Source organism: Eucyclogobius newberryi, unplaced genomic scaffold (assembly GCF_026437365.1).
Source record: "Eucyclogobius newberryi isolate DKJ021-1_F unplaced genomic scaffold, fEucNew1.0.hap1 SCAF_20, whole genome shotgun sequence".
Lineage (NCBI taxonomy): Eukaryota > Metazoa > Chordata > Actinopteri > Gobiiformes > Gobiidae > Eucyclogobius > Eucyclogobius newberryi.
In genome coordinates this window covers 21,465,718-21,606,356 of record NW_027315835.1, presented here as the reverse complement: position 1 = coordinate 21,606,356, position 140,639 = coordinate 21,465,718, and the positions used below count along the sequence as shown (strand labels likewise).

At 40.3% G+C, this 140,639-nt stretch overlaps 13 protein-coding genes and 1 non-coding gene across 23 annotated transcripts in view; 8 read left to right on the top strand and 6 right to left on the bottom strand.

Annotated features, from left to right (window-relative positions):
- chadlb (chondroadherin-like b) overlaps positions 1-6,017 on the bottom strand; it is an 11,879-nt gene extending 5,862 nt beyond the window's left edge. The window contains exons 1-6 of the mRNA XM_072455837.1: positions 5,862-6,017; positions 4,649-4,807; positions 3,997-4,191; positions 2,449-2,604; positions 1,265-1,410; positions 314-595 (exon numbers count right to left, since the gene is read on the bottom strand). Of these exons, the coding sequence (XP_072311938.1) occupies positions 314-595; positions 1,265-1,410; positions 2,449-2,604; positions 3,997-4,191; positions 4,649-4,807; positions 5,862-5,876 (953 nt within the window). The 5' untranslated portion in view covers positions 5,877-6,017. The remainder of the gene's footprint in view (positions 1-313; positions 596-1,264; positions 1,411-2,448; positions 2,605-3,996; positions 4,192-4,648; positions 4,808-5,861) is intronic.
- A 90-nt stretch (positions 6,018-6,107) lies between these two features.
- On the bottom strand, positions 6,108-11,283 carry rangap1b (Ran GTPase activating protein 1b). Its single transcript, XM_072455864.1, has 16 exons — positions 11,197-11,283; positions 10,810-10,928; positions 10,571-10,698; positions 10,355-10,414; positions 10,097-10,276; positions 9,872-10,006; positions 9,634-9,792; positions 9,443-9,556; positions 9,254-9,353; positions 9,014-9,098; positions 8,767-8,932; positions 8,610-8,693; positions 7,866-7,968; positions 7,656-7,744; positions 6,716-6,837; positions 6,108-6,617 (listed from the first exon to the last, which is right to left on the bottom strand). The coding sequence occupies exons 2-16, from the start codon at positions 10,919-10,921 to the stop codon at positions 6,545-6,547; spliced, it is 1,710 nt and encodes a 569-aa protein (XP_072311965.1). The 5' UTR covers positions 10,922-10,928; positions 11,197-11,283; the 3' UTR covers positions 6,108-6,544.
- A 2,211-nt stretch (positions 11,284-13,494) lies between these two features.
- Positions 13,495-23,436, top strand: zc3h7bb (zinc finger CCCH-type containing 7Bb). 2 transcript variants are annotated; one of them, XM_072455642.1, is made up of 21 exons: positions 13,495-13,738; positions 14,345-14,406; positions 14,476-14,512; positions 14,590-14,787; positions 14,908-15,066; positions 15,141-15,269; positions 15,431-15,473; positions 15,601-15,836; positions 15,946-16,228; positions 16,305-16,363; positions 16,516-16,615; positions 16,686-16,847; positions 16,918-17,123; positions 17,212-17,312; positions 17,395-17,576; positions 17,876-17,955; positions 18,036-18,280; positions 19,071-19,176; positions 19,947-20,055; positions 20,191-20,324; positions 20,396-23,436. In XM_072455642.1, exons 2-21 carry the CDS (start codon positions 14,348-14,350, stop codon positions 20,429-20,431), a joined length of 2,664 nt encoding a protein of 887 aa, XP_072311743.1. In that variant the 5' UTR covers positions 13,495-13,738; positions 14,345-14,347; the 3' UTR covers positions 20,432-23,436. The 2 variants fall into 2 exon arrangements, with proteins under 2 accessions (XP_072311743.1, XP_072311742.1); XM_072455641.1 differs by having other exon boundaries at positions 15,598-15,836.
- Positions 23,437-23,998: 562 nt separating this feature from the next.
- tefa (TEF transcription factor, PAR bZIP family member a) lies at positions 23,999-32,597 on the top strand. Of its 2 annotated transcripts, XM_072455776.1 has the most exons (6): positions 23,999-24,210; positions 28,201-28,348; positions 28,692-29,048; positions 29,498-29,718; positions 30,699-30,910; positions 31,331-32,597. In XM_072455776.1, the coding sequence occupies exons 1-6, from the start codon at positions 24,130-24,132 to the stop codon at positions 31,350-31,352; spliced, it is 1,041 nt and encodes a 346-aa protein (XP_072311877.1). In that variant the 5' UTR covers positions 23,999-24,129; the 3' UTR covers positions 31,353-32,597. The 2 variants fall into 2 exon arrangements, with proteins under 2 accessions (XP_072311877.1, XP_072311876.1); XM_072455775.1 differs by lacking the exon at positions 28,201-28,348 and having other exon boundaries at positions 24,000-24,217.
- Positions 32,598-32,646: 49 nt separating this feature from the next.
- phf5a (PHD finger protein 5A) lies at positions 32,647-35,668 on the bottom strand. The gene is made up of 4 exons (XM_072456109.1): positions 35,547-35,668; positions 35,250-35,273; positions 34,731-34,897; positions 32,647-32,818 (listed from the first exon to the last, which is right to left on the bottom strand). The coding sequence occupies exons 1-4, from the start codon at positions 35,596-35,598 to the stop codon at positions 32,729-32,731; spliced, it is 333 nt and encodes a 110-aa protein (XP_072312210.1). The 5' UTR covers positions 35,599-35,668; the 3' UTR covers positions 32,647-32,728.
- A 751-nt stretch (positions 35,669-36,419) lies between these two features.
- On the top strand, positions 36,420-43,822 carry aco2 (aconitase 2, mitochondrial). The gene is made up of 17 exons (XM_072456555.1): positions 36,420-36,525; positions 37,478-37,620; positions 37,779-38,037; positions 38,108-38,200; positions 39,787-39,945; positions 40,009-40,159; positions 40,242-40,346; positions 40,420-40,511; positions 40,589-40,694; positions 40,798-40,955; positions 41,027-41,100; positions 41,184-41,295; positions 41,375-41,653; positions 41,727-41,918; positions 42,075-42,207; positions 42,274-42,395; positions 42,772-43,822. Exons 1-17 carry the CDS (start codon positions 36,490-36,492, stop codon positions 42,904-42,906), a joined length of 2,349 nt encoding a protein of 782 aa, XP_072312656.1. The 5' UTR covers positions 36,420-36,489; the 3' UTR covers positions 42,907-43,822.
- Positions 43,823-49,558: 5,736 nt separating this feature from the next.
- csdc2a (cold shock domain containing C2, RNA binding a) lies at positions 49,559-51,825 on the top strand. The gene is made up of 3 exons (XM_072456581.1): positions 49,559-49,865; positions 49,941-50,063; positions 50,946-51,825. Exons 1-3 carry the CDS (start codon positions 49,678-49,680, stop codon positions 51,106-51,108), a joined length of 474 nt encoding a protein of 157 aa, XP_072312682.1. The 5' UTR covers positions 49,559-49,677; the 3' UTR covers positions 51,109-51,825.
- A 10,058-nt stretch (positions 51,826-61,883) lies between these two features.
- Positions 61,884-90,619, top strand: gucy2cb (guanylate cyclase 2Cb). Its single transcript, XM_072456584.1, has 27 exons — positions 61,884-62,266; positions 66,425-66,537; positions 66,612-66,679; positions 66,764-66,979; positions 68,568-68,686; positions 69,029-69,131; positions 69,359-69,467; positions 69,973-70,114; positions 70,352-70,431; positions 70,530-70,638; positions 70,718-70,799; positions 75,573-75,675; positions 75,758-75,817; positions 75,902-75,973; positions 76,060-76,164; positions 79,434-79,520; positions 80,458-80,590; positions 81,517-81,654; positions 81,730-81,815; positions 81,897-81,988; positions 82,696-82,854; positions 84,065-84,257; positions 85,416-85,590; positions 88,815-88,913; positions 89,027-89,121; positions 89,199-89,275; positions 90,372-90,619. Exons 1-27 carry the CDS (start codon positions 62,065-62,067, stop codon positions 90,577-90,579), a joined length of 3,225 nt encoding a protein of 1,074 aa, XP_072312685.1. The 5' UTR covers positions 61,884-62,064; the 3' UTR covers positions 90,580-90,619.
- Positions 90,620-92,534: 1,915 nt separating this feature from the next.
- kctd17 (potassium channel tetramerization domain containing 17) lies at positions 92,535-110,826 on the bottom strand. 7 transcript variants are annotated; one of them, XR_011928196.1, is made up of 8 exons: positions 110,348-110,826; positions 100,360-100,468; positions 100,172-100,263; positions 98,514-98,657; positions 97,401-97,526; positions 96,163-96,314; positions 93,938-94,856; positions 92,535-93,880 (listed from the first exon to the last, which is right to left on the bottom strand). XR_011928196.1 is itself a non-coding variant. In XM_072455870.1 (6 exons), the coding sequence occupies exons 1-6, from the start codon at positions 110,687-110,689 to the stop codon at positions 96,204-96,206; spliced, it is 927 nt and encodes a 308-aa protein (XP_072311971.1). In that variant the 5' UTR covers positions 110,690-110,825; the 3' UTR covers positions 95,861-96,203. The 7 variants fall into 7 exon arrangements, 1 of the variants encoding a protein (XP_072311971.1); XR_011928195.1 differs by having other exon boundaries at positions 98,514-98,660; positions 110,348-110,825; XR_011928198.1 differs by having other exon boundaries at positions 98,562-98,657; positions 110,348-110,825.
- A 653-nt stretch (positions 110,827-111,479) lies between these two features.
- plbd1b (phospholipase B domain containing 1b) lies at positions 111,480-122,439 on the bottom strand. The gene is made up of 11 exons (XM_072456113.1): positions 122,432-122,439; positions 121,723-121,951; positions 121,384-121,467; positions 121,172-121,313; positions 120,957-121,100; positions 120,132-120,276; positions 115,543-115,743; positions 113,465-113,605; positions 112,651-112,836; positions 112,477-112,583; positions 111,480-111,937 (listed from the first exon to the last, which is right to left on the bottom strand). Exons 2-11 carry the CDS (start codon positions 121,881-121,883, stop codon positions 111,761-111,763), a joined length of 1,488 nt encoding a protein of 495 aa, XP_072312214.1. The 5' UTR covers positions 121,884-121,951; positions 122,432-122,439; the 3' UTR covers positions 111,480-111,760.
- A 165-nt stretch (positions 122,440-122,604) lies between these two features.
- trnar-ccu (transfer RNA arginine (anticodon CCU)) lies at positions 122,605-122,677 on the bottom strand. The gene has a single exon. It is a non-coding gene; the product is annotated as a tRNA-Arg (tRNA).
- A 365-nt stretch (positions 122,678-123,042) lies between these two features.
- On the top strand, positions 123,043-124,277 carry cby1 (chibby 1, beta catenin antagonist). 2 transcript variants are annotated; one of them, XM_072456116.1, is made up of 5 exons: positions 123,043-123,163; positions 123,398-123,496; positions 123,615-123,720; positions 123,808-123,920; positions 123,997-124,276. In XM_072456116.1, exons 1-5 carry the CDS (start codon positions 123,158-123,160, stop codon positions 124,066-124,068), a joined length of 396 nt encoding a protein of 131 aa, XP_072312217.1. In that variant the 5' UTR covers positions 123,043-123,157; the 3' UTR covers positions 124,069-124,276. The 2 variants fall into 2 exon arrangements, with proteins under 2 accessions (XP_072312217.1, XP_072312218.1); XM_072456117.1 differs by having other exon boundaries at positions 123,058-123,230; positions 123,997-124,277.
- Positions 124,278-125,411: 1,134 nt separating this feature from the next.
- pdap1a (pdgfa associated protein 1a) lies at positions 125,412-126,984 on the top strand. Its single transcript, XM_072456193.1, has 6 exons — positions 125,412-125,554; positions 126,051-126,133; positions 126,207-126,278; positions 126,440-126,564; positions 126,665-126,816; positions 126,913-126,984. The coding sequence occupies exons 1-6, from the start codon at positions 125,542-125,544 to the stop codon at positions 126,945-126,947; spliced, it is 480 nt and encodes a 159-aa protein (XP_072312294.1). The 5' UTR covers positions 125,412-125,541; the 3' UTR covers positions 126,948-126,984.
- A 3,795-nt stretch (positions 126,985-130,779) lies between these two features.
- Positions 130,780-133,412, top strand: LOC140368776 (uncharacterized). The gene is made up of 4 exons (XM_072455836.1): positions 130,780-130,866; positions 131,549-131,752; positions 132,148-132,284; positions 132,415-133,412. The coding sequence occupies exons 1-4, from the start codon at positions 130,780-130,782 to the stop codon at positions 132,860-132,862; spliced, it is 876 nt and encodes a 291-aa protein (XP_072311937.1). The 3' UTR covers positions 132,863-133,412.
- Positions 133,413-140,639: the final 7,227 nt, after the last annotated feature.

Sequence of the window (140,639 nt, the reverse complement as noted above, 5' to 3'; positions counted from 1 at the left end):
TCTTATCTTATATGACTGAACGTATTTTATCGAACTTTTTCCTTTTAAAGTAAATTTTATTATAATTTTTAATGTTTATATCTGTTTTCCTATTATATAGCACTTTGGATTACTTTGTGTATGAAGTGTGCTCTACATATAAACTTGCTGTGCCTTGTCTAGTATGAAGTCTAGTTTCTCAGAAGTCGAGGCATCTTTATCTTAAAACATAGTCCAGATAATTACCTTTAAAACATTTATCAAATTGTGTTCAAATGTGCTCTGTTAACTGTATCTTTGTGTTTGTTCTATAAATGATGGGTCCTGCGCGTACCGTAGAGGGCGGAGGTAACAGTTGCAGTAGACGGGGTTCCCAGCCAGGTTGACCCGGGCCAGGTTGGGCGTCCCGGGGGAGAACGGCTGAATGACGCGCAGCTGGTTGTGGCTGAGGTCCAGGTGAACTAGACTGGGACATTTGGACACGGCGCTGTTGGACATGTCCTGCAGAGACATGTGGTCCAAGAAGAGGTGGGTCAGCTTGGACATGGAGATGACCTCCTCTCCCAGGTACGTCATGGGATTGTGGCTCATCTCCAGACGGGTCACCTCCGGAAGTCTGGACAAGACGGATGACAGAATAATGTTCATTAAAGGAGGCATAGTGGTAGGTAGTAGTTCTTTTTTAGGTTGTTAATGTGGAACTAAACATAAGTAGATCATAATTTTTACATTTTGTTAATCGTAAACAGCAATATTTGTCAAAAACAGCACAACTGATAAGCCCCGCCCCTTCATAGGCACATTTTACCGTAACAAGCAGCAGATTGTCAAGTATTTTGTTCTTTTAAATGTGGCTAAGTGACATTTTAAAACTCTTCGTGTATAAGTTGGAGTCTTAACTTTTAATCATATCTAAATTCAGGGATATGGGCGGGGATAGGGGGTAGGTAAAAACAGGAATTTTCTGAGCACTTGGCTTCAGTTGCAGGACAATACAGGATCAATTAAAAGTTTATTAATACGTTTATTTAGCATTTGTTTCCATTAAAATCAGATCGAGTTGTTGCAAAAAAGTGGGTTTGAATCAGAGATATTGTCATGTATTTCGATTGTGGGTGAGTCAAAAAAGAATATTCTAGATTAGAACCAAAGATCACACAATTGTTGAAGACTTAGCACCGTTATATTGTCTATAAAAGGGAACTAAAGCCACCTTCTGCTTCTGAGACCATTTTTATCACTACATCGCTGTCATTAAAGGACAATCGATGGCGTGTTGGCTGACCGCGTCATGGTCTCGCTGGGGAAGAACTGCAGCTCGTTGTGGTCCAGACTGAGACGTGTGAGGGTGAAGAGCCCGGCGAATGCCTCCGTGTCCAGGTAGTTCAGAGAGTTGTGGCTGAGACGCAGTAACTTGATGTTCTGTAGACCCTACGTGTTCACAACAGCAAATATTAGTACGATTTTCACTTCATTGCAGAGGTTGATGTCCATTCTTTATGTTCAAAATAAAGATAAGTTATAGGTGCACGTAACTTTTCTGGTGGAGGTCTACGCCACCTGCTTGTCACCATGGAGATGTCAATGCCTTGCCTGGAATGTCCTGAAATTTGGCATGTAACTTATTTATCTTCATAGAGACAAGCAGGTGACGCCACCAGACAAAGTTACAGGTCAGATCTGTGAAAAGGAGACCACACTCACTGTAAGAAAAAAATAACCTCAATCTTAACCTTAAAGGGGCTGTATCAGATGAAATAAACTAAAATTAGTTTTGCCCCAGCAAAGATATTCTATGGTCAGAATCAGACCGCTGTGTGCTGTCTGCATCTAATTATTGAGGTTTTTATTCAAGACGAAGCAGGAAGTAGCTTTACCGTGACACAAAACTCGCTCTTTCTTAAAATTGCGAAAAGGGAAAAATCAGGATGCAACAATACATCTGTTAAAATAATCTAGCTCTGTTTTTCATGTTTTTAAGCCAGTAAAAATTTGTACAGCGCCTTTAACCTTTAGAATGCTCGTATTTTCAGGTAAATATAGTGCAACCAAAAACCTCTATTCTTTTATCACATTGAGTATAATTTATTTTGTTGCTTGATTTAGATTTTTTTGTTGTTCCTCATTACTACAGGGTTGGCATTAGATCAAACCCCAGCTGGCTCACAGAAGTCAGAATTCCAATATGGCGGCAACCGAAACGTACGTTACTGGCCCCAACATGGCGGCGACCAAGACCGGTCCCACTGATACAGCTCAGGCAATAATTTAATCTCTTGGGTTCAAATACGCCCTCTTGTCCCTAACCCTAACCCAGTGTCTGAAGCGTATCGAGGGCCGCCATATAATTATTGTCTTTTTGGCCGCCACGAGGGCCGCCATATTAGAACTAATTCTGACTTCCGTGAGCCAGTTGGTGTCTGATCTAGTTGGTGTCCGACCATTACTACAGTGCTTAGTGCAGTGAACCTGGAAAGCCATGTTGGGCATGTAGACCAGCTGGTTGTGTGTGAGGGAGAGCAGGTTCAGGAAGCCGAGCTGGGAGAACGCCCCCGGCCGGATCTCCTCCACGCGGTTCCGATCGAGCATCAGCTGCTTCAGAGAGGACAGCCCATCGAAAGACTCCTGCGCAGTTCAAATAGGGACGTATTATACAGTGTGCAGAGTACAGCAAATTTGTACTCAAGTAAAAATGTAGTCAGCTAAAAATGTATAAATGTAAAAGTACAATTCTTCTGCCAAATGTGTACTTAAAGGACAAAGTACACATGTGAATTACTACTCAAAGTACGAGTCACTTTTTAAGGCAAATTTTGTAGCATTTCAAATCAGTTATTTATACAAAACGTGGTTGATTGATTGATTGATTGATTGATTTAACAGTTTAAAGCCAAATTAAGTTGTTTTAAAGAGCAATCTGCATATTCTCAGAGCTCTGGCCAATCAGAGCAGGCGAGGCGGTGCTTTTCAGTGGCGGAAGACATTCTCAAGTTAACTCACTGTAGGTACAGGACGGTACTCAAGTACACAAGTAAAAGTATCATATAAAAATATCCACAAGTATTGAAGTACAGGTTGAAAAATGTAGGTGCTAACCCTAAGTAAACGTTTTGAGAACTATTAAATCTTCAAATGATTTGAGCTTATTTTTTGTCTTAAACTCAACATTTTAAGGCAAGATGTCACCATTTCCAAGCAGTCTCAAACCCTAAAAATAAATGAACTTTTCTGTAAGTAACTTTTCTGGTTGGTCATGGGCAGCAAATATGTCTTGGCAGAGGTATTTCCACAACTGTTACCTAGCAACCAGACTGAAAACAAGATCCATATAAATTACACAATAGTTATTATTTGACCAACAAAATAATGCAATTTTTTGTTGGAAGATCAACTTATTGACAAAATTGTGTCAGTAAGTTGTTGTTGTTGTTGTTGTTGTTGTTGTTGCATATTGATGACATCACAGAGGGATTCTGTTTTAGAAGTCGGCACTACTACTTCCTGTAATTCTAAAGTATGTTTTTTCAAAAATTCTTCAAAAAGTACAACTTAATGGATGTAGAACTATGATGAATATTTACCACATGCGCTGTCCCACCTAATAAATAAGTCATAATTGGAAATAACAGGACAACCTGTTATATTTTTTTTTATTAAAGTACAGTACTTTTACTTTGTACTTGAATACGTTCAACCACTGGCGCTGTTATGTGAGTTTGTAGAAGTGGAAAGGAGCAGAGACAGAGGCGAGACAGTAAAGGATTGGGACAATTGGGACTTAACAAATGTGATTTTAAATGTAATTACTGGTAAGTGCAATTACGTGGCTAGAATTGTACTCATTTACAGGGCTAACATGTCTAAAAAATTTAATCTATGTTAAAAAAAAAAAGAACAATTAGTTGAAATATCTAGTCAATTACAGAAACATGTATGACTAACACTAGTATTTTAGCGCTATATAAATAAAAGTTATTATTATTATTATTATTATTGCTAATCTATAGCTGTTACTACCTGATAGAGGATGTCAATGTTGTTATTTGCCAGGTTGAGAAAGACCAGGCGTCCCAGGCCCCGGAAAGCGCCTTCTCGGACCTTGCGGATGTTGCAGCGCTGCATGGCCAGGTGGGTGAGGTAAGGGGTGTGTTTGAAGGCTCCGCTGGGCAGCTCCTGGATGTCGTTACCGCGAAGGTCCAACTTCACCGTGATCTACAAGGAGATGACGGAGCTTGTAAATGTGCTTTATGACTCGAAATAACAGTAGTGGTACAAGATCTTTAATAAACTAACAGACTGTATAACAAACACTGCTAGCCCAGAACATGTGCAATACCATCATATTCATGTGCAATTACTGTCATACTCACACACAATTAATGTCATATTCATGTGCATACAACTGATGTAAATAAGAGTGTTTACTTTACCATTATTATTGGTATTATTTGTCTTATGCCAGCTATATTTATTATTATTATGTTATCTTTATTTTTTATTTTCTTCCCTCCATTCCCTATTAAGAGATGAGAGGACCTGTTTACAGGAGTTTTGTTAATAAGAGTTTTTGGTTTTGTTCATAAGAGTTCTTCTATTAAGAGTGTTTTTTTAAACTTCCTATTCCTATCTTATCTTATCCATATGGCAATGTTAAAACACATTTTCCCACCTCATCAATGGTTGGTGGAACTTGAGTGAGGTTCTTGCTGACGCAGGCTACGGTGAGTTGGATCTGGTCGCACACACACAGTTTGGGACATTTGGCAGAGAGGACCGTGAAGACGCACACCAGCAGCAAGCCCAACACCGAGAGCTGCAGGGAGGGCATCTGGGACAGTGGCAAACAATGCAGATTTGCAGTCACTAAACTAGTTACACTGCCAGTAAATATCAGAACTAGAATAATCAGAGAACCCAATAATAATAAATCAAATCTGATCAACATGTTTCAGTAACTTGTGTGCAATTCCTTATAAAATGTTTTTAACTCTTTGACGTTTTCCCTTTGCCACATTAGTTTGCCGTTATTTGCCTCCGAATTAACTTAGATGACGTTTCAATAATTTGATAACTCCAGAAATCCGATTATGATCAGATTAAGTTGTGCACGTGAACATAGGTCAGGTACAATATTTTGTCTTGCTGTCAGAACTGTGACATTATCTACTGTATGTCTACAAACAAAAACAGAACAGTCAGTGCTTTTGTATGATTTGTGTTCAGACTGAGCACCAGCTTCACTGGAATGTTCTAAAACCACAGTCCCAGCTCAGATCAGCAGTCTTGATCCATCGGAATGGGCAAAAACTACACAAATCCTGAGCTCTACATTTTAGAGTCTTAAAATGTTAGCATGGTTGAGTGGTTTGTCTTGTACAAATAAACAAAAGTCCATAGAAAAGAGGTATTGACTACAAGGTGCTGAATCAACACAAGACATTATCACACTTTTGGTACCGTTATCCTTTGACTATCTCAAGCCAATCTCAACAAGTGATACCAAGGCCTAGGTGATCCTCCAGCAGTGTCCGAGGCGAGAGGCCATGGAAATCAGAGCCGGAGGAATTTCCTCATGCAGTTTGTGTGCGTCAAACCGCAGTGGAGGCGCGCGTCGAGGCGCACAAAGGCGCAGTGTCTTCTGCTGCCGCCGTGGAGCCAAAATGACTTTCTCCAGAAATGTGTCAAGAGGACTAAAGCCAGTAAAAATTACATCTCAATTTTAACGTTGTTTTATTTCCTCAAGCTAATCAACTTCTGCATTTAAGGGAATACATTTAAATAATTGTATCCTGTTTATAATTTCAAACTACAATTCTAGTTAAACCTAAGCAGCTGCTCATTAGATTTCCCATGAGAAACATCTTTAACGCACAAAGACTCACCTTGCTTTTCTTCATGACGTTATTCTAAACTCAGTTGAACCTTGGCTTGTGCTCCTCTGCTGCTCCTCACTGGGCTCAGGCAGCCCCTCATTCATACAGATCCACTGCCACTCCCCCACACCTCCGACACTGCTGCTGTTCAAGGCTTTACCAGGATCAACAGAATGCAAGTCACCACATTCAAAACGATTAAGCTACAAAGGGAAAATAATGAGACGGAAGCACGGACTGGTTCAGTATGTTTAATAGATTGACAGAGCAGCAAAGATTGACTTTTTTTTTTTTTATCCCTTCTTGATTTTTTGGGGGTAAACATTTCCCTTAATCTTCAGTTTACATCGAGGTAAGAGTGTAAGATATTTAAAACATATGTATTGACAATTAAAGACACATTATTGTGGTCCCAGACCCTTTACAGCAGTGACTGAAAATACATTAAAGTGGTTTTGACTCAAGTGCACAGCCTCATTCCAAACCCTAATTTTAAAAAGCTAAACATTTAATAGTTGCCAATTCAAAGCAAGAACTAGTTTTCTATAAAAATATAGTTACCAAGTGTTAAGTAAAAAAAATAAATGTTTCAGGACAGTCTATATCCCAAAATATACAAACGAAAAAGGAGGAAAGTGGTTGTCCTTGTTCAAGTTTAAGGCTTTGTTGTCGGTTTAAGATCAATCTTAAGCTCAAACTGTATTCTCCAGTGTAGATATCAACTTGTCTCTGGCGCTGCGGCAGGATTTAAGAGCTTCCGTGTTCCTGATGACATAAAAACTATTAGATCTTCTTCAAAGTTAAATATTGTGCTGAATGTGTAAAATCTGACTGAGAACTATAGTAAACAAAAGTTGACTTACTTGGATAGACAAAAGTAAAGCAGTGAAGCATAATCTGGTTTAAAATAGTTTTGTTGGACAGTGTGATCCAAACAGAGCAGTTGACCAGGAACCAGATCGGTCTTCTTCACTTTGCCTTCACCCTAAAATACAAGAAATAATTTACTAAGAGGTTTGTTTGTTGTTGTTGTTTTTATTATTATTATTATTGTCTTTCTTTTTTTAATCATTATTATAATAGTTAATTTATTTTTATTATTATTAGTGTATTTATATAGCACTCTTCCACCTTCAAGGCACTCATAGCACTTATATGTTGCAATCCATTCTGTGGTTTAAAAAAAGAAAGAAAAAAAAAGCAGTTTTTTCTGGGGCTGGATAAACAATAAGAATATTGTCTTTAAAATATGTTGCAACTATTACAACAACAACAAAAACAACAGCCCCACCCCAAATCACATTACATCAACAGTTTAAAATACATGTTTTTCACTTACTTAATTTTTATTGCATGGTTTGATACAAAAACATAGAAATCAATCAGAGCAATGCGTGCATCATAAAGCTTACAGCCGGAACCGATTCGCAGCACTTACCTCTAGATTTTAGATTTCAAACACAAATTAGTATTAAGTATAATTTTGATTGAACTAATCTCATAAGTCAAGTTTGTCCCAAGTATGGTTACTATATAGCAGTTTCAGCGCCTATGTGAATGTATCTGGACATACGCACAAAACTGCCTAATCAAGCAATGACTGAAAGTCCCCACTGATTATTGTTTAAGCAGTTTTGAATTTTCATAGGAAAAATCCCAAAAAGATTATTTGCATTGGTGACGCAAAGCATAATCTCACTTAATCCATCCAACCACACTTAATCTACATATGTAATATTGTGACAGCATCTGAGGCTTTGCAAGAACATAATATCATTGGTGAACTTGTGTTTACTTGAATACCTTAAGCAGCCCCATCATCACCAGCAGAGTGGAGAGGAAACAGTACGACTGCAGGTCTGAACCAGAGAGGCACTTCTTCATAACACCATCTGACAAAGAAAATGTATTTATGTTTATTTAGTATGAGCTCAAAAGTAAACATTAAAGCTACATAGCATATTTCTCACTCCTATCCTTTCAACAGCAAAAATACTTTTATTTTACAATTACCAATTGTCTCCAATACGGCTTCCTTTGCCTCAGGCTCATCACAATATAAAGAAGAAAGTTTCAGAAGCAACTCTGCAGCTTTGTGTGGCTCAGATGTCTTCACCTGAAAATAAACAATCCAAACACAAATTATGCGTGTAGATAGGGCTATAAAAAGGGCTATAAAAAGTGTTTTTCACAACACACTTTGGACAAATACGATTTTAAAACCATAACTTGTAGCCCAAAACATTCTAATATGTCATTTAGGCCCTTAGCTTTCAGCCAGTGTGCCGGGGACATTATTTGCCACAATATATACCACATCAGTTTACTAATAGGTTTGATTTGGAAACATTTTAGTAATTGGTGTGTCATGGCATCTTATCAATCCAAAAAGTGTGCTGTGACTCAAAAAAGGTTGAAAGACACTGATAAACTGTGATCAAACCCTCTTGAAACATAGTCGAGGATGGTCAAAAAGTACGCTAGATTGTTTGCTGAACTCTTCCTGAAAAATATTGGCGCGGCAGAACGTCCCTTGGCTCGGACTCTCAGCGGTCCTCGGAACAACTCGCAATTTTTACAGATTAAACTACATGAAACCTCCTGCAAGACGCAACTCGCAGCTCTAATTAAGTGATAAAGGCTTTAGTTTCTTTGAAAATAGTCGCGAGGGAGAAGTGTGAAAAGAATCTAGCCATTTTTCATATGATCAATTCTTAACGACCCGAATTAATCAAATTAATTTTGATTGACATTTACCTGCTGTTGCACATTTATTCGTGTCTCTCCCAACTGAAGCAGCTTCTCTACTGTAGGGCTAGTGATGAAAGCCATAACCTCAGCCTGGTAACGCACAAAAACATCAGTTACGACTCGTCATGTGAGTCAAAGTGTCACAAATGCAGCGTGGTCTTACTGAGCAAGTAGGTTTTGTGGGACTGTCCTCATTAATAAATCCATTCTCCTTTCCAGAGCCACATTCCTCTTCACTGGCCTCATTACTACTGCCATTTTCATCCTCCTCCTCCTCTTCTTCATCCTCCTCCTCTTCTTCCTCATCATCAGGTTCTCCTTCATCATCGCTATGAAAAGGGAAAGATTATTTGATCCAATGAATATGTTGGAATGTATGATTTTTATTTTGCCAATGAATGCGGTTCTACCTCAGTGATGCAAGCATTTCTCCTTTGTCCCTTTGTTCCATAACGTCTCTCAAAGCCTCACAGCCCTCTTCTCCCAAGCAGTTACCTAGAAGGCACTCGCTTAGTCTCATTGGTTCGTTTCACGTCACACAATTTTACATTTTAGGATGATGATATTCAAAAATAATAACACATCTTCCTCAATTTACATTTTGAATCCAAGAACAATCAATAACAAATGATTTTACAATCCATGTTTACCATTAAGATCTAATTGCTCCAAGTGAGATTTTTCGGAAATGGCTTGAGCCACCACAAGAGCTGCTGCCTCTGTGATCTCCCCAAAGGACAGGTTTAGCTCCTAGACACAACAAAAGCCATCAATTTGAAATTAAAATGAAATACTACTTGTAGTCAATCGTAATAGTACCATTACTAAAGAGAACATACTTTGAGGATGGGAAGTCCTTCTTTTAGCACAGCAGCAAGGGCAATAGCTCCTTCAGAACGGACCAGACAGTCACCAAAGTTGATGACTTGAATGTTACTTAGATGCTTCAGGGCCTAACAAGGACAAACAATATTCAAATTAATTTTAGTTACTGCAATGCACTGAAAACTCTTGCTGTATTAAAGCTGACCTGGGCCATAGCCAGCGTTCCTCTCTTTGTGAATGTGTTGTCGTTGAAGTTGACGACACGCAGCTCAGTGTTATGTCTCATGGCGGAGGCTAGAGCCATCACTCCTGTGTAGTTGATCCCATTCTGTGGCATGTGGACCTCTTCCAGGCTGCCAATCAGCTTAGTGCAGAAATAGTGTTGTTATTTGTCAACATAAAGCAAAGACAGCCCGATACCTATTATGCATGACGGGGTCTACCTTGAATGCCTTGGCTAAAGCACTGGCTCCTTCATTTTCTAAGCGGTTTCTTCCTGCGATGAACACTTTGAGTTTAAGGGGTGCTCCCAGCACCGAGGATTTTCTGTGGCACTCAATCAGGGCATCAGCCAAGATCTGCACAAAGCATTCAGCTCACTGTGTTAGGAATATGTTGTGGATCATGAGAAAGTCACCATTTACAATGTCATAGGAACAATAACTTGCCTTTCCTCCTCCAATCCCCATGCCACAGTTGTTGAGCCGTAGCTCTCTCAGAGTGTGACAGGTGGGGCTCTTAAGGAGCTGCTCGATTCCCTTCACACCATCAGGACCAAAGGCGTTGTCACTGAGGTCCAGCTCAGTCAGCCGGGCCCCAGCACACATCAGTGCACTGCCCAGGGAGCGCTGGTAAAAGCATGCACCAGAGCGTTAACACTTTTAAAAATGCTCCTGTTCTAAAGCTACATTTGTCTCAATCCTTACCAGAGCTGTTGGGATTTCTGAACGCAATCTACCAGTAAACAAATCACTCCAGTAACATCTCTACAGCACCAAAGACAAACAAAAAGTTATTTTTCTGAAGTGACAGGATATTCAAATTAAAATGAGAAAAGAAATGTAATGGTACCAACACATGAAGAGGTATAATACATTTATATAATTGAATGAAATATAAACAAATGTGTTTGTTAGCACTACCTCTAGCTGGTCTTTTTTCTCCAAAACTTCAGCAATAGCTTGGGCTGCCTCCACTCCTAGAGTGTTTCCTTCCAGACGGAGAGCTCTCAGATCTTGGTACTGATCAATTTCTTGAACTAGATGTTCAACTGAAACCACATAGTTAAGAAAGGAAATGTTACATTTACATGGAGATATTACATTTGTAACTCATCTGTAAAACGTCTTTGATGAAGAAAGAAAGTGTGTCCTTGTCGCACCTGATAGTTTCGAGTCCAGCTTCAGTCCCAGGCCTTTATAGCTCAGCTCTCCATCTCCAACATGGGTTTTGGAGAGGGCATCTGCCAGCTGTGCTATGTCATCTGTGGCCATTCTAACACTGTGTAAGCAATGAAAACAAACATTTACATATGTTCATGTTGAGGTAATATCATCATCGTGTTGTTGTTTTCATAACTGAACTGATAGTAACTTTTGGATATGAATTTCTATTACGACATAGGCATTAGCTTGAGTGCTAACAAAACTAACGACTAACGACATAATTCTTCATCAGCAGAACACATTTTTCACTAAAATCAGGCCTAAAAAATTCAGAATCATAGTAAAGTGTACACAAGTTGTTTAGTTTTGATTTCAAACCGTACCACAAAGAAGAAATCCGAGGGAAACACGCCGGGCTCTTCTTCTCTGGTGTTTAGAGGCGGTTGGTATCCAAGTGTCACATTACCGCCACCTACCGTGGATGTACGACTTAGACTTTAGACTTAATTCTTCAGAATTCATTCTTTAGACTTTATTCTTTTTAGACTTTCATCTTTAGACTTCGAGGCCCTGGCCCTTCTTCTTCAGACTTTATTTTTCTTCTTCTTTTATGGTGTTTTATGGCGGCTGTATCCAAGAGTTGCATAACCGCCAGATCATTTTCTTCATCCCCAGACTTTCTTCTTCTTCTTCTTCTTCTTCTTCTTCTTCTTCTTCTTCTTCTTCTTCTTCTTCTTCTTCTTCTTCTTCTTCTTCTTCTTCTTCTTCTTCTTCTTCTTCTTCTTCTTCTTCTTCTTCTTCTTCTTCTTCTTCTTCTTCTTCTTCTTCTTCTTCTTCTTCTTCTTCTTCTTCTTCTTCTTCTTCTTCTTCTTCTTCTTCTTCTTCTTCTTCTTCTTCTTCTTCTTCTTCTTCTTCTTCTTCTTCTTCTTCTTCTTCTTCTTCTTCTTCTTCTTCTTCTTCTTCTTCTTCTTCTTCTTCTTCTTCTTCTTCTTCTTCTTCTTCTTCTTCTTTTTCTGTGTTTATCGGCGGTTGGCACGCAACTAAAGGTGCATTACCGCTACTGTCCGTTATGGAGTGTGGGCCGGGAAGCCCCAGCAGTCCTTAAATCCTCCCTATCAATTCTGTTGACTAAAAGTACATAAGGAGTACCTGTACTATAACCTTTACTACAACGTCCTGTGATAGCGAGACGCTCTGCAATATTTCCTTGATATTAAATTTAATCCCATTTCCACACACTTTTTCCTTCAGAATTCATCTTTGCTGTTGAAATTTAGGACAGTAAATAATAAAATGCCCAACTGTCTCTTGGACTCTGCAGTGATCACCCTGTTCCATGTTTCCCCTTTATTCTGAGGGTGTCATTCAGCCAGTGTGTCCCAGCCAGGCATCCCATCTCCTCTGCTACCGTTTACTAATTTCTTCTTTAATTATGGTTTTGATTTCTGCTGTACAATACTTAATGGGGAAGTGCACCTCTGCTTATGTAGCTCCTCCTTTTGCATATTTATCTGCCAGCTCGTTCCCTTCCACCCCTGTGTGCGCTGGGACCCACAAAAAAGTTAGTTGTTTCCCCTGCCTGTTTATTCTTTTTAGCATTTGTCCTATTTCACAAATGATGTCTTAGCCAGAGTCGGCTCTACCTCCTGAGGAGACTCGGGGGTTTTGGAGTGACAGGGCCACTCTTGAAGACCTTCTAAGAAGGAGAGTCTAAGGACAGAGGATCCTGGGACATCGTCCCTCGCCACCACAGACATTGTTGATTCATTTCTCCCTGTGGCCCTCAAAGGCAACTGTTGTTGTGATTTTGGGCCTTACAAAAATGAATTGATTTGATTTGATTTGATTTCTATGACTCTGTGGTGGCATCAGCCCTCCTGTACGGTATGGCCTGCTGGAGCAGCAGCATCACAGAGAAATGAGAGGTTTTGTCTATAGGAGTTTTTGTTTATAAGAGTTTTGTTTATAAGAGTTCTTCTATTAAGAGTGTTTTTTAAACTTCCTATAAGTCATCTGTACTTTTCCTCTGTATCTACCTGTGTTGCAACAATGAAATTCTCCCATGTGTGGACAATAAAGGAATATCTTATCTTATCTTATCTTATCTTATCTGGTTCTGAGCTCAATTTTTTTAATACTCGTCATTACACTACTTGAATCTGAAGCAACTAAATGTTTCATTTGTCCATTCTCCTCCTCCCAGCTTAGTGCCAAAAGCACAGCCAACAATTCTGCTGTATTAGCTATATAATCACTTCTTACAACAATGTCTATATCAGGAATGACAAAAGCTACTCTCCAACCATAACACTAGTTAACTTTGACGCTTCAGTGTAAATTACTATATTATCTGAATACTCTCTATTTACGTACACGTTCACATTACCACTACTACGGTTCTACTACGGAGGAACGGTAGTGATTGGAACTGTAGGGCTCACGTCGGGCTGGTGTATTCAGCATTGTCGCCATTGTGTGCATTTAATAGTACGCATCTAAGTGTGTGCCCTGCAAAAGACTGCCTTTGTGACCCCCAATGACCCTGAAAATGAGATAGCACGCACACGCCAACAAGCATAATTGCCTGTTAATTAGAGTGCAATTAATTAATTACAAAGCTAAACCTGATGCACAGCACAAAATTATCCTGATACTGATTCCTGGGGGTCCCCCTGGCGGACACGCGCGGTACTGTCAGTGACTTGTTGCGATATCGGCGGATTCTTCTGCATTAGCATTGTGAGCAAAACTGCTAACGGGGCGAAGCCAAAGACACACAGCCCTGCTCAGCCCAAACGCGCATGACAAAGGCACACAAACGGCAGCTATGTACTTGGACCTCGGCCGATTGGTGCTCTAGCTTTATTTTTTCATGTTCTCGCCCCTGAAGCTGTTTGCTGTGAAGAAAGCGCCTGAGAGCTAACAGTGAGTTATCTGATGCTAACGAGGGCTTTAAAGGGAGCTTTGACAGCAAGCAAATGTAGTTTGAGAACATATTTAATAGTAATCACTGTGCAAGAGGCTCGATAAAACTAACTGTTTTTGCATTGCATGAATCTGACAATTGTCTGTTCTCTCTTCATCCTGCTAAAGTTGGGCTAACATTCACAGTCATTAGCATTTAGCATTTACCACGTAGTCCAGCTTTAACTTTAGCTGAATTTTCTACATATGTTGATATAAATATTATTACAGTAAACCTTCGCCTGTGAGATGCACAATCATAAAGTAAAGTACCAATTGAACACATGGTTTGTTATTGTGAGCTCCATAAGCTCACGTTTCACATAGATGAGTTTGATCAAGACCTAATTCACCCAGACGCGTCCACTCACTACAGATTACACTCAGGTAGTCACTATAGGGCTTAGAATGGGTGTGTTACATATGGAATATTGTTTTTATTTACTGGTAATATTCACATGCATCATATTCAGCCATTATAGTGTTATGATCTTAAGTACCAGTGTATGCCTAATGTCAAAGAGAGCATGCATGTTTTTATTGTCAAAGTAAACTTCAACTACACAGAAGATGGATCCTGAACGACAGAAACGAAGAGAAGAAATCCAGAAAGCAATGAGCTTCATTCAGTAAGTGGACTGCAGTATGCTGATTTATTTGAAAGACATTTAATCAGATCTCATCCTGTTCCCCATCAGGTCCTCGTTGCCCTTTCCAGAACCAGAAAATTATGAGGTACAATTTTTTTTACTTGTACACATATAGGATCATGTTTTATAGGATCATTTGGCCAATGTCCCTGTTTCTCTCAGGCGTTTCTGACCCAGCTGGTGTGTAATTTACTGGATGAGGGCAATGCTTGCTTCCGTGATGGGGACTGGCGTCAGGCGTCACAGCAGTACGGGGAGGGGATCAGTGTGTCCAGGTATGCCCAGACTGAGGCCCTGATTATCCCCCATGAGCTACTGGAGGGCCTCTATGTGAACAGGGCAGCAGCCTTTTACCAAGTGGTGAGTAAAGTGACAACAAGAGTTTTCTTGTTTTGTGGAAAATGTAACATTGATTTTGTTTGTATCACCAAGGACGCTTCTAGTGATTTTGATTATTAAGTGAAGGTTTTTCCGTTCCAGAGGGAGTATGAGCGGGGTGTTCAGGACTGCGACAGTGCTTTGTGCGTATCTGAAGTTAGCCGCAGAGCTTTGTACCGAAAAGCCCTCTGTCTCCGAGAGTTAGGACAACTCAGAGATGCCTATGAATGTGGAACTAAATGCCTTCTCACTGCACCACATGTATGCCAGCATAGAAATGTATGGATATACCTGTATATCCTGAAATGTTAAATATGCCATGTTTCCCCTTACAGGACAGGCAGGTGAGTGACTTGGCTCAGGATTTAGCAACTAAATTGGGATTGAAGGGGCGGAAAGCATACGTTAGCCCCCAGACCGAGTCCACTGCATCAGATGGAGAATCGTCTCAGCCCACTGGAGAGGTGGGTGCATTTTTCGGAATGATTTGGTAACTTTTAGCGGCCTGAGAAAAACATACTTTGACTCAAAATGTTATACTTTTTATCATTCATTTTATTTTACACCATAGAGTATTATAGCCTGTTTAGAAACTGAAACTAGTGTTACTGTGTTTTTTTAACAGATGTCATCCAATGGGCTGGAATCTCTGGGGGACATTGGATCAGGTACAGCATGATTAATTCTATTAATTTGCACCTCTATGTGTATTTATTTTAGGATCACAATGTCCACATACATGATAAATCCTGACCATGTGATTGTGAAGTTTAGCTGCTGTTTTCCTCCCAGCAGACCTGTCGAGTGCACAGTGCATCCCTGCACCTTTAGCCACCCCTATCCCAGTCAGCGATGAACCGGCCAGTCCAGTGGTCGCCTCCTGCACCGAGTTGTCAGAGTGTCCCAGCAATCAGGGCCTGGCTCCTATGCAGTACTCTGTGCCTGTGTCTGAGCACACAGATGAGTGCAGCAGCAGCATCACAGAGAAGCTTGACAGTTTGTTAGACTGCATGCCCAAGAAAGTCAGTGAGGTTGGTTCAAGATAATTAAACCCTTTCATTTTAATTGACAGGGTATTTAAAAACATATAAAAGAAATACAATGGACACGGTAACTAAATATGTTGTAATTTACTTCCAGAATCCCGTACAAGGTGCTATTCCGACAAACCTTCCCAACACAGCAGTGGGTCTCCGTCCCCCGTACTCCCCAGGCCTTTCCTCGCCGTCGCAGCAGCTTCCCTCTGCCTTCTTCAGCTCCTCCATCAGTGATATGCCGTCGCTGGAGCCTTACTCGCCTCTGGGTCAAAGAGACCAGGGTTCCACCCAGGCGCAGGACGCTCTGGGAACCTTCTCCACCAGTGCCATAGATGGAGAAGGGAGTAATGGTGGTTTGGACTCGCTTTCTGAATACACTCTCCCAGGTGCAGTTTGTCCCGTATAGTACACGTCTCAGGCAGAAGTTCAGCCTCTGATGTTACTGTCTGGTGTGCTCCACAGGAGGACGAGTGTGTCCAAGCTTTATTCATGGACTACGTAACCACAGCTCTGCACATGCAGTGAGTAACATTATCACACCAAATGTCTGTTTTTCATATTTATGTTTCTGTGTTTGCCTCTGAGAGTTTCTTTCTTATATTCTATATCCTGTCAAATGTTACCATCAAGACCATTTTTTTTCATTCAAGAAATTTCGTTTTGTTTTCTTAAGAATGGCCCTGGAGGAACCAACCTGTCCCTTCTCTCCAGAAATCCTTTGGCAGCAACACATGAGTTCCGACAAGCCTGTCATGCTTGTTATAGTCGAATAGGTTGGTTGGAAAATTCTGCTTTCTGGACAAAAATCTGACCCTGTACTAAATGAATGTGACTTTGACTTAGGACCACGAGTGATGGATTACAAATATCAGCCAGAAGCAGCACACCGCTGTAAGCGAGATGTGCTGCTGTGCCGCCTCAGGAACATGGATGACCCCACATGGAAGAGGATCAGACCACGGCCTGCTCGCAACAACTTCCTTGGTGCATTCGTTCTCTGTAAAGGTAGTTCTGTTTGAACCGGTTAGATTTTATGTGTGCAATGTCACTGATGTTTGTTTGATGTTCTCCACAGAGGTGCAGGAGCGGCAAGAGTGTCAGTATGGGGAGAACTGTACATTTGCCTACTGCCAAGAGGAGATTGATTTGTGGACTCAGGAGAGGAAAGGGGCCCTGAGCAGAGAACTTCTGTTTGACCCTCTGGGCAGCACAGAGCGACGGGCCCTCAGTGTCACCAGGCTCCTGCAGCTCCACATGGGGATGTTCATGTTCCTCTGTGAGGTCAGACAAGCCACATTCAGTAGTTTATCAAGATTACAGTGGGATTGCTCCTGACACCAATACAATCCACAATGTTCTGTTTGCGCAGGAATGTTTCGACAGTAAGCCCCGCATTATAAGCAAACGCAGCAAAGAGAATTTGTCTGTCTGTTCGAACCTCACAGCTCGACACCCCTTTGATGATAATAAGTATGTTAGCCACAGATCACACCATCCAGTAGTGTCATTGACATAAGATGATCTGTAAACGCCGCCTCTCCTCTCTTTGTAGGTGCCTGGTGCATGTGGTGAGGTCAGCCAACGTGCGCTACAGTAAAGTGCGCCCTCTTCACCCGCTGTGCCAGTTTGATGTGTGCCGCCATGAGGTGCGCTACGGCTGCCAGAGGGAGGACAGCTGCTCCTTCGCACACTCTGTCATTGAATTAAAATGCTGGGTGCTTCAGCAAGATACTGGTGGGTTTTTAAGAGTTTTTGTTCATGTTAAGTATAGTTCATGTTAGTTGTGTTTTTTAAAGGAGACATACAGTGAGGAAAGTAAGTACTTGACCACCCTGTGATTTGGCATGTTCTCCCACTTAGAAATTATTCTGAAATGTTCATCATAGGTGCATTTCCACTGTGAGAGACAGAATCTTTATCTATTTGTTATTGTTGCAGATAAGTATTTGCACACCTGAGAAAATCGAGTGTTAATATGTGTGAATTATAGTTGATTTGGTCTATTGTGTCTCCTTTTTAACTTGAATTTGTAGGTATCACTCATGAAGAGATGGTTCAGGAGTCAAAGCGACACTGGCAAAGGCTGGAGCAGAATGCACAGAAGCAACAGAAGGTGACAGAACCAAGACTAAAACGGCTACTAAACAAGCAACCTAATGAAGAAGACGAAAACTAACGTGCGTTGTTTTGCAGCCCATCCATTACCACCCCAGCAGCAGCCTGCCCCCTGCTGGACTGGGGGCCGTGGGCAGCAGCAGTGGCGGAATGGACGGTGGAGGTGTAAGCCCTGTGACTGCAATTGGAAGTCTGGGAAGTGCAGCGAGAGGACGTCCCCTCAACTTAAAAATGAAGTTTGTTTGTGGCCAGTGCTGGAGAGAAGGGCAGGTCAATGAGCCGGACAAGAACCTGAAGTACTGCACTGCCAAAGCCAGGCACAGGTGACTGGCGTGGCATCTTTTAACTCCTTTAAAGTTATAGTACCAGTGGCTATGTATTAGCTGAAGTCCATCTTATGCAATGTTATGTTATCTTTTTATATTTTATGTATGAATGACTGTCCAGGGTGTACCCCGCCTAAGGCCCGAAGTCACTGGGATAGGCTCCAGTCACCCGCGACCCCGATAGGGAACAAGCGGTAGAAAATGGATGGATGGATGTATGAATGTATTTATTTTTTATTAATTTTTATTTTATTTTATTTATTATTATTATTTTTAACGCCGCAGATCAGAACAGCTGTTGCCTCGCAGGGTGACAGTGAAATAGCAAAGCAGATTAAACAATATTAAACAAATAAACAATGCAGGAAATTAGCAAATGAGCCTGTCCAAGGAAAAACTACAAAACCTGTGGGGAAAAGCAGAAGCCTTGAGGAAAACCACAGTGAAGGCGAGCTGGTGCAAACTCACGTACGAAATTCCTGTATATCTTTAATGAAACAAAACACAATTAAAGCACAAACATTTTAACATTTTAACAAATAACAGCAAGAACTTCAGAACGTCAACATCGGCTGTGGTTTGATTTTGGAGATTAATTTGTCAGTTTTTCAAAACCAGCTGGCCTTCACTCTTTCAAGCGTAGCTAACCCTAACCCAAGGCACGCAGCCAGAATGATTGGTATTTCAGGGTTCATGTGGAAGGGACTGGTCCTAAGAAATGATCAAATATACCCTTTTGAATATTACCTAATGAGTTTTTGATAAATAGCCTTCTTTTTTTTTACAGCTGGACAAAGGAGCGTCGTGTTCTGCTGGTGAAATCCTTTGAGAAGAAAAAGTGGGTGGTTGTTCGACCTCTGCCCTTTTCGCGCACGTATCCACAGCAGTACGATGTGAGTACCTCCTTCAGCTCTCACATGCTGAGAGCAGCTGACCGAGCTCTGCACACGGCACACATGACTCTGCAGCTTTCCCTTTGATAACTGTTTGTGACACTGTTATATGCTTAGATCTCACCATCTCTCATTTTTATATTATAGACATTTTTAAAGTGTGTAAACAAAAACGTAAATTCCAGAACGGAGTTGAAAGTGAAGTGGAACAATGTGATTTCAATTGATTAACCTCAGAATATCACAAAAAAAAAAGTATGAAACCAATCAGACCTGGCTTAAATACATTTACTATTGGATTAGACATTATTTAATTGGAGTTTGAAATTGACACTTTGCATTTTTGATGAAGGAAAAATCTAACTATTATTTGTTTAGTAAACCAAATGAAAATGGAAAAATGTTGACCTGGCTATAGTTTTTCATTTTACATTTATATATACATGTTTAAACTCCAACTATACTTTGAAGCTCGATTACAATTTTGAGGCTGGAATTGTTTTTCTAATAGAGAAGCAAACTGGAAAGTAAAAATAGTTTTGTGTTGTAAAGGCATAAGACCAATGGCATTTTGAACTTCTGCTAAGGTCTACTTCACTTTCCCTCCAGTTGCCTCCATTCTGGAATTTGAAACATTCTAATGACATTCAGTTTTAAATGGCCTAAAGTGGGCACCTTGCGTGTTGTAAAGAGCTGCATAAATAAAGATTGAGTGTCATTAATTTCTCAATTGTATTTTAAATAAAAACTCAAACTGGTTTCTCTTTTAGATGTGTGTTCATGTAATGAAACAGAAGAAGTGCCATTACATAGGAAACTGCTCGTTTGCCCACAGTCTGGAGGAGCGTGACGTCTGGACCTACATGAAGAACAACAACCGTAAGTGCCCTCTTACCTCCTCCTCACATTCTACTGCTTCGTGGTAAATCTTGTGATTAGTCGCAGCTCCCCTGATGGCAGAGTGGGCTCTGATTGTAGTACTTTTGAGTAATAGTCAGCGTGTTCATTGTGTAGTGCGAGACATGCAGCAGATGTACGAACTGTGGCTTCAACTGACCAATCAGAGCCGACGCACAGAACACTCTGCTGTGACCCCGCCCCCGGAGGACAAACAGGTCACAATAACAGCAGACTACACAGAAGGCATGGTAAGGCTCCGAATGTCTCATGAACGTTAAAAATAGAATAAAATCAAGAGAAAATGCTTGTTTGATTCCAGGCCGGCAGGAGACTGTCAGACGGAGACGACCTCTGAATGTTTCTGCTGTGGTCAAACCTGCTATAACATGTGTGTAACACGTGTGGTGTAGCAGGCTGCTGTTCCATGTCCCGCACGTGTGAGACGCTCAGCACTGGTTGAGAAACACATTCGCACAACACATAAAATCAGATCGCCTGCATAAGTGGGGCTATTGTAAGTAAATGTACTGTGGCTTCAGAAAGTTTTCAGACACTCTTTCATTCCTTCCTTTTACTATTGTGTAGATGATTCCAAAATGTATTCACTGATTAACCTACAATAGGGAACTTTGGGAAGTTTTTCCAAAATATGAAATAATGCTGACAGTTTTACATTGACATAAATATTCAGACCAACTCTGAACTTGACCACAGCGGAAGAGCTGCGTACTGCACACAAGCAAGTGTCACTCTTTTACTCGTGTAGCAGGAATTAACAAATAAAATATAGCCTAAAGAAACGGTGCACATAAATCGGCACATAGCGGCTACAGTAGCTACACCAGAGAGGAAGTTCATTTAAATATTATCAATAAACCATATTATTCAGTCAATTCATTGGATGGCTCCACCACATGTGGACCATCTCAGCCATGGAAGGAGAAATTGTTTATTTTTATTTTTTGCCCAGACATTCTAAGATTCGGTTCTTAATTTTACATTTGATGGTAATCAGTACTATTATCTTAATAACAACTTAATAACAACATAATAAAACGGAAGGTATTAAGGTTAAAGTCTGTAAACTTCCTGAAGTCACTGTATTCAACTAAGTGGTTATTATCTTGAATGTACTGGAGTTTTAGGTTTTCCTTGGCTGGGATATTGAATGTTTGAAAGAGCCTTAAGCAGTGCTCTATTGACTGAGCGCATCTCCCTCAGGCTCCTCTTTTTCAATGTTTGTGGCCCTGAGGCGACCCTCATGTCCCCACGCTGGTCGTGGTCCTTCTGTCTTGTTAGTTAGCACTAACACAAACGTGGCGTAGCCCTCAGTGCTAGCACAGGAAACATCGTGAAGAGATTCTTGATGGAAAGTACAATCCTGTTTAAACTGCTTTTATTCATAGGAACATGCTATTAAAATGACTTCCAGCTGATCTTTTTAGTGGGAGTTGTACTTATTCTATTTTCTGCCATATTGGTGGGCAACTCTGAATGTTAAGTTATGATGGGCCTAAAGTTGAGGCGGCCAGTCTTTTAAAGCATTGTTAAGGCTAATGATTGAAAGAAAGAAAGAAAGTATAAAACCTAAAGAGTGCTTGTGCAACATCATCCCCCCTTCCCTCCCCTGTCCTTTTGATCACTGCTGTTTTTGGAGACATTTGAAAGTACATTTATTACAGACACGCTCATTTAACTTACACGTGGACGGTTTCTTGAACAGAAGCTTTCACGCCTAAAGTAAACGATTGTTGTGGAGAACCTGTTTGCAGAAAGGGATTCACACATGATCTTGTGCCTATTCTGAGCTCAAACGCACACGCACACATAGACGCACACACACGGGAAATCTGATGCTATAATGGTATTCTTGTCTTTAGTGGTTTAAGTCAGAGCTGTATTCTAAAACCTATACACACAGTTATACTATACATATTTACATTTATACAATGGCATACTAATGATAATTAATAACTTAGCAATTAAGCTTAATAAATATATAATCAGAAAAGCCGTATTGATTACATATAGAACACCGAGGTATAATGCTATAAGATGTATTGCTGAACTAGGTGACTATAGTTCTGTTTTCTTAAGATATCTTCTCATTTTGTCCTTTTTCTGTCTGTGTGGGCTGTTCCAGACAAGGGTTGATTATGTACGAAATGTTTTGGAACAGAAAAGCTAAATTTACATGATACTTGATACTCATATTTGTGTTGAAGTAAAGCGAGAAGAATTTGAAGTTTACATGCTGTTTTCTTTACACATTTTGCACATGAGCTACTTTGGTTGTGCAAGTTGATTCAAAAAAATTCAACCTTAATGATTTTTTTAGTTATTTAAAATCCAATTTGATCATAATGTCTATTGTCCAAGTGTATAGAAAGGCCTTGTCTGGAACATCTCTGGGATTGTATTACTCATAGTATAATGATAAATATATAATGACTATGATTGCTATCTATTGACCATTTCTATTTCTCTTCTATATACTATCTATATAAAAATATTATATATTATGTATGTTAATTGCAATGTATAACTCATTCTTTATAAATGTAGCCATTTATGAATACAATATCTAACTTTTAAAATATGTCTCTGTATGCAGCCTTTCTCTTTTGGAGGCAGAGGGCAGACATCTTAAACCTGATCTGTTCCACCAGCTCGCTGCCTCGTGTACATTTGCTTGGCATTGATAAAGTAGATCTAGAAACGACTGCATACACAGATTCTTATATTCTCCCATATAGCGCCTTATTCAATATATTCCACCTATAAGATGATACATACCCTATTGTATAATCCTGCTTACTATACAGTATATGAAATCTGATACCTATTATAAAACGTAGACTCCCATATAAGGTTATTTAGGTAAGAAATGAATATGTTTTACTGTGGCTGTAAACATTTGTTGTGGTCATTTGATTGGCTACTTTATGTCAAACCTCGAAAAAGTATTTGATAAATTGAAAACATTTGTGTTGAGAGATTTGTGTCAGAAAGCCTGGGCATATCACACAAACACAAGAGGCACTTAACAGTTACTTCTGCTGTAAAACCACCTTAATAACAGATCCTTTGAATCACCTTCACAATAATGAAGATTATACCTATGTTGCAACGTTTGGAGACATTTTCTACTTAAAGGCCCCACCAAACAGCCACAGTTGTGTGTTTTGTTTTGTTTGTCTCAAACCAGAGGTTGTAAGAAGGGTTTTTATCAATGACATATTTTGTGTAATGCAAAACTTTTATTTTCTTATTTGTTGTTTTATCTGTTCTCCCTGGATGGACCATGATCACACAAATGGAGCAAATCTCTTGAAAGTGAAATAAAGAGATTGTTTCAGATCGTACTTGTCTTTCATCACACACGGCTCAGACTCCTCATTGGTTGTTTTAGATCTCCTGTTGCCCTTATCTGCTCAGGTGAGGGTGCGATAAGAGAGTGGTGGCAATGAACTTTGCAATAGTTTATTGGCACGCATGAACTTTATGTTGCATCTCTGCATCTCCTCATCTCCTCATCTTGTGCAGTGGAGCTGGTATTGTATTTATTTTGGCTCATTTTACTTTCAGGACGTTTCCTCTCAGAGCAGCTGATTGGTTGATCACTCACAATATACAAAAAACATGTAGTTTATTTTTGTCATCATTCAGCATCATTCATGAACCACAAAGGAGTTTGTATGTGAATTACATCGACGACAAATTTACCACAATATTACACAACTTGTCGCCCATTTAAGGCCACAAACTTCAGGTAATCTGTACGTGTTGACATTGGTCATCTTTTCAATGACGGACAACTCTACTGACCAATCAGATGTTTTTCCGACTATTGCTGAGGTAACTCGCTGCTGATTGGTTTAGATGCGCTTAGGGGTTGTCCTTGTTAAGTAACTTATGCACAGAGCTCAGTGATCATTCTGTTACTCTTATCTTTAAACCGTACGGAGTCTGCACCGCCCCAGCGGAAGTGCTGCTCACATTGGCTCTTTTTTTGCTGTGCACTGTTTAAGTTTCAGACTCAGTTTGTGCCTAATGGAAGTAAACATGTCTTCAGAAATCCCGGAGATATTCAGGGCTCTGCTGGAGCACCCTTTTACTCTCCCTAACTTCGATGTGAACGGTGAGTGACGGACAGAGCACACGTGTGTACTTGATGTGTTCACACTGTTAATGCAGACTGTGACAGAGAATGTGTCAGTGTGGTGTCTTTGGATCATCTAGTTTCATCTTATAGAAGAGGCATGAGTAGTTTAGCCCTAAAGCCTGGATCAACAGGTTTCATTGGACACAGTCTCTGAGCTTTGAGATTCACAGGCTCACTCCCGCTGTGAGCTCTGTGCTGAGGCTGGAGGGCCTCGTGTGGGGGCCAGGAGGTTTTTAGTGTTTAAAGTCATATTGAAATGTGCACCTTCCTACGTGTTTGGTTATTACATATCACCTGATAAAGCCCTGATACAGCCCTGTGTGCGGACTGACAGTTAAGAGAAAGCGTTTTCCTAAGCTGTTCTTGCAGCTTGGAACTACCTTCAAGTGGACTTGTGGTTGGGAGAAGTGGTCCCACTTAAAGGTTTTCAAGCGATTTTTAAAAACAAAGAAAAAGAAACGAATGAAAATGTTCTGTGCTTTTAAATCTAAACTCTTTATTTGTTATTAAATGATTCTTAATTTTGTAAATGTTTTTATGGTTTGTGTGCTGTCATGTTTTTTCATTTTACTCGCATGGTTAAATAAATGTTAATACAAAATATCTCAATGCTCTAACAATTAGATTTTATAGCTTATCTATCTTATATTGAACAGAGGATCTCATTTATGTTAATAATTTATGTATTTTTCATTCAGTAACTTAATGAGACACTCATAAACAGTAATAAACAGTAATAAAATAAGTAAACATCTAGCTATAATCTCAATAAAACATTCAATTTTCAAAGCTAACAAATACATAAACACACACTTATACAAACAATATGGAATAGCACCATGCAAAGCAAGAGCACTGCCATTGTGGGTTATATGTGATCTCAATTAAGCAGAAGCCTGACTTATAAGGAGAAATATTGGCCGTATGACTCTGAGACTTCACCAGCTTTTTGAGGAAGAACTCTGCTGCTGAACTCACTGTGGCGATGGCAAAAAAAAAACCCACAATGTTAGCCACTTAATTAATTAGTATTAGTCAGATTGATTTAGCCTAATATTTTGATAATTGTGCTACTAATTTGTACACTATTGACGATGTAATCAAAATGATGTTCACTATGCATTTATTTGAATGATAATGTGTAATCTAGTCGATTGACCTGGAGGAGAAGCAGAAGGCTATTAAAACATACATATGATTAGAGTGTAATAAAAGAATAAAGCAGAGTAGGGCTGTAACAATATATTGGAATAATCCTGATCACACCACTTACAATAGTTGTTGACTATTTTCATAATGGTTAATTGTTATCTGAAACAGGCAATGACACATGCCATCTGCTGGAATACAGGGTTTTGCACAAAGATTGCAAAATCAAAAAGGGAGAAGAATAAAATTAATCTTTTATAATAATTTACTACTACTGTTTCTACTGATATTATAAAGTGTTGGTGCAGGTCATCCACTTCTGTCTGATTCTAAGTGATCATCGTTATAATTCTCTAATCTTTAATTCATTTGTTGATTGATGTTGAGGCTTTCATGTGCCAGACCTCCAGCTCGTGTTATGGTTTACAAAGGGACTTTGTAGACTGCTGATTACATCACAGTAATATGATTAGTGTGTTGCCTGTAGATGCCCTTGTTAATAGTTTTCATAACCTGGTTTTGATGTCACTTGTATTTGGTGATCTTGAGTGGTGCCCTAGATTTGAAAAGAAATGGGGTGTATAAGTTCAAAGGAAAGTTCATGTTCGGTTTGATATTGAATGGAAAAAAGCGAGGTCACAAACAAGGACACAAATAAGGAATAAAGAGTTTGGTGGCGTTGAGAATGCGTAAAGTTTATTATTGCATTGTTATTTGGCATCTAGCCTTAGGAAGGAATATCCTCTCGTGGCACGTGTGTTGACATGTGCGTGGTTACCTGTTTAAGTAACATGCACGCCTGTTACAAAAATCCATAATTAGGCCTATTGAGACTGTTGCAGATAATACATGGAGAATGAAGCAGTGTGAGGGTCAAGGATTAAATAGGTTGGAATAATAACCAGGCCATCACTGCACCGAGTCCGTGTAGCCTTAGCAACCCTAAAGCAAACGGCCACTGTGAGGTTTTCACATTACCACGAGCAAATGTGCCAAATGGCCCCCGAATTAGAAGCCATAGAGAATTTTAACAGATGTTGTTTTGCTATGCGGATGTTTGTAGTGTTGCCCTAATATGGAAATTTGCTTTGAATTTGATAAACAGATTGCGAAACTAAGGAGTCTGTTATTATCACCACAATAAAAATAAATAAATAATAGTAATAATAATAATAATAATAATAATAATAATAATAATAATAATAATAATAATAATAATAATAGGTATTATTTAAGCAAGACAATTCTGGAAAAGTTAATCTTTGTCTACATTTATTTACCTTTTATTTAACCAGGTACAAAGTCATAAAGCTCGAGACCTCTTTTTCAAGGGTGACCTGGGGCATGTGATTTCTTTTGTGTACTTGCTCAAATGAGTAGGCCTGTCTGAATTTGATACGAGTTGATACTATCTGGGTATACATTTTTTGGACAACCCTATTGTAGAAAGTTATAATGATGATCAGACATTTTGGCGAAAAATTAAACGCCTAAATAAATGAAAGCAGAACCACTTAACTTTCTGGATGTGGCACAACACCTGCATGATTGCTATAGTGTGCTATATTATCATAGGAACAACATTCCCATGGAGACAAGCAGCTGGGGAAGTCTTTTGGGCAAGGAAGAGTAAGTTTGAGAGATGCAAGCAAAGAAGATGCAAAGAAGCCAGCTCATGTTTTCCAGATTTTCTCATTTTTTTCAGGCCAAAAATAAGTGGGGCTTAAAATAAATTGTGTAGAGGAAAAAACTGTTGTTTCCCCTATACCTGCCAAATGTAAGTAACCTAAACAACAAAGTAACAACAACGTGACAACAGCGTGAGGATATCTGACCCAACCCCTTGTTGCATAAAGCAGCACTCTGTGGGAAGAACTTGTGTTTTGCTATGGAATTTTACCTGGGTGTAACAGAAGTCCCAGGATAGAAATCTATCTGCCTTAGGCCAATGCCACTGTGCGCGCCTCCACCTTCCTGCCACCAGGAGGCGCTCTTCAGACAGTGCAACTAAGGTCCCAACGTTTTTAACCCCTCCAAAACATCAGCTGCACGTGTCCGCACGTGACTCTCTGCTGCAGGCAGAACATGCGCTAGGTCATCAAGGACAAGTACTTTGAAACAAGAAAGGAACAAATAACAGGAATCATTTTAAACAAAGACATATCATGACCTCATGGGCTTTGTAACACCAAAGCAATGGAAGGAGTACTTTTACGGACTACGACAGAGTCTGAGGACTACGACAAAGTCTGAGGAATAAAGTCTGGCGGTAATGCAACACTTGGATGCCAACCGCCATAAAACAACAACAACAACAACTTTAGATTTGGCAATACAAATTATTTAATGCGTGTTATGGATTTTAATGTTTCGCTTCATTTCTCGGCGAAAAGTCGCATAAAAAGTTGTTTATAGTTTCATAGGGCATTTGAGACTTGAGAAAACGCTTTAAAACTGTGAATATGTACTTATTTGTGATTCAATGTGTCACGTTTTGTCAACGCTGCCAGCTTAACACATGTAACTCGGTCAAAGCGATAGGACTTTATATTGGCTTCAGTGAACGACTGCCATTAGTCCGTATATGTATTCCCCGCCCCTTTTATGAATATTAACACTTTTGCTTTCACGTCAGCCAATAGCGTGCAGCGCTTGATGTTTATTAATCAAGGGGGTGGGGTCACGAGTCAAGCCCCTCCTTTTGTACAGACGAAGGATCTCAGGAAGTGGGACACACTCGACGGGACTTTACTGGTTCGATCGTGCTTTTGCAGAATTAGTTCGGCTTTGGCTTCTGTTTTTGGTTTTAGTCGGTTACCCACGGATATAACGACATCATGTCCACCGATCCGATCGTGTTTACGCTGGACATGACCACTGGAACACCGAGTTCCTTCCCCGTGGTCCTCAAGAAGATCATGGAGATGCCGCCCCCGAATATATTTGACGGTGATGATGGTAAGTTTGCACAGCCATGAAGACAATGTGCTGCTGTTGTGCAGAATTACAGTCAGTAACTAAACCTTCTGTCACACCGACATCCGCCATCCAGAGTTTTCTAGAGCCGCTGTAGACACGCCCCGTGGTTACAGCCTGTTTTGTTGACTGTGAAGGACACCGGCGCCAAACAAAGAATGTCGTTTTTAATAGTTCCGGCAGGCGTTCTGTTGATGCTATTTTTGTGTGAATGTGTTTGTTGTGTTTGGCCATGAGTTTACACTGTGGAATGATGTCGCTGACTGTTGCTGATTTTAGATTGATGTAAGGAAAGTGTGTAAATAGTTTTGAACTCTTTCTCCAGACACTGACAAGGAGAAGCTGTGCGTTGGGGACAGCGTGGACCTGGGTGGAGGCAGCAGCATCGGTCCAACTGCGGCTCTTACTCCTGCCATCTGGGACAAGACCATTCCTTACGATGGCGAGAACTTCCACTTGGAGTACATGGATCTGGAGGAATTCCTCATGGAGAACGGCATTCCCACCTCCCCTGACAGCGACAGTGTGTTGCAGGAGTCCAGCCCCTCAAAGGCAAACAAAAGGGTGAAATCTGAGGTCACCAAAGCAGCAGAGGAGTACCTGCTGCCCATTCAGCAGCTGGAGCAGTGCTCTGAGGAGGTGGTGATCACAGGCTCGGATGTCACGTCTGACATAACTGCAGGTGAGTCTGCCAACCTGGCCTGTTGTCATGTTTGACCTTCACCATAGCGATTTTTCGAAGTCTGCAATTTATGATAACAAAAAGTAATATAATTTCAATTTGATCACAATTCATCAGTATTTTTTTAATCTGCCATTAGGGGGAACTATTAAGCTATCTGCTGCTAGTTCACACTGCATTATGATTGGTTGAATCGTCCTGTCACTTACTCTTCACATGAATGAGGCTGACCAATAGGTGGGGAAAGTGTTTTTATCTGAGCTTCAAGCTGCATTGCACTGATAAAACACTGTCTCTGCATGACGAGCGCGCCAAAATGGCAGATTTTAAATGGATCAATACCTAATTTTATTATTTATTATTGCCCAGTCCTAGTTCCAAATCACGATGTCATATTGATATTCTCTATCCTCAAGTTTTGTGCCTGACGTGCAATCCTTTGTTCACAGAAATCGACTCTGAAGATGACAGAATAACCCCTGAACCAGTCGACCCGGAGGAGATTGAGGTGGACGTTAACTATGATCCCGACCCCACTGACCTGGTCCTGTCCAGCGTCCCGGGAGGAGAGCTGTTTAACCCCCGCAAGCACAAGTTCAGTGAGGAAGAGCTCAAGCCTCAGCCCATGATAAAGAAGGCCAAGAAGGTGTTTGTTCCCGACGAGCAGAAGGTACGCCTGCATTTTCTGGCACTTTTTCTTTATAGCTCCATTTGAATAACAAACTTTTTGGGTTTGTTTGGTCTACAAGAGAAAAGTTTACGTTATATTACATTATGGCTGATTTAGGATTTGCCAGAGCTAAGATTTTATGAAGGATCAGCTTGAGCAAAGGAAAAGACTGTGTCTTAACCCACGGTATGATAAGCGTGACCAAAAATACCATGGGATGATGGTTTATTGTGGAGGTGCGTATTTTATATGGCTTAACAAAAACAAGTTATGGATTAAGCATTTACACCTTTCATGTGCCTAAATGTTTAAAGGGTAATTAGTTCATTTTAGAGCTGCACGATATTGGACAATATTTCGATATCGCTGCAATATTTTATCATACTTTTTTTACATTAAAAGAAATGTACACATGCCTTAATTTTCTACTCAAACTGTGTCAAAATAAAAACTTGGACAAAATCAAGGCTAATGTAATCCTTAACAAGGGAAAAAAACAAATAAAATCAACCTTTTCAAAGTTTTCATTTAAAAAACTATTCATTTCTATCAGATGTAGAATCTTTGTACTATTGCTAGTTTCTTTCTTTTTAAAACCGTTAAAGTAATTGTACCTTTGGAATGTCAATTGATTTGCTGTTTTCATTTTGAACCATTAAGAAAACTAGTCATCAGATAAACTCAGGCTTTGTAGCTGGAACAAGATAAACCGAGTCAAAGTGACTCAGCAGTCTGCATCTCATGAGGATTGCTTTTCCCTCCCGAGAGGAGCTTCGTTTTGTTTGCACGCCAACAGAATAGAACACTTGTCTGGGGCCGGATTACATAAACGGAATGTAAGAAGAGATTCATTTAAAGGCATAGAATATATTTAGCATGGTATCTGTGGACCATACTGTAGATGAGGTGTTTGGAAGGTGACACAGGAGACATGTGATCGTTTTGGTGTCATCTAACTGTCTATCTCTCTATGTATGCAGGACGAGAAATACTGGCAAAGGAGGAAGAAGAACAACGTGGCGGCCAAACGCTCACGAGACGCCCGGCGGTTAAAGGAGAACCAGATCACGGTCCGAGCCGCCTTCTTAGAGCGTGAGAACAGTGCGCTGCGGTCGGAGGTGGCCGAGCTGAGGAAGGATTGCAACCGCTTCAAGAACGTTGTGGGACGATATGAAGCTAAATTTGGAACACTGTAAGAGGTTAACAAAAATACATGATACAAAAGTATTCTGGTTTAGACCTGGCTACCATGGCGATCCACCAGTTGATCACTAGCCCTACCAACATTTCTTTAAAATATGTCTTCTTTCATCAATCGTGGATAAAAAAGGCTTTAAGAACACAAAAACAAGTCTATTCTCCTAAGTGGAAGATTATTTATTTTAAGAAAGAAAACAAGCCAGTCTAACTAATAACTAATTTTAACTTTTTAAAGATTTTACAGGATAGAATACTTGTTTTTGTTGTCAAAAACAATTTTGTTCATGTATGAATGTCATTGACGGTGAGCGTGGCTGTGAGTGTAAAATGGCAGCGTATAATGAATGAAACGTATAAAAAAATAGTTTGAATGCATTAATGTCATTGATTTGATCTTCTCTTCTCTTTCAAGTGCCGTGACGGATGACCTTTAAATCTCAACAGTCGATCTATTTTTTTCAAACACATTCATAAATCAAATCTCGGTTTTTGAAGAGGAGTAAGAAGTTTTTTTTTCGTCTGTGGATTTTACCTATTCATGTGAATTTGAGAAGTCTCTCTTCAGTACAAATTATATATTGTGTACTCCAGTTGTTTTGTAAGCTTTTGGCCAAATTACATCAGTTATTTTTGGTTCATGTGGGGTTTGTTTTAATTTTTAGATTACTAAGATGTAGTTGTTTTTGTTATTTCAGAATAATTACTATTTAGTAGATAGGGTTGGGTATTGTTGCCCAGTTATTGTTTTGACTGACGATTCCAGTTAACTTCTTCAGGGGAAATTAGTGACATGTTACACTAGTGTGTACCATGTTCACAATGTATAAAACGGTTGTGCATGAGGAATGGCACAGAGCTGTAAATAAGTTGACGGTCGCTCTGTGGCCATGTTATCTCCGTCAACGTCTGTCCAAAGCATGTCGTGTAAATAAGCTAATGGTGTGCTTTTATTTTAAAAATTCTGTAGCCATTCAGAATGCAATTCATGTTTTGGATGTCAAATTTTAATAATCGTCTAGAAATGTGCTTTACAGGACATTTATACCCCCTCTTGTTCAAATGAGTAAAAATACAATTATACAAGTGGCTTTCAAAACATGACTTAAAATTCAGCCTTCATAACTCCATGTCAAATAACATTTTTATCAAGATATTTTAAATGTGCCATCACTACAGTGGTGGAAACGTAACGTACTCGCAGACTATGTGGGGCATAACAACCCGCAATTCTTTCAAAGTGTCTTCGCCGTCGACGCCATTTCAATGCAGTTTCCTGTCTGCTAGTTTACATAGGTTTTAGTATTGCACCATTAGTTCTTAAAGTGTAGCCTCAGCTTCAGCAATCACGTCTTGTCTAAAGCGAAAGTCGTTTGTGAGCTTCCATAAATTAGTATAACTACTTGGAATGGAATAAATGTACTGTCTGTCTAACTAGTTTAACTAGTCCCGCTTACACCAAGGCATAGTGGTGCAATTATTTTTAGATAAAGATGGGCTTCCCTAGGGGTTTCACACCTTTCAGCTTATTCACTTGCCTTTATAAACAGGTCACTTTGTAAACTGTAAAAGGTTTTTATTTTTTTACTTTGTTTTTATTTTTTTTTTCTTAATAGTTTGAAGAGTTAAAACTTTTCTCTATTGTACAATGGTATGTAAAATAATAAAGCTATTTCAATGTGTTTCAGAGTTGGGTGATTATTAATTAACTGAGAAGACTAGAAGATATCGTATAAAACAATGTTTATTAGCAATTTGAGGGTTGCAAAAGCTGGAAAAACTAAAAAACAACAAGGCCTCATTTCACGAGTCTTCACCTCTTCTTGAAGCCGTACTTCTTTCTTTCATAAAAGAGGTCTGTTTTGGAGCTGCCCAAATTCACAATCTTAGGACAGCCATCTCTCTGCAGAAAGAAAAGACATTAGTTTGTAAAAGGTTTGACACTTCGAGTACAGTAGAGGTTTTAAGACCCAGAACTGCTGATTGTGGATAAGTTCTACAGGTATTGTCAGGCTAATATGTACAATACACTATTATAACGTTATTTCAGTTTTAAGCAGCTAAAATCTGGAAGTCTTCCTGAAGATGAGACAAGTTTTACTCTGGCAATGTTCAAATCTAAGATAAAAAGTTTCGTTTAGCTGCGCATACGACAATTTATTAATTATTTTCTTTGCACTCTTCTCTTTTATGTCTTGCACTGTTTTGTGATTTCATGTCTTTATAAGATAAGATATTCCTTTATTGTGCACACATGGGGAAATTTCATTGTTGCAACGCAGGTAGATAGATGATTTTTTTTTTCTTTTCTTAATAGTTTAAGTATGATTTTACTTAAACTATTTGATGGATAGACAGAAAATAGCACCTTTAAAAATGCCTTCAAATTAAAAGGGCTTAGAGAAATTCTTGCTACTATTTAGAAACAATTATAATTGAACATGTAAATAATTCCACCCGACACGTATTGTGTTGGTGTCCAAGTGCAGCCGCATGGCAGGTGCCTGGGGAGAGGGTTAGAACACATGGTCAGATTGTCAGTCGGCTCTAAGGCCACTGCAAAGTCCAGGAAGAGCCAGGATGTGTTAAAACTGATCAAGAGCCAGTTTTAACACTAAAAGCTTTGGTCAAGTTTTGTCTGGGACAATTATTTTAGCAAAAGCTAAATCTAGGGAGCAGCAGACGAGACTGGGTCTGTTGTTAATGGTACAAAAGCGCCACACATAAGGCGGAAGCGTCGACGAGAGTGTCGTTGTAAAAGATACATACACAGACTTGTGCAGAGGCAGATAGCGCGCTGACAGTCAAACATGGGAAAGAATCAATCTAAAAGTGATGTGACCATCCCGGAGACACCTGTCACACTAGCAATGTCAAATAAATATGGGATAGACTGTCCGGAGTGTCTGCCAGTGTGGTCCAATAGCATTGGTTTTCCATCCTGTATGATTCATGTTAGCTAAATTGTTAAAATTAATAGATAGAAATGAAGGTTTTGCGACACAACTACACACTCTATCACTTTCCTCATAAGAAAATGTCTGTGATTTTAATGCATTTTTTTCCTGTTGTGTGAAGCACTTTGAATTAGGGTTGAGTTCAAAATATTGATACGGCGATATATCGTCACGGACTCCGTATCGATACAGAGTCACAGTATCGATATATATATATATTTTAATACAGACTTGTGGCCAGTAAGCTTTAATGGTCCTTTTGAGATGCTGTTTGTGCTGCGCTCCTCTCGGCCGAGGTGAGAAGGAGTTGTGGACCTGATCAGAAGCTGATCTGTGCAGTAGATACTACTGCAGCATGTTCAGACCAGGCCAATTGTTTGGCAAGAAACAATACTTTACTAGAATGTGTTCCTTATCTCTATTTGGAACATTTGGTTGGATGTATGAAGTTATTAGAGCATAATGGATTTATAAATAAGTGCTTTGTGGATAATCATGAAATTTCATACATGTTCTTATCCAGAGTAAAAACATTACCCATTTGGTACATTTTTAAGACCCCTTTTTCAAAAATGTATCGGAATACGTATCGTAATGTGGGAATTGTATTGGAATATACAAGTATTGGGATACGCACCGTATCACCCAGCCCTACTTTGAATTGCCTTGTGTACAAATTGTGCTCTACAAATAAACTTGCCTTGCCTACTGTTTATTCACTGCAACACTTTAAAAAAATGCAGCAGGATTGTGGGAGATCCTCAGTACAACGTTTTAAAGGCAGTGACGTCACATCATATTAAAAGGGTAAACAAGGCTTCATACTCTAAAGTGCAAAAATGGTGTGTGCAGACTCACATCCTTCTCTTGGATGGTGCACTCTTTGCAATAGTAGGCATCTGAGACTCCAGGTCCTCCACAGATGACACAGCGACCCTGGTAGGAGCCGTAGTTGCACTCATCACAGATGCGGACCAGTGTGCACGGCCTCACATAAGAATCACAGATGACACACTTTCCATCACCTGGGGAAAAAAATATCCATACAGTCATCAAAACAAATATTTTGCTTTTTATTTCTGGGAAGAAAGGCAAATTGTTAGGGATAAACTACAAGAAGGTTTGAGAGATCAAACCACTAGATTTGGAAGAATTGGCAATTGGTAGAAATTCAACCAATGTTCTCACAGAGATAATCTAATGGAACAGGTGATCGTTGATTATTCAGTTAATTCAATACAATTGTTATATATATATATATATATATATATATATATATATATATATATATATATATATATATATATATATATATATATATATATATATATAAAATAAAGATATTGTGTCCCAAAAAAGTGCAAGCGTCATACTTACATTTCTCACACAGTCGACCAATAGCTGTTAAGAAACAAAACGTATCATGTCATTGAAGTAGAATTACAGCTAACCGTCATCTTACATTACACACAATGAAAACATTAAAAGGGGATTATAAACAAGTGGTGGCAACATCTCAAACAAAAACCAATGAAAACATCCATGATGCAAGCTATGGCTAACTGCTGCTGTTAGCATACTGCCGCCTCTTTTATAGAGGCCTAAAATTACAACAATGCGACAATAAACTGAGTACTTTTACTATGTATACTTTACAAACAAAAGAGTACGTACCGACACCGGCTTGTTTTCTACAAAAAATTAAATCTGGATGATGTTTAGCCATAATGAATTAACGTAGCAAGCGCTCTGCAGTGGCTCAACTTTACCCTTTCACCTCCAAATCAATGTAGCGCGCACAGTCATACCGCCACCTAGCGTACGCCAATGTCATGGATCTGTTATATTATCAGTGTCCAAGTATCCAACAAACAAACTATTTGCACATTTTCGTCTCAAAATGATCTAATTTTGATCTCTATTATTCTAGGTTAATCGTGTGTAAGTGTTTATAATTGATCCGATGTAATAGCATATGACTTTATGAATAGGAATAAAGTCTAAAGTGTGAAACGTACAACTACAGTAGGTGGCGCTAATGTAACACTTGGATACAATCGCCATAAACAGAAAGAAGAAGACCGCCATGTGACGATATAAAGCATATGCGAAAAGAATACGACAGAGTCTGAGGACTACACCCGTCTGAGGATTAAAGTCTCGAAACGTCTGAGGATTAAAGTCTGGCGGTAATGCAACACTTGGATGCCAACCGCCATAAAACAACAACAACAACAACAACAACAACAATATGCTTCATATCATCACATGGCGGTCATTCTGTGTGTACCCCCTGGGATCTATTATATTGTGTATCCGCTGCGCTGAAAGTGAAACACAATAGAAGAAGAAAGTGATTTACAGTGACAGAAGTAACGCAAGTGCGTCTTCTTCATGGATCTATTATATTATGGGTCTTCTCCTTGAAACGCTGAATTTAAAGCAGTGAAGCGCCAATTCTACTTCGTTTTAACTCCCAAAGGGGGCGCACCAGAAAAAGTTTGAGAAAGTCTGATACGTTTACAAAACCTTTTATTGTCCTTGCAGGACCTGGCACGTTGTCGTTTATATTAGCGTGACGTCACCGCGTACGGTCACATCTTTGTCAGTGAACAAAATGGCAACCTACTGTCTCACTGTCTCCCGGCTCAGGGTAAGGTATAAACTCTCCTTTTTAGCAATTGGTTACGTTTTACGTTCTGTAAAGCCGTCGTATGCAAACATCGATGTCTTCACTGTATATTAATATAAATGTCTTGACGCTATTGTACAATTTGCCCTAGCTCGAGCTATAACCAGCTGTAACATTTCTCTATGACTCCTTGCTCAGGTCATCGTGTCCCGAGCTCAACCATTGCGCAACGACAATATTACAAGTTCATTCAAATTGGATAGTTTGCGCGTCAGATAATCGTTGGTAGCGGTTCTGTCCGTATCATGTTATTTCCACAGTTTCTCCATGTTTGTGTTAGATGCTAAGTTGCAAGGTGAACACAAGGTTAGAGCTCTCAGTGGTCACTCATGGTGGTCTCTGACGCGAATAGTGGCTTCGGTCAGTAAGATAAGATAAGATAATCCTTTATTGTCCACACATGGGGAAATTTCATTGATACAACGCAGGTAGATACAGAGGAAAAGGACAGATCACAGAATATAGGAAGTTTAAAAAACACTCTCAATAGAATTTTTTTTTTTACAAAATACAAAAGATAAAGCACATAAGTGTGAAAAAAGTGTGAAAAAAGAGCGGATAGTTTCTCACAATCTGCGTTTTCCGCATATGTTACTTGTCCATTCAGATGTTAAGTTAGCATTGTGAATACGCATTTTCCATTCGTTTAAAAAGCCAGAAATCGTCAAGACAAGTGAGCTGTATTGTATGTTCTTTTTGACTTTGTACCAGTCTAGGCTAAAGGCGGCTCTGCTGAAGGTTAAACGAGGTGACTCGTTATACTTTCACCCATAATAAAGATTGGGACAGACGGACGACAATAAAACCATTTCCTCTTTAAAAGACACGAGTTTTCTCCCCTCATTCTACGCCGCGTCTGTTTGTTCACCTGTGATTGTTTTTCACTTGCGCTTGACAATGTTGTTGTCTTTAGTTGGCTTTGGGCCATGGTGCCCGCCGCCTGCATGTGTCAGCTGCCCACAGAGCCAAGGCTCAAGTGTCCATGAGCCGATTTGAACCCACTTCCTACATCAACTACGACAATCTCCGCTCCAACGTGGACATTGTCAAGAAAAGGTCAGTGATTACACTCTGTTTACTCTGGCCCATATTACTGTTTACCCCAACACTCACTTATCGCTGCTGTTTGATCTACACTTTCCTGTCTGCTCTTTGACATACTTTTCAATCTTAACACAAACTAAAACCGTAATTTGTATATATTTTTAACACAGACTCGGTCGGCCCCTCACTTTGTCAGAGAAGATTGTATACGGCCATCTCGATGACGCCCAAAACCAGGAGATTGATCGGGGGCGCACGTACCTTCGCCTGCGCCCGGACCGCGTTGCCATGCAGGACGCTACCGCTCAGATGGCCATGCTGCAGTTCATCAGCAGCGGCCTCCCGAAGGTCGCTGTGCCCTCCACCATTCACTGTGACCACTTGATCGAAGCCCAGATCGGAGGCGAGAAGGATCTGGCTAGAGCAAAGGTAAATAATGACATGAGCGCACAGTTTTGTTCTTTTGACTAAACTTGTGATGTGATATTTTTTCTTGCAGGACATTAACCAAGAAGTGTACACCTTCCTGTCTACTGCTGGTGCCAAATATGGTGTTGGCTTTTGGAAACCAGGTTCTGGAATTATCCATCAGGTATGTACCACCATAGACGTTCATAGACACCAAACTACTCTCTCTCTCCTGTTACTACAACTTGGTCGATGCTATTATACATCAAATCAAACATTCCTTCACATTGTGTGTGTGCGCGTGCGTGTGCGCGCTCCCTGATACATATGTCATTTATCTGATCTTCTCACCGGTAAGAGGTAGGGATGCATACCTAAACCCACGTTCAGGTTCAAGTCCGGATTCGAATCCAGAGGTTTAGGTTCAGGTCCGGACTCATTAGGTCCGGACTCATTAGGTCCGGACTCATTAGGTCCGGACTCATTAGGTCCGGACTCATTAGGTCCGGACTCATTAGGTCCGGACTCATTAGGTCCGGGCCTAAACCATGCCATATTTGCATAATGTTACAACAGCGTAACACAAGCTACTTGCCTCAATTAAGTTGAAGACACTTGAACAAGGACGACTATCAAACACAAGGCTTAACTGCAGATTGAAATAAACTCAACTTGTCTGGTTTATTCACTGTTTTTTAACAGAAGTTACAACTTACAAATCACACGCTACTAGCTAGCAGCTAAACTATAGCTTAACCGTTAACACGCATTACTTGAACAACTCAAGACTCAACTCGACAACAAGAGCATGTTGAGTTTAATTTTGCAGATCCATTGGCATCAAAAGTCAGGTAAAAACCTTCAAACAGACAATACACCAGTGTAAATAATTAAGTCAGTGTAAAATAACAGTTACAAAAACTGGTATAAAAGTCAACTTGAATCACTATAAAGCAATCAACTTAGCAGTATCAAAAGTAGAATATGAAAATATTTTACACAACACATCAAAATAATACATCGTATTAGCAGCATTAAACACCAGACCATATTTAACAACTACAAAATACTATTACAAAATATAAACTCCAATTAATGACTGCATCAATTAAGCTATATTACTTTGACTTTACTTTGTATTTACTTGATGCCAAATACATCACAACGTAACACTAAGTTATTTCATTCATATTTACACCGACAGGAACCCACGCTGACCCCGCCCCTTTAACACTCGAGGACGCACACAGCATATTAACGATCACAACATCGCACACGGCGGCCACAGTTCAAACAAAGCGATCTTACCGGCTGCTGCTTCAATGTTTGCATGTGGATACACAGTTCCGTGCAGCTCGACACGTACGAGATGCTCCTGTCTCTCGCATCTTTAAACTTATTTCGCCGGCTTCAACTTATGCCCGTGCTGTGCGTCACTAATTAGGGTCCGTGTGCGCTATTGACGGCGGCGCATGGCAGTGTTTACGTCTTTTCCAGCGCAAATTTTGCGATCACTGGAAGGTTTAAGATGGTCTAGATTCTTGAACAAAAAGTATATAGTATGTCAGTGCTATATTTTATGAGTCCAGAACCGAATCACCGGGGTTTTGGTTTTTTTGGACCTGAACCGAAACGTTTTTACAAGTCCAGATCCGGTCCGTCGTAGCGGTACGCATCCCTAGTAAGAGGATGTTTAGTGTGACTAGATTCTTACCAGAAGCATATGCCAATTTTAACACTCTAACATCTAATATAAAATGCCCCCCTTAGATCATACTGGAGAACTACGCTTATCCAGGGGTCATGCTGATCGGCACAGATTCCCACACGCCCAACGGTGGTGGGCTCGGTTCCATTTGCATTGGAGTTGGAGGAGCTGATGCTGTCGATGTCATGGCAGGAATCGCCTGGGAGCTCAAGTGTCCCAAGGTAAAACCATCATATTATTGTTTATCTACCGAACATGTTGACATTTTTGTTATATTTTTATAGGTGATTGGAGTGAAGCTGACAGGATCCCTCTCTGGGTGGACTTCTCCAAAGGATATAATTTTAAAGGTGGCTGGCATCTTAACGGTCAAAGGGGGCACTGGAGCCATTGTGGAGTACCATGGACCGGGAGTTGACTCAATTTCTTGCACAGGTTAGAAATAGAAATAATGATAATCATTTAAAAAAAATGTCTCTCTGACAAATGTACTTAATATTTGTACATTATGATACAGGAATGGCTACTATTTGCAACATGGGAGCAGAGATTGGAGCTACTACATCAGTGTTTCCCTACAACCACAGAATGAAAACGTATCTGGAAAAGACTGGACGCGGAGGTATGTATGAACACATTTTGTCAATACATTTCAGTCTTATACATTTTATTTATTAACATTTCCTAATTTTAAGACATTGCTGCTCTTGCTGATGAAAATGCAGACTTGCTGGTGCCTGATGAAGGCTGTGAATATGATCAGACCATTGAGCTCAATTTGAATGAGGTGGTGAGATGTTTAGAAATAATTCTAAGACTTTTGAATAAAATCATTAACATGATTATTTAAAATGTGCTTTTTAGCTCAAACCCCACATTAATGGACCTTTCACCCCTGACTACGCCCACCCCATATCTTCTATTGGTGCCACTGCCAAGGAAAAAGGCTGGCCCCTGGAGGTCAGAGTTGGTAAGGCATTTCACTACTCTTGCTATGGTGTCTAACATTATATTTTTGTATATACAGTGTAACTTGCGTTGTATTTAATTGTTGCCTCTTTCGCCACTTTTAGGCCTTATTGGAAGCTGTACCAACTCCAGCTATGAGGACATGGGTCGTTCTGCTTCATTAGCTAAGCAGGCTTTGGACAAGGGCCTAAAGTGCAAAGCTCAATACACAGTGACTCCAGGCTCTGAGCAGATTCGTGCCACTATTGAGAGAGATGGATATGTAAGCCAATAAAATATTTGTGTCAACTTTAAAGCAATGCAGGGGATTCTTAAATGTTGTTGTTTTTGCAGACAAAGATCTTCAATGATTTCGGAGGGGTTGTTTTGGCCAATGCCTGTGGCCCTTGCATCGGACAGTGGGACAGGTACATACTTTGTTTCTTGTTTAATACAATGAGAAACTCATCAATTTAAAGCTTTTTTCAATTGGATTTCTTTCTGATTTCAGACAAGATGTTAAGAAGGGAGAGAAGAACACAATTGTGACTTCATTCAACAGGAACTTCACTGCCAGAAATGATGCCAACCCAGCTACACATGCTTTTGTCACATCTCCTGAGGTATATCTATATATAAACAACAAAACAATTCAAACCTAATCACAAAGTGATGTTAAAGTAAATCCCTCTTCCTCCTCAGATTGTCACAGCTCTTGCCATTGCCGGTACACTAGACTTCGACCCAGAGACTGATTTCCTCACAGCCGCCAATGGTGAGAAGTTCAAGCTGGAGCCCCCATTCGGAGACGAGCTGCCCACCCAAGACTTTGACCCGGGCCAAGACACCTACCAGCACCCACCCCCAGATGGCAGCAGTCTCATCGTAGACGTCAACCCAACAAGCAACAGACTACAACTGCTGGAGCCCTTTGACAAATGGAGTGGAAAAGACCTGGAAGATATGAAAGTTTTGATAAAGGTAAGTTCACTCTAGGCATAGTTGTTCAATGTGGCCGACTGCATATTAAATTAAATATTGTTTGTTTGTCAAGGTGAAAGGCAAGTGCACCACCGACCACATCAGTGCGGCTGGACCTTGGCTGAAGTTCCGTGGTCACTTGGACAACATCTCCAACAACATGCTGATCGGAGCAGTGAACAGCGAGAATGATGCAGTTAATAAGATCAAGAACTGTTTGACAGGAGATTTTGGAGGAGTGCCAGATGTAGCCCGTCACTACAAAGTATGTAGTGTAATAGGACACTATTTATGCCATAAACAATATGACGCATGCCAGGAAATTACACTGAACTTTGGTTTTATTGAGTCCTAAAATTAAACCTTCAAATAAGATGATAAAAATGTTTTATGAGTTTTGACCTTTCCACCTTCTCTGCAGGCTAATGGTGTTTCATGGGTTGTTATTGGAGATGACAACTACGGTGAGGGATCCAGCAGAGAACACGCAGCTCTTGAGCCAAGACATCTGGGAGGAAGAGCAATTATTGTCAAGAGCTTTGCCCGAATTCATGGTATGGTATCAGATGTTTTTTTTTATTGCATTGTTCAAAAATGTATTTCCACCTCTTATTTCCCAGAAACTAACCTGAAGAAGCAGGGAGTTTTGCCACTTACCTTTAGCGATCCATCAGACTACGACAAGATCCACCCAGATGATACAATTTCTATCAAAGGACTTACAACATTTGCTCCAGGAAAGGTGAGAACACCGCTCTAAAGCTCATTTCTAAAGGGTAGTCTCATTATAGTCCCGTGAGAGGGTTCACTTTCCCAACTAGAAACGCACACACACAGTATACAGGAGCTACATTGTTTTCATTAAAAAGAAGGGGAGCGCAAAACCTTTTCCTTAAGCCAACTAAAGGTGGAGCGCCAAACGTCAAACATTGCATGAAAAGTGGTCACCTTCAAAGAGATTTGCGATTTACATTGTCATAAGTTGTTGTGGTTTTTATTGGATGGACAGGTTTGGTCTCTATGCTATAAAAGGGTCATAGCTCCAATCTTTATTTCTAACACTTGCCTTTTAATGAATCCTTATGGCACTAACGAACACAAACTCCTCCCTCTTCTAGCCCCTCACCGCAGTTGTGAAACACAGCGACGGCTCGGTGGACACTTTTGAACTCAACCACACCTTCAACGAGACGCAGATCGAATGGTTCGTGGCGGGCTCGGCTCTCAACAGGATGAAAGAGCTCCAGCATTGAACAGTTTAGAGAATTTGCCAGGGGTAACGGGGCGACGCAGGTTGTGGGCAGAGGAAGAATGTACACGCTGTAAATGAGTTGTCCATATCTGCATTAACGCACTAGACTGAAGTATGGCTGTCTTTTGAGGAAATTATGTAAATGTTAGCAGTTAAAAGACTTCAGACTAAGTGCCTAGCTAATGTTGAGAATGCAGCGTAACCACTAGTCGGCTGCTGGACCACAGTTTAGATCAGTCTGAGGCGCAGAAACAATGGGAGTTCACTAGACACGTGCATCTTTGACCCATGTAGTGACCTGACACGCTAGCAGCTGTCCAAATATATCAGCATCGCAGAGACACACGTGGACTTTTGTCACCCAATTTATGAAATATAGAGTTTTGTGTTGTACATTTCATTTCTATAATATACAATTAAGTGTCAGAATCAGATTGCAGTGTTTATTTTAGGCTCACTAAACTCTTATTTCAGGAAGTCCCCAAGCATCGCCAAACCCACAATTAGCTGCCCCGCTCATTACCTCTGCCCTGTTTTTAAGGTCAAGCACACCATATGAATCTTTTGTATTTATTTATTACTGATTGATTCTGCATGCTCACATATGTTCAAGCATAATTGACGTGAGGATTTTCCAAATTATCAACACCCTTGTTCAAGTGTACGTCTATTTCACTATTACGTCAAATAATGATTGATAAAGTGATAATAATTTGCCATTTCAGAAAACATCAAATATATGCCGTGGTTCCTTATAAATATATATATGCATTGTTTGTCAGCTGCTTCTAACTGTAAATTTCTGGCTCCATGTACATTGAAGTAATTGTGTGTTTTCTCCCACATGATCTTTTCTGTGTTGCGGAAATGCCTATGGGTTGTACAATAAAAATCAAATCTCCTTTTATTTACTTCAACTTGGATGATGTGTCCTTTTTGCGAGAAACCTATGAGACAATAACCTACACTATTCTAGATGTTACTGAGAAAGTTGTTCAAGTATTCAAGGGTATTATTTGCTGTAGCCAGGTTTTCTATTACACACAGGCTCAATACTAACCAAGTATTCAGAGGGCTGTAATTTCAGAATATTTAAAAGGGATGTCACTCCGCACAGTCTGAAAATAGTTTAGTTTATTACTTTGAGGGTTATTTAATCTCACATTTATGATGTCACATGTTTGATGGCGTGAGAGCAGTGATGAGCAGAATTGTAAACTGTGATTCATACAATTGTCACATCTAAATCTACAACTTAAGGATAAAGATAAGATAATCCTTTATTGTCCACACATGGGGAAATTTCATTGTTGCAATGCAGGTAGATACAGAGGAAAAGAACAGATAACTTATAGGAAGTGTGTGAATGTATGAAAATGACTGTTTGAATCCAGCTATCACCACTTTACTCATGTCATTCCCTTTCAAGTCATGTGAACTGTGTCTCAGACCACATGCCCTGACCACGGGTCAGTCCTGGGTCCCCTTCTGTTCAACCTCTACATGCTGCCGTTAGGTCAGTTGATTCGCAGCAAAAATGTGTCCTATCACAATTACGCAGACGACACTCAGATGTATGTTTCTTTGTCGGCAGATGAATATGGACCAGTGGATTCACTCTGTCACTGCATCCAACAGATCAGTGTGTGGATGCAAAACAACTTTCTCCAGCTGAACTCAGACAGACTGAAATGATCGTCTTTGTGTGTTAGCGGTCACCTCCAGAGTCTCGCTCTAAAACCTACAAATCAAGTTAGAAATCTGGGGGTAATAATGGACTCAGACTTAAACTTTAACAGCCACGTCATATCAATAACATCAGAAGCTTTTTACCATCTAAAAAACATTGCCAACATCAAAAGTACACTGTCTAACCCAGACTTGGAGAGACTTATCCATGCGTTTGTCTCCAGTAGACTAGACTACTGTAACGGCCTGCTCACTGGCCTCTCCAGACGAGCTGTAAAACAGCTGCAGTGCATCCAGAACGCTGCTGCTCGGGTCCTGACTAGAACCAGGAAGTATGAGCACATTAGTCCTGTTCTCAGGTCTCTGCACTGGCTCCTGTGGCTCAGAGAAGAGACTTTAAAGCAGCTCTGCTTGTGTACAAGTCTCTCCATGGCCTAGCACCAAAGTACATCTCGGACATGTTAGTGCCATATGAACCATCTCGGACTCTGAGGACCTCAGGGACCGGCCTCCTGCTGGTGCCAGAGTCAGGACTAAACATGGGGAATCTGCGTTTCAGTTCATCTGGAACAGTCTTCCTGAAGATGTGAGACAGGCCTCTACTCTGACAATGTTCAAATCTAAGCTAAATACAGTTTTGTTCAGCTGTGCTTATGACTGTAAGGATTTTCTTTACACTTTTCTCTTTTATGTCTTGTGATTTCTGTCATGTCTGTGTGATTTTAAAGCATTTTTTCCCCTGTTGTGTGAATCTCACTTTGAATTGCCCTGTGTACGAACTGTGCTCTAGAAATAAACTTGCCTTGCCTTACTTAAAATATTATTTTCAACAATTAGACAATTTCCATATGACCCTTGACCCTGGCATATATATTTATAATTTGCAATGCAGTTGCATATGTACAATGACAGATGTTTATTGTACAATTTTATTTCAATATAATGTATTATGGGAAAATATGAACTCATAATTTAAGCTATTTGAGCCCCATTTGTCTTCATATGTTCCAAACCTGTGCACATATAACATCTACTGAACCTTAAGTTGTGTGATGTGTTGTTGTTGTTGTTGTTGTTGTTGTTCTTCCTGCTCAAGGGCAGAACAAAGCCCAGAGTGTGGTGGCGCGTTCGGTGCTGCTTCCTCCCGTTGCTTTCAGCCCCACATCCCCCGCCCCTCCGCCGCTGCCTCGCTTCTCATTTGCCGCCCGTGTCCCTCACCATCCCGCCGCATCCATCCACGCCAGGACCCGCTCACTCATTCAGCACACGTCCTTGCTCTTTCCACGGGATTTTCTTACATAATCGCCTCACATCACGCCGAAAACCCCCGTGCGTCCCGCGAGCGACTGACGGCAGCTCGGCGCGTCCGTAAGTAGCGTCTTTATTGAATCATTACGCGCAGGGCTTTTACGCACGCTTGCCTTTTTTTTTTTTTTTTTTTTTTAACAAATCCGTTTAATCTCGTTCTACTCCGACAAAGCAGCCACTTCTTGAACGTAAACCGATCATAACACGCACGGCTGTAAGTTGACACGTTTGGGATGTTGCGGTTGGAGAGCATCCTTGTGCGCCCCCGCTGTGAGGACAAGAACGCTCCCGAAAACAATGACATTAAATACATACAAAGGGGTAAATAGTTCACGCACGCACTTTCCGTCTTGCGTCTTTAACGATCTGACCCAGAAATGTTTGAATGAAAGTTGAAAGTGTCCGTGCGTTTGTGTGCTGACGTGCCTCACATGCTGATGCAGCCACAATGTCCTGCTTTCTTTCACTGGGAGGTGCTCTCGGCCTTTTGTCTCATTTTTCCCAAAGATTTCCTCTTCCTGCGCCGTCGTTTTTAACATTTTGTAACGGAGCGTGATCCTCTGCTCCGTTACAGGGCCCTGGGACTGAATAAGGGACAGTGTGACTGATGGAAGCTGCATATTTATGTCCTGTCATCAGTCACTCATCCTCGTGCCCGTCTCCTGCCTCTGTGGAGATGGATGGGGGTGATTTTCTACCAAATTAAGATAAAACATGATCGTTGTTTCAGAAAAGACCCTTTAAAATGCGCTTTCCTGGGAATGTTCAAAATTGTAGAATGGATTCAATGTCAAGTCGATCATAATATATTTTCCATTATTAACTGACATCAGATCAAATGTATAATAATGTATAATACTACTACTACTACTACTACTACTACTACTAGTAGTAATAATAGTAATAATAATAATAATAATAATAATAATAATAATAAAGTACTATTGGCAAATCTTATTTTAAGAATTTAAAAATCATCACTCAAATCTAGTCAACATTTACTCAAAATGCAAGTTAGTCTGCTTTTCTATTAAAAAATATGGAAAAAATACAGTTCTCTATCATCAAAATTGAATTTGAGTTTCACAAAAAGTATAATTTTTGATAAAGTATGTGATATATCTGTAAATAAAATGAAAAACAACTGAGCTGTCAACATTTCTGTATTTGTCCAGTAAAACCTGAAATAATTAGCCTTCATCAAAAGTGTCTGTCATAAGCTCCAATTAAATAAACAAAGTAAAAGACAATAGTAAGACTCCATCTTGATTTCTCATGTTTTTGTTATTTTGTTATATTCTCAGGTTAATCCCACTTACTCCATTGAAATCACACTATCCACCTTCACTTTTGCCTCCGTTCCAGAATTCATAATGTACTGGTATTTGTTACAAACATTTAAAGGGTCTTTAGATTACGGAGAACCTTCTCACACATTACATCACCGTTTAAAAGGCGTTTACGGTCACACAGCATTGTCTGGGTCCACAAAGCATCTGTGCTACTTGAGGTTTTGCTGATTCAAAGCTTTCTCAGAAGTGGGGTTATGTAAGGTATTTATTTATAGTACCTTTATTACAGTGTACTACTGGAATGGCCCTATTTCACAGAGTACAAGTACTGCTAATAGTACCATCATTCCACAGTGATCAGTGTGACAAACATACATATAAAGTCAAGTCCTTCTCATGAACAATTGGTTTTGGCATTAGCAAGAACTAAGGTTTTTATAACTTTTGAACCTAGAACTAGTGTAGAAATTGTGTTGTGACATTTTAGACTTGGTTTTACCTTTGTTTGGATCAAGAATAGCCCAGACCTGGTTTATATGTATACAGTATTTTCTTAGGTGTTACGTGATGTGAAAAATGAATGGAAGATTTGGGAGTGAATCATGAGTTTAATCTGCGTTTTTATGACAAAATACATCGCTTTCTACTACTTTTATGTTAAAAATAGTTGTTCTTGCATGCAGTTGTAGTATTGTGAGTGCAGTTTGGGTCAGATACATTAAAATAGTTTTGAGAGAGATTTAATGGATCGCACAGCATGTTTCTAGTAATGTTGTCACGATACGAAAATGCCAAATTCGATTGAGATACTAAGCAACATACTCAATCTTTATATCAATTTCAATACTTTGAAGATAGTAAAACATGCCTTTTTTAGGTCAAGGTTTAAAACTTTTTCAACACAAAACAATAGTCCTTATTCTAATTCCGATAACGTTCATTGTAATTTTAAAACTGTTAAGGAAAGGTTAAATTTTCTAATTTTTAAAAAAGTATTGATACTTCAATTTAACAACTATAGTTTAAATACTTGTTTTTAGCATCTGATTTTTGACACTTTTTTTTGTCACAGCGTAACTAACTACTAGTTTAGTGGTCGACTTGTCAAACAATAACTTCATCATCTTTTTTTGTACATTGAGACTTTTCACCTTAGCAACCGAAATAAATGGTGAAATATGGTGACTGAAGACCTCAATCAAAACACAACTATTTTTTATAATCGACAAGTGACAAATCTTAGTCAATGAATCTTTCTCTCCAGTTTAGTAAAGAAGTAAAAACAAAAGAACATATCCTTGTTTAATCTGTCTTTAACCACTGGCAGCTCCACCATCAGGTATTGATTTGTCTTTTCCACAGCGCACAGTCGATTGGAGAATACTGTCTGGAGCTCAATACGACATTGTTGGCATTTACAGGAAGGCAGCAAAAAAACTCAATACACCACCTACAACCGGAAGAAAGTCAAGTCAATGAGAACGATGTTGAAGGGGTTTGATTGTGTTTTATCATTTTAGGAGCGGCGTTTGACCTTTATTGCCCTTCTGGCTGTCCCGTCTCTCCTCTGCATCGTTGCATCATTCCTGTGTCTGCTTTTTGATTTAAAACCCAGACACAAAGTGACTCTCTAGACACGACTGCGGCAGCGAACAAAGTGTCTCGAGAATGGAACGCTAAATACAATAGATGCTGCAAAATCATGTACGACCGAGAACGACAAAATACAGTTTTTTAATCTGACTGAGAAATATTCCAAAAGTAAACAAAGTCATTTTTTTGGCTTTGTTTTGTTTTGATTTTGACAGTTTGACAAGTAAAGGAAGAGATTGGCATTTTCACTTTCAAGGTCAAAAGAGAAATGACGTCGTCTTTGCAGCGTTGTTGTTTTTGCCCTTTTTTTTACTTGCTTTCATAAACAAGCTCGCTTCGATCCTTTAGTAAATGATGATTGGGTCCGTGTCGCGGCACAAATGTCAGTATTTATCCTGCAGTGACAGCTCCGAGGGCGGGCCGACTGCACAGATTGTAGATGGAGTCTTCCAGTGAGAGAAAGGGTTTTTATAAAGAAAATAGTGACGTGAGATGAGCTGCCTGGTTGAAATTCGCAATATGAATATTAGCAAATCGCAAAGACTGCCATCATTTAGTTTGAACTTCTACAACAAACAACTGCATTTATTTCCATCTCATTCAGTATAAATCCATGCTAACCCTGCTTTTTTGACCTCTTCAAACATGTTCATGGTGATGTTTGTTCAAATGAGAGCATCAATAGGTTGAATCTGGGCGAGTTCTCATTTAGATCTGGTATTGATGTGCTTTTTCCAAATCTCTAATCTAACTTTCCTGTTACATCTTCTTGCCAGCATCATCACATCGCCGATCTGAGCGTAGCCATGCAGGAGGTGTGACCCTCACCTGTGTTTGCCTTCATCCAGAACAACGTGCCCACTGCCTTCTGTCTGCCTGGACCAGAGAAGATGTCAGAACCAGCCGCCTCCCAAGCAGAGCCCCTATCCTCCCCCCTGTCCTCCCCCCGCACCCGTCTGCCCCTGTCCTTCCCCTTCCTGAGAGAGGGCAGCCGTGTGTGGGAGAGGGAGAGGAAACCGCCCCAGCCCGGAGAACTGCCCAGCCCCCTGCCAACCAAACGCACCCGCACCTACTCAGCGTGAGACTCCATTATGTCTATGCAGAACATTTAAACGTTTAACACACTTTACATGTGTCTGTTTGTTCTGTGCAGGACGGTACGGGCCAGATCAAGTCCAGTCTACAAAGGTGTGTGTAAAAACTTCTCCAGGTCACAGGGTCATGGGTTCATCCGGCCCACTCATGGCGGAGAGGACATCTTTGTTCACATCTCTGAGTGAGTCCACTCTTCACACAGTACATCTCTCTAACGTAATCCACAAAGTAATCCATGAACACTGCCTGTCCAAAAAAAAAACTTTTCCACAGGGGAAAAAAGGGGCACACGCTCTAATATTTCATGTCTTTAGCTCTGATTACAGCACACCTCAGTAGGTTCAATCAGCAAATGTCAAAAGATTAATTTAATTCCTGTGTTGTATTATTTCTTCATCAAGATCTTGTATTGATGATGGAGCGAGTGACCACTGCACAAAGCTTCTCCAGCTCGTCCCAAACGCTCTCTCTGGGATTCAGATCTGTAGTAGATTAGTTTCTGCTGCTCCTTAGATGTTTCTCTACTCGATCCCAATGATTTGACCCTTCTCAAACACACTGACATCTTTCCCATGACCACAGGATTTGTCTTTCCACATCATTGTTTCAGAAATGAGAAGCCACTCACTGCATCAGTTTTGGTTTAAAGATTATTTTGCTGCTGAAAGATCATCACGTGCAGCATTTCTCCAGGAGGAGAGGATTTATTCGATAAGACAGGCAGTGTCTCTAGACAACAGACACAGTCCCATTACATTCCTACATTAGTATCTTCACACAGCTCAAACTCAAAGATGTTTCCATGGATGTGCTAAAAAAGAAACCCCTCAGCCATTTCAGCCGGTGTAAAACTATAAGAAGAAAATACTTGTACTTCATGTTGTGGAATAGAAAGTACAGATACCTGCTGTCACATGTAGGTATGTAAAAGTAAACAGTATCCTAAAAAATGTACTGGAATAGTCATACTTTTACACTCTTGTTACTGCAAACCTTGTATTTCATTACTAGTATAAATAATGCTCTCTAAACTGAATACCTACTACACTTTTCTGTTCTCTAGCATTGAGGGCGAGTATGTGCCTATGGAAGGAGACGAGGTCACATACAAAGTGTGCCCCATTCCTCCCAAGAACCAGAAGATCCAGGCTGTGGACGTGGCGATCACACACTTGAACCCAGGCACCAAGCATGAGACCTGGTCGGGGCAGATCATCAGCTCCTAAACCGGCGCTCCATGCCTCTGTGCAGGGTATACTTCACTTTTTCTCTTTCGCAGAATCGGAAACAGGGACCAGACTGAGATTGTGACGGAGTTTAGAGGGTTTAGGAAAGTGAGACCGAAGTCTTTTTTTTTAATGTATTTACTAAAGTGTTTCTGGAAGGGGCATTTGATAGTATTTATTTTTTAGATTTGATGTTTCTGAACAGCTGTAAGAGCCGAGCTTGGTGCTAGCGTTGTCGTTTGACCTAGACTTGCAGAAATGCCTTTTGAGCCTTTTCTGTTTTACTGTGAGAACAATGAAGATCACATACAATTTCTTTACTTATTCCGACCCTCTTCTATGTCTTTTCACTGCCAATTCATGTGACAAAACAGTGTAATATCCTAATTGAATGCTTGTTTTTTTATAGTCTTGTCAATGTAAATGTCATTTGATAACGTTGATGTCAGAAACCAGAAGCCATAACATGTTTACAATGACCAAATGAGGTACTAAATTGACATATACTGTATATTTCAGTACATGGCTAAAGAAAGACTGTCAATTTCTGCCACGGACACAACTGCACTTCTTATGGCTCTTAAAGCATTTCTGCTCCTTCAGATCTTATTTACGTGTGAAGCATTCAAGTATTTTGTCTTGTCGGCAAGTGAGGGAAATCCAGTGTTATTGTAGCCTGCTCCTATGACGGTCCTATGATTCAGAGTGTGGGACAGAAGGGGCAAAGAGGGAGAGTAAGAGATGGAGTAATATAACTGAAATAACCAGCTGAATATTTCAACTGTGGAGTAAAAGAGGAAGACGATGTGAATTTGAATAGTTAGAGCTAGAACTAGAGCTCGGGATATTGGACATTTGGAACATATGCGAGATGGCTGTATTAGTATTATTATTAGTATTATTATTAGTATTATTGTAATATTTGAACATGCTTTATAATAAATCAAATAAGTTCATGCCATATTGTATTAGTCAATCTCTGTCAGACTAAATCAAGGCTAATTTAGACTGAATAAGCAAATCATAAGCATTTATCAACATTTTTCCTTATAAAAGCAGCACATTTCTGTCACATTGAGGACCCTGGAGTTCTTGCAATAGATTTAGATTGTTGCAATATTGATTACTGTAAAGTATTAGCCAATATTGCCATATCGATAGTTTTCTAACATTATTGAGGGATACATGTATTTTCCAATGGACACGACTCTTTTGTTTTATATCGTCTTCTTTGCTAACGTATATCTTTATGGACATTTGGCATGACGTTCGATCCCGAGCTCTATATTTTGCCAGAAGACGGCATCATGATGAAAGCTATTTATTTATTGACTTATTTAAGCTTCATTTGTAACTGTGGGCACATCAGGTGTTTGAGAAGTTACTACAGCAATTACAGTATAAGGGTAAATATGCGTTAGGAATAAATGAGTAAACAACATGTGAATTCTAATCATACTTTCGTTCAAAATCTGGTATATTGCTTTTTTGTGAATCTAAAATTAGTTTCAGAATTATGAGAAATTAGGACAGTTTCCATTGCGATTAATAATTTAAAGTAAAAAATGATATGTCCTGAAAATGTTGCATATAAAAGGAAGCTAAAACCCATGATTTAACAGATTTTTGAGAAAATTATGATTGCCTCTGATGTTTTTTTTTAGTGGCGCATTTTGAAAAGACAAAATGACAATAATATCTAACATTTGCTGATCTAAAGATAATCAAAAAGCACTGCACTGCACATTGTAATGACTCCAATGATACTTCCCATCCCTTTGCCACTCGCACACACCTTGTTGACAAGCACTACTTTCTGCACATTTCTTGTCTTACATAGGACCGGTTTAATCATTTGTTTTAACTCTGTGTGTTCACTTGTATTGCCTTTAAGTGCAGTACCATCTCAATGCATTTTTCTTGATTTAAATCCATGTGTTTAATGTAGCACATTGTCACTGAAAAATACGTGAAAATCTGTCTCTGAGTACCTTTATTTTTGTCAGATGTCATTAAAATTTCAATAAATCTTGCTACGGTGTTCACACAGTTGGCCCTCAGCATCGTCTGTTATTTTAAGAGCTTTTGTGGTGGAGTCTTTAAGTGGAGCAGAATGTAGGCCGATAAGATGGATGTGGTCTGGATCGTGTAGAAACAGGAAGGAGAGAAATTTGACATAAATATTATTAAATATTATAACTATAACATCATAATTAACATTTGTATTTAATTATGAATAGCAATAATGATCTAAAATGGCTTAATAATAGAAATAGGTTCATTGATATACTGTTCAAAAGCTGAATACAGTGACATTTAACTTTAACAAGCAGCAGATTGTCATTTACAAGTTTTTTACATTTGAAAATGGGCTATAACATTTTAGAGCCCTACATGTATAACTCTGAGTTGTAATTTTACTAATACGGTAATCTTAACTAAATGAAGGGATGTGGGAGGAGAAACCAGGACTTTTCTGAGCGCTCGAGCCTCAGCTGCAGGACAATTCAGGATTATTAGAACATGCATGAATCAATCGATCAATCAAAATACCACTCAGAGGAAACCAATGATGAGGAGACACAGCTGTAACAAGGTTAAATGCTCATTAAGGTTGATTTGCATAATCCCCTTTAATCACAATAGTGAGGTTTTTTTTAAACGTTTACTTCTAATGTTTTGGGGAGAGCTAATTTACTGGTTTTATACGGGTTGTGACCGCCAGGGGGCATTGGTAAGAATGCACTGGGAGAGATGATCCAGGGTTTTCTCTTTATTAAAAATTTCAGTCTAATAATACTGGTGGTTGGTATTTACAGAGCAGTTATTAATCATGTAAATACGTGTGTGGTTCTGTAATATAAACAAGGAGAACATAAATTATAATAAAATCTGTAAAACAATAACATATAATGCACAAATATACATGAGCTCCGTCGGAGCTACTGCTGTTAGCGCTTAGCTCGAGGCACTTAGCATTCACAAACACAAAACAAGGTAAATATATAACTTTAACTACACTATTAAACAATTCGAATGGCATGCAACACTTTATACAATCATGGAACAAATGGTGTGTCTATGTCTACTTTCGTTTCTAACAAATACTCACTTTTTATCACGCACACCAAACTACAACCACAAGCTCTACACGATGTGGGGGAAAACAACTAAAACTCTGCAAACACGTAGCATCCTCAACCTAACTTGCCTATGCTAACGCGTGATTGGCTACTCGACCTGTCAATCAGGCACCTGGCAGAAACGGGGCGGGTCCTTCGTCACAGCCGCCCCCTAATTTGTCCAGCAAATTTGAGACCTAAGAAGGACGCACAGTTTCAAAGTCAGTGTCTGGGATGGCGGGTAGGGCTACAAGGCGTGCAACGGGCCTGGTGTAGGTCTTATCCTTGATTCGGACTTCAGCTGCACGAACCCTTCCATCCTTCCCAGGAAGAGCTTTGGTGACCAGTCCAATTGGCCAGAGGGCTCTCGGTAGCTGAGGGTCCATCACCATGACCGTGGTCCCGAGTTGCAGCTGTGCTGGGTCCTTGTGCCATTTGGAGCGGGTTTGAAGGGTTGGGAGGTAGCACCGGATAAAGTGTGCCCAGAACTGGTCTGCTAACATTTGACTGTGCCTCCAGCGGCGTCGACTTAAAGGCTCTGCATCCTCATAAACAGCCTGTGGTAGGGAGGAGTCGCGCCGCCCCATGAGAAGCAGATTAGGGGTCACAGGGTCTGGGTCTGCCACATCTGTCGAAACATAACCCAGGGGCTTGGAGTTCAAAATCCCTTCAACCTCTGTGAGAACAGTCCTCAGGACTTCTTCTGGAACAGACTGAGACTGGATGGTGGCATAAAGTGCGACTTTGACCGATCTCACTTCCCTTTCCCACACACCCCCAAAATGTGGGGCACTTGGCGGGTTAAACTTAAACCGGATCTGGTGCTTGGCCAAATGATCACGGAGTTCAGGTTGTAGGGCTTCAAAGGCCTCTCTGAGCTCCCGCTCTCCTCCTTTGAAGTTTGTCCCCTGATCAGACAGGAGTTCAGCTGGTTTGCCTCTTCTGGCAATGAATCTGCGGAGTGCCATGAGAAACGAATCGTGGTCTAAACTGGAGAGAATATCTAAGTGCACGGCTCGTGTTGTCAAGCACTTAAATATAATACCCCATCTTTTCTCCAGACGACGGCCCACCTTGACAGTGAAAGGTCCAAAACAGTCCACACCAGTAGAAAAGAAGGGCGGCTTAAACAGTCTCAACCTCGCCTCTGGCAGATCTGACATCTTGGGCACAGTTGGCATTGCTCTCCATCTTTGGCACTCTGGGCATGAATGCTGGTGTCTTTTCACTGCCTCTCGCCCCCGGAGTATCCAATACTTCCGCCTTAGTTCGGCAAACAGGCGCTCTGAGCCTGGGTGACGTAGGGCAATGTCTGTGTCCTTGATGATGAGCTGGGTAACTCGGTGATGGGGATTTAAGACCACAGGGTGAATGGACTCCGGTTGTAGTTGACTGCAGCGCCTTAACCTCCCACCAACTCTAATAAGCCCTGCAGTGGGATCAAATTCTGGGGACAGGGTCAACAGCCGACTAGCAGAGGCAACTGGCTTGTTACTGCTCAGCAAGTTGTACTCATCTGGAAAACTATCCTGTTGGGCTTGCTGTAGGATCTCCCTCTCCGCCTTCTGATGGTCTGCAGCAGAGGGAGCGGCCTGGCCAGGTGCCGCCCCGTGATAGGACGATGCGACCATGTTTATGAGTTCAGTGAAGGAGGAGCACTGGTCCTCCTGTAACTGTCGTGTGGTCTTGGCAACTGTGGTGGCAAGGCAGGAGATGGTAGGTTTTCTTAGTTCAGGATCATCCTGAGGTTCTTCTTTGGCTGGTTGCATGGACCAGGTCTCTGGTGGCTGCTGTAGGAAGGCTGGCCCATGTTTCCACCTTCCGCTGTTAGACAACTCCTGCAAGGTTTTACCACGAGTGACATCATCGGCTGGGTTCTGTGCTGTATTCACATACCTCCAACTCAGCGGGTCTGTTAGCTCCTGGATCTCGGCCACTCGTGTTCCCACAAACACCTTAAAACGACAGGAGTCTGACTGTAACCAGGTGAGGACGGTGGTGGAGTCTGTCCAGAGGATAACACTGTTGATTGGCACGGTCAGCTCGCGTTGCAGGAGTGTAGAGAGCTGGGCAGCTGTCAGTGCTGCACAGAGCTCCAGCCTGGGCATAGACTGTTGCTTTTTGGGGGCAACTCTGGATCGAGCAGTGAGTCTTTTCTCTGTGCTACGAAGATTGGCCAGCACAGCCTCCTTTGGGGCTTGAAGCTGTGGCATGTTCTTTACTCTGAGGAGGGGAGTGGCATATCGCTGGACACCATCGATGTTCACACGTGTGGTTTTATCCTCCAGCAGCTGTATTGCTTCCTGATCCTGCCTGGATCGCACCACCAGCTTTTCACTGCGATAGGGGAGGATGTCTAATTGCCACAACTTCTCCACATTCTGGAGTATTTCAGCAGAGGATGACATGGTGGAGAGGTGAAGGCACTGCTGAGAGGTAGATGGGTGTTTGGCATTCTTAATCGGCCCCTGAAGTGTCCAGCCTAACCTTGTTCTCACAGCAGCGGGTCCCCCAGGACGTCCGAGGCGCACAGGGGCAACTGGAGTGATGAGGTGAGGGTAATCAGAGCCTATCAACAATAGGGGGCGTACTCTGTTCATTGCTGGGAGTGGCAGACCTCTGAGGTGTCTGTACTTTCGCTGGAGTGCCTCCACTGAGTATGTGTGTTCAGCTAAACTCAGTGGCTCAGCAGTAAATGCACCTTTAATGGCAAACGTCTTCATTGGCTGGTCTGCAGGGGAAATGGTGAATGACACCGCTGCACCATGCATGACCTTGATGTCTTGTCTAACAGTTCTGAGGGCAAGGTCTTCTGGCTCACCAATGAGTTTGAGTGTTTGGGCTGCAGCAGGAAGCAGAATAGTCCGCTCTGATCCGTCATCAAGCACTGCATACGTCTCTAGTGAATTCTCACCATTGCGGAGCAGCACCCTGCTAATCTTTAACAGGACTTGGTTGCAGCCAGAACGTCTGTCAAGGTACAAAACTTCATTGGTTGAGCTGACGGGGCTTAATGGTGTCTCAAAGGGCTTTGCATTAACGTCATGTAGGGCCTGCAGGTGTTTTCCTTTGCACTTTGGGCATGTGACTTTCAAACGACATTGGGCAGCCTGATGTGAACGTGCGCAGCGCCAGCACCTTCTGTTAGACTTGATCCACGCCGTTCTCTGATCCACTGTTAACAGGGCAAAATTACCACACTGGTCAAGGTAGTGTAGTGTATTGACACAATATGGGCAAAAAGGGGACTTCTTGGGAGTGACTGTTGTCTGCTCTGCTGGCGGGGGATCACTGGGCTTGTTTCCTGTATGAAAGATGTTAGTGTTTCTGCTGCTCTTATTGTCATGGTGCCGAGCTGACTTGGGTACACTGCTACTCCTTACTTCACTGTGTAATGACTCAAACACTGTCTCTTGTATCTTCAGCTCATAATTGAGCCAATCGGAGAAGTGCAGAAGGCTGGGAATTGTGACACGCATGGGGTAAAGGAACCTTTTAAACTCAGCTCTCATATCTTGTGGCAGCTTAGATAATAAACGTGTCACATGTGACCCGCAGCAGAGTTCTGTCTGTCCACTTTCACCTAGCTGTTCCAACAAGCCCACCAGCGCTCTCACCCTCAGTGCAAAACGCTCAAAGCCCAGGGTGTCTCCACGAGCTATGTTTGGGGACTCCATCAGGTCAGCAATCTTCCTGAGTGCTAACTGGTGGGGCTGGCCATAACGCTCAGTTAAACTGGCCATTGTGTCTGTATATGGCTGCTGTGAGTTGATATATGAATCGGCAATAAGCAAGGCATCTTCGTGCTTTAAGTGGTCTAACAGTATTTGATACTTAAAGCGTTCAGTGGCGTCTTCAGGCAGAAGATTCTCCAGGGCCACCTTGAGCCTGGCAAACTCTCTTGGGTCACCCTTTGTGAATGAAGGGATTGTAGGCTTAGGGCCGCGATACACCACCTCATGTTTAGGAGGAGGCAGGGGTCTGGTGTGCTCTGACTCACGTCTTGGTGGAGTATAGGGGCTGCCATACTCTGGCGTCGGCACAGGAGATGGGGAGTGGTGTGTATCTGCAACATACCTTGGCGGATCTTGTGGGGTAGTTCTCATGTCCCTTAGCAGCTCCGTGAGTTCAGACACCATCCTTTGTGGTGGCGGTGATAGTGGCCTTTCAATGAACTCATCTGTTACAGGAGGGGGAGGAGGTGGCCAGTACTCAGGATCTGTAGGCAACATAAAGTTCACAGCTTGTGCAGGCGGAGCAGAGAGCAGAAGCTGACTGTGATCCTGGCTCAAAGGTGCACGTAGGCCTTGTGGTGGAGCAGGGGCTGGCATCGGGATGAATCGTTGGGATGAGAACTCTCTTGCATCAAGGCGCCTTTGCATGTCCATCATCTGTCTTTGCATACTATGATTGTCGTTAAGCACTCGGTGTAACAATGCTAGAGTGTCAGATGTTTCTTCTGCAGCTGGTCTCTGCCTGGGCGTGACTGGTGTACTTACAGGTAAACGCAGGGAATATTCAGCAGCATATGGATCCATAGCTCTGGCTCCTTCTAGTTCACTCCAGTCAGCAGGCTGTGGAGGTGTGAGAGACGTCGTCCTGGCAATTCTCCCCACCGATCTCTCCACGCTGGGATATGGTTGTTGCTGCTCATATGCATTGAGAGCAGCTTGCTGTGCAGGGGTGGACACGTAGTCCTGCATCCAAACAGGTGGTCTTCTGTCTCGGCGTGGCCGAGCACCTGCATCGTGTAGAAGGTGACTCTGGTCTGAATACATCTCTATTTATTCCACGGTGGCCTCACTTGTCCCGGGTTTCGGCACCATTTGTTTTGGGGAGAGCTAATTTACTGGTTTTATACGGGTTGTGACCGCCAGGGGGCATTGGTAAGAATGCACTGGGAGAGATGATCCAGGGTTTTCTCTTTATTAAAAATTTCAGTCTAATAATACTGGTGGTTGGTATTTACAGAGCAGTTATTAATCATGTAAATACGTGTGTGGTTCTGTAATATAAACAAGGAGAACATAAATTATAATAAAATCTGTAAAACAATAACATATAATGCACAAATATACATGAGCTCCGTCGGAGCTACTGCTGTTAGCGCTTAGCTCGAGGCACTTAGCATTCACAAACACAAAACAAGGTAAATATATAACTTTAACTACACTATTAAACAATTCGAATGGCATGCAACACTTTATACAATCATGGAACAAATGGTGTGTCTATGTCTACTTTCGTTTCTAACAAATACTCACTTTTTATCACGCACACCAAACTACAACCACAAGCTCTACACGATGTGGGGGAAAACAACTAAAACTCTGCAAACACGTAGCATCCTCAACCTAACTTGCCTATGCTAACGCGTGATTGGCTACTCGACCTGTCAATCAGGCACCTGGCAGAAACGGGGCGGGTCCTTCGTCACATCTAATTTAGAAATATATGTTTAACTGATTACCCCGCCTAAGGCCCGAAGTCACTGGGATAGGCTCCAGTCACCCGCGACCCCAAAAGGGAACAAGCGGTAGAAAATGGATGGATGGATGGATGATTCCAGGCCTGGCCACTTGATGTCAGTATAATCATTTACTTGACCCAAGGGATTTTCTTTCTTTTCACTTAAGTTCATTACAGTATTTAATTACTGTGATTGTTATGATGCCTATTTTGATGGTCATCATTATGATAATATCATTACTTGCGTAACTATTTAAGCTCTGCTGGGTTAAATTTTTTTATAGAAGTGAAATAAATTACAATTTATTCAGTATGCCTAAACTGTATTATTCAGATTTTATAACATTGTGGCCGACCCATTAACAATCAAAAACATAATACACTAATGCTAATGTTATGGTGAAGACAATAGACTAAAAAACAAGGACATTCATATAATGAGGCAGAAAGGACTTTGATCTCATTATGTGCATCAGACATATGTTAGTATGTCATTTTTATGACTTATTTATCTGTAAAAAGAAATACTGGATAAGAGATTAAATTCATAATTTCAATACTTATTAAGATAACCAGATAAAAAAGCATGGACATTACTGAATGCTTCAATGGGTAATTATTACATAACGTTCCTGATGAAGAGAAACTCTCCAAATTGGCAAAAATAATCATTGCATTAATAAAAATGTTGTAGACTTCTAAATAAACTTATTACAAGAGTATTTAATGAGCTGGTGGCGTTTGTTTAGTGAAGTGCACTGTGGGAAACGTGGTGTATAGCAGATAGAAACGTGTCAGAGATAGTGCTCTGTCAGACGTAATGAGCTGATAATGTGGTTAATAGAGTTGATCAGTGAAGAAACTGCTCTAATTGAATGGAAGCACTCCTGCTTTGTTACTGGATCCGACGTAGTGAGGCCAAACGGTACTACAGGATTTACTCTACTGTCTGCGATAGGCTTTTATGGTCTGTGTAAACTTTGCTCAACTCTGTACTGTTTTATGCGTCATCTCTCATTCATAAATTTCAACTTATCAAAAAACAAACAGTCAAAAAGTATTACCATCGCAAAATAGGGAAGGCAAGAATAAAGGTTTACAAATGAATATGTTACGAATGCTACATAGCATGTAAGTAATCCTGATATATCAGGATTACTTACATGTTCTTTGCTCTTCAATACGCCGTTTAGCTATAAGTAAAAGGATGAAGACACATATTGTCTATAAAGATAATTTGATTTTAAACTTTTAAACCACACCAGCCCCATTTCATTAGTTCAACCTTCTTATCATTGTTCTTCTCATCTCATTTTGCTTTAATATACTCATAGAAGAATAGACTTTTTTGACACAGGCATCTACCCATAATCAATCAAAGCCAGCCTAAAAATATAAATTGTTCCTATATATTCATAGACCCGTCTCATTTTATCAATAAAATATCTGACATGGATAAATAATTCATGAGCCAAATCATACTATATAATATTACACTGAAGGTGTAACGGTTTCATGTTTTTGAAATCAAGAGATGACAGCGACGTTACATTGGAAATGACCAGTTTACCTCCTAAATGCACCACTATATACTCTATAAAACAGAGATTATGTAATTGTACCTGTTGTAAAAACACAAATTGTGGTTAAGACACTAACACAAGTAAATGTTATGGTCAGAAGTGGGTAGGTGGTATATTTACGAGTTAAACTTTTTAAAGAAATTGTAATTCTCAGCGTAGTTTTCATACTTCACATTTTTATTTCTACTTGAGTGATTTTTGTTTGAAGAAAGAGAGCATCTTACTTGTTTAGTTTCCCACTAAGTGACATACATTTTGTACTGATGAGATGAATTGAACATTTGTGTTTCTTCTGATGTAATTTAATTAAAAACAAAACAAACAAAAAACTACAGATTTTGTGCATTATTTAAGGTTTTGTCTTCACGATTATATTAGTAGTTTCCTCAAACGTGTTTTTACTCATACTTAAGGAATTTCTTGGGGGACTACTTACTTGAGTAACATTATTTTGAATTAATGTTACTTTAGTTAAATTTTTGGTATTTTGGCTTTAGCCCGTTTTTGTTGTTCTAGACTAGAGGCTTGAGATACCAGCAGTCAGAAGGTTAAATACGCCCTGCCACTGAGGCTTTAAAAGTTGTACATTAACAAACAGGTTCTCACTTAGTATCACGCAAAGCACGGAGGCTTTCCTACTTGTAAATACACAACATGTAACCTCAAGAATGGGACACCTATGGTGACTTTACTGCACATTCGGACTACAAGTAGAAGGGAATTATCTTTGATTACATTTCTCCAGTCTGTGGATAGTGTTGGTTTGGTGATACAGACTCAGGATGGCTCCAGGAGGCATTTGGCTGAGCGTGTGCACCTTGTGGATTCTACTTGCACAATCCAGCAGCATCAAGCCATGTTTGGATGGAGTCATGATCAACGTGATTCTTCTCAACGACACAGAATTCCCCTGGAGCCTGCAATATGTCCAAGGTGAAATACTGAGGGCCATCGAGACGAACGCCAACATCAACGCTGCAAATGGTAAAGCAACAAAATATAGAGATAACATTGCTTTACATGAAATGCATTGTTTGAAGGTGCTCTGTGCATACAACTAACAATATGATAATACACACGCAATAATGTCACATTCATGTGCATATAACTGATGTAAATAGAGTGTTTATTTTACCATTATTATTAGTATTATTTTGTCTTACGCTAGCTGTTTTTATTTTCCCCTCCATTCCTTATTAAGAAATGAGAGGTTTTGTCTATAGGAGTTTTTGTTTATAAGAGTTTTGTTTATAAGAGTTTTTCTATTAAGAGTGTTTTTTAAACTTCCGATAAGTTATCTGTCCTTTTCCTCTGTATCTACCTGCGTTGCAACAATGAAATTTCCCCATGTGTGGACAATAAAGGAATATCTTAACTTATCTTATCTTGTACAGGACAATGTGTCAATATGTGTTAGCGCTGACAAGCCCAAGCGGGGATGGCTAATTGAAAAGTAACACTTGCTATAAACTCTGTCTGCATTAAAACAGCTGCAAACTTTGATATGTCTGACAGCATTGTCCCTAACAAATAATAAATACCTACATACATACATACATAAATAAATAAATTATATAATTGCATAAATAATGTAATTTATGCAATAAAAAAAAGTTTTGCTTTTGAACATAAAACAACTCTATAGATCTTTCTTAGTGACTATACTGTATATATGTGGGAAGTATATTGAAAAATTAATAATATCGCAATTGTTGTTTTGGAGATATTTGGCAGGTAAACGCAATGAAATACAATTACAAATCAATAATAATAATAATGAACTGGTAAAATTGTATTTATATTTTTAAAGAGGCTTTATTTGAAATTACAGTTTTTTTTAAAGCATACAAGAGACTTTAGAGACTTTACCCATTTTAAAATTAGCAGAGATTAACAGGTCAGAAGTAGCCTCCATAGATTTAACTGAAGATACAAACTTCATAAAGGTATACAACGATATTTCAATATGTCCAATTACGCATATGATTAAATCTTTCTATCAGCCATTCTATCATTTTGACCTGATGGAAAGTTTCCACAATTAACCCCGTCTTTAAGTCTGGGAATACAAAAATAAATGCCCAATCTGTATACTACCGATCATTGAACAAATATTGAAAAATGGGTGGCCAAACAGTTGGCAAACCATTTACCAGCAGATAAGGGTTATACTTTCCTGCACCATATGCAGTGTTGTTTTCGTGCCAATTAGGGAAACTACGATAAATCTTTTTCTGGAAAAAGCAAAAAACTATTTGGATAGTTGTCCTTTTGTGGGTGTGTTTTTTCTGGACTTTAAATGTGCATTTGATAAGTTTGATCACCAAATATTATGCTCCAATCCCTACAGGGGTCACCAACTTGGTGCCCACGGGCCCCTGGGCGCCCTTTGAGCTTCTCTCAGTTGCCCACATGGGCCTGAGCTGAATATTGAACTCTAAAGCTTTGTGTTTTGCTAAAAACTACACAGGCCTATATGAGAGCTGGTCATGTACAGACCACAATAGATAAGATAACCAGCTCCATGAGGCAAATCAGAATCAGAAAGGGATTTTTTGCCATTGTCAGTGAACATGATTAACAAACTTGCTTTGGCATTAAGGTGCAACATACAAAAAGTAAGTAAAGTCACTTAAAATACAGTTTACAAACAGATTTTTACCACTTTCAGAGACTGAAGAAAATGAACAAAGGGAAAATTGGAGACATGCGTGACGGGAACAGAGTGAAGCTTTGAAAAAAGACTTCTTGAAGTTATTCGACGTGCTTGATCAAATGGAAATATCGACAGGAAGATAAACAAGTTTAGCAGGCTGCTTCAGCTGAGCACATGGCTGTCCAAAGAGTGTGCACCTAGAGGATCGCACTATTAAGAACATCTATTTATGCACCTATGCAGAAGTGGAGTGAGGGTGCTGACAGAGAACCTGCTCCACGCTCTGAGGCATTGGACTGGGCCTGGACAAGGTCCTGAGCAGATAGTTAGAGAAGAGAGGAATGTGAAAAGAATTCCTGCTCCATCAGCCAATGTTTTAGCTGCACCACAACCACAGCCTCCCCCCAAAGGATTCAGCAGCAGCCGCTCCACCACCCCCACTAAGGGATTCAGCTAATTATTTAAAAGCTTATTAGACAAAATAGTATAGACTTAGTCTGAATTTTGTCAGAATAGTGCAAAAAATAAATAAATAGCTGTGCAATGAATGGTTATTGTTTCTAATAAGTGTTAAAGTGGCAGGTGTCATAAAGTGTTCATGAGTCCAACAGCAGAGGGAAAGAAACTGTTCTTGTGGCGGGAGGTTCTGGTCCAGATTGACCGTAGTCTCCTGCCTGAGGGGAGTGGCTCAAATAGTCCATGTCCAGGGTGAGAAGGAACCCTAACCCTCTGATTCTACCTGTCAGAACAGGACCGACTCAGAACTAAACCAGGTCTAACTCAGGCCGAACACGTTTTAAATCAGGACTCACACAGGACTGAAATTAATACTAAAACATAGAGCCACAAAAAGGAGAAACAGTTGAGTAGAAAAGGTAAAATTTCAATGAAGACAATTTACTTATTTGACGTATTTGCTTTGCACTTTTTGCATGTTTTTGTATTAGTTTACTCATTGAATGAGTTCGAATTTAGTACACAGTGGTCTTATTTAAACCGTTTTTGTTTTTGTCCTTATTACTTTCAAATTGAAAAGATTGGGTTTTCAGATAAAAAATGAATGATAGATACAAACAAGTGTCTCACACATGAACATTTATCAAATAACATCTTAAATCATTTGGCTATGATTAATTTAATTGGACTAATTTAAAAGGATTGAAGTAGCCCTCAGCCCTAAAATGGTTGGTGAGCCCTGATCTAGGCTAACTCATTTTTTTATTCGAGCAAGCCATTTCTCAGAAGAAATCATACTTATCAGACCAAACCCATTATGTGTCAATCAGTGGTATCAAATTTCCATATCTTCGATGTCAAGTGGGAGTACCTCAAGGCTCCGTACTTGAGCCTATTTTCTTTTCTTTATATATGAATGACTTGCCAGATGTTTGTCCATACATTCATACTCAGCTGTATGCGGAAGATGCTGTCATTTTTTACAAAGGCAAATGTAGAACCTTTTGAACAACTGACAGCAGCTATGACTTGTATTGATGAGTGGCTCAGAAAGTCATGTCTGTTGTAACAGTAAAGCCACGCTCAAACATATCTTTAAAAGGAGTGGAGATCCAAATTGTAGACCAATTCAAATATCTTGGTATTAATTTGGACTCAACTTTGTCTTTTAAAAGTGAAAAAATAAATATTAGATACAAAAAAACCTTATTCATCCATCATTGCCTAATACTGCACATATGTGTACTGTATTATATGTTGTTTCTTGTCCTGACCTGTCAAGGACTACAGATGGAAAGTAGCTAATGGGCTAATTCTGGCATAAGTTCATTAATATGTGCTTTCCCCTTTAAACAAATACATTAAAATATGTAAAATTTGAATATTGAACATTTTGTCTATAAAGAAAACTGTTTCAAAAAGCTGCAAAAAAGCTGATTGTTGCATATTAAAAAAAAAGAAAAAAAGAAATCTTCTAAATCTTCTACAGTACTGGTACATTCACTCTTTTTTTCAATACCTCCATGAATGAACTTCAATAAATATATTTACAGGTGCTTTTGGTAAAATGCTGATGTTGTTGTATTGATATAACATAATCTGAATATTGGGATCAGGGTAAGATGAAAAAAACAAATAATAATAAGCATGGGCACGTCCTAAAACGTAAAAGACAAATTGGTTGTCAGTTGATATGCACAGTAGTGAGGATTAAAATAATTCAGCACCTAACCTAGTATAAGTTAGAAGTCATGCAGTTAAAATAAAATGTATTGTTGAAAAAATAGATAAATGGATAATCAATGTCAATGTGGAAATGTTTTTTTGTAAATTTTGAAGAATGATGCTGCGTGAGGACATTAAGATTGAGTACACTTTAGATATCATTCTCTTCTCAATTTGGTTACTGAATTAGTTGACAATTAATTCATTTTGACAAGTTCATATCCAAGCCCGAGTTTTAAATGATGGGAAGTAATTATTTTCTTTCTTTAATTTCTTGCTTTTGTTTCATAACATTGTCTCTCAAGGTTTGAACTTCAGTCTCAATACCAACTTTAATGGATTTGACACAAGACATTATAATAAAACGGGCTGTGACAGTAGCGTATGTGAAGCAGTGGCTGAGTTTTACAAATTGAAGGTAAGACATTTTCAACCGCCATGATTTATCTCTAATCTTAACGACCAACGATTCATGATGCGACAAACTGACAGGAAAACGATCAGCTGGGATGTGCCGTGCTTGGACCCACCTGCACATATGCCACCTTCACCATGGTCAAGTGAGGGCTGCTTCTCTAACCCCATTATTAATGTCCTCTTAGGAGTCAACAAAACAAATAAACTGTGCATTTTCTTTTACCTAGTACGGATAAGGGTCTAAATACGAGGACTCCTTTCCTCTCTGCAGGAAGCTTTGGCCTGTCCTGTGACGGCACCAGTAACCTGCTGCGTCTGCTGCCTCCAGCTCGAAAGATCTCAAGCTTCTTCACTGAATTCTGGCATTATCAGAACAAGTTCAAACCCGTGTGGGAAAAAGCATATGTGTACAAGAAACAGAAAAACACTGAGGACTGCTTTTGGTTTGTCATATTTTATGTATAAAAGACACTCTCTTTCCCTTCCCTCTTGAAGAGTAAGGCATACTCAGCTATATTTGTTATATTCATTTTAATAATAGGCCCTTTTCACGAAGGGGAATTAACAGTCTTGCTAAAATAAATCAATAATGAATACACACAAAGTGGAGAGCGAGTTACAGATGGATAATCACAGACAGCATATTAAGACCTTTATTACCATGTAAATATTTCCACTAGGGACATCTATGTTTATAAAAGTAAGTGGTTTTGTCTCTGAGCTAATGCTAAGATACAATACATGTAATCACTAATGTTTAAATTATACCACAGACTTAACTAACCTGTTTACAAAAACACTTAGCATTCTATGTTCTTTTCAAGCTTGTCTGTTTTATATTGAAGTTATTGTTGTTAGCCTTTAGCTTTGAGACAAAAACACTTTTATAAACACATAGGTTTCATACAGTGACATATTGACATTGTATGTAAAATTCTTAACATGCTGCCAGTGATATCTATCTGTAAATCTTTACTTTTATTTATTTGAGCAAGACTCGGCTAATTCCCCACAGAGAATGAATGGAACGAGCGGTGAAGAAGCTCACTTTTACAGCAACCGGAACAACCCGGGCCTGTTATGAAAAGGGTGAAAAGAAAAGGTGAAAATGAGCTAGCTGTTAGCCTACATGTCACATGTTTACAATACCCAGCAAAGTACCATTTATCAGAATACACAAAAAGAAAAACATTCAAACGTAAATATATATTTATTCGTACTTCTTTAATCTATGTTTACCTTACTTACAAGTTGAAAAAGATAACACATTAGATGCTAATCTCGCTAACAACCATGTGATGAAATGGCCTTTGACAAAACAGTATGCAAAATCAACTTTTATGAGCTTTTACCCATTATGTTATGTGGTGTTCTCTCAAATGGTTAACTCAAAGCTGTATTTTGATTGATTCAATCATATTTAAAACCCAAATAAGTAACTTTTTAACCATGTTTATTGCACTGAAAAATGAAGAAAAACATGCGCCCTTTTTGTGAGTGGGCTCCACAAACCTGACTCATACTTTGACTGGAGGAGCCACTTTGTTTCCATGGAAATGTCTTTAGCTTTCTATGAGTTTCAGAGTGATGAAAATTTAGCACTGTTGCCATAGCAATTAACAATTCAAGACCAAGTGTTCAATATTTTGAAAGAGCAACAGTCAGTCACTATAAACAGGAAGCTGAGTGAAACCCATAAATAATATTCCCCGGTATGTCATGAAACGTATCTATGATCAATGATATATTTCCAATATTCTGAAATGTGATTTTAACTTTCTATTTCCTTGGATCATATAGGTGATATGCCATCTCCACAATGTTACATACTGTAGCTTGCATCTTAGCTTGAGTGCTCAGAAAATTCCTGTTTTCAACTGTGCCATATCCCCGCCCACAGCTGTGTACTTAGATTAAGAACAAATATTAAGACTCAGAGTTTAAAACATGTTCGGATAATTATTTTAAGTACAATGCTCTTTTGTAATACTTAACTGGCTCTCTAAACTAGATTTATGTGTTTTTTCACAGGTACATCAATGCCCTGGATACAGACGGTCAAGAATTTGCGAAAAATATATCCAAGAAAGCTATACGCAGACCAGAGGAGCTAAAATATGAGATTGCCTTGGCTAACAGGACAAGCAACGGTAAGTTAAAGAGTTCATGATGAAATGTCCACCTTAATCCACCAATGAATCAATGATTGACTGTTTACCCCACTGTAATGGCTGTGCAATAATAAGGATACCAACATGCATAAACATTTAGTGTGTTTTAGCCCTTTTTAACACACAAAGAATAAATTATAAACCAAATGAATGCCATGTTCGTGTGATGTATAGTGATTTGAAACCCATGTCACAACAACCATGCTTTTTCTTGTTCTGGTGCCTTTAAACTGGACGTGATGATGACCTTTAAAGTATTATACTGTATTGACTCACTGTTGTCCAGAGCCAGGGCGGTTCATCTCGTGTTTCTGTTTGCAGTGTTTATCATGTGTGGATCACCGGCCGATGTGGAGGAGGCAAAGAGAGGCATCCCAGAGGCAGATAACAGCGATATCCTCTTCTTTCTCATTGATCTTTACAAGTCAGTGCACCACCTCCTACACATATAATCACAGGTTCAATCTGATTACTGACACTGGGTATAACTGCAGTATGAAAGGGATTTTAGTGAGACCTGACAATCAAAGTAAATATTTATTTTTCTTAGCTGCAAATTAAGATAAGCTAAGATAAGATATTCCTTTATTGTCCCACATGGGGAAATTTCATAAGATGTAAGAAGTAAGTCTTCATTTTCTCTTCCTGCAGTGATGAGTATTACATTAACACAACATCAAGGCCACATATGAGAAATGTGCTTGTTCTAACGATGCCCAACACGAGGCACTACAACATCAGCAGAGCCCCGGAAAACAAGGTGAAACATACAAACTCTTTTACTGTTCAAAGAGTAATTTAAAGTAGATTAAAATTACCGTAACAGAAACGGATCCTTCCTGTTCCTGTTCAAAACTACCTTAAGTCTTAACTTGTCAAATAATTGCAAATAAGTGCAGGAATGCCTCAAACAAGCAATGAGGTTAAAAGCAGATTAAAGCTGGGGTACCTGCTTTTTAAAAATGAATTAGTACATTTTGTGTTTTCCCCTAAAGAGTATATTGTAAAAGCAAGATTATTTTTCATCAAACTGGAATTATAAGACAAATTAAGTGCTCTTATCGGCTGCACAATCCAGTTTCACTTCATCTGAAAAAATCTCTTCTAAAACCATCAAAAACGATTGCGTGTGGATATAACAACGTGCCAAAGGGTTTGTGAGAGCGAGGAACTAATTAGACAGATTTATATACTAACTTTAGCTATGTCCTGTTTAAGTTATGTGTAGTCAATGATTACAATATGATTTACTTCCTGAAATCTAGATGAACGACTACATGGCCGCTTACCATGACGCCGTGCTGTTCATTGGTGAAGTCATAAGAAAGATTGTCCAACAGCCTGATTCCGAGAGAAGGGTGGATCCATTTGTTTCTGCCAGTCTCTTCAGAAATACATCTTTTAATGGTACATTTCTCAGATTATTAAACATTCCACAACACAAGAGACTCTAGATTAGTTTAAAAGTGATCATTTAGAACCGATTTATGTCACATTATAGTTGATTCATGTGTGTAAGTATTAGTGTTGTTTGATACTTTTCATGTTTTTGTGGCAGTGCTTTCAATTCATACTTGTAAAGTGTAATAACATTATGATAAAACAATGAGACGTGTTATTTCTGTATATTTAACCGCTTTGCAGGAACAGCTGGAAAGTATCGTCTGGATGAACAAGGAGACAGAGATGAGACTTTTTCCATAATTTACACCACAGACAACAAAGTATGATTTTTACATCTTAAAAATATTCAGTCTGGATTGTTCTGTCAGTTAAAACAAAATGTGTCTGTATTTACAAACTTATTTTCCCCCCCATGCAGTACAAAAGTTTATTCACTTTCGACACAGAGACGTTTTACACTGACGTGCTGCAAAATGATCCTGTATTTATTTGGGGCAAGAGACTCCCAAATGATAGTCCAGATAGAGGTAGAGACAAATGTGACGTCTTGTATCGCTACATATCATTAGCATTGGAAAAGTAATATTGATTTGCTTACGCTTTCAGGTCCAGAGATTGAGGACGTCATCGTGACTGTACTGGCTGTGACTGTGGTCGTTGTAGCCACCATTGCCTTCATTTTCTACAGGTAAATGACAAACAAGGGCACAATGAGATAAGATTACATGCAACTATTACTATGCAAGATAGTGATGGTTTTCGCTGCTGTTTTTTTTTTTTAACTGAAACAACTGAATACATTTCCTTTTGTTTATTAGGCCCGAGCGCCACAAGCTGGCGAGAGGCCTATTAATCTCGTAAGGCTGCGAAAGTGCGCACGTAGTGCGCACGAAATCGAGCGCGAAGCGCTCGCCCACTTCCAAACACTCACTAACGCACTCCTTCACTCATGCACGCCCCGTGCGTACTAATTAGTAGTAGGAAAATGGAACATTACCGTTGTAAACGGGCGAAGCCCGTGCAAAAGTGCGCACTAAACGAGCACTTTACATTGAGATGACGAACGCGAAGCGGTCGTCATCCCCATATAAAGCACTCATTTGCGCTAAGTAGCTCACGAATACGTTCCCCATCTCTTGCATGTTCCGTGCATATAAGCATGTAATGCAAAAATTGAACATTATTACTGTATAGAGGGCCAAAAACACAAAGTGGGCGGAGCCCACTCAAAATTAACGAAAGTACCCGTCAGTGACCAGGGACCCACACCATGAGGTAGGAAAGCGCGAGCGCTTTCCGAAAATGTATAGTTTATGATATTTGAAAAATGGGAAACATTGTTTTCGCATCGGAATATTATTCTTTCTTCTTCTTTCTTCTCGGGACCAACCCCCCCATTTTTCACCCAGTGAACATTGACGAAAAGTCACAAAAATTTGCACACCTCTAAAAATCGTGCCTCTCTACATTCTGGCTATTTCCCTTTTCTAAAATAAAAAAAATTGGCGCGTCAGCGCCCCCAAATGTACCAAAAATGCATTGAGAGATGGGAAATGACCCAAAAAAATCTGATCGTAGAATCATGAAATTTGGCGCAGAGGTAGATGGTGACAAGAGAAGTAAAAAATATTATTACGGCAACGCCGTCCGCCCAACCAAATGTCGGCCATATTGCTTCAAAAATGGCTAAACATGACTTCGGAGTTTTTCCAAACGTCGTACTTTTACGAACTCCTCCCAGGGCGTTGGCCCTAAAAAGCTGAAATTTGGTGAAAATGCTACTGAGGAGTGGGACATCAAAAGTTATCCAAATTACATTGATACCTCCCACGGTCTCGGTGCGGCGAAGCCGCAAACTGTAGCTAGAATTTCAGAAATCTCCCATATTTAAAATTTCTGCCGTTTGCGCAGATAAAGTCCGAATTGCGTCAAATTAGAATCAGTTGTTAAACTCTTTGCCCTAAACCTACTTGAAGTGAAATAAATTCATTTGGCGCCACAGCGCCCCCTACAGATTTTATATGGAGGTTAAATGTTTAGTTTTGCGAAATTATATGAAATTTGACACACAACTCAATTTTAGCATCCCCATCAAAAAAGTCAATGAGACCCATGTCATAATTGTTATGGCGTTGCCGTAACGATGACCGAAACCTTTCATGTTATTCCAATGGGGAAATCGCCAGAACATGTTTACACTTTAGACTTTCACAAACTCCTCCCAGGGCGTCAGCCCTATTAACCTGAAATTTGGTGAGACTCATCTTCAGGACCATCAAAAGTTATCCACATTTTCATTCAAAGAGTCACGGTGTCTGTGCGGCAAAGCCGCACATTTTGCCAAGAATTCAAAATAAAATAGCTTTTTGATGGTAAAACAAAGGGGAGAAGATGTGACAGCGTCACAGATTCAGCAGTAGGCGTAATAAAAGGACAATTGGGGCGCGTTAGCGCCCCCTCCTCTTGCGGCGTGGCGGCGGTGTGGCGGCGGCGTGGCGAGGGCCGATCATTGCCGCTTGCGGCTATATTTTCTTCATCTATTTCTGTGCGAATAACTTTATATTGTGAGTATGTACACGCTATCCCTAGCCACCCATCACATCATCAATCCAGCATCACCCATGGTCCATTTTACCACTCACATGTCCATAGTCCACTGTGGCATTCTCCATTATATATAAACAAAATAAATTATAATATAATGATTTTCTTCTTTGTCGCTGGTTGTTCCCTCTTATCATAATCTGGCACATGAAATATCCACACTCCATATGAACAAGATTCTGTTAAGAAGAATGTACAATGTATATTGCTACTACTGTCATCATCAGATGCCAACAGTAATAATATATAAAAGATGATGACTGAAATAAAAACTAAATAATTATAACAATAATAATATGATTGCTATCATTATTATAATATCTACCACCCTCATAATAATAATTAGAATAATAACAACAATTGCAAAACAAACAACTATAATAATAAATATAGCCGCAAGCGGCAATGATCGGCCCTCGCTACGCCGCCGCCACGCCGCAAGAGGAGGGGGCGCTAACGCGGCCCAATTGTCCTTTTATTACGCCTACTGCTGAATCTGTGACGCTGTTACATCTTCTCCCCTTTGTTTTACCATCAAAAAGCAATTTTATTTTGAATTCTTGGCAAAATCACAGACACCGTGACTCTTTGAATAAAAATGTGGATACCTTTTGATGGTCCACCCCTGAAGATGAGTCTCACCAAATTTCAGGTTAATAGGGCTAACGCCCTGGGAGGAGTTTGTGAAAGTCTAAAGTGTAAACATGTTCTGGCGATTTCCCCATTGGAATAACATGGGAGGTTTTGGTCATCGCTACGGCAAAGCCATAACAATTATGACATGGGTCTCACTGACTTTTTTGATGGGGATGCCAAAATTGAGTTGTGTGTCAAATTTCAGATAATTTCGCAAAACTAAACATTCAACCTCCATATAAAATCTGTAGGGGGCGCTGTGGCGCCAAATGAATTTATTTCACTTCAAGTAGGTTTAGGGCAAAGAGTTTAACAACTGATTCTAATTTGACGCAATTCGGACTTTATCTGCGCAAATGGCAGAAATTTTAAATATGGGAGATTTCTGAAATTCTAGCTACAGTTTGCGGCTTCGCCGCACAGAGACCATGAGAGGTATCAATGTAATTTGGATAACTTTTGATGTCCCACTCCTCAGTAGCATTTTCACCAAATTTCAGCTTTTTAGGGCCAACGCCCTGGGAGAAGTTTGTAAAAGTACGACGTTTGGAAAAACTCCGAAGTCATGTTTAGCCATTTTTGAAGCAATATGGCCGACATTTGGTTGGGCAGACGGCGTTGCCGTAATAATATTTTTTACTTCTCTTGTCACCATCTACCTCTGCGCCAAATTTCATGATTCTACGATCAGATTTTTTTTGGGTCATTTCCCATCCCTCAATGCATTTTTGGTACATTTGGGGGCGCTGACGCGCCAATTTTTTTGATTTTAGAAAAGGGAAATAGCCAGAATGTAGAGAGGCACGATTTTTAGAGGTGTGCAAATTTTTGTGACTTTTCGTCAATGTTCACTGGGTGAAAAATGGGGGGGTTGGTCCCGAGAAGAAAGAAGAAGAAAGAATAATATTCCGATGCGAAAACAATGTTTCCCATTTTTCAAATATCATAAACTATACATTTTCGGAAAGCGCTCGCGCTTTCCTACCTCATGGTGTGGGTCCCTAGTCACTGACGGGTACTTTCGATAATTTTGAGTGGGCTCCGCCCACTTTGTGTTTTTGGCCCTCTATACAGTAATAATGTTCAATTTTTGCATTACATGCTTATATGCACGGAACATGCAAGAGATGGGGAACGTATTCGTGAGCTACTTAGCGCAAATGAGTGCTTTATATGGGGATGACGACCGCTTCGCGGTCGTCATCCCAATGTAAAGTGCTCGTTTAGTGCAAACTTTTGCACGGGCTTCGCCCGTTTACAACGGTAATGTTCCATTTTCCTACAACTAATTAGCATGCACGGGGCGTGCATGAGTGGAGGAGTGCGTTAGTGAGTGTTTGGAAGTGGTGCTTCGCACGGCCTTACGAGACTAATAGGCCTCTCGCCAGCTTGTGGCGCTCGGGCCTAATTAAAAAAGAAAAGTATATGCAAACATATACCGGTACCTCAATCAATAAACCATTACATCAATAACAGGAATTAGTGATGGTCCAGAATAATAGCCAAACAAACAGCCAAATCAAAGATATTTACCACCACTATTCATATTATCTCAAACATCCATCGAGAAACAACACTTTCTACAATACATTTTCACATGTTTATAACATCACCTCTTATTATCCTCAAATATCTTAGTGTATACGGGAACACATGTTTATATGACATGCTAGTGTTTGACAATGATTTGTCTTGCAATTGTTTCCAGCTAGTTAATGTGTCTTGATCTGTTAGAATCTCCAACACTTAAAAACTCAACGTTTTATGTATACTCATCCAGAAACCTTGGATTTTATTACAAAACCATAAAGCATGAGCCAAATTTCCTTCCCAATGCCATTTTTATTTGTATGTTTTTGTCTGCTCGAAAGTTGGGACGTTACTCATACCATGAAAGTGCTAAAGAGACCACTCTGCGGTTTCAGAAGGTCTCAATTCAGTAAAGGAAATACTTTTTACTTTAGTCCTGTTAGAAAATCTACTGGAGTAGAAAGTGCAGATTCTTGCTTCAGATGTAGTGAAGTAAAAGTAAAAAAGTATCCACTGTGAAAGTTACTGAAGTAAAATACAGATTCTTAACACATTTTACTTCTTAATTAGGGTATTTTTACTTTTGTACTTCGTTACTTTCCACCACTGACAGTTAGGGTTATTGTGAATAATTTGTTAAATGTTCTGTTATTATTATTTTTAATTATTGTTTTGTATTTGTTTCAAACAGACAGAGCAGGAAAGAACGGAAGCAGCGAAAGCGCTGGTCCCACATAAACTTGAACCTTGTCTCATTGCTTGAGGACAATCAACACACTGTTGTATCCCTGAAGGTTATACAATTATACAATTATACCATTTATTACACATTTTTAACAAATGCTTTGGTTTACAATACATGACTTGTTTTTGCAGATTGAAAACGAGAGCAAACAAAAACAATTCAACATTATTAGAGCCATTTATGATAAAAAGGTATGACAGTGTACAATCGGTTTCTGTTTTCCAGCCTTACTCTTTATCAGTGCACTTTATACATCTCTTTTTTTGTGATTTTAGATTGTGATCTTAAAGGAGTTGAAGCACTCGGACGGCGACTTTGACGAAATGCAGAGGATAGAGTTGAACGCGGTAAAACAATAATGACAATCTGAGTAATATTAATGATTAATGATTAATGATGAGGTAATGTACAGTAAGTCTGATCCTCTATGCAGCTGCTCCACATCGACTACAACAACCTGACCAAGTTTTATGGCACGGTGAAGTTGGACCAGGGCGTGTTTGGAGTGTTTGAGTACGCAGAGCGGGGATCACTCAAGGTGCTAATGGCACGACCGTTTCCACTCGGCGCAGGCTTTTAAGTGCAGTTAACTAGAAAGACCATTTCCCACTTATCTTATCTGATTTCGACACCAATATACTCTACATACATATGGGGGAAAAAAACGGAAGGTCATCTGGGCATAGTTTTATTTTTTAATTGAACATTCACAACTTTCTTCACTTTTTTTCCCAAACATCTGAACTAAGGCTGAAACTATTACTTTTAAAACTTGAAAAACAGAACTAGTTTAAGAGTTTGCAGCGTTTCAAAGTTCCATCCATCCATCCATTTTCTTCTGCTTTATCCGGGGCCGGATCGCTGGGGCAGCAGTCTAACCAGGGACTCCCAGACTTCCTACTCCCCAGACACTTCCTCCAACTCCCGGGCATGTCCCACCGGGCCGCTTCCCGGTGGGACATGCCCGGAACACCTCCCCGGGGAGGCGCCCAGGAGGCATCCGGAACAGATGCCCGAGCCACCTCAGCTGGCTCCTTTTGACGTGGAGGAGCAGCGGCTCTACTCCGAGCTCCCCCCGTGTGACCAAGCTCGGAACGTAGACCGACCGGTAAATAGAGAGCTTTGCCTTTCAACTCAGCTCCTTCTTCACCACAACGGTCTGCAGCCGCTGCACCGATCCGCCTGTCGATCTCACGCTCCATCCTTCCCTCACTCATGAACAAGACCCTGAGATACTTGAACTTCTCCACTTGGGGCAAGGACACCCCACCCACCTGGAGAGGGCAAGCCACCTTTTTCCGGTCGAGAACCATGGCCTCGGATTTGGAGGTGCTGATTCTCATCCCAGCCGCTTCACACTCGGCTGCAAACCGTCCCAGTGCATGTTGCAGGTCCGGGTTTGATGGAGCCATCAGGACAACATCGTCTGCAAACAGAGGAGATGGAATCCTGTGGTCCCCAAACCGGACACCCTCCGACCCCTGACTGCGCCTAGACATTCTGTCCATAAAAACTATGAACAGAACCGGTGACAAAGGGCAGCCCTGAGGAGTCCAACATGCACTGGGAACAGGTCTGACTTACTGCCGGCGATGCGAACACAGCTCCTACTCCGGTCATACAGGGACCGGACAGCCCTGAGCAAAGGGCGCCGGACCCCGTACTCCCGGAGCACTCCCCAAAGGACACCCCGAGGGACACGGTCGAAAGCCTTCTCCATATCCACAAAGCACATGTGGACTGGTTGGCCAAACTCCCATGAACTCTCGAGCACCCGATGGAGAGTATAGAGCTGGTCCAGTGTTCCATGACCAGGACGAAAACCACTCTGCTTCTCCTGAATCCGAGGTTCGACTATCGGTCTGATTCTCCTCTCCAGTACCTTGGAATAGACCTTGCCGGGGAGGCTGAGGAGTGTGATCTCTCTGTAGTTGGAACACACCTTCCGGTCCCCCTTCTTGAATAGAGGGACCACCATCCCGGTCTGCCAGTCCAGAGGCACTGTCCCCGACCGCCACGCGATGTGGCAGAGACGTGTCAACCAAGACAGTCCTACAACATCCAGATACTTTAGGTACTCAGGGCGAATCTCATCCACCCCCGGAGCCCTGCCACAGAGGAGTTTGCGAACAACCTCAGTGACTTCAGCTTGGGTGATGGGTGAGCCAGCCCCCGAGTCCCCGGTCTCTACTTCCTATTCGGAAGACGTGACTGAGGGATTAAGGAGGTCCTCAAAGTATTCCTTCCCCCGTCCGACGACATCCCCAGTCGAGGTCATCACCCGCACCGTAAACGGTGTTGGTGAGGCACTGCTTCCCCCTCCTGAGGCGCCGGACAGTTTGCCAACATTTCTTTGGGGCCGACCGATAGTCCTCCTCCATGGCCTCCCCAAACTCCTTCCAGGCCCGGGTTTGTGCCTCTGCGACAGCACGAGCCGCGGCTCGCTTGGCCTGCCGATACCCGTCGATGACCTCAGGAGACCTACAAGCCAGAGTGGCCTGATAGGCCTCCTTCTTCAGTCTGACGACATCCCTTACTTCCGGTGTCCACCACCGGGTTCGGGGGCTGCCGCCACGACAGGCACCGGAGACCTTGTGACCACAGCTCCGAGCAGCCGCATCAACAATGGAGGTGGAGAACATGGTCCTCGGACTCAATGTCCCCAGCCTCCCCCGGGACATGGGAGAAGCTCTCCCGGAGGTGCGAGTTGAATACCCTAGTGACAGAGGGCTCCGTAAGACGTTCCCAACAGACCCTCACAATGCGCTTGGGTCTGCCAAGTCTGTCCGGCTTCCTCCTCCGCCAGCGGATCCAACTCACCACCAGGTGATGATCGGTTGACAACTCTGCCCCTCTCTTCACCCGAGTGTCCAAGACACGCGGCTGGAGGTCAGATGACACGACAACAAAGTCGATCATTGACCTCCGGCCTAGGGTGTCCTGGTGCCATGTGCACTGATGGACACCCTTGTGCTTGAACATGGTGTTCGTTATGGACAATCCGCAGCGTTTCAAAGTTATCCCTCACTTTCCTTATGCATTCTTGATCCTAATCCTAAGGATCCTAATTATTCATGCGTTTGTGGACACGGTAATGCTAACCACAACTAGCATAATAATGTTGCACTTCCTGGTTTGCAGAGGGTAAACACGCTCTATATTTAGATGCAGGAAGCACACAGCGGTCTCATTTTTACCCTAAGAGCTGCTTTTACATTATATTTGTGCTGGGGCAAAACAGATTTGAGCTTTTTACATGAAAAAAAAAACATTGGTACATCCCTTTTAAGTGAAATGAGTGTGACTAATCAACAACTGAAATAATCATGGACCATTTTAGTAATAATTTAGCGTTATCTGGACCATAAACAGACTGCAACATCACCATTTGCTGAAACATGTTAATTTTTCTCCACAAAGTCGGCCCTGTTATTAAATCAAAATGAGAAGAATATACAACTGTGATTTTTAAGGTAAATAGACTATAATTTGTAAATATTCTCCATAAACACGCTTAAATAGTTAAACCTCAGAAATTTAAAATGTAATATTTTGACTTATTGATTAATGAATATTATAATCACTGACTAGTCAAATCAAATATATTATAACCTGCCCTGAAATAACATTTTAAATATAAGAATGAAGAAAAAGTCCACAAGTTGAACATTAGAAGCTTTTAAATGCAAATAGAGAAAAATTATTGAAGGCTTCTGACCCCATTGATAAAAAGATAAGATACTGTGGCTTTTATTTGTTGCACAGGAGGAAAAAGCATGATGTTATCTTGATCTTGTCCCTTTGTAGTATGTGCTCAATGACAAAGTGTCCTACCCAGAGGAGACCTTCATGGACTGGGAGTTTAAGATCTCCGTCATGTATGACATTGCCAAGGTGAGCCATCTGCATGTGGAGCTCAATTTATATGATTATATAATTCATGCCAGTGCCACATGTTATGTAATGTTTGGCTAAGCATGTGATGTAATGGAGGACATATAACACATACTGTTAACTCACTTTCTTTGATTTGTTTTAGAGGCATTTCGTTTTGCATATTTATTTATTTATCTGTAAGATTATGTCAACTGGGACGGACCATATCGTGAGGGATTCTGTAGCTACGTTGTTAATAGCTGTGATTACAGTAATTAAAAACTGCAAGAAAAGTACAATTTATGTGACACTAGTACAGGGGTGGAAAGTAACTAAGTGCAAAAGTACTGTTCTAAAGGTTTTTTCCCCCTTTTTTTCTGATTCTACTGTACTTAGGGAATTTTTACAAGGGGAACTTAGTACTTTTACTTCACTACATTTGAGACCAGGTATTTGTACTTTCTACTCTAAATACACAGGTTAAACATTAGAACTTTGAACTGGACTGAAAAGAAGAAGGTAATTGTCACATGAGTTTATTTTTTTTTAACATCCTGACCTAACTGCCCTAACTTTGAACAAACTAAGACATATACATATCATTCACTTGAAAAATAAGGAGAAAATAGTTTGAATTGCTACTGTTGACCAAATATCAACACAGTTCCATTAACGCTTTATTATATCAAAATCTGTGTAGAACAATATTTATTTTACTATTTAAGTATGTTTAAACTAGATATACTTACTTGAGTTGTTATTTGTTTGTTTGTTTATTGTTGTTATTGTTTGCACATGTACCTGTGCTTTTACTTAAGTAATTGGGTACTGGGTAATTGAGTACTTCTTCCACCACTGCTGTAGTGTTGTCTGTTTGCCAGAGGAGGGCAGTAATGATCAAGTTTTGTTATAGCTACGTTTCAAAGGCTCCCACTCCCATTTTCTCTGTTTCCAGGGTATGTCCTACCTCCATGCCAGTGACCTCCAGGTCCATGGGCGCCTCAAGTCCAAGAACTGCGTAGTGGACAACCGTATGGTGGTCAAGATCACCGACTTTGGCTGCAACAAATTACTGATCCCTGGCAGAGGTTAAGTTTTGAGTGGCCTGAATAGATACTGTTACGTTTAAAGGAAACATATTATGCTTAGTATTGAACTACAACATAAGTAGATTATCCTTTCACATTTTTTCCATTGTAAATCGCAATTGTTGGTTCTAATTACTGAGAATAACAAGACAAGATTCTGGTCGTTATAATAAAAGTATTTATTCCCTACGATTACAAAACTAACAGATTAAAACGCATGTCATGTTTCTCAAGTTCCCATCAGACATCTGTGCTCCTCATCTGGGGGCTTCTCACACACAGGACAAAGAATATGAATATTCATAAGAAGGTGGATCTTTTCTGGCACCTCTTGGTACCAGGCTCTACCTTCCAGGACATCCTAATATGGTCGTGAGATGCGACCCTTGATCCAGACAGAGAAGTTGGGGGAGCAGAGACAGACACAGCCAGACAGAGCAAAGAATGTGCAGTGTGTGTGTGTGTGTGTGTGTGTGTGTGTGTATGTGTGTGTGTGTGTCCAGTCTGCAATGACAATGAAAGGTATATTAATGCATTACAATATTAAATGCTTATTAATTCCTTCACAATATTGATGTAAAACCTTTTTAAAAAAAATAGAAACAGGTTTATTGACTTCCTGTTCGAAACTGCAGAATTTCATCGTGACGTTTCACTGTAACATGCAGCAGATTGTCATTTACAAATGTTACCTTTTACTGAGCACTCGAGCCTCAATTGCAGGACAATTCAAGATTACTCAAATGTGGGAATCAAACCAAATGCTACTTTGAGTAAATTAATGATGAGGAAAAACTGTTCTAACAAAGTTAAAAGCTCTTTAAGATTTATTTTGAATATGTCCCCTTTAAACAATAGTCATACATTCTTATTCAAACAAAAATGCGTGTATGGCTTACATGTTGCTGTACCTTTTCTCCATTTAGATTTATGGACTGCACCAGAGCATTTGAGGAAACAGGGAACATCTCAAAAAGGCGACGTGTACAGCTTTGCCATCATCGCTCAGGAGATAGTCTACAGAAGAAACACTTTCTATACAGAGTGCTGTTCAGACAGAGCAGGTGACGCATATCCGTAGATTAATTACACAAATATACATTATATAATCATAAAGAATGTATTTTTTTCTGTTCTAGAAAAGCTTTCGCGAGTGCAGTGTCCCGGGGTAACCGTCTTCAGACCTGACCTCAACTTTGACAATGAGTCAGAGAGAGAGCTGGAAGTAAGTTTGTTCCCAGTGTTTACTCTTTATCTATATGTGGAGCAAGAACGGTGCAAACATTGTGTATTTGATGTTTTGTAGATGTTCATGCTAATTAAAAGCTGCTGGGATGAAGACCCAGAACGAAGGCCGGACTTTAAGAAGGTGGAAAACTGTTTGGAAAAGAGAATAAGGTAATCTGTAATGTCATCAATATTACATGAACCATTTATTGATTGTATACTTGTTTTACAATCATACATTTTGGGGATTATACCAGAATAGCCAACATTTTTGAATCATGTTAAATAATATGTCTTAAAATGAGATTAGAGAACCTTTATTTGTCCCATAGTATGGAAGTTCAAGTGTTGCAAAGCAAAGTTAAGGAACTACAGAAAATCAAAATATTAAATCCAAAATGAAGATACATAGCTATAAAAATAGTCAATAGTCCTGTCTCTATTACTAAACCATTTTAGATCAATATTGCAGTTAACAATGAACAAAGTTATGGGTCAATACTAAGTACCTGAACAAAATGCATATCGGCATCTAAAGATCCTTTTGGAACCATTGTCTTTGCCATATTAAAATACATATACATTGTTATACATACACATTTTAATAATGTAAAACAGGAAAAAGAACAAAGGATAAATCAACTTTAAAAAAAAAAACATTTCTGCAGAATTAGCTTTAAACTGTGACATAATAACATCACTTTTTGAAACTAGATTTGAACAGGTGCAGGACTCAGATCAGTTTGGATGTGATCAACAGTCATTTTTTATAGAAGACAATAACTGTCACTGTTCATTAAAGGCCTATTATGTATAGAATTACACAGAATGCAATTTCATCAGCCTCAAGCGCTGTATTGTCATTTTCTTTCCCTCAGTGAAATCCATAACCATGACAACGAGAGCTACTTGGACAACATGATCCGACGCCTTCAGATGTATTCAAGGAACCTGGAGCATCTGGTTGAGGAGAGGACCGCCCTTTACAAGAATGAGAGGGACCGGGCCGATTACCTCAACTACATGCTCCTCCCAGGGTCAGTTAGGCTCATCTGTGTGTGCAAATGCATCACAGTTTTTATTAGGGATCGCAGATATTTGACGTATTATATATAATTGTTTTCTTCTTCTTCGTCTTTTTTTTTTTTTTTTTACACAGACTAATGAATTAATGAATAAAAATGGAAGAGCAATTAGTCCTCAAAATGTCAGCAATAAACAGGAAGTTCAAACCCATGTGCATAGATTTTAAATATTCTTCTCTACAAATGTTTCTAGATTCCAAAATAAAGGTAATTGAAGTAAATATGAAGTAAACATAACATATTTTCATTGATTGACTTATCACATGCAAATGGTTTCAAGTCTAACTATTTTTAATTTCCATGTCCGTTAGTTTGCATTTCTATTGCAAAAGATGAATAAAAACGGCTTAAATTGGTATTCGAGCTTCACAAAAAGTATAATTTGTCTTAAAATATGTAATATATCTGTTGATAAATGCAAAAAAAACTAAATGCAAAAAAAACAAAATGCATAATCTCCTACTACATAAACAAATAATGTAAATTACACCAGTAAATGTGTTTATACCAGGCTCTGATATCACTCACATGTGCTTTTCATTTGCCTAAACCACATATTTTTTTTGCATATTCTGAGGTAAATCCCAGTTCCCCAATTGAAATCACATTATGTTTAGAATGTAAAATAAATGTCGATAAAATGTGCTTTGGGCTTTGTTTCCTATATGTTTCTTAAACTGCAGTGATGTTCCAAACCAGAAAGTAAAACAATAAACTTCAAAAAGACTGTGAAACTGGAAACCTGTCGCACACACTTTAAGTTAAAGGTGCCGAGAATAAGGACGTGTTATAATGTAAGATATTCCTTTATTGTCCACACATGGGGAAATTTCATTGTTGCAACGCAGGTAGATACAGAGGAAAAGAACAGATAACTTATAGGAAGTTTAAAAAACACTCTCAAAAGAAGAACTCTAATAAACAAAAACTCTTATAAACAATAACTCCTATAGACAAAACCTCTCATTTCCCAACAAGGGATGGAGGGGGGGAAATAAATAAAGATAAAGATAAAAATAAAAATATAAATAAAAAAACAGCAAGCGTAAGACAAGATAATACTAATAATGGAAAAATAAATACTCTATTCTCATCAGTTATATGCACATGAATGTGATACCATAAAAAACACTCTCAATGGAAGAACGGCTTGTCATTGCAGACCGGTGGTGAAGAGCCTGAAGGAGAGCGGCGTGGTGGAGCCGGAGCTGTATGAAGAGGTGACCATATACTTCAGCGACATCGTGGGCTTCACCACTCTGTGTCAGTACAGCACGCCCATGGATGTGGTGGACATGCTCAACGACATCTACAAGAGCTTTGACAACATCGTCGACCACCACGATGTCTACAAGGTACTGCACGCACAGGGATAGAAAGTAATACAGCGCTCGAAGAGGTCAAGAGTGTTATTAAATAATCAGCATTACAATATTTCATAAATGAGAAGAAACTGACAATAACAAGCATTTTAAAGCAATAAGCAAACACTACAAATTGACAAACCAGTGTTCAAGTATGATTGTAGTGGCAGCATTTGTATTTAGTGATGAGAAAAATGATTTAAAAGTGTTATAATAATTGCTATAATTTCAAAAGTGGTCCATTATTAATTATATGACAGGGGAAAAAACATATTATTTTTATTTACACATTGCTATATTTTTTGTTATGTATTTTATGGGCTACAAAATTCAAATTGAATAGTCTATTATTTGAACCGTTATTTTGCATGCAGTCAAAAGTGATTTGTGTTTATACAATTTTATCAGATATAGATGCTAATAGCCCCGCATTTAATTAATCGCATAATCTAGCAACAATTCATTCGATTGATCAAATGGTTTAGATTACAAAAGGGCCGAAAATATGACATTCTCCCACTATTTCAATGAGATGAGGATGTCCTAATGGAGTATATTTGCAGAAAACATGAAATGTACTTGTTTCCTGTTGTTTTGATGTCATTCTTGCTCTGCCTGAGTCATGAACCTTTTCTTTCACCTAGTTTGGAGTTTGTATAGTCCAGATAAGGATTATTCAATCACTAAATTATGTCAATAATTGATGAGTTGCGATTAATCAATTAACGCATTTCAGCCCTGTTTGCTATGAAAATTAATTAATTAATTAATTGTGCAATCAATATATCCTGGTTTAAAAGATGCCATTCTGATGTTAAAAAATACATTTAAAAAAAGTAGTTTAATGTGGCTTACTTGCTGCTCAGTAATATGCAGTTTTCAGATTATAGAAATTGATCATGTCATACATTGAGATACTTATTGATTAGGTGGCATTCTCCCATGATATATCCAAAATGTAGAACCTGATCATTCATGACTAGGCCCTTGAACTCGCTTGAACAAAAATGTACATATTGAAGTGTGTCATTTTACCTGCCCCGTCTTCATCAAATATTCTAGGCCTGTAGACTCAACCCCGCAGTCCCAACGCACATGTCACATGCAGTCACTGTACCAGGTTCTATCCTGACCTCTGGCTGTGCTCAGGTGGAGACCATCGGGGACGCCTACATGGTGGCCTCAGGGTTACCCAAGAGGAACGGGAACAGACACGCCGTGGACATCTGTCACATGGCCCTGGACATACTGGCCTATATGGAGACATTCCAGCTCCGTCACCTGCCCGGCATCCCATTGTGGATACGCATAGGAGTGCACACGGGTACGGTTAGATAGATAATGTAGGATAGTACTTATGTAGACAGTACTTTTGACAAACAGGTTGTGTTCATTTAATGCCTTGATATTATACGGTCTCAAGGTTACAATTTAGATGTTGGGAAGGACAAAATTCCAAGATATATCGGACTGGCAAGGTTAATATCCCTTGTGACCTTTTTATAAATGTATTTCTTAAGGATATCCCTTTGAGATGATCACAGCACATACATGTGTTACATACACAACATCACCACACACCTCTCATCATACAACAGACAGGGAGGGGTGTGGTCTTGCTCTTCACCCCTGTTCCCCGAATATCCTCACCTTTTGGTCGTTTTGGAATACAATACAACATTCTGATACGTACGTATACTCAGAAAAGGCAGTACAAATACAGAACATGGTAATAATAGTAGTACTGTATTACATCAATAGCCGGTACAGGAGAGTTTTAAATAGGAGTATATTGAAGATTTATACAATTGTAATGCTGTTATATAAGAAAGAACAACAGCTTTAAAACAAAAGGCCTTTTTTTCTTTTTCTCTTTTTACTAAAGGAACTCAAAACAACAGCAATGTTAGATTTCTAAGAGCATGTGATGAGCTATTATACCAAATACTGTTTCAGGTAACAGGAAAAGTCATTGTGAATGCATTTAAAGATTAAAATTAACCAATGGAGTAGCTTTACTCCTTTTCTTGTCATTTTTCATGCTGTAATTGGCCATTTCTACCTTATTATTATGATTTTTAGTTTCAAACTTTAGTTTGATTGACATTTTCTAAAAATCTATTTGAAATTCTGCAATGCCAAGGGTGTAAATATTCGCTTCAGCATTGAGAGTTAAGATCCATGGCATATGTCTAATAATTGTCTAATAATCATTATTGTTAGTATAATGGGTAAATTGATTAATGAAAGACTAATCTAATTGTCACGTTTGTTCTATCCACTCCGAGGCGCACACAGACTTTGGCTTCTACTCATCATCTGCTGTCGTCTCTTTTGCCCCTTTTTAAAACTTTGAACAATTAAATAAAACAAAATTACAGTACAGTATACAAATCTGACAGTAGTCAGTAAATATTTACTTGGGAACTCGTTCAGCACGGACAAGAAAATTGAGAACTTGTTCATTTTTCTTATTAGCTCACATTCTATAACCTACGACGGCATATAAGGGCCAACTAAGGGGGAAAAAATGCGCTGCACTACGAGAATAAAGTCATTAATTAATGAGAAAAAAGACGTTAATTAATGAGAAAAAAGTCGAAGTCAGAAAAAAGTCGTAAATTAACGACATCAAACTCATTAAATAACGAGAAAAAAGTCATTAAATAACGAGAAAAAAGTAATTAATTAATGAGAAAAAAGTCGTAGTTTAGGCGCAGATTCAAAGTGACGTGAGCAGTTCACTTTCAGCCCCAGGTCAGGACGCACAAGAACGGGCTTGGATGAGTTGACAGTTTAGAACTACATAAAAGCCTGACATAGATGTTAAAGTGTTTCCTGACCTTTAAAACGATGTCTTACGTGTGTTTATTACAAGACAAGACACCGCGTTTAGCAGCACCTTTCCTGTTACGCATCATTCACAAACTGTTGGAAAAAGGCTTTACTTTCTCCATGATGGACCCGTAATGCACCAGGGCTCAAACAGCAGCCGTGCTCCGTGCCACAGCCGCCCGGAGACAGGAGGAGCAGCCTCGCTGTTATATTCACACGTTCTCTGGGTTCTCTGCTCCTCTAAGTTGATTGTCTACGTGGGCACTTTGCTCAGTCACTATTCTCACGTGCTCATTGTGTGCACTTAAGTTTTATGCCCGGATTCTAACCTTTTGTGATCCCTTGGACAAACTCAGTAAAACACACAGAACACAAACATCCGTCTGCGCTTCCACTCAGCTCCTCCTGACGCCCGGATCGTGTTTGGTACAGCCTAAAAGCGATATGTTTTACCCACACGCATCATTCATACATCATCCAGATGCATCATCCAGATGCATCATCCATACATCATTCATACATCATCCAGATGCATCATCCAGATGCATCATCCATACATCATTCATACATCATCCAGATGCATCATCCAGATGCATCATCCATACATCATGGCATGAGCTCCAACACACACGAGCACCAACACCGGAGTACGTCATGTTACAGGTCCAGGACCTGACATGGGGGCACTGCACCGGGGAAATGATTGTTTGTAATGTCTAAAAGACCCGCATTATAAAGATCGACATCTATTGTGGGCTTTTGTATTCACTTTTAACCAAGTGCCATTTGCGTCCTGGCGGTGGTGTGTTTGTGTTATGAAGACTCCACAGATGCATTGGACTCAGAGCAGATCAGCTTCAGAGCTTTAAACATACAAAACACAGCGCTGTTACTGGACTGTACCATTATGTAACACTGAGGGGGGAGCACGTAACATGGTGCTGAAAGTTGTTGTTGTTGTTGTTGTTGTTGTTGTTGTTGTTGTTTTATGGCGGTTGGCATCCGAGTGTCGCATTACCGCCAGACTTTATTCCCCAGACTTTGTCGTAGTCCTAAAAGTTGTTCTTCCAGTGCTTTGACCTCCAGAAAAGGACAAAGCCCAAGAGGTCATGAGATGCCTTTGTCATTGTATCCTATAGAAGTTCTTCCTCCCCTCAGACTTTGTCGTAGTCCTTAAAAAATCTTATTCCATTGCTTTGGAAGTACAAAGCCCATGAGGCCATGGGACGTCTTTGTTGTTTTACAAAGCCCATGAGGTCATGGGACGTCTTTGTCGTTTTATCCTTTAGAAGTCCTTCTTCCAAGTCTGAGGAATAAAGTCTGGCGGTAATGCAACAATTGGATGCCAACCGCCATAAAACAACAACAACAACAACAACAACAACAACAACATCACTATCACTCTGTCGTTTCTAGGCCCATCAAGTCAAAGCGCGTTAGAACATCCTCTTGCTCCTCATCCTCGGCTCAGTCTCCAACACCCCCCACCTCTATAAACGTTTACCCAGCCCTGTGCTACATAAGTAAGCAACCACAACCGCGTATCTGCCTTTATAGTCTTTAAATTATGAGATTTTTCTCGTTATTTAATGAGAAAAAAGGCATTAATTAATGGCTTTTTTCTCGTTAATTAACAAGAAAAATCTCGTTAATTAACGAGAAAAAAGAATTACTAAAAGTTCATTACCGTCCCCTGCCTCTCTGTCTGTACAGGTCCATGTGCAGCCGGTGTGGTCGGGGTAAAGATGCCCAGATATTGTCTATTTGGGGACACAGTGAACACGGCGTCCCGGATGGAGTCGTCAGGACATCGTAAGTGTAATCGGTTTACTTCTAATTTGTGCCACAGTGGACATAAGTCAAGAGTAATTATACATTAAAACCAGCAATTACTCATAATTGATTAAAAACATGTCTTTTTCCAGCCCTGAAGATCCACGTCAGTCAGCCCACCATCGATATTCTGAAACGGACAGATTGTGAGTTTGAGTATGAATACAGAGGGGAGACGTTTCTGAAGGTAAGAGCGCAAAGTAAGATGAAATGTGGACATGTCTCTAAAGCTGAACTGAACTGGTGATCGTCACGTGTTTAAAGGGCAAAGGAACGGAGACGACGTACTGGTTAACAGGAGAAAAGGGGAAGAACTTTGACCTCCCGACTCCGCCCACAGCGTGAGTCATGTGTTTTATGAAATTCATTAATAAAGCGGGATTACATAAGCCGCATCCATCTTTATACATCTGAAATGTAAATGTATAATAATGCAATATATCAGCATTTTGATCATATTGAACTTATACATTATATATATATATATATATATATATATATATATATATATATATATATATATATATATATATTAATATAAGTTATAACTTATATTAAGAATATTATTCATAGTAAAAAATGCTACAAAAAATAAAATAAAAATTGTATGTCATAAATGTTCAAATAAGGATATAAGGGGGTTAATTGTGATTAATTTTACAGATATTTCTGTTCTATATCTGATAATTAAACCTAAACCAATATGTTTTAACACGTTTCTATTGGATTGACATAATATTGTCTGACCATAAAAATATCAAGGTATTTATTTTGACAATATTGCCCAGAAGGAGTTGCTGAAAAGCCCTCTTGTTCAGTGAGTGTTGCTATAGTGTAGTGTCTTGCCCAAGGACACAACATAATGTATGTGCTCTGGCAATGTTTGAACCTGCTGCCTTCTGGTTGGTGGGCGCGTGCTTAAGACAAGACACTGCAGGAGAATAGGAAAAACTCTTTAATCTTAAATTATCAATTTGAAACTCATATATTTTATATACTGTCATAAAGAAGGCATTTTATGTGTATTTGGGACGTAGATCATTTTATTGACATACTAGATTCACAGATGGGATTTGGATATCATATTTGAGAAAACTAGATTTGACTGAAATTTGGCACAAAGATTAAAATTTCACCTCATTTTTTGCAGTTAAAACTTTAATAAATCAAGATTTAAAAGGTTGGGTGTCTGCAGGTGCTACTTTAGGGGTGATATTCATCTCCCTATGTGATACAGGTGAATGAAATAATAAAACATCTTTTGACGCAGATGAAGTTTTGCCTTATTCAACTTTTGCCTTAACCACACAGTAATTTGCTAACGTTTATCTGGGTGAAATATTTCAACAAAAACAATGAAAACCCATCACGCAACAACCCCAAGTCCCATTTCCTGCTCCCCTCACCCTGGTGTTGCCGTCTTGTCCTTCTCCTCAGAGAGAACTTCCAGCGGCTGCAGCAGGACCTGGCCCACATGATCGTGGAGTGTTTGGACCGGCGCTCCAGAGGTTCCATCAAGAGGAAGCCCCTGCTGAGTCAGAGCAGTGCTGTGTCCCAGGAGGAGCGGGAGCTGTGCTGTGTGAGCGAGGAGCCAGAGTACTTACACCTGGCCACTGTGGACAACACCCTCAGCACTTTCCTGTAGACCCGCCTCCACCAAAGACTCGCCAGAAAGCGCATGGCAACAAGCATGAATAATCAGCATCATCTCTTTTAATTCATAGATCATCATTATTGTCATTGTTTGTTTGTAATTGGCTTCAAAACTTGTCCTAGTAATTTTATGCTTTTAATTCAACTGTGAAATCAGAATTTCACTTTTTTTGTTTATGTCTGTCAACATAAATCTGACAGTTAAACAGCTAATTCTACCAGAGAATTGTGACCTGTCTCCAGCTCAGTTTAAAGTTTTGGTGACGTTTATAATTTTACTTCCTGGTGTAACATGAGCAGGTGTGACATAGGTAGAGGTAATTCCCCAACTGTTACCTAGCAACAATATTATAAAACAAGGGCCAGAATCCACATAAATGGACACAATTGATGATCACAAATCTGATAACACCTTTATTTTGTTGAATGATTGTTTAAACTATCAGAAAAATGTGTCAGTTACATGTAAATTGTCCCTGAATTTTCAATGGGATGTCGCTTATTGACATAATCACAGAGCAATTATGTTTTAGAACTCAGTTTAACTTTCTATCATTTCAACTTACATTTTTCCATATGAGAACCTGTCATATGATCTTATGATAAAATGCACTTGCAGTGTAATAACAAAGTGTAATTTAAAATGTTGATCACACATAAAGCTATTCTAACCCTATATCACACTCATTATAACCCTATAATATACTGCAAATTAATGGGAACGTTTATTAAGTACTAATTACTTCCAAATACATTGCCCTGACTGGGCCTGGCTACAGAACACAGTATATTACCTCCAAAGGCTTTTTTAATGTAATCTTCCCAACATTGACAAAAACAAATGGACAATACACATACAAAGAATAGAGTAGTAAAGAGTAAAGAATAAATTGTGTTGTTCTATAATACAGCTACTGCAAAACAAGTCATACATCACTGGCAGAGGCTTTAGTATCATACAGTTGAATAGTTTAATATAATTTGAATTTAGATAAGGATTTTGTTAAGTTTTGTTAATTAAATGCATTGAATGTGGTGCTTTACAGTGCATTAAAAACATAGACAAGGCCCATAGTGCTGGAAAGACGCCTCGCTGTGAGTGTGTGTCCTGACTTGGTGCTCTTTTCCTGCTATTGTTGAATTTCCACTTTGCCCCCCATTCATCCCAACTATCATTTGTCCAATATGTTGTTTGTAAGAGGCTAGAGATTTAGTCCGTGTGTCTACATTCGCCGGGCCTCAAAGCACACAACCTGGGGGAGAACTCACAGATGTCCCCAGTGATTTTCTTAATACAGTAATGATGCTCCAATATTCTTAAGATTTGAGGGTTTAGGGTACCATCGCGCACGGACATTTACAGCAAGTGTTCTTGAGTCCCAATTATATAATATAGCCATATGCACTTTAAAATGGGAATGTTGTGATGTCATATGAACGTAACTATAGCCATTTTCCATAACTGGCTGACCCAGTTTCTACTGTTGTCTTGATCGCCTGAAGACATGCTCTGTTTGAATCGATTAGATTGCCCAGTAATGAAACTGAAACAGCCTAATATCTGGAACAGTCTTCCTGATGATGTGAGACAGGCCTCTACTCTGACATTATTCAAATCAAAGCTAAAAAACTGTTATGTTTAGCAGTGCATATGACTGAAATGCTTTAATTTGTATTTTTCCCTTTAAAAACTGTTTAGTGATTTCTGTCGTCTTTGTGATTTTAATGCATTTTTTCCCTGTTGTGTGAAGCACTTGCCTTGTGTACGAATTCTGCTCTACAAATAAACTTGCCTTGCATTATAGATAGCAGGGCTTGTCAAGTTAAATGGGTGAATGCACTTCTAATCTTTTTTTTATTTATTTTTTACGGTAAATGCATATGTACCAGAAACCATTATTGTGTTCTCATATTGACATTACTACGACAAGAAGCAACACACTGCTCTGAAATCACTATAGGACCACGTTTTATTGAGAATTGTGACAATCATTCATGTACAGTATAAAATGAGCCGTCACATTGTAGTTGTGTCTTGGTCCTTCTGGGGAACAGGTGAATAAAAACTAAACAAAAAGTGTTGCCAGTCTGTAAAAGTTACATTTCCTCAGTCACATTTTTTGTATGTTCAAATGACTAGCACAAAGGTCAAAAGTTAGGACCATGTTTATTTTGCAATGGGGAATGTGCTCATCTTAAATACTTAAATACTTTATGTAAAACAAGCTTGGTATTAAAATAAAACCATTCACCTCATATACAAAATAAAACACATGCAAAAAAAAGAAGCGGTTTGATTTTGTGAACTACAAACCGCCGGACAGTGATCAAAGCTACGGTCATAACCTTAGGTAGAAAAAATATTCACTAAAATAACAATAAATTATACAACAAAACATGTAAAAATAGTTTCCAAAAAGACTGATAAAAAATAGCTTGATCATTCCTCAGTGCGTCTTGTTTACTCTACAGTGACCCACAAAACACGCTGGAAGTTATGTACAATGACCATTACAAGATTAACACGGCTATTGAACAATGCCTGTTACAGTAGAATGTATGTGCTGTTTAACTCAAGGCACCAAATGATCTTCTAACAAAACAGAACTGGTCGCTCAGTCTTACGCCTCCACGTTTAGAGTTGTCGGTTGATAAAAGCGAGCATAAATAAAAAGCAGCATGACCTTTAGTATTAGTTCAAAACTTTATCCCTCCATATAAATATACACTTCACTTTCAGATACACGGACGGCACACAGATGCTAGTTTTGTCCTTATTGAATCATAGAAGAGTAGATTGCTTATGGGTTGCACACACATTTAATACAAATAAAAAGCTCAGCCCATTTTAATAACACTAATCGAAACACTATTTTAAACAGCCAAATATAAATTTCACAAATGTTGAATTGAATTTAGATTGCACCAGCTCATTAAATTGCTTTTTTAAAAATGTATTTAGTTAATTTTTATTGTATTTCTGTTTCGGTAATTCCTTTGTGATTTTAATGCATTTTTCCTCTTGTGTGAAGCACTTTGAATTGCCTTGTGTATGAAATGTGCTCTACAAATAAACTTGCCTTGCCTTGTTTTGTGTGAATAGACCCAGTAAATGCATTTTTAACACTTCAATGCAAATTCTGGCAGAAAATATTTTGCCTTCGCCAACGTTGTGACATCAAGCAAACCTACAGAGCTTTTTGATTGTCTAACACTTAAATCTTGGCTAAATTGCCTGGGAGAATTTTAATGTTTTCCTGTTGATGCTCGGTCTACTCCAGGTCAGTGACAAGCTGGGGAAATCCCGCTGGCGCTAAACAACCGCTCTGGTCCGAGTTACAGGAACAAACTCAAACAAATAAATCTTTAATGTTACATATATGTGAGACCACGGTTTTCTACATAGTATTAGGCTTCACAGGCCAGTAACACATGCCTCGTCTAGAGTGTTTAGGAAAATCTGAATGTATAAGATTCTTAAAGTCAAAAACATTAGCTAGCTGAAAATTAAGTCAGTTATTTAGCTAGTTAGTTAGTTAGCTTTGAGGCCATGTATTTAAAAGTCTCAAGCTATGCATATAAAGAAAGAATATTACCAATTCCAAAATATTCTCCTTTATAATTTCATATAAAGGTAAAGGGGACATATTATGCCAAATTAACTTTAATAACTGTTTAACCATCCTTGTCAGCATCTTCCTCAAAGTTGTATTTGGATTGATCCTGTATTATCCTCCTACTGAGGCTTGAGTATTCACAAAATTCCCGTTTTCACCTACCCCCTATGCTCCCCTGTACTTTGTTGCCTTTAACAATGAACAAAATGTAAAATTGTAATCTACTCAAGTTATAGTTCAATATCAATTACTTATAAAAAGCATAATATATCTCCTTTAATTAGTGTTTGTTCTATTGGCTTGAGATTTTAACTAGAGATATTTAAAGACATCAAGGCTACAAAATTGGAAAACATGACTCCTAGGTTAATAACACAGAACAATATACTGTAGATGCATGGTCAACATTAAGGAAGAAAATTACTGTGCAACAACTCCAGCGTCCCTTATTTCACTTAAGTTTTCAGTACAGCCTTTGACCAGCGTTGTTCAAAATCTTTGGTTGTGTTTACTAAGATTCATAGCGTGGCCACTTTTCAAAATTGTCAAACTCTCCAACAAAACATATCGGGATCTCATCTTCCGATTACTAAGTTTAAAAGTACAGTAACTCGGTAGGCTCCTACATCCGGGACCCGTGGATCTGGAAAAGCTGTCGAATGTGAAAAGAAACAACAAACAAAAAAAGTCAATATCAAAATTCAAATGATATTATTCAAATTATTATATAATCAAGATGCTGTATTATGCAACTACGGACTGACTTTGGTAATGATAATGGAGATGGTGATGGCGACACGATGGAACATGCACAATGACTTGGACATAAGACACCGGCGCTAGTGTCCCTCTGTGTGTGTGTGTGTGTCCCTGTGTGTAATGTGATTCACTCTTGTATTGTGGCTAGACGTACACAGACCAGAGTGGACATTTTAGAACTACGACTGCACTACAAGGTCAGATCGATTCCATGACACTGCATTGGAAGCTGGAGCTGCTAGAAAGCGTGACACAAAGACACACGGTGAGTTTCAATAGTGATTACAAATACGGCTGCAAAAAATACATTTAATATGAATAAAATTAACAGTAGCCCTACTAATAAATGAAAAAGTCATGATTTCAGTTCATACCCAAATAATCTAAACATGTTACTTTACATTTTTGTGGTGCATAAACATAGTTTATAACTCTATTTGATCTATTCACCAGTAATTTACTTTAGCATCATCCCAGTGTAGAACAATCAACCAATTTAGCTCAAAATGTGTTTTTGGGCTCAGCAGGGTGTAGTATGTTGAGCTGTTGCCTGACAACAGGAGGGTAAACTGTTCAAAACTCACCCAAGAACAATGTTGCCCCAGTTGCAACAAGAAAACCAACAGTGGGCCTTTTTAAGTCAATAGGCCAACAATTAGAATAGCTTTATTTTGACCATAGTCGAAATTCATCTTTGGCAAAATCCATCAATTTATGCTATGTTCACAAGCACACCAAAATCTGATTATTGTCTCATTTCTGGACTGGAAAACAACAAAATCTCATACAAGTAATTAGATAGATTATGATCAGAAAGAAAGCAGATAATGTTGCGGTTTTAAAATCTAATAACAATGAGCTTTTGAGTGAGCATGTAACCACATCCATTCATTTTTGTTGTTTGTTTCCTTCATTTAATTTTTTTGCATCATTTTCCATGTCAACATCTGCAGAAGTGTGAACAATTGGAAAGAAATCTGCTGATTACATTACATTTGAGAGAGTGAGTTTTAGTGTGCATGTAAACATAGCCATTGTGTGACTCCATGTATGCGGCAGACTATAAACCTATTATTATTCATTACACGTTTGTTACTATGTCCCAATGCAGCTCCATGGAAAGCGCACAAACCCCAACACAGAAACACAACAGTCAAAACCACATCTACTGCGGCACACACGTCTCTACAGAGCCTCACCGAGTCCTGCGTCTCTGGACACAGACACATCATGATCCCCCTCATTCTCTAAGCCACTCATTTGGTGTGGTCTGTCTCCCTCCCTCTTCCTCCTCCTGCTCTTGCTCCTGCTCCTCCTCCTTGGACGCTTCCTCCTCCTGTATCTCCGCCGCCTTCCGTCCCAGCGAAAAGGCGGAGCGGAAAAATCATACACAACAAAACGAGACAAAACAAGCAAAGATGAGCATGTGGATGAGTGAGTAGTGAAGGACAGGTTTGTGTGGGCAGGTGGCGGTGGATGAGAGAAGTGTGACTGACACGTGGGAGTGTTGGCAAGTGACATTTGGGAGAGAGGGGAGAGCGGGATCACACGGAGCGGTCTCACATCCGCCTCGGCAGCCCACTTCAGACCTGGCATTACCGATCTGTCGTCTGATCTCTCCCCAAACAGCCGAGCTACGTAATGTCGCTGTGTGCATAACCACAAAGATCTTAAAGGGGCACCGTGTCATTTTGAGGAACAGCATAGATAATATATGTCCCCTAAACAAACACATGTATTTTTTGTGACTTAAATTAACTCTTTGGGCAGTATTTATTCGACACATAAATAACCCCTATTATAATTGTAGTCATAATGTGGACTAGAATAACATTTTTGGCACTAGATGTTGCTCCATGTATGTATGTGGTGATGTAAATCCAGGTCACGTGGTGTCCAGCAGCCAATGGGATAGCTTTACTTCAAACCAAATGAGTAGGTGTGTCCTTCATGGCCCTGGGCAGTGTGCTGTGTCTCCTTCTGTATGATAATGAGGAATGAACCTCCATGTGGCCCTTCTGAAGTCATCCACTGGCTCCTCTAAGGTTAGACCCTACGATCTGATTCACAGGCCTGGACACACCCTTCAAAGGAAATGAGTCCAGTGCACAAAAATAGGCCCTCTGGTGTTCAACAGTGGAGTTGTTATTACTATTATTGAAATAGTGCACCTTTAAGTTTAAGTAAAATGTATGAACTATAATAATTATATTCAAAAAACGGTATGAGTCGACTAATAAAAATGTGGATCGACAAAACACCATCGCCCTAGCCCCATCTGGACCAATTTTGGCCCACTTGAAGAATGCACTTTCGCCTGTTGCTCCGATTTGATTGCCAGGTCTGTGGGCTGCATTTAAGACACATGCAGTCACAGCAATAAAACAAAAAAAAGACACAAACCGACAATCCACACGTGTTTAAAATAGACTTTTACCTTGGTTTTGTGGCTTTGCTCGGTGGCCAGCCCTGAACCCGGCGTGTGGAGCTCCTTGGACACTACACACAGGAACTCTGCTTGGTCTTCTGTCCCGTAGCTGTACGACGAGCCGATATTTACCATCTAAAGTAACACATGCAGCAGATATACGGAGAAAAGAGAGAGAGAAACGTTAAGTTAAAACCAAACCAACCGGAAAACACATGAGACAGAAGATTTGCAGAAAGCGCTACAATCCCAAACTAAAGCCGTCATGCAGACAGACACTCTGCCGCACACGTGTAGAAGAGGACGCCACAGAAAGCAACTCGGGACAGTGAAGCAGGACAGTGGCAGAAATATAACAGCTTTTGGGGGGGGGGGCGAACAGTGGCGTGCATGCGTTAAGAGTTTGGGGGAGGGGAGAGTTGAAGGTTTGGGGGGGAAGTGAGGGTCTAGACTAGGGTTCTATGTTGGAGAAGAGCTGACCTTCTGACACCAGGACGTTCTGAGGTCCACGTACCACTACTTCGTCAGCAAAAGTAACATTTACATGACGTGATCACATTGCGTTGTTATTATCAAGGGCTGCACAACAATACTTTATTATCACAAATGAAAATACTTCATGTGTTGTCAAATGCGGTTCAAGTCCTGCAGGATTTCCAAAGTACTGAGTGTAAAAGAGGCGTATCATTTCATTTAATCCTACTTTCACGACTTTAATATTATACTTGATTTAAGTTTGAATGTTTGGATACAGCAATTTATAAATACTCTAAACCAGAGGCGGTTTAGTCTTCAGATTTTCAAATGTGTCCGCAGAAAAGGAGCTATTTGTATTTTAATAAGGCACAATAAAGTTAGCCTTTTCTTTCCCTTCTGAAGATACAAGTTGCAAATAAACTCAAATCACAAACATATTACCAAAGGGATTCATGCCAAATCATAACCATCTCCAATCTCTTGTTCCTGCATGCTTTATCTGCTCATATGGTGCAGCCCTGTGGTCGTCTGCTCTAGTTGAAGGAGTAAATCAAAATCATATGGGGGCGAAGATCGAGGGGGCCGAAGGGTCAGGCCGAAAGGGTCACTTATTGAAGGGTCAGCAGCAGCGTGAGTCCAACCCACAGTCCAGAGCAGTCCGGTGCGGGGCTTTCTGCAGGCGCGCACGCTGACCTGCTCAAACTTCCAGCCGTCCGACATGGTGGACACCATCTGGGTCAGCTCCTCCTCCTGGCACTGCAGCACCCGGTACACGTGCTTAGGGGGGACCTGCTGGAGAGACGGCACGCATCAAGCACAACATTAGGACAAAGCAGATGTGTGCAATCTGATCCTAGTATCCTTTGTAATTGATTCAGTGTATCCAAGCCCAACACATATATATATTTTGTACAATTTTTTAACTTCAGAAAATATAAATAAAAAGGAGACTGAAACTACTTCATTCCACCAACAAAATAACTCAGCATTTTGTTAATCCAGGTAAACCATTTTCTAAATGAACATATTGTTAAAAAGCATGTGCTGAATTACAGAAATAAAAGAACACAACCCTTACAGTATGTACCTAAACTAGTAGCTAAAAAAAAAACAAAAAAAATTGCCACGCAATAAATATTGACCCCAAAACATATATGTTTCCTTCTCTCATTTATTGAACAACAAGTCGATATCTTGACAGGTCTAAGTGCAATTTGTTTAATGCAGTTCAATGCTATGACACGAAATAATTTTGATGAGATATAATCAAGGCTCAATGTTGACATATCTCCCTCTCTATAGTTTTCATTTCCACAGCAAACTGTCACTGAGATGTTTGTCTGACCCATGGCAAGACACTTAATATAGTCCTATTAAAAGGAGCTGTAACTGATTTGTTTTCATGAATAAAGTAAAAGGGGTCTTGTCCCAGTACAGATCTATTGTAAAAGCAGCTCTTAGGGTCAGAATGAGGCCGCTGTGTGCTGCCTGTATCCAATTATAAAGCGCATTCAGCACGCAAGTCGTTTTTAGCATTACGGTAACGGCAAAACTTAGCCCTGGTCTCTGAAAGCTGTGAACATGTTCTATTTTTCACTTTTTCAAGATTGTAATCAGATACAGTGCCTTTAAATCAAGTAAAATAAATTGTAACATAAATGTCAACAATAAATGTCAACATGACAATCTAAAAAATATATTATAAAACATTGCTGCATTAAAGATTTGAAAGCACAAGTATTATCGCGTTCTTGTATATTATAGTTTAATCTAATATTTGTATTGAGAAAACTCCATACTTTGGCGTTACAGTCAGAAGAAACATGCCAATCTGCAGCATAGTCCGTGGGTAGCGCGTGTATAAATCTAAAAATACATAATGGTTGCTGGCTGTGTACAGGCCAGCATCATTTTAGTGCAAATGCCAGAGCTCCACACCACATTTACCTCTAGGCAAATGACACCAGTGTGTACTGTAAAATACAGAGGAAGCCACAGTGGGAGAGGGCGTAGTTTGAAAGACCCACACAATCGGATTATATAAGATCGTAGAGCTCTGAGCAGCACATCTTTTGTACATAGTAGTGTCCTCTTAGAAGGGGCAGAGCAGTGTGAAATCCCTTAAAGTCCTAAGGCATTGCACTTAAAAGAGCCTTTTTAAATATTGCATCAGGCTGGACATGCTGTACAATTATCCTATAAAGCAACACTGTAGTATGTGGCTTTCATTCATAATAAATGTACTCTTTATGCTTCACCAGATCACTTTATGAAGTGTTACATAAAAAGGTTCCGTATTATACCTGTGTGGATTTGGAGTCCCTCTCGATGATGCGCTCTTTGATCAGTTTGATGAGCGGTGTGATATTGTAAAACTCGGCTTCTTCCAGGACGCCTAGAAATCAAACAGCGCAAAAAGAGAATTTAGTTCAAAGGTGCAACGACGTTTAACCATATTGAAATGAACCAATTGATGAATGAAACGCCAGACCTTCTTCAGCCAGCTCCTTGTTGTAAACCAGCTTGCCGTGTCGCAGGTAGTTTAAGATGGGCCCAAAGTAAGTGGGGTCTCTGTCGATTACATAAGCCCCGGTTTCATCCTATAGACAAAAACGAAACAAAGAAATATGAGTTAATGATTAAGAATGAATAGAAAAACAGTACAAATTCCAATATTACAAAATACACCTATTTTGCAGTGGCATCATGCCGGGGGGATTTAAAGAAGACATTTTCAGGAGCCTGTATGTAGTATGCTAGCTAGCTTGTGACTGTAGCAAGACTTTCTTTAACAGCACAAATCAGCTGTTGTAAGTGATGGTGACACTGTGTTGAAACCAAGCACAGATTACAGTCGAACACGAGTAACAGAGCTTCAGACAGAGCAGTACCTCCCCCCCAACACCTAACTACTAACCAATACACAACATGGTTACATTCAATTGCGATAGGGTTGTAACCTTTATAACAAAAAGGCTACAACAAATTCGCCCCAACATGGACTGTCAATTTCCTTCTGCTTCAAACAAAAAACAACTTGGTCACGTACCCTTTGCCAACTTGGCCACTGGCATCATAACATAAAAAGAGTGAAAGCAGCCGGCACAGCCAAGGTTTAATCTGATATGCAAAGTGTGGATGTCTGCCACATGGAGTCATCACTTCAGTGCAGAACCAGGCCAGACAAGTTGGAGCAAAATATCTCATTGAAAGTTTTCCCTGTTGAATACTTGTAATCTTAACAGTGTCAGACTTCTCTACAAGACGGTGCATTTCTATCAAATGATTGTGAGATCATTGAGGTTACTGCATGGTCAGCGTCAGGATTTTAACATTTCAACGTTAATGTTGATAATAAAGAAAAAGCTTGAGTCTCGATAGCACATTGATCTCTTTTTCCAACTTAAATAATGGTAGTTTCATAGTATATCTTTACTATGTGCTAACTAGTTCTGCTGAAGATCAAGATCATTCTAACACTATTCAAGAAATGTGGTCTTTATTTAATTTATTTAAGTATCGATACTTGTTGACATAAGTACCTAGTTTTGGTATCAATTTGTGTCTGGGTATTGATACTTTAGATTGGATTCCAAGATATCGTTCAGCCAATATCCTGATGATGATTATCCTAGGCTTATAAATGCATCTATGAAATAAGACCAGTTAGCTCATTTACATTTTATTCAAACATAGATTGTACCTACACTCTGAGATAAAGGGACATTTTTTGAGGCACAAATCCATTCTAAGCAATTTATATCTCATTATTTCACTGAAAGTTTGAGGTATGTGTAGGTCACAGACAAAAAACATTCCGTAAACTGGTTTATGGTGTTCAAAGTTGTTGGCTTTTTGCCATTTTTTTTAATGTCAGCCTTCCTGTTTTCCTTCCCCTCACAGCGTCCCGCACGCTCCCTTTTTGCAGGTGGTGCTCTCCGGTCGCTTTTAATAAACTTTACATAGGCCACTTTGCTGCTGCACATGTGTGGACAGGCCGCGTAAGTTTGCCTTCACCTCGGGGCCTGTGGAGATGAGGCGACTTGGCTTTTACGTCGGTGCTGCCATCACAATATGCACACTCATCTTCCTCCTCCTGCTGCTGCTGCTCCTCGTGATGACTGCTGCCGAGGAGACACCATTTACTCGACGCGACAGAGAGCGCCGCCTGAAAGAGCCTGGTGCGAGCTTATTCAACATTGATGCTTTTGCAGACTAGTGAGGACAAGATGGTGGAGGAGGGTGACAAAAGCAACCACCAGCTTTATTCAAAAGACACACTAATTAAAGCTGCTGAGGCGGCAATGGACAATATTGGCCTCGAGGTGCAATTTCAACACTTACATGTGATGGCTGCTGGTAGATTGTGGACGATATGACTTTATCTTTATTTTTAAATAAGCTCTAACTGGATCAAAAACATCACAAAAGGATATGCTTCAAATAATGGCAATATCATGGACTTTAATTTATGGATTAAATGTTTAGAAATTCTAAACCTTGAATTACAGATATAATATACATTGCCATCAAATCAAAATCGCAGTTTGAGTAGGTGCAGTTATCACAAAGACTGCAAGAATGTCCCAGGCAAGCATTTTATTGGAAGAAAACACTGCATAAATGATGAGGCGTAATAGACTGCATTTGCCAACTTTTAAAGGTTGGTTACAAATCAATAGGACAACACTCTGTGTAGTTTTGTTTAAGTGGGTTGAGTGAGTCCATAAAAGCTTGCAAAAGATTTCCTCTTAATAAACAACTCATTTGATGTTTTTCAGTCAGGTTTTAGATCTCATCACAGCACTGAGACTGCTCTTGTCAAGGTGACAAATGACATCCGCCTGAACACTGACACGGGCAAAGCCTCAGTCTTAATTCTGTTAGATCCGAGTGCTGCGTTTGACACTGTCGATCATGGGATCCTCTTACAGAGACTAGAGGACTGGGTGGGCATCACTGGCACTGCCCTAAACTGGTTAAGGTCCTATCTGGAAGACAGGAAGTACTTTGATGAAATTGGTAGCTGTGTCTCAGACCACATGACCCTGACCTGTGGAGTGCCCCAAGGGTCAGTCCTGGGTCCCCTTCTGTTCAACCTCTACATGCTGCCGTTAGGTCAGTTGATACGCAGTGAAAATGTGTCCTATCACAATTATGCAGACGACACTCAGATCTATGTTTCACTATCGGCAGGTGACTATGGACCAGTAGATTCACTCTGTCACTGCATCCAACAGATCAGTTTGTGGATGCAAAACAACTTTCTCCAGCTGAACTCAGACAAGACTGAAATAATCGTTTTTGGCCCACAGAAACAAAGAGAAAGTGTTAGCGGTCACCTCCAGAGTCTTGCTCTGAAACCTACAAACCAAATTAGAAATCTGGGGTAATAATGGACTCAGACTTGAACTTTAATAGCCACGTCAAATCAATAACATCAGCAGCTTTTTACCATCTAAAAAACATTGCCAAAATCAAAAATATAGTGTCAAAACCAGATTTAGAGAGACTTATCCATGCGTTTGTCTCCAGTAGACTAGACTACTGTAACGGCCTGCTCACTGGTCTCTCCAGACGAGCTGTAAAACAGCTGCAGTGCATCCAGAACGCTGCTGCTCGGGTCCTGACTAGAACCAGGAAGTATGATCACATTAGTCCTGTTCTCAGGTCTCTGCACTGGCTCCTGTGGCTCAGAGAATAGACTTTAAAGCAGCTCTGCTTGTGTACAAGTCTCTCCATGGCCTAGCAACAAAGTACATCTTGGACATGTTAGTGCCATATGAACCATCTCGGACTCTGAGGACCTCAGGGACCGGCCTCCTGCTGGTGCCAGAGTCAGGACTAAACATGGACCGGCCTCCTGCTAGTGCCAGAGTCAGGACTAAACATGGGGAATCTGCGTTTCAGTTTTATGCAGCTAAAATCTGGAACATTCTTCCTGAAGATGTGAGACAGGCTTCTACTCTGACAATGTTCAAATCTAAGCTAAAAACAGTTTTGTTTAGCTGCGCATATGACTGAAAGGATTTTTTCTTTGCACTCTTCTCTTTTGTTTGTGATTTTATTAGTTTAGAAAATCAGTTGGATTGATAATTTTTAATTTAGTTAATTTTATTGTATTTCTGTAATTTCTTTGTGATTTGAATGCATTTTTCCGGCTGTGTGAAGCACTTTGAATTGCCTTGTGTATGAAATGTGCTCTACAAATAAACTTGCCTTGCCTTACCTTGCCTTGCAAACCAAAATACAAGCAGCCAAGCACTAGCCTTTCCACAGAAGATGAAGAATGAATGCATTATAAGACATTATTGACAAAAGACAGACTAAAACTTGCACAAATGCAGATCATATTGTTGTTTTCATCCATTTAAATCTACCACAAATCCACTTGAAAAGGATGTGAGAAACTAACAGCTCTGTGATTGTCCGTCGGGAAAGGACAGAGGTGGAATGATGAAGGGGAGGGCAGTTTGTGTGTGATTACAGTGTTCAGCGAAGAGCCTGGAGGAGATACACACTCACGGCTCCTTCATGATCGAGAGCAGACCAACGCCTAATCAACGTGATGCAACTTGACAGTGTGGGCATGACAACACTTTGGGGTTTGTGGGAAGGGGGGGCTATGACACACTAAAGTTTGTCTTTGCAATGGACCCATCGGAAGCAGGCACATGTAGCTGCAGGATCCTAAGTCTCTGAGATGGTACAACGCTCATTTTGAATTACCAGAAGAGATAAGAGTGCTGGAGCACAAGCAAGACCGAGGAATCACAAGGAGCCTCAAGATTAAACACTTGTTTTGCCATACTTGGTGATGGCAGGAATGCACACATTTTCATTAACAGGTTGGCTTTCGAAACAAAGAAGAAATGCAAATAGTCTTCATTTTTGAGGGATCTATATTTGCATTTATTTCTGTTTTAACAACATGAAATGGCAATGTGTTAGCACTTGTAGTTGGTCATGTTAGCCAAAGGTCTCATGGAAACTTATGGCATTGTCAGGGGCGACGTCACTTTTCTTCCCAGGGTGCACAGCGATTGTGATTTAGAGTCTCTATAGTCCAGATAATGATGACGATGATCAAAAACGCAACTACAATGATTTATATTGTCGACTAGTCACGATCAGAATGTGCAGAATGTCATCAATCTACTTAAAGGTTGAATGGACAATTTTTTGGGCATAAATCTGAGTCTTATTTCCTCGTGCCGTGGACTGCCGATTAGCCCGCACTTCCGCCTGCATTCTCAAATCGTCCATTGCGCCTTTAACACACCACAAACAAGTGTAATTGCTAACATTATCATCATCATAATGTATAGTAAACGTCGCTGGCAGGGGCAGTGGTGAATCATTTACAGAATCATACAGGGAAAATGGCTGTGACATGTAGAGACTGTAAATTGTCCACAGAAGCTAAACAAATGTCCTACTCCCACTTGCCCGCGCACTGCCGCCTGCTCCAGCATGAGTAATCAGTAGGGTTGAAGGATTCTGGACGGATTAATCCTTTATTTTCATTCTTGTATAGTTTAAATATTCTTTGGCTGCAACCACAGCATTTATTAACCAAATCTGCTTTACGGAAATGATTACACACTCGTCCCGTTTCTCGACCTCACAGATGGCATCACAGCACGCACACATATTTGACGGAGGCGGTTTTCCCGCACAGAACACATTCAGATGGATGGTTCTAATATAATCAGGCTCGCGGATTAAAAATATATCTCAGGCTGACTACACAATAGTGGTAATTTGGAGTGAGGGGGCCATGGTTATCAAGAAGTCCAGGTCCCTGTGCTGAACTGTGCCCTCGCTATTTCTGCAGTATAAAAGCCTTCACTGCAGCGGAGCCTAGCGCTGTCTGGCTGCTCTGATTGGTTAGATCTGATAGCAACATTTGGATTGAAAATATCTAAATCTCATACATTACAGCCGTGTCAGTCTTTCTTTATGCATTTTTGTAAACATTTGGATCCAAGGTTTTATGTCATGAGGTGCATGCATCATTCAACACTCAAAATGCCTTCTTGCCTCCAAGCATTTCTTTAAAGCTAGAAGCCACCATTTAAACCAGTGGTTTCCAAAGTGGTTGTCGGGACCCCTTGTGTCACGACATGACTTAGGAGAAATAAATAATTGAATTGGAAATTAGGTAGAATTATCACTAGTTAACACAAATTAAACTTGATTTTAAATGTTATGCATCTTGAAAAGATCTTAGTCACTATATTTTATTAGCAGTGGGCGTTTCGGATCGGTCGCAAATATTTTGGGGGTCCCAGTTTGAAAAGTTAAATCCCTAATTTAAAGAACCCTATAAATCTGGAGAATTGCGGAATCCTTTGGTCACAATAGTGCGTTATCCCTTTTACCTCCGTTACATTCATATGGCAAGTTACAAAATGTGAAATGCCAAAATGATTGTTACTGCACTGAAAGAGGGTTAAGAACTGAAGGTATTGGAGCTTACAACTGTACATAAATTGCAGAGGTCCATGGTCAAATTTGTGAGACTTTGAATGTTGCGCTATTACGATAATTCTAATAATGTTACACCTCTATTACCTAGCAAGCCATTCAAATCTGCCCAATGCAATCCTATTAATATATAATATGAATCAAAGCATGGTAATCATCTGTGCTAATGCGATTACGAAGTACTTGTCTGGAAAGGGTTGTGCGGCTACACCTGTTCATCTGACATTATCTCGGCGTAAGGTGACTCTTGGCTACATAATGTAATTGGCTAAGGGGTGGCGTGCGGTCAGCTAGGACAGCATTAGCAACGTGGGGCACAGGGTTTACCTTGGTGTGGCGAGGTGCGAGTAATCACATTAAAATGGTCAGACATTGGCAGACTGGTGTGTGCGCGAGAGGGTTTAAAAAACAACCCAATCACCCCTGAGCTGAGATGTGAGTGCCAGCAGATTAAATGGAAGGGGGTAACTCTAGGATAAACCCTGCCCTTAGTCGTGAGTCAGAAAAGAAGACACACATGGTCAGATTTAGTTTCCTTTGGGTGTGTGTACAAAACAACTGCTGGGAAAGGAAGGACACACTGGAACAGATATTATGCTTCAAACTAATTCCAGAAGCTAATTTTCTTTTATTTTTTACCACCATTCGTGTGTCTTTTCCCTTCGATCTTTAAAGCCCACAAAGAACCACACCAAAATAAGGCTAACTAACTAATTATACTTCTAGTTGTCTAATTTTACACCAATGTGAAAAGATAAACAGTCCATCAACAACAACTTCTGGACATCTGGAAACACCGACCCTTGAACCCTTTATTGCGTAACTATACAACAAATAAAAATAAAGACTGCCTCATTATATTATGCATCTTCCCTGTTTAGCTGTGCGTCCAATCTGTTGTATCAGTCACGCTCGTCTGACTCACGCCGGTCTCTTGCTCATTTGTCAATTTGAACGCAAACCTTCATTTCCAACTTCCTCGCCGTTTCATCATCTCCATTTAAGTCCGGGACAAAATTCAATGCGACGATCTTATTTTGTAACCAAAGCGCATAAGCATTCCATGACTCAACTTGCTCCCGCTCTATGCATCTCACCACCTCAATGTGGTTCATATTTTGGCTTCCGGCGGCAAGCTGCACGTTGGAATAACAAATGCGTAGATTGAATGGTTTCATTTCCGATGCCTTGAAAGCAGCTTCTGCAGCAACGTGGAAAGACTTGGATGCAATTTTGCCAGCACAGAGGCATCAAAGCTTTTTCCTCATTTTAGGTCCAAGTTCGAAAGATTAAATTGATGCGTCTCAGCGTGACTGGTTTTGAGAGATTGTGATTGCCGTATGGAAAAAGAGCCAGTGCGTAATGACAAAATGTGTGATATGTGCTGGAAGTGAGTCAGCAGCTAGATAATGGAACTAAGGAGAGTCCAGGAAGGATTTATCAAATTGTGGGGACTAAAATCTGTTTACACACACACATTTATCTTTATCGGTCGACCTTAAGTAATTAGTAATTAGCTCCTCATAATGTTCATCCCTCAATTTTAGATCAACGACATGGTTTAAATTTGAGTTTTGGGTTGAAATAGGTTATGGTTAAAGGTTAGGCAAGTATGATTAGGGTTTGCAAATCAATGTTGTGTCCCCAAAAAGCATGGAAACCCAGCATGAGAGTGTGTTTGAGTGGAGACTTTTTTTGGTGAGTGCGTGTGGTGCAAAGGGAGCTCCTCTCGGGTCGCAGCGGAAGGTCACATGGGACTGTTGTTTCCACAGAGCAGCGGGAACAGGCATCACTGCGAAAAACTCTCTTTAGAGTAGTCCACAGAGCTGGGTTAACTAACGGCTAAATTTGAAGTGATTGTTGTGCAACTTGATCGTTTGCATAATATCAAAGTGCCGTATAATGTGTGTGGTTGGTCATGTTCGATCTTGTTTGGATTTTGATTCCAGCGGGACGAGATACAGAGCAAAAGTATGTTGCTTTGAGTCCGTGCTAGACGGACGTGGGCGGCTTGATGCACAGTGCTTAATACAAATTTGCCCCACTGAAAATCCGAGTCTCCTACGTGAAACTAAATGTTTACCGATTTTGTGGCCTGTAGGCGTTATTGACAGGATGATAGAGAAGGGAGGACATGCAGTAAATTGTCGGGGTCGGGAATCAAACTCATAACACTGTGGCTGGCTGGCATACGACAAAAAAAATAAAAATAGGGAGCCTTTACTTGAACAACAAAGCTTCCACACAAAAAAGTCCTTGTTAAAAGACAGTTGTGTTAGGTAGGGTTATCTGGAGTAAAATGTATTCTCTGTCATTGTGCACTTTACTGTACACAAGGAAGCATATGATGAGGCACCTCTAGTGACTCACAAAACCTCTACAACTGATATCCTCAAGATAAGCTCCATCTCTCAGCTACTCCATCACTGTAATACTTGCCTGTCATACAATTTAAACAATGGGATAAGCAATATTTTGTGGTCGTTAACTCACTTTTCATTACATGGCACTATTTGTTTACGTTTCTGGGCCGTTCCGAGGGCCTTTCCAAACACCGCCTCCTGGGGCTCATTTCCGTGCAGTCGTCGAAAGAGCTGACATTTTGGGTCCTGCGAGCTTTCCACCCGCGAGCAGCAAAATGTCACTGTAGATAGGGCAACAGGCTGAAGTGCAGAACCTCCTTGTTCTTATCGTTTTCCTCTGCCACAAACATCCAAATCAAACGCCGGGACCGTAATAGAAACCGGCATCAGTCAAGAGCTTACGGTGTGTGGGAGAGCGTCACGTAATACGTCTCGGTCTTCCTCCTCTCTCTCACTCTACAAGATTCCAAGCTCCGGCAGAAGAAGAGGGGGGGGGGGGGGCACGTGTTCATCCATCTGACTCGAGCTACATTCACGGCACGAAATAATAACGAGAGACGAGGGCTGGAGTGGCCGGTGTTTGCGCAGAAGGAGACACTGGAAGCTGCAGGGGGAACGGCTCATACAGAAGAGTCACACGTTAAGGCTGAGGTTAGAGGCTCCTCGGAGGCAAACCAACCCCTCATGCTCTTGTCGTCAGCAATGTTCTCCCCACACAGATTCAAACTTACCTGCATACAGTTCTATGTGCAGTTTTTTCCATACACGATTTGCAAGATGTGTTTGGATAGTAGGATTCGGTTCACCTTTTAAACACGCACAGTATTCACATTTGAGAGAAAACGGAAATATGAACGGTTGGTAATTGTTTGTAGGGGTCTCAACTACACGGTTGGCAGCTTTTATACATAATAAGACAATATGTTTAGTTGTTTGCGAAGAAAATGATCTTGGTTAAATCCCAGTGACTCCTATTTTACCTGTGGATATATTGGCCACCCAACCCTCCTTCTCCAGAGACGTTTTTGAACAGCAATTATTAGAAAATACGTTGTAGAAGCAATTAACGTGCCATCCCTTCTTTCAAATTCGCACAATCTTTGAGGAAACAAATTTGGGTACCGACCCCTAAGTTGGAACTGACTGATGTAAAAATGGCAGTGATGCGACTATTCAAATTACGATTGTGAATTGATTGCAATAGGTCTTGCAGCCCTATTAAGAAATCAATGAAATGTACTTTTAAATTATGTAAAACCTCATGAAAAGATAGATTTACAAATAAAGGCAATTCAGGGCAGGTTATGGGGGAATGCTCCTGATCACACATGAAGAGGGAAAGCTGCAGAGGTAAAATAATATAGTGCACTAATAATAACTGTTTAGTGAGCACTATAACATCATAACGCCATCACAAGTTCAAGTGTGGTGCATGGCTCTGTGGCTGAACTTCTCACTCCTGACGCTGGGAGATTATCGATGGCAGAAGTTTAACGTGCCGCAGGACTCAGAGTACCAGGATGTTGAGCTGCCCGTGGGCCTGAGCTTAAGCCTCGCGAATTATGAACCTGAAGACCTGCTTTTCCCCCGGGGCTGAACTCGTGTGACTGCGTGTCCCGGACTCACCGTGTCCGAGTGCAGGTCCTGCTGCTGGCACAGCCGGTACAGGAACGACGTCTGCTCTTTAAGGAGCGTTTGTCTCGTGGTGAGGAACACGGTGCCGCCGACATTGAGGCGGACCCACTTGCCGCTGTTCCCGCCCGTGGGGTTGATGCCCGAGCCGTTGCTCTGGGACGTGGTGCCGCTGGACTCCGTGGCGCTGCTGCTGGCGGAGGGCGACGTGCCGCTGTCTCCCGCTGCTTCACTGTCTTTGTTGTTATTGTTGTTGTTGTTGTTATTGTTGTTGCTGTTGCGGAGGCCGCCGTGATGCGTGGAAAGTTCCCGCTGGTCCTCCGCGGTCGTAGCCATTTGGGAACAGCCACGAAACACGAGCTGGAACCGCGCTGTAGATCTCTGTGTCCGGAGTCTGCACCGGTGCCTCGGCTTCTCCCTCTCCGTTACCCGCGCCGAGGCTCCGCCCTCAGCCTCTTTGTGTCAATGCATCATCGTCAACCATGTCGTGAACACACGCACTTACTAAATAAAAGCTCAAATCAACCAAATAAAAACAAACCTTAAACATAATTGGCGGAATGTACTGCACAGATAATCGTGTGTGTTATTTCCTAACAAATCAGCTGACCAAGATTACATGCGTGTAAACAATTAAATAAAAAAGAATAAAACAACAGCTGTGCTTCCGGTCTTTGCCTGCAGCTTGACAAACAAAGCCAGCGGTTGTTGAGGTCCTCACTCCTAAGCCTGAGCTCAGAGAAGAAAACATGTAATGACAAAAAGCACACCATCATTTATAGAGATTTATTGCGGTAAAATAAAAAGGTCATTTTTTAAGTGGAACGGATTGTGCAGTATAATAGACTTACTAGACTTACTTAGTAACTGGGGCCAATTCACATATTGTATTATGTTATATTCTATTCTATCATATACCATAATTTTATATTATATTAATATTATACTATTGTATATGTAGCACCTTGCCATGGCTCCGGTATTTTTATGCATATGTTTATTTCACAGGGTCAAACAACAACAAGTTTGTTACAGTTTAAAGTGCAACTGATGCCATATTAGCTCAGAGCTGATTTGCAGACCAGGTTCCCTGTGGGGGTAAAAAAATCTCTGAACTCTGCTAAACCTGAGTAAATATTGCATAGAAGAGAACTTACCAGTTTTTAAAAGCTCCAAACCTTTTTTGCCTTCAACGCAACTTATTACATCTTTATACCCTTGGTCTTTGTATTGTAGAATTGCATTATTGGTTACTTAAACGGGCTAGCTTCACTTTCCTGAGTAAATCATCCTAATATACATGACAAATTGGATAGGAAGGAGTAGACAGAGACAAGCAGTACATTTGAATCTAATGCAGTTGGTAAAATACTATAAATGTCAGATGGCTTGTGGCATAATATTGTTCTACGGCCGAACAAGTAAGGGCTTAATTCTCACAAAGCTGAAGTTATAGATTTGTGGCAGTCCGTGGTGAGCTGTAAGGTTGAAGGATTGCCAAGAGAAGGGCTGCAGACCCCCCTGTGTCGTGGGCCCGTTCACCGCCTCCATGACCAGTTGGAGAGCCATCTGGAACTCCGTCACCTGCACCGTCACCACAGCGGAGAGGGAAGACACACTTGTAATCGCTTTATTGTCCTCTCACACTGCCCTAATGACATTTGCTGTGCCGCATAGGAGCTTTTAAAAGGGCATCTAAACCAAATACAACTTCATAAATCATTGACATCTAGACTGACATCGAATGTGACATCCATTACATTACAAAGTGGATTTACCAGAAATATAACAAAACCTATATTTTCTGTTTGTTAGGAGTCAAGAGTAATATTGTCAAACTAAATATGCTAAAAAAAACATATTTTTTTTTTATATATAGACTCTCAACATCTATTAAATAAACAAATACAGTAAAATACAATTAAAATAAATATAGTAGCGGTAGAGTAATTTTCATTTACCAAAACCAACTTAAATTTAAACATCTACAATCTAGAAAAAAAAAAAAAACATCTGTGGTTCCACTAATTAGCTATTCAGTTGCATTCAGAAATAGTTCAATTTGCATTCCAATGAATTTAATTTGTATCAGGAACCAGTCTAGTGCATAATGTAAAGTGTACCTTTGTGTCATAGCAGCCTCCTGGCCGCGGCGTCCTCTGTCTCAGGTCGTTACGGCAACAGATGGTTTTACACGGATGTCCTCTTGTGTACGGATCTCTTTTGTAATCTGAAATAAACTGTTGTGATTCCGACTGGCGCTTCACATCTCAGAAAGTAACAGTAATCATACATACTATTGTATCTCATGAGGTGTTTGAGTGAGTCCAGGTTGTGAACTTTGGCATGATCTCTGCGCAGGATTTTAGCTCGAGGTGAAAGGTCATAGGAGAAGTCTTCACCGAACCTCCGCCACATCACACCAAAGCCACTCAGATTGTAGATTTCAGCGTGGAATGGAATGTTGTAGGATGGCCAATAACCTGGTAAAGAGACCAGGGACAAAGCGTAATAGCTTGTGACTCCATCTAGTGGTGTGGGGTGACATGACAAAACAGTATTCTTAAATGCAATTATTAAAATCTTAAAATGCAATTATTACTTTTGAATGAAGATTGACACATGACAGCTTCTACAATCATTTTTTGGAAAGTAATTTGAAATGTTCAGTGCTATTCATGCAATTCCCACAAGATGAGACAAGACACAGCATTTGATCCAAAAGAACGAGACTAGACTTAGTGTATAGTGAATATATTGTGCATTTTTCTTTTCATTGTGGAACTTTTCATTGGATCAGACAATTTTTTTCCCAGTTCGGACATTTTAAAAATTTATATTTTACTTCCTGATTATATGAATCATGACATCACATTAGGAAATTCAATGATATCTCCTCTAATGTCACAGAAATTATTATTTGATAAATAAATTATATGAAAATACCTTTATTTTGTTGAATTAGAGGTTTAAACATTCTCACAAATTTATAGAGTAAGATTTTGTGGCACGAGGTCTCATCGTGATTGTAGAGGGTTAGTAATATAAAATGCATATTTTACATGGTCTACCTTGCACATATGATATTTTTCTAACATTGTGCCGCCTCACCTCGCCGTAAAGCTTCAGTTTGCTCTGAGTGCATAACTTTGCCAGGGATCTGCTCCACCACAATCAGAGCCCCGTCCCGGATGCTGTGACGCAGAGTGATCCTGCTGAGGTCCACCACCATGTACTGGCTGTTGTATGTACCTGTTCGATATGAGGCGATAATATGGTGAGTATATAAATAAGTCGTTTGTTGTTTGGCCTGAATCCTATTGAATAAAACATTAACCAGCGGGATGGTAGGATATGTTAAAACACTTAATGATAGGGGGGTCTGGGGGCCCTCTTCAAGGAAATTTTGTTTAGACAACAGGTGTAATTTCCAATAATTTTTCAGGCATTTTATTAGATTTTCATAGGTCCAGCTGACCTGGGTCATATAGTATTAAATGGTAAAGAGTCACATTTATACAGCGCTTTTCTACTTTCAAGACAGTCAAAGCACTTTACATCACGTTTTTTTAATATACAAAATTTGAAAACCACTGCCCCAAACCAACTTTCACATGCACTTTGTGGAGAACAGCTGGTGAAATTGTGTGAGAAATAATTTACACGATGCTGGACAGCAATAGATTCGTCTAATTTTGGATTTTCATAATCTCATAATTTTAGCTGGAGGATAGGGGGCTCCATATAAAACTTAAAAACATTACATTCCTTTAAACTGACACTAGTTGGTGTCAAATTATGGCACCATTTTCTGAAGCTAAACATCTATTTCCCTTTATTTTTTTATGCTGATAGATTTAGTCAAATTTGTACCAGTTTCATGTGATTAAATCCAGTAATTACATTAATTACCATAAACCAGGTCCACAAATCTGCAATCTGGCAGTTAAACAGCAAAAATCAACCAGTTCAATTTCAGATTTCCTTCAGTTTGCCTTCTTAGCAGTGTCTACTCTCTGCTTGTGTTTTTACTGATTAGCTACAATATATGAGTTGATATGATAGTCTTCCTGAAATATTAGACCACATTTCAAACTTGTGGAACATCTGGTTGGGTGATTGGGGGTCTCAAGGCTCTGGTACACTCTGTCCTCTCACTGGGGTGCCATAGCAACATGACACAAAATTAATAATTAACACACAAGTGCTGAGCAATGAGGGATGGATATTGGATGAGCTGTCTAATCTCTGTATGGAAAATTGTCTAGTTAAATATTTTCCACGGTGAGGAATTTTCCCTTTCATCTCTGCTCATTTCTCATCACAGAGATATGTGCTTTATTTTTAAATGCCTACTTTATATAACAGCTTTAAATGTATATAAGAGCTCAATAGTAAACTTATTTTACCATAGACCTCCATATCAATAGGCTACACCACAGTGTTTTTCAATCTCTCTTGAGTTGCGGCACACTTTTTTGGTTCCACGACACACCATCTAAAGCTGTATCAAATCAGAATTTTAGTTCAAAAAAATTGTGTATAACGTGCTGAAAATGTCAGTGTGACTGCCTGGTTTGTTCAATTTGGCTTTTGTGATTGTTTTGCTTTCTTTTTCGATACGGAAATATGTTAAGTACACTCCAGAATGATACATTATTTAATAAAAGCCATGTGTGAATCCATATTGGACTGGCAATACCTCAAGGCACACTGTTTGGAAATCAAGGTGCTGCACTTTTATGTAATTTCTGGATTTATCCTTATCTGTAAATGTGATCATATAGTCAGAAAATACAAACAGACTGAACAAATATACTATATTTTTTCAATTTTGCACCACTTGAATCGTTTAGAATCTAATAACGGAATAGATGACAAATTACCTATTCATTGTCATTTCTATTTTTGTAATATCTATCATGTCTTGTCTCTACCTCAGCGATAATATTGTGAATGCTGTTTTGAAGACATGCTAAATACATTTTAACATTGTTTAAGAAAAATGAAGCAAAATTTCTTTACTTTTATGCTTATTATTTTACAGTCTATTCACATTTCTCTGACACTTAAACCTGAACCAATACATTTAAAGACACGTTCGAGCACTTTTCTCTTGAATTGTTAAGATATTGTCTAGATATCATTATCGGGACGTATTCATTCTTGGGAGATTCTTGGCTCTGTACCTGAGTTGAATTTGGCGAAGACGCGCGCCCACTGCTGGCCGGTGCGGGCCAGGGTGTTGGCCAGGCGGACCCGGTGCCAGGCCAGAAGGCTGTGAGGGCTGAGGGACGAGAAGAGAGACGAGTTGAACACAGTGATGGAGGTCTGCGTCATCAGCAGTCCGCTCCCCAGTAAGTAGAAGTCGTCCAGAGAGGAGAGGAGGCCTGCACAGACACATGTGGAAGAGTAACGTGTGATTGTGATATGGCCTTGGAATCTGTCAATCTAAACAGGTAGTTAAATGATCAAAAAAAAGACTGCAAACTGTACAGCTCCTAATAAACACATTTAAAGACATAAAGACATTGTGATATTGTTTTTCAGTATCTGTGAGTGCAATTAAATGAATAAACTGCTCAGTAAGGACTGATTACATTCATTGTGAGTAATTGGCTACTCAAATTAAGATAAGATAAGATAAGATATTCCTTTATTGTCCCACATGGGGAAATTTCATTGGTGCAACGCAGGTAGATACAGAGGTAGATACAGAAGAACAGATCACTTATAGGAAGTCTGAAAAACACTTTCAGTAGAAGATCTCCTATAAATAAATAAAAACTCCCATAGACAAATAAATAAATAAATAAATAAATACCATTGCATGTGATCACGACAGCAATTGCACATGAATATGTGTCACGACAGCACATAGATTGCACATGAATTTCACAGTAATTGCACATGAATTGCACATGAATTCCAACAGCAATTGCACATATGACAGAATTGCACATCAGTATTAGGTTAGGTCAGTATTACGAGTGTTCAGTACTAACAGTTTTTGTTATAAAGTCTGACAGCAGCAGGAAGGAAAGACCTACGGAACCTTTCCTTCACACATCAAGGGTGGATCAGTCTCTCACTGAAGCTGCTCTCCAGAGCGGAGAGAGTGTCCTGCAGGGGGTGACACTCATGGTCCAGCATAGATGTGAATCTAGCCAGGACCCTCCTGTCCCCCACCTCCTGCACCGAGTCCAGAGCACAGCCCAGGACGGAGCTGGACTTCTTGATGACTCTGTCCAGCCTCTTCCTCTCCCTCTCTGTGATGCTGCTGCTCCAGCAGGCCACACCTACAGGAGGGCTGATGCCACCACAGAGTCGTAGAAGGTCTTCAGGAGTGGCCCTGACACTCCAAAAGACCTGAGTCTCCTCAGGAGGTAGAGCCGGCTCTGGCTCTTCCTGTACAGTGCATCTGTGTTATGAGTCCAGTCCAGTTTGTGGTTCAGATGTACACCCAGGTACTTGTATGAGTCCACTCTCTCAATGTCCCATCCCTGGATGTTCACTGTGAGGGGGCAGTGGGGTGGCGTCTGCGGAAATCCACCACCATCTCCTTGGTCTTCCTCGCGTTGATGAGGAGGTGGTTCCGCTGACACCAGTCCACAAAGTCCTGCTCCAGTCCTCTGTACTCCGCATCATCGTCGTCTGTGATGAGTCCAATGATGGCAGAGTCGTCAGAGAACTTCTACAGGACACAGCTGTCCGTGTCATGTCTGAAGTCCCGATATTAGCGAAATTGATTATTTTAATAATCTTATGTAACGTGCTAGGAAAATAGATTCTATTAAGGAAATCTCAAATGTTTCCGGAATTCGACTACAATAATAAATACTTGCAGCCAGGGCCGGCCCAAGCCTTCAGGGGGCCCTAAGCGAAAAAAAATTTGGGGGCCCCTCACCACGTCATCAGAATCAGTTTTATTGCCATTGTCAGTAAACAATTCACATATGGGAACTTTTTTCAACACAAAGCGCACCAAAACTCCAGGGCATCCAGTTAGTTTATTCTCAACACCTGACAAGCTCAAATATTGATAACTTAAATCCCACAATGGAACTTGGTATTCCGCTGACATCACCTCTACTCCCTGTACAAATAACACACGTCCCAGATATGTTTTTGGGTGTATTTGGGGGCATTAAGGGTCTACAGCCACATTAGCACATTAGTTTAAATGAATGAACAGGGGGGGGGGTCTGGGGGCCCTCCCCCAGAAATTTTCAGACCTTTTTTGGGTATTCTGCTGCATTTTAATGTGGTCCAGCCGGATAAAGTAAGAGTAAAATGTTGAGGCTGTAATGCTATAAAATGATGATGTGATGAAACTGAGCCAGGAGAAAATGACTGAAGCCAGTTATTAATACATTATGGTACTTAATTACTCAATACAATATTGGCTATGAAAAATAATTATGATCAAATTGATTCATTTTAACTGAAAATGTAAAAGTATTAGTTATCCTTACTAATTTATCTTTTACAGCTCCCAACTTTTCCTTCTTGCTAAAGTGACAAAACAAGTTATATTAAATTAAACAAATGGCATAAGCATTGCTTGATAACACTCATAAAACTAGACAGTGCAAACATGTTATTCCCAGAGAATGAACAGAACGAGAAGTGAAGGTCCAAACCTAGCTATAGTGAAGAGACAGCGTTTCTGCAACTTTGCCACTTTTGTATAAAAATATATAGTATTATTCTATAACAGACGTAATAATAATATGTCTGGTTATTTTTCACTATCAATTTATTATAATTTATAACAAATAGTCTAATGATGCTTTTTAAATAAATTGAAAAGTTTTATTGCTCTATCAAAAGTTAATTACAATATAAATGTTTGTTCTGATCAGAGCATCACACACTGGACTCTGTGTGAAATAATGCTGCGATGTGATTGGCTGATGGACCTTACACGCATAAACCTTTACGTTCCTCTTATTGCACTTTAAGAAGTCAAACAGACATCACGAGTCACGATTGATCTCACACATGGTGATGTGAGAGAGGGACACAAACTCAAACCCGCTCATCTCTAACTGAGGCTGCACAGGGGCCCGGGACGGGGCCCGGGACAGGGGCCGCACACTGTTCACTCCAAAGTCTCACGTCAGAGGTTCTGGACGAGACGGCGCTCGTCCGGACCGGATCTCCGCCTCTTAGTGACCCGGGGCATAGACGCCCCTCACCGGCCTCACCTGCAGCTAACACTACCGGGCTGGTGTAAATATTAAACTTATTATCTTTCATTCACACATATTGTGCGCGGGGCAGATCTCTCGTCGCCTCCAGTCTGAGCGAACTAACGTGACAGAATCGTGTTGTTTCAAACAGCAGCATTAACCGTCTCTTTGTAAGATAAGTTCAATACCTGGAGAGTGTTGTTGAGTTTGCAGTTTATTTACATCGTCAAGAAGTTTCTTCTTTTGTTTTTCGGCACCAGGAGATATATTCCTCTGGACATGAGGACCACGCAGGGACCAAGTTGTGTTGTGTTTATGTTTAGCTCTCGTTCTCCTCGCGCACAATGAAGTTGACCAATCAGCGCAGGTTTGGTGTCTCGGTTGCCAGATTGTCATTACAAATAAATGCGGTTTGTGCGTTATATGTTACCGCTGTGTGCGCTGCCGCGCCAGCAGCGCTACTACACTAGTGGCGCACGCTGCGCTTGCACTTCGCATACGACGGGTTGCCAGATTAGGGGGCCCTCTTAACGCCTCGGGGCCCTACGTGGCTGCTTAGTTTCGCTTATAGGCTGGGCCGGCCCTGCTTGCAGCTCAGTCAGATGGCCTCACAGTATAACTCCAACTGCAACACATTTTAATATAAATTAAATCTGCCTCTGCTGTCTCAAATGTAAATATCAGCTTTTATCTTCAGTTTTTCTGGTAACGTTATATCTCTGTATGTTTGTTGTTTTGTAATCATCAATATCCAATATAAACTTAATCTACTCTACAACAATAATAATCATATGTGAATCATTTTAGATTAAGAATCAGTATAAAAATATTTAAATTTTTGATTTGATAAAATTGGTTTCATATTAAAGGTCTAGAAATCTATTAGATAGTGTCAACATAATAAATCAGTATATAATGGTATAATAGTGACAATTAAAATGAAAAATAAAAATACAATCTCAATATTTAGAACATGACCAGTTTGTGCTCCCATTGATTTAATACCAGCTCTTCACCAGTGAGACTAAACAAGTTTAAAATGAATTGTTTATATTGAGAAAATATTATTTCACTGTTTGGGCTTCACCACTTCAGTCATTTATGTATTTAATACAACATGAGTGTATGTTTTTAACCATTCACACTTGTTCACAATTCCAATATAACTCAACATGACTCTAGAAACAAAACAATAATTCAACTGTTTAGTTAAAAAAGTGTAGGAAATTATGCTATGAGGCAGGAATAATGACTGCAAAATATGATGCTGAATCTTGAAAAGAGGCCACAGAGCACAAAAACAATAATTCATAATTTTCATATACGGTAGTCAAGCGATATCCTTGGCCTGTGCATTTCTAAAATAGTGCCATGCTTGAGTCCACTTGTGTTGTGATAACGATGAAACCATAAGAGGTTTTCGATTGCCTGCATCTCATGGCAATTCTTTGCGCATTGGCACTTTTGGCTGGGGAATACAATTCACCATGACAAGCTGCTTCATAGAGACAAGGCAGAGGGCTGCGTCAACATACACATAAAATGGTCTTTGCTGAAAAAGAAAATGCTCCGTTATTTGGTACCTGGGTAGCTGCTAAAGGACATCTTCCCAGTGGCACAGTATGGGTCAGAGAGCCTAAAATCCCAGTGTTTGTAGATTCTCATGGTGGCAGCGTAAGTGTACCAACTGGAATGGCCAACAAGAAGGTTTTCAAAGCCTGGTAGAACCTGGGAGACAGAGAGGAGCAAAATGAGATTTGGTGAATAGATGAATAGAACAAATACATTCTAAATGTCCAAAATGGAGGAAAAGTGAAGTGGACTTCTTTTTAAAAGCTTGATGTGTAGATTTTACTGTGAAAATACTAATATTACTGTTTATTTTGCTCAAATTCAATTTTGAGGCATAAGGTATTTTTCACCTGTTTTTAATACTAAAGCAAGCTAACTGAAAGTTTTACACTAGAATTTCAAATGTGTAGCTTGATTTGTGTTAAAAATACAAAAACCATTAGCATTTAGTATCTGATGTCACTTAATCATAAAGTCAAATATTCCATTTGACTTTAAAACAAGGTACCTCGGACGTAGAACTCTAGCGATTGAGATGATTAATGGATACCTGTGTATGGGATCCATCCATTGGGAGACATGTGCCGAACTGACATTTTTTTTAATTTGATTTTGCTCTCTCTGATCTTGTTCTGTTTGTTCTTGTTCTGTTTTTTCATGCTGTTGTATTCATATAAAAACCGCCACAGAGTTCAAGACAAAATCATAATTCTCGTAGTGGAGTGTGCGAGTGAAGGAAGGATAGTGTGCATCCTGCTCCCTCCGGTTCTGCAGCTGCGGCTTATTACCTTTCACTCAAGCTAAAGCACTAGATTTAGTATAAGTGTAAGCTTGACCTTTATCAGAGCGGTGCAGTGGCCCATCCCTGTGGTCCTAAACGCAGCAGACCCAGAGGAGTTGGAACGAGGGGTGAAAGCTGGGACCAGATCCAGCAGGTCACCGATGCTGTTCAGGAGCTGGACGGAGAACACTGATAGAGGCTGGGGGCACAGGAGGGACACAGATGAAGGGGACGTGTGACATGCCTCAAAGCACTTCTTCACTCACAGACCTCTCTCTGTTTGCTCTTGGCCCACTGTGCGGCTCCAGCCTGGAGACCATCCAGTTGTGCCAGGATCAGTGCCATGTGCTGCCACAGGGGGTCAGTGCTGTGCCTCAGCTTCACCTGCTCTCTGGCCCATATCTCCTGTTTACTGCATAAAGAATAATATACTCAGGGAAAAAAAAAACATTGAAATGAAACCAGATGCTGTTAAAGCTTACTTTAAAAATCGTTTGATGGAGTTCAACACAGTCTCATCTTTCACGAGCTGTGGGTACATATTGTAGAAGTGGCTGGACATTTGCCTGTGGAACAAATTAGGTGGAAAAATTAAGTAAAAATGTCTACGCAATGGGTACTGCCTTGAACTCAAATCAGGATCATTTCATCTTAATCCTTCTCTCTTTAAGTTTCCAAGTCACCAAAAATATAGGAAATTCAATCATATATTTTGGGTTAATTGTTATATTTGATTATTCCAAATGCCAGTATGCTCACATAGGGCATAATATCAGCAGTCATTTTCCTTAATACTAGTTTTCCCCACACTTGACACTTACTCAGCAGTGAGGAACCCTTCCAGGTATCCTGCCAGGAATAAGGTGGTCTCATCCTCCTTTTCTGCCTTTCTCCCACATCCAGCACAAATCTCCAGGACACTCCATCCTGTCAGGAGCAGGGTGTTATTGAAGTAACCATAGGCTCCTCCGTCAGCCTCCATCACCCCCTCCCTCAGGACCACGCTCTTCTGGGCCGCGTCCCAATACACGGTGGCCTCTTTGAGCTCTGCTGCAACACAAAGGATGGAGTTAGATAACACATATTATATAAGGTCATATTTTCAATTTATTATTTTATTATTATTGGTTTATTATTACAAACATATGACCCTGTCGGTGTGTGAAGGAATCAGCAGAATGCATGTTTTTTCATTGATTATTTGAATTCGGAAAAAGGTTAAGCGCAAATCACAGCAAGTTAGCAGCAGGTAAGCAGACAACTAAGTAAGCAACTAAAGTAAGCAGACAACTAAAGTAAGCAGACAACTAAAGTAAGCAGACAACTAAAGTAAGCAGACAACTAAAGTAAGCAGACATCTAAGTAAGCAACTAAAGTAAGCAGACAACTAAAGTAAGCAGACAACTAAAGTAAGCCTAATTTGTTTGCATACATTCACCGAACTCAAAATCAATTAAGATGGTTTATTTTTGTTGTATTTAATCTTAACACATATGCGGTATAATAATGTTGGAGATTTTAAAGCCTTACTGTAACTTTGCACTGCCACCAATGCGCTGAGAAACACGCACGTTTGTCTGAATGTCTTCATTCTTCGCGGCTTCAGAAAAAACAACGGGTAAGAAAAAAATCTAGAATCTTGAAACGTGTGACGCAAAGCATAGTCTAATATCTACACCAACTCTAAAAGAAACAAAAACGACCACCCCAGATGGGACTCGAACCCACAATCCCTGGCTTAGGAGGCCAGTGCCTTATCCATTAGGCCACTGGGGCTACGTAAGATGAAACGTGGCCTTTTTCATATATAAAAGTAAAAAGCAAAAGTAATCATTATATACATATACATTCCATTGCTTTGTATGACTTCTCTTGATGTTCTTATGGGGGGAGAAACTTCACACAGATCTAATAATTCAAGACCGAATTAACGTGCTTCCGTGACGCGTCACCATGGTAATGAAGTAACGAGTTTTGGATCGTTCCATTAGTAAGGGGATACCGATGGAACGTTACCTTCCATCTGCACGGTCTTGACTGTGCATTAACTGTTCCGATCTCAACATTATTTCTACCCATTTATAAATCCTGGCTAATCGCACACAATGAAAAACCTTCTTCTAAACTTGAATTCTGGTGAGATTTCCAGCTGTATATACCCCGTAGTCGCACATGCGCAAGGGAAGTGTATTTGTGGGTGAGGATGAAGCAGGATAAAGGAATCTGTAAATCAGGAATTTACAATAAATAGTCCGAATGGAGGTAATTATCTGAACAAGTTACGAACAAGTGAAGCAACCACCATTTTCAAATACTTTCAGGCATTCAGGTATGAGGAGTGTGTATGCTAACTAGCCAGTAGTGCTAGCTACTTAGCATTAGCGCAGTTACTGTAGCAACCAGCAGCTGTAGACGCTTCATGTTTTGTCTTTGCGCTTTGACGGTGCTCATTCTGAAGCTCTGATTTAACATGGTTGTATGTAATATATGTTGTAGGATCTTAAAAGGTCACTGAGGATGCCGCTGTTTGGAAGCACATTTAGTCCGAAAAAGACGCCACCTCGAAAAGCTGCCTCTCTTTCAAGCCTCCACACAGTAAGTTTAAACATTCACTTTTTACTGGTCAGAAAGCATGATTTATTATGATTTCATTATGTAGCTACATTTTTATTTGATGTGATGTTTTAACACATTTATTCATTTTCTCTTCTAGTTGGACAGATCAACGAGAGAAGTAGAATTAGGCACTGAATATGGGCCACCCTGTATGAACATAGGAGGTCAAACCTGGAAATTTGAAGATGGACAGTGGATAACAGGTAAAAAACTAGATTAAGACCACTATTTAACCATTTAATACCGGAGTGTAATAAATCTTTCATGAAATGCCTCTTTTGACTGATAAGAGTCTGGTGGAACCGTTTCAAATAAGGAAATGCAGAGACTCAAGAAAAGAAATGCACAATTAGAAGAAGAAAACAACCTTCTGAAATTAAAGATTGAAATTCTCATGGACATGGTAAAATGTTTGATTTCCTTTCACATCTGATTATTTGTTATTACGTTAACCTACAATATGGTTTTTCTTCTTTCAGCACACAGAGACAACAGTACAATATCACCTGAAAGAGAAGGAATTGGAAGAGTTAAAGCTTCATCGAACATAAGGGACTGAAATGTTCTTTACCATTCTTGAGGCTTGTGTATGTTTTCAGTTAATAAATATCACGTCATTTGTCCCAGAGGAGCAATTATAGCACATTGAGCAGTTAAATACAATAATAATTGAAAAGCTCAAATAAAGGATTCAATGGAGCTCAACAGGAGGACTTGTCAGGCAGGGTCAACAGATCTGTGTCTGGGCAGTTTTTCCAAATTTGTATACAATGCTGATTCTTGTAATAGTTTCAACAGGATAACCTATCAGTTTTACATTATTTTAAATACAAAATGACATTAGAATGAATGAATGAATGAGGAAAGTTCATAGTTTGTTTTTATGCACTGATATTGGCAATAAACCTTTTCTGATTGTGATAATGGATTGTTTTGTTATTGAGTGACTGCGTAATACATTATTTTCTGAATGACAACTCAAAAGTTTACATTAGTTTACATTACAGAGTGTGTCTGCAAACTCTGTAATGTAAACTGTTTTTGTCATGCAATGATCATGGCACAGGGAACTACCCGGTACTAGAACTGCAAAGTATTGCTTCTGAAAACCATTTCACGTCATTCAAGGTTCTTTTAGTAGATATTTTTAATGTGATTTTTGTGTGTAATATTATCCCTAATAGTTTACAGTGTAAAGTTTGTCAGTAAGACAGAGCATGGTGAAACAGTATGAGAGTGTCCACTTTAATCACTGGGGGTCTACCACCCTCACACAGACTGCTTTCTGCAAGGAATATTGTTGTTGTAGTTGTACGTCTTCAAAGTATGTGTTTTACACAATACGTTTGGTGCATTTACCGCCATCTACTCTATTCTTTACACTTTATTGCTGTTGCTGAGAAGAAGAAGAAACAAGAGAGAGATGTAATCATTGCTTCAAAGCAATAGAAGAAGAAGAAGAAGAAGAAGAAGAAGAAGAAGAAGAAGAAGAAGAAGAAGAAGAAGAAGAAGAAGAAGAAGAAGAAGAAGAAGAAGAAGAAGAAGAAGAAGAAGAAGAAGAGGAAGAAGAAGAAGAAGAAGAAGAAGAAGAAGAAGAAGAAGAAGAAGAAGAAGAAGAAGAAGAAGAAGAAGAAGAAGAAGAAGAAGAAGAAGAAGAAGAAGAAGAAGAAGAAGCGTGATCTAGTTGTCAATGATGTTTGAAATGTTATCCAGGGTACCGCTGAAGTAGATGGCGGTAAACGCACCTTTGCAGTTGACTGCCAGCCATCATTAAAAGCAACAACAACATTTGTTATCCAGTGTCAATATTTTTCAATCCAAATGTTTGAGTTTTTAAAATAAAGATAAAATCTGAAGACTGCTGCGGCACAAGTGAACACACAAATGCGCATGTGCGGAGTTCATTTCCTGTGATTGCGGCGCTACGGCACGAGCGGGAGCGACAAGCCGTGTGTTTTTATTACTTCATTTGACTCTTTAATAACTCCTCTTTTAGGTAATCGTGTAACTCTTGAGTGTCAATTATGCCGCGTGGTGGTAAGTATTCTCTGTATATCATAAATGTGTAATTGTACAACCGGTATGTAGCTAACAAGAGTAAACCTATGGCGTTAACCTAGCCCGTGTAGCTAGCTGATGAAATAGTGCTGAACTTTCACATGTTTAGCCTTCGTGTACAAACCGGTCATTACTGAAGTTACTCTACTCGTGAATGTTTGGACTTTGTGTTCAACATGTGCTTCAAACGTGTCTACATGTTACAAATTTGGATTTAAACGTGTTAGCACACTGTCTTGAGCAATGGCGCCTGGTCTGTTTGTTTTAAAACACAAAAAGAGACTTGGTTTAACTAAGAGAGCGTAAGCGAGATTGGAACCTCAGATCGGCTCATTCAGTCACTAACCTCCCCTTTTCCAACATGTCATGGTCTCTATGGGCCACATTCATCCTGTAACACGCAGACTGTGGACTGAACATCATCATGACGGAGACTGTCTTCTGCCGCACAATAATGGAAACCTTTTAATTTCAGGGAAAAAGGGTCATAAAGGCCGAGGAAAGCAATTCAGCAACCCAGAGGAGATAGACCGTCAAATGCGCGTTCAGAGAGAAATGGTTTGGAAATCTACCTGTTTTTCTGATAAACCCCAATATAAGTAATCCTAAACTGGTGTTTGTTTTGTGTCAGGAGGCTGCTGGAGGAGAGAAGGCTGAAGGTTCAGATTCTGAGGAAGAGAGTAGCAGTGAAGACGAATCTGAAGTGAGTAAAACTATGACGTTTATTCACTAATGAAGTCATTGAATAATTTGTTTTTTTCAGTGTTGTGAAAACATTATGTATGAGGTTTCTAGTTTGTCCAAATAAGATCTGGCAATGTATGAGTTAGTCATTTTTTTATAACGATCAACATTTGTCTCCAGAACAGGAAAAGGAGTGGAGTAGAGGGCCTTATTGAAATTGAGAACCCGAATCGCGTGTCTCAGAAGAGCAAGAAGGTGGCGGAAGTAGATGTTGAGGCACCAAAGGAACTGTCGCGCAGAGAGAGGTAACCTCTTGTGTAATGTGTCAAAAATAAATCAAATTGAACTGAATGCGTCATGTTTTGTTTACTTGACATTAAATGTTCTCTTCATACATTGTGCCAGAGAGGAGATAGAGAAGCAGAAGTCAAAGGAGCGCTACATGAAGCTTCATCTCGAGGGAAAGACGGACCAGGCCAAAGCTGACCTTGCTCGACTGGCCATCATCAAGAAACAGAGAGAGGATGCGGCCAAGAAGAGAGAAGGAGTCAAGAAGGGTATAATCTTTTCTTTTTTAATCATAACAATGGGGTAATATGAATCAGCAGCAGAGTTTATTATAACAGTAGACTGTTTCTATTTGGATTCTTTAGATAAAGAAGCAGATGAAGCCAAAGGAAAGCGTTAGTCCTTCACCATAAAACATGCAGACAAGTCTCAGGGGATGGAGAACTGAAGAGGCATATCTGAGAGAGACCAAACTGAGCGCTGTCATGGCAGGGTGCTCCTTGTCCCTCAAAGTCATTCTGAGGGTCCTCCACGATGACATTCAGGTCCAGGGTGGAGCGATGATGGACTAAGAGGAATGCAGCTGTTGGGATTCCTCTTCTCTGATGACTACCCCCTGAGTACGGAGGAGGCAATCTTAGGTTTACCAAGAGTTGAATAGCCTTTTTTCACTATCCTCTACAGAGTTTTAATTGTAAAGCTGCAGAAGTTATTTCTATTCCTTCATTCTAGACATTTTACAAGTTTACTCAGTGACCGGTTTTACAGTGAACATCCCTGAGGATGTTTTTGGTGCTTTAACTTCATTTAAGTCAGGTGTTCAAGATACTTAAGTGCATTTGGACTATGATATCCATTGGATAATTTCTTCTCAAGATACACTGTCGAGTTCAACTAATAAGACGATGACTTCATGACCAAACCGACCAGATGTTGTGATTTTATTAAAAAGTTGGTATCGTACACATTTGACAAAGTTAATTTTGCCCACTTTGACAGTATTATTCACTTAAGATACCATTACAAATAAACTTTTGAAAATGTGCTTAAAACCTGTAAAATTGTCCCTTATGTAACCAACCAGCCTGCAATAAAAAACAAAATTCAAGCCTTGGAATTTTTTTTATTTTTTAAAGGAAATGGAATAACCATGCCTTTGTTCACTTAATTAATAATCACCTGTAATTATAATTAGAACATTTACTTTTTTACTGCATTTGTAACATTTATGTAAGGCATTTTCATCAGTAAGCAATCATGCACTGGCCATCTCGTTTAAATGTGAATAATAAAGTTCACCTAGTGTAATTGAAAGTTAAAAAAACATTAAGTATAGCAGTAGCTTCTGGGATTTCTTTATCCTAAAGAAAAGCATGCGTTTGTGTGCTGAATATTCTCTTGTTTTTGATTTTAGTTATAATCTGATCATTTCTAAAACGTTCACGTAACTTCAGGATTGTTTTACCTGCTGCTAACACGAAGTGGCAGTGTTGTCCCACGTCAAAACGACCACCTGTTTCTGCCATTTGGTCTAAACAAGAAATGTGTTTATTTCCTTATTTTTTTAAGATTCAATTTTGTCACCAAATGTGTGTTTGTCGCGCGCGTGCGTATATAGCACCAGTTCTAGGACTTGAAAGGTCACGGTCTTAAGGAATAATTGAGGATTTTTCGAGTTGAGAACTCAAGGGAGTATTTTTATTTTTTTAATGCGCATGCGCACATTCACCCCACCCTCCTGTTGTTTCCAAGACGCGGTATATATTACATAGATCTATTATGGATCTATTATGGTCTAGCCTCAAACCTCGTGCGGAAGCAGCACGCAACAGCGCCGCTGGCCAATTTTTTGTTTCATAGGATACTTCCGACACCGTATATTTCTCAGCCAATCAAGGTGCACAAGCAGAAGGCGCGCAGTCACTACGTCATTCATGTGTTTCTTGGCGTTTATTACAATGATCCTTAATTGCTCAGTTGGTCTAAAAAAGAAGTCTGGCAGAATTGACATGGTCCTAGATGCTGCCAAAAGATTCATAAATGTGGATGTTATTACTGGGGAAGGTCCAAACAACACGCTTAATGAGAGCTTTTGCGATCAGAACTGATCAGCGAATTACATACATGGTTTTGTTTTGCTTTTCTTTTTTCACACATTGTTAGTATGAGCCATATTATAGTCAGGGCCGGCCCAAGCCTTCAGGGGGCCCTACGCGAAAACATTTTTGGGGGCCCCTAACCACGTCATCAGAATCAGTTTTATTGCCATTGTCAGTAAACAATTCACATATGGAACTTTCTTCAACGCAAACAAAGTTCACCAAAACTCCAGGGCATCCGTTTGCCAGTTAGTTTATTCTCAGCGCCTCACAAGCTCAAATATTGATAACTTAAATCCCACAATGCAACTTGGTATTCCGCTGACATCACCTCTACTCCCTGTACAAATAACACACGTCCCAGATATGTTTTTGGGCGTATTTGTGGGCGTTAAGGGTCGACAGCCACATTAGCAGTTTAAATTAATGAACAGGGGGGGTCTGGGGGAGATTTTCAGACCTTTTTTGGGTCTTCTGGTGCATTTTAATGCGGTCCAGCCGGCTAAAGTAAGAGTAAAATGTTGAGGTTGTAATGCTATAAAATGATGATGTGATGAAACTGTGCCAGAAGAAAATGATTAAAGCCAGTTATTAATACATTAGTGTACTTAATTACTCAATACAATATTGGCTATGAAAAATAATTATGGTCAAATTGATTCATTTTAACTGAAAATGTAAAATTAATAGTTATCCTTACTAATTTATCTTTTACTGCTCCCAACTGTTCCTTCTTGCCAAAGTGACAAAACAAGTTATATTAAATTAAACAAATGGCATAAGCATTGCTTGATTAACAATTAACACTGATAAAACAGTGCAAACATGTTATTCCCAGAGAATGAACAGAACTAGAAGTGAAGGTCCAAACTTAGCTATAGTGAAGAGACTGTGTTTCTGCAGCTTTGCCACTTTTGTATAAAAATATATAGTATTATTCTATAACAGACGTAATCAGTTATTTTTCACTATCAATTTATTATAATTTATAACAAATAGTCTAATGATGCTTTTTAAATAAATTGAAATGTTTTATTGCTCTATTAAAAGTGAATTACAATATAAATGTTTGTTCTGATCAGAACACCACACACTGGACTCCTGCACCTTTACGTTCCTCTCATTGCACTTTAAGAAGTCAAAGTAAAACAGACATCACGAGTCACGATTGATCTCACACATGGTGATGTGAGAGAGAGGAACGCAAACTCAAACCGCTCATCTCTGACTGAGGCTGCACAGGGGCCCGGGACAGGGGCCCGGGACAGGGGCCCGGGACAGGGGCCCGGGACAGGGGCCCGGGACAGGGGCCCGGGACAGGGGCCCGGGACAGGGGCCGCACACTGTTCACTCCAAAGTCTCACGTCAGAGGTTCTGGACCAGGCGGCGCTCGTCCGGACCGGATCTCCGCCTCTTAGTGACCGGGGCATAGACGCCCCTCACCGGCCTCACCTGCAGCTAACACTACCGGGCTGGTGTAAATATTAAACTTATTATCTTTCATTCAGACACATATTGTGCGCGGGGCAGAGCTCTCGTCGCCTCCAGCCTGAGCAAACTAACGTGACAGACTCGTGTTGTTTCAAACAGCAGCATTAACCGTCTCTTTGTAAGAGAAGTTCAATACCTGGTGAGTGTTGTTGAGTTTGCAGTTTCTTTACATCGTCAAGAAGTTTCTTCTTTCGTTTTTCGGCACCAGGAGATATATTCTTCTGGACATGAGGACCACGTTCTGTTGTGTTTATGTTTTGCTCTCGTTCTGCTCGCGCACAATGAAGTTGACCAATCAGCGCAGGTTTGGTGTCTCGGTTGCCAGATTGTCATTACAAATAAATGCGGTTTGTGTGTTATATGTTACCGCTGTGTGCGCTGCCGCGCCAGCAGCGCTACTACACTAGTGGCGCACGCTGCGCTTGCACTTCTCATAAGACGGGTTGCCAGATTGGGGGCCCTATTAACGCCTCGGGGCCCTACGCGGCTGCTTAGTTCGCTTGTAGGCTGGGCCGGCCCTGATTATAGTAGAGCCATGGTATGAGCACTTAGAACTAGCATATTCGCAACAGCAGGTGGCGGTAATGCGCTTTTTAAAGTTTGCCAACCGCCATAAAACTTCATTAGAAGAAGAAGTTACAAATGGCTGCACTTGTCATGCTTGAGCTTTGCGACCGCTGTGCGTGTGACAATAGATCAACTGCTGACCCAAATTTCTCGCAATTGAAGGTAATTACCACATGAGGACAACCTGGAGTGCATGCTCAATGGTGATTTGTGGGCGTAAAATAGTGAGTAACATACAAATAAACAGCGTTCATGCCTTTCTTAGACCTAGTCCTAATTTACCAGTTTCAAGTTAGCCAAGTTAACTGTTATCTATCTGATTTTTATAGGCCTTCTTGGCCTTGCCCTCGCTCTACTACTACTACTACTAGAGTAGAATTGAAAGAAATAACAATAATCGTAGTAGTAGGCCTAGTTGGTAGCAAAACAGAAGGCCTGTGTTTTTGCAAATTACAATAGGCTTACTAACTAGCTCGTAAAAGTAGGATAGCCCTATCATACTAGAGTCATAATAGCTAAATAGACCTAATTGGATAAAACAAGTGACATGGTCTTCTACTAATTCTTACTAATAATTGCCTTAGCCAATACAGTGTCTACAGTGTCAGCAGACATGTTTTAATAATTTTTTCTCCTAAATTGAAATCATTGGTAGAAAAATATCTGAAGATACTTTAGGCCTTTTTATATAGGTTTATCAAAAATAGATAAAGTGTTTGGTTATATTGATGGCGGCATGAAAGGCAAATGTCTTCTGGAACTTCCTGCCATTTAAATGGTAAGCCTAGCAATAGGCAATCTCATTGTAACTAGATTTATAATGAAATCATCTTTTTAATTACAGGCCATAATACCATCTCAATATGAGTCTCGATTGTGTTGCTTCAAGGACCATCCATCTGATAATGGGTTTTCAGCAACTTTACGACTTCCTATTGGAACCAAGGAAGAGGCAATGAAGTGGAAGAGGGAGTTCCAGGAGACTTCTAAAACCATCCTTCGACTGTCAAAAACATATCCCCATGTGTGTCAGAAGGTCATATTCAGAGTAAGTAAGATGTGGTTTTATTTTATCACCTGGCCAATCACTAGTAAAACCTCACTGTAATTCAACTAGTACACCTAAAATCATCCCACCTTCCTCATTTGCATCCCTGAACAAGGAAAAAGTTAGTTTTTACGATTTTTCTAATTGGAAAGGTCAGCAATTAGTTTTGAATTAGCTCACTCCTTCCAACAAGTCATGTCAATACAATGACTACTTGTAAAACCCTTTCTATTAACAGTGTAGGAGTTTCTTCATTTTTCATCATATTCTCTTGGAGTTTCTATCAAATGTTCTCAAAAATCTTCACCTCATCTTCACCTCGTTAGGAGAAGAAATCAATATTTTGCAATGATTTGTTATTGCCTAAAAATGAACTATGACCTTCTGCTTCTCAGGAGGACCTCCGTTGTCGGCATAACACACGGCGCTCATATAGCAAAGATTTGGAGAACATCCGCCCATCATCAAAGGATACACAGTGCAAGGCCACAATGACGATAGTCGTAAAGCGCACAGGAATAAAAAGAACCAGGTAATGGACTTGAGTAACACGTCTATCAAATAACTTGAACCTGAAAAACTGCATATTTCAGTAGCTTCTTCTAAAGTTAGTGGTCTGTGGGCATTCATATCAGTTAAAATTAAACTTTTCAATGTTACAGGTCAACCGATCGTCATCTCCCGAAATTTCCAATGATCGTGAACATGAGATTTATTCACAATCACCCACTCAACTGTGCTGATGTGCAAGTGACTTCCCATGGTGCTGTCTCGTCACCAACCACAGCCGAGACCACATCATTAAATGATTCTCTTGATGGGGGCTCGGAGGTTCAAGAGGTGAAAGAAAGTTTAATGACATTTAGCAACTCATTGATGAGTAAAGTCGAAAATGACCCAACCACTTTCCTACCGGCTGTCAAATCCTTCCTTGCAAGCTCACAGAAACTGAAGACTGACTCGGCTCTGATTTCAGCATTGCACACATTTGGAAAATATTGTGATGCAGCCAGTTCCTTTAGTACTAACAGGAAAAACAAGTTGTCAACTTTGAAACGAAAAGGTGTACAACCAACTGCTGTTGCACGGCGAAAGAAGGCTGCACTTTGAGGTCTGAAGTGCCTGATGAGTGGAAGGCAAACAAAACAATCTTTTATAAAGGAACATGGCTACCACAAGGCTGCTCCAAAAAGGAATGCAAGAGTTGACCTGAAACCTGGTCTACTCTCACCCAGGGAGAAGTTTGCAGCGCCACACAGAGTGTGTTAGCAAGAATCGAAGTCTGAAAACACACAGTAAATAATGGGGTACACAACTGCCTTGACGAACTTAAAATTTTCATGTGAAGCGCTTACAATTAGGCCTATTCATCTCGTCATTTTTCTGGTTACTACAGGGTGAATTAAGGAAAGTGGACACTTTTCACCCCTCTACGACCAGGTTTCCACCTTTTCTTTTACTACTGGTAAAATCTTGCTATGCCCACATACCACACCAAAGAGTTGTTTGTTATTTTCATCCTATTTTGCCTTCTTCTCTATTGTGCAATGTAGCAACTCTGAACATTTATATCCTAAGATTTAGAGCATGCACATCTCTTAAGCAACATGTAAAATATGAAGTTGACAATAGCAAATTTGAATCCTGATGATTCTGTTTATATGTGACGATGTCTAACAAAGTTTTGTAATTTTTCTTCATCAATTAAATATATAGATTTGATAAAATCAGATATCACTTTTCACTTGAGTTAATTAGCCACTAAGGAATTATTTGGGACACTAAAATCAAAGTCAAAATAACTCGATTTCTCACTTCAAAAAGAGTTAAGTGAATCAAACTGAATTTAACCTAAGAATTTAAGAGACTATAAAGTCAAAGGTTGAAAAGGTTTCAAACCGCTGTGTAGGTAGGCACCGTCAATGAATTAATATAATCTCCATGAATGACCACGTAGGCTCCTAGACCATGTAGACACTTAGGTGTCACTCATACCAAAAAGACAACTTCTCATTCTTCAGAGTTCCCGTTGAGACGTGTGAAAAGCGTACTTTGTGGCTTCAAGCACTCTGACGACAGAATTCGACAATTCAAGCTGTATCCAAGCTGTCTTGATACTCGTAGGACATCAGAAGTTTGTTGAGCATTGTGTGTGTCTGTCAGCGGTTACTACGGAGAATCGATGACCACAACTGTTATTTTTTGATAAGTACATGTATAAAAACGTATTACTTTATTGTCCACACGTGGGGGTCATGGGGGCAGGTAGATACAGAAGAAAAGGACGGATGACTTATAGGAAGTTTAAAAAACATTCTTAATAGAAGAACTCTTATAAACAAAACTCTTATAAACAAAAAACTATAGACAGAACCTCACTTCTTAATAAGGAGTGGAGGGGAAAAATAAAGATAAAATAAATAAAAACAGCTAGCGTAAGACAAAATAATAATAATGGTAAAATAAACACTATTTACATCAGTTATATGCACATGAATGTGACATTGCGTGTGAGTACGACAGTAATTGCACATGAATATGACGGTATTGCACATGTTCAGGGCTAGCAGTGTTTGTTATAAAGTCTGACAGCAGCAGGAAGGAAAGACCTGCGAAACCTCTCCTTCACACAGCGAGCAGCTTCAGTCTCTCACTTAAAGGACGCTATGGACGATTTTTTGGTGATTTGAGAACTCAGGTGGAAGTGCGGATGCGCACTCCCCCGTGTGGACTGATACAACACACACGTGCGTTTGTTTATTAGCGCGACAGATCGCATCGCATCTCTCGTCTCCCGTAGTTTTCCGTCTTCTTCTGAGTCAGTCTTTATCTGTCTTCATTTTGCCCCGTACACTGAGGGAACTATATTATGATAGATCAATGCGCTTAGACACGCGGAAACGTGGGATGAGCCACACGCGGCAGCAGGTGAGCGATAGGTGCGTTTTATGATTGATACGTGGCAGGACTAAGACTCATATTTGGGCCAAAAAAATCGTCCATTCAACCTTGAAGCTGCTCTCCAGAGCGGACAGAGTGTCCTGCAGGGGGTGGGACTCATGGTCCAGTATAGATTTGAATTTAGCCAGGACCCTTCTGTCCCCCACCTCCTGCACCAAGTCCAGAGCGCAGCCCAGGACGGAGCTGGACTTCTTGATGACCTCTCCCTCTCTGTGATGCTGCTGCTCCAGCAGACCACACCGTACAGGAGCTGATGCCACCACAGAGTCGTAGAAGGTCTTCGGGAGTGGCCCTGACACTCCAAAAGACCTGAGTCTCCTCAGGAGGTAGAGCCGACTCTGGCTCTTCCTGTACAGTGCGTCTGTGTTATGAGTCCAGTCCAGTTTGTGGTTCAGATGAACACCCAGGTACTTGTATGAGTCCACTCTCTCAATGTCCCATCCCTGGATGTTCACTGTGAGGGGGCAGTGGGGTGTCTGCGGAAATCCACCACAATCTCCTTGGTCTTTCCCGCGTTGATGAGGAGGTGGTTCCGCTGACACCAGGCCACAAAGTCCTGCGCCAGTCCCCTGTACTCCGCATCATCGTCGTCTGTGATGAGACCGATGACGGCAGAGTTATCAGAGAACTTCTGCAGGACACAGATGTCCGTGTCGTGTCTGAAGTCTGCAGTGTAAAGGGTGAAGAGAAATGGCGCGAAGACAGTGCCCTGGGGCGCTGCAATGGGTGAGTCCAGGTGAAGTGGGGGAGCTGATGGGCCGGGGCGGAGATGTGAAGAGGAACGGATGCAGGCCATTGTCCAGCTGTGGAAGAGGGAGCATGCAGCTGTGCAGGGGGAGGGGTGGGTGATTGATCAAATCTCAGGAAGTGAGAATTAAGCTCATTCACCCACTGTAGGTCTCTCTTCGTCTGAAGCCCGAGATGGTTTTCAGGCTCCTCCACACTCCCTGAATGTTCTTCTGCTGCAGCTGCTCCTCCATCCTCCTCTTGTAGCAGGCTTCCGCCTGCCTGATCTTCCTCCTGCCTGATCTTCCTCCTCAGCTCCTTCTGCAGTCCTCAGCTCCTCATTGTTCCCTGTCCTGAAGGCTCTCTTCTTCTCCTTCAGCAGAGCCTTCAGTTCACGGTTAATCCACGGCTTGTTTGGAAAACACCGCACCATGTGAGAACTCCCGGGGCAGATAATATGGCCTCATGCCAATAGCCAATAGCCAATAACAGTTCAATGTCTTTGTTACATAGCTGTTCCTTCACTGTGCAATGTTCAGGCTTACACCATTTCGTGTTTACATACACAGCCAGCCCTCCACCTCTCTTCCTACCGCATTCTCTCGTTCTGTCCGCCCGCAGCAGATGAAAATTGTCCAAACCGACAATAGAGTCCGGCATTTCTGCTGTTAACCAGATCTCTGTGAAAAGCAAGACACTGCTGTCCCTATAAATCCTCTGGGACCTCATGAGGCTCGCTAGTTCTGCCATTGTATTTTGAAGGGACCTCACGTTACCCATGACTACGGCGGGAAACACCGGCCTCAGCCTATGGCGCTCTCGCTTTTCCCCGAGTTTGCGTCCCGCTCTCCGGCTCCTCGGTTTTCCTTAGAATGTCTGCCGGGATAACGTGACGATCACCGGGTAAGACGACGGCCGGGGGGCGCGGGGGGGATCGGAGCCAGCGCACATCACGACAACACGACAAAAACACGCAATAATCAGTCCGAACAAAGTCGAAACAAGTTAGATAAATAGATAAAGCACAATAAGTGTGAAAAAAGTGTGAGAAAAGAGCGGAGCGTTGCAGCAGGCTGCCAGCGGGGCCAGCGCCTTTATGACGATCAAAGAAATATAACAATATAATAATAATAATTATATAATATATATATATATATATATATATATATATATATATATATATATATATATATATATATATATATATATATATATATATATATATAATTAGACCATCATAAACACTATGCACGGGACCACGCGTTGTGGGGCTGTGACAGCGAGACCACAACAATCCCGAGCAGAGATCCCATTGGAGCGTTAACAAAGCGGCGCCAGGTGACAGGCCACGGCACTGAGGGCGGAGGTACGTGGAACACCCAAGAACCCAGGTAGTCCGTAGGTCAGAGAATGAATGACAAAACAGATGCGCTTTTTATACATGCGTTTGTGGTGACGTCATACATCCGGGACTTCCCCATAGCAGCTATTTTGAAACGGGCATGCAATATACTAGCAACCACCACGACTGCGTCCTTTTCTACGGCATGAACGAATACTTATACTGATTCTTTAGACGATAACGGCAAACTAAGGTACAGGGCCGGCCCAGCCTATAAGCGAACTAAGCAGCCGCGTAGGGCCCCGAGGCGTTAATAGGGCCCCCAATCTGGCAACCCGTCTTATGAGAAGTGCAAGCGCAGCGTGCGCCACTAGTGTAGTAGCGCTGCTGGCGCGGCAGCGCACACAGCGGTAACATATAACACACAAACCGCATTTATTTGTAATGACAATCTGGCAACCGAGACACCAAACCTGCGCTGATTGGTCAACTTCATTGTGCGCGAGCAGAACGAGAGCAAAACATAAACACAACAGAACGTGGTCCTCATGTCCAGAAGAATATATCTCCTGGTGCCGAAAAACGAAAGAAGAAACTTCTTGACGATGTAAAGAAACTGTAAACTCAACAACACTCTCCAGGTATTGAACTTCTCTTACAAAGAGACGGTTAATGCTGCTGTTTGAAACAACTGTTTGAGATCCGGTTCGGACGAGCGCCGTCTGGTCCAGAACCTCTGACGTGAGACTTTGGAGTGAACAGTGTGCGGCCCCTGTCCCGGGCCCCTGTGCAGCCTCAGTCAGAGATGAGCGGTTTGAGTTTGCGTTCCTCTCTCTCACATCACCATGTGTGAGATCAATCGTGACTCGTGATGTCTGTTTTACTTTGACTTCTTAAAGTGCAATGAGAGGAACGTAAAGGTGCAGGAGTCCAGTGTGTGGTGTTCTGATCAGAACAAACATTTATATTGTAATTCACTTTTAATAGAGCAATAAAACATTTCAATTTATTTAAAAAGCATCATTAGACTATTTGTTATAAATTATAATAAATTGATAGTGAAAAATAACTGATTACGTCTGTTATAGAATAATACTATATATTTTTATACAAAAGTGGCAAAGCTGCAGAAACACAGTCTCTTCACTATAGCTAAGTTTGGACCTTCACTTCTAGTTCTGTTCATTCTCTGGGAATAACATGTTTGCACTGTTTTATCAGTGTTAATTGTTAATCAAGCAATGCTTATTCCATTTGTTTAATTTAATATAACTTGTTTTGTCACTTTGGCAAGAAGGAACAGTTGGGAGCTGTAAAAGATAAATTAGTAAGGATAACTATTAATTTTACATTTTCAGTTAAAATTAATCAATTTGATCATAATTATTTTCATAGCCAATATTATATTGAGTAATTAAGTACACTAATGTATTAATAACTGGCGTTAATCATTTTCGTCTGGCACAGTTTCATCACATCATCATTTTATAGCATTACAACCTCAACATTTTACTCTTACTTTAGCCGGCTGGACCACATTAAAATGCACCAGAAGACCCAAAAAAGGTCTGAAAATCTCCCCCAGACCCCCCCTGTTCATTAATTTAAACTGCTAATGTGGCTGTCGACCCTTAACGCCCACAAATACGCCCAAAAACATATCTGGGACGTGTGTTATTTGTACAGGGAGTAGAGGTGATGTCAGCGGAATACCAAGTTGCATTGTGGGATTTAAGTTATCAATATTTGAGCTTGTGAGGCGCTGAGAATAAACTAACTGGCAAACGGATGCCCTGGAGTTTTGGTGAACTTTGTTTGCGTTGAAGAAAGTTCCATATGTGAATTGTTTACTGACAATGGCAATAAAACTGATTCTGATGACGTGGTTAGGGGCCCCCAAAAATGTTTTCGCGTAGGGCCCCCTGAAGGCTTGGGCCGGCCCTGCTAAGGTACACAACAAAGCTATCATTCCTTGGTCTGACATTTTGGCCTCATATATCCTGGATATCGTATGTAGTAGACGTGCGGTTGTGCCCCTTTCAAAATGGCGTACTCGGTTGCTACAAGTTCCCGGATGTGCGAACGCATGTATTGGTCAACGGCCATAGCGATTAGCCAATAGGATAAGCCCAGAGTGGCATAGTCTGCCCGCAAGACCATACTGCCACAGATGTATGGCCATCCAGCGTGTCATTAGTCTTCGCAGATCTTTTATTGATGATGGAGAGTGACCACTGCACAAAGCCTTCTTCAGCTCGTCCCAAACACTCTCACTGGGGTTCATCGGTAGTACATTAGTGACTGCTTTCACCCATGCCGCAGTTCTCCAGTAGGCGTGTACCTTCTGTATATGCTTAATTGAATCCAAGTGGTGGCTTGGAACAGGCAGTAGCTTACTACCAGTGTGAATGAATAATGCACTGCAAAGTATAATTTACACCAGGCAGATTGGATGGAAGTCTTACTTTTTCAAAACTCAAGATTGTTTGGCCAAGACATTACATTGATAGTGCACTACAAGCTTGTTTATACACTGACTCTAAAGGTGTCATTGCAGTTTCCCAAGCCTGTCCCCAACAGCCTATACAATAGGACAAGTGGAAAAAGATAAAGTGTACATACATGTTCTGGCTGCTACCGAGATGTGTGTAAAAGTAAACCATCCAATATTCTTGGCTAGAGAGAATTTTCTGTCCTTAGGCAAGACACTTCACCCACATTGAACAGTAAAGCACATCAGGACTGTGGATTTAAGGGTCCCTCAATAAGATACATGTTTGCAGAGCTCCCTGTATGTGGTAATACATTGGATTTGACATGCTATGACATTTCACTACTTGGACACATACTTTATATCTGCAATTGTACAGGCTCCAGTTTTTATGAAAAGCATTTAAGTGCAATATAAACATTTAACAGATATACATTACAATTAAGGTAAAAAGGTGAAAGAAATTAGAGGGAGAGAAAAACAAACAAACAAAAAAAAGGTTATGTAGAACACACAACAGCTTAATTTTCAGAGGGCTGGCCCTCAGAGCCGGAGGTGCACTACACACCACTGTAACATTTACCCCCGTTAGCCTTCCCTGAATTGCTTAGATGAGCCTATCCCCAACTCCATATTACTTTTAAATGTTTCATAACTAAAGCCAACAGGGAGACTTAGGCTCATGCTGCATGTGTTGGCCTTAGGAAATTGGGAGAAGTCAGATCCAGGGTGCATAAAAAGAAGATCCAGTGAATAATGGAACCCCATTGCAGGGATCCTGTCCAACCCAGTGGCAAAGATTAGAATGTCTCGGAGCTCAATTGGATGAGCTTGGCCTCCTGTGCACAAAATAAGAACAGTTTATCACGTGCATAACACTCTTATGGATTGTTTACTGGTGTTGTACATACCCTCGACTTCTACCAGCCAATCCCTAAAATGTGCTAAGCACCGTGTCTCCAGTCTGCGTCTGTTAGACCCAGAAGGAGACAAATAGTGCTTGAAGAGCACAGAGAGGTCCCCGGCAGTGAGTGAGGTGGTGTTCTGGAGGAATACACTCTTAAATGCCTGAGGGTGTAGTACCACCTTCTCCAAGATCCCTAAGGTCATAAGCCCTTTTTTGAACCTGTATGATAAAATATTGTTTATCGTTGAATCGAAATACATTTTGGACAAAAATAACACCAATCAAAAACATACTTACGCTTCAAGACCAGCTTGTATTCGCCCATTGCAGTAAAACTGGACAACTGCCTCTACCAGATCATCACGCTCCTTCATGTCGCGGATGTAATGGACAGCTCCCATCGGTGCTAAGACATCAGTGGCCCCAAAAACAGCAGCTCGGACCGAATCAAGTGTGTTGG

Coding starts and splice junctions, on each gene's coding strand:
- kctd17 (XM_072455870.1), bottom strand. CDS start 110,689: ATGGCTACGACCGCGGAGGACCAGCGGGAACTTTCCACGCATCACGGC. Junction 100,469..110,347: donor AGGACCTGCACTCGGACACG/GTGAGTCCGGGA, acceptor TTTTGTCTATAG/GATGAAACCGGGGCTTATGT. Junction 100,264..100,359: donor CAAGGAGCTGGCTGAAGAAG/GTCTGGCGTTTC, acceptor TTTGATTTCTAG/GCGTCCTGGAAGAAGCCGAG.
- zc3h7bb (XM_072455641.1), top strand. CDS start 14,348: ATGGATCCTGAACGACAGAAACGAAGAGAAGAAATCCAGAAAGCAATG. Junction 14,407..14,475: donor AAAGCAATGAGCTTCATTCA/GTAAGTGGACTG, acceptor GTTCCCCATCAG/GTCCTCGTTGCCCTTTCCAG. Junction 16,616..16,685: donor TGCTTGTTATAGTCGAATAG/GTTGGTTGGAAA, acceptor ACTTTGACTTAG/GACCACGAGTGATGGATTAC.
- gucy2cb (XM_072456584.1), top strand. CDS start 62,065: ATGGCTCCAGGAGGCATTTGGCTGAGCGTGTGCACCTTGTGGATTCTA. Junction 75,676..75,757: donor ACACTGTTGTATCCCTGAAG/GTTATACAATTA, acceptor TTGTTTTTGCAG/ATTGAAAACGAGAGCAAACA. Junction 81,989..82,695: donor TGTTTGGAAAAGAGAATAAG/GTAATCTGTAAT, acceptor TCTTTCCCTCAG/TGAAATCCATAACCATGACA.
- plbd1b (XM_072456113.1), bottom strand. CDS start 121,883: ATGGAGGCTGACGGAGGAGCCTATGGTTACTTCAATAACACCCTGCTC. Junction 121,101..121,171: donor CCAAGAGCAAACAGAGAGAG/GTCTGTGAGTGA, acceptor CTGTGCCCCCAG/CCTCTATCAGTGTTCTCCGT. Junction 120,277..120,956: donor ACTGCACCGCTCTGATAAAG/GTCAAGCTTACA, acceptor TCTGTCTCCCAG/GTTCTACCAGGCTTTGAAAA.
- phf5a (XM_072456109.1), bottom strand. CDS start 35,598: ATGGCTAAACATCATCCAGATTTAATTTTTTGTAGAAAACAAGCCGGT. Junction 34,898..35,249: donor TGGTCGACTGTGTGAGAAAT/GTAAGTATGACG, acceptor TTTTTTCCCCAG/GTGATGGAAAGTGTGTCATC. Junction 32,819..34,730: donor GCACCATCCAAGAGAAGGAT/GTGAGTCTGCAC, acceptor TTCTTTCTGCAG/AGAGATGGCTGTCCTAAGAT.
- LOC140368776 (XM_072455836.1), top strand. CDS start 130,780: ATGGCTGCACTTGTCATGCTTGAGCTTTGCGACCGCTGTGCGTGTGAC. Junction 130,867..131,548: donor CAAATTTCTCGCAATTGAAG/GTAATTACCACA, acceptor TTTTAATTACAG/GCCATAATACCATCTCAATA. Junction 132,285..132,414: donor ACAGGAATAAAAAGAACCAG/GTAATGGACTTG, acceptor TCAATGTTACAG/GTCAACCGATCGTCATCTCC.
- csdc2a (XM_072456581.1), top strand. CDS start 49,678: ATGTCAGAACCAGCCGCCTCCCAAGCAGAGCCCCTATCCTCCCCCCTG. Junction 49,866..49,940: donor CGCACCCGCACCTACTCAGC/GTGAGACTCCAT, acceptor TGTTCTGTGCAG/GACGGTACGGGCCAGATCAA. Junction 50,064..50,945: donor ATCTTTGTTCACATCTCTGA/GTGAGTCCACTC, acceptor TCTGTTCTCTAG/CATTGAGGGCGAGTATGTGC.
- aco2 (XM_072456555.1), top strand. CDS start 36,490: ATGGCAACCTACTGTCTCACTGTCTCCCGGCTCAGG. Junction 38,201..39,786: donor GTTCTGGAATTATCCATCAG/GTATGTACCACC, acceptor TGCCCCCCTTAG/ATCATACTGGAGAACTACGC. Junction 41,919..42,074: donor ATGTAGCCCGTCACTACAAA/GTATGTAGTGTA, acceptor CCTTCTCTGCAG/GCTAATGGTGTTTCATGGGT.
- cby1 (XM_072456116.1), top strand. Junction 123,497..123,614: donor CTCTTTCAAGCCTCCACACA/GTAAGTTTAAAC, acceptor TTTCTCTTCTAG/TTGGACAGATCAACGAGAGA. Junction 123,921..123,996: donor TTGAAATTCTCATGGACATG/GTAAAATGTTTG, acceptor TTCTTCTTTCAG/CACACAGAGACAACAGTACA.
- rangap1b (XM_072455864.1), bottom strand. CDS start 10,921: ATGGCCACAGATGACATAGCACAGCTGGCAGATGCCCTCTCCAAAACC. Junction 10,007..10,096: donor TGGGGATTGGAGGAGGAAAG/GCAAGTTATTGT, acceptor TGCTTTGTGCAG/ATCTTGGCTGATGCCCTGAT. Junction 9,354..9,442: donor AAGGACTTCCCATCCTCAAA/GTATGTTCTCTT, acceptor TGTTGTGTCTAG/GAGCTAAACCTGTCCTTTGG.
- pdap1a (XM_072456193.1), top strand. Junction 126,279..126,439: donor GCAGTGAAGACGAATCTGAA/GTGAGTAAAACT, acceptor ATTTGTCTCCAG/AACAGGAAAAGGAGTGGAGT. Junction 126,565..126,664: donor GAACTGTCGCGCAGAGAGAG/GTAACCTCTTGT, acceptor ACATTGTGCCAG/AGAGGAGATAGAGAAGCAGA.
- tefa (XM_072455776.1), top strand. CDS start 24,130: ATGGAAGTAAACATGTCTTCAGAAATCCCGGAGATATTCAGGGCTCTG. Junction 28,349..28,691: donor TATATTTGACGGTGATGATG/GTAAGTTTGCAC, acceptor CTCTTTCTCCAG/ACACTGACAAGGAGAAGCTG. Junction 29,049..29,497: donor CACGTCTGACATAACTGCAG/GTGAGTCTGCCA, acceptor CTTTGTTCACAG/AAATCGACTCTGAAGATGAC.